The sequence below is a fragment of the Nicotiana tabacum genome, chromosome 8, assembly GCF_000715075.1.
Source record: "Nicotiana tabacum cultivar K326 chromosome 8, ASM71507v2, whole genome shotgun sequence".
Classification (NCBI taxonomy): domain Eukaryota; kingdom Viridiplantae; phylum Streptophyta; class Magnoliopsida; order Solanales; family Solanaceae; genus Nicotiana; species Nicotiana tabacum.
In genome coordinates, this window is record NC_134087.1 from 53,488,848 (window position 1) to 53,633,026 (window position 144,179).

Below are 144,179 nucleotides of genomic sequence, written 5' to 3' on the forward strand. Positions count from 1 at the left end.
GTATTCCCGCATTATACTGGTGGGCGACCTAGAACTTAAAAGTATTCCTGCATTATACTGGTGGGCGACCTAGAACTTAAATGTATTCCCGCATTATACTGGTGGGCGACCTAGAACTTAAAAATGTATTCTCGCATTATACTGGTGGGCGACCTAGAACTTAAATGTATTCCCGCATTATACTGGTGGGCGACCTAGAACTTAAATGTATTCCCGCATTATACTGGTGGGCGACCTAGAACTTAAAAGTATTCCCGCATTATACTGGTGGGCGACCTAGAACTTAAATGTATTCCCGCATTATACTGGTGGGCGACCTAGAACTTAAATGTATTCCCGCATTATACTGGTGGGCGACCTAGAACTTAAAAGTATTCCCGCATTATACTGGTGGGCGACCTAGAACTTAAAAGTATTCCCGCATTATACTGGTGGACGACCTAGAACTTAAAAGTATTCCCGCATTATACTGGTGGGCGACCTAGAACTTAAATGTATTCCCGCATTATACTGGTGGGCGACCTAGAACTTAAATGTATTCCCGCATTATACTGGTGGACGACCTAGAACTTAAAAGTATTCCCGCATTATACTGGTGGGCGACCTAGAACTTAAATGTATTCCCGCATTATACTGGTGGGCGACCTAGAACTTAAATGTATTCCCGCATTATACTGGTGGGCGACCTAGAACTTAAAAGTATTCCCGCATTATACTGGTGGGCGACCTAGAACTTAAATGTATTCCCGTATTATACTGGTGGGCGACCTAGAACTTAAATGTATTCCCGCATTATACTGGTGGGCGACCTAGAACTTAAATGTATTCCCGCATTATACTGGTGGGCGACCTAGAACTTAAATGTATTCCCGCATTATACTGGTGGGCGACCTAGAACTTAAATGTATTCCCGCATTATACTGGTGGGCGACCTAGAACTTAAAAGTATTCCCGCATTATACTGGTGGGCGACGTAGAACTTAAAAGTATTCCCGCATTATACTGGTGGGCGACCTAGAACTTAAATGTATTGAAATTGTTTCCCCGTTCTTCCGAGAAAATTTTCGACAATCGGCAGAAAACTTTCTACCCCGGTTTTTGGTGACGTCCATGGCGGTGCATCTTGCTGCCATCATCAATCCTTTGTTTTCCTGCAGCAGACAAAAGGATTTAATCAGTTTTAATCGTGGTGGTAGAGGGTGCCTTTCTGGCGAGCAATTTTTTCTCTCTTCCCCTTTTCTTGCTCTTTGTCCCCATAATTGGTCGGCGGGCAAAGTTGCCTGTTGGGGGTCTCTAGCCTGCTGGGGATTGGTTTTCAATTTATCCCCTTTTTTGCTTTCTTTTAAAACACATGATGTGGGAGTCTGCTTCTAACTCCCGAAACCACTCCCTTTTGGAGCTTACTTCTTCCAACATTTCCGAGCACAATCCCTGCATTGCCTGGGGCCGGCCTTTAAGACTGTTTGTATTATCCTGCATTGGATGAATTCCCCTTCGGTTTCTGGTAGTAAGCTTTGAAAAATCCTTTAAAGACACATTTTAGGAAAAGAAATAAAGATATGGACAAGAGAAAAACTTTCTGAACCAATATTTTGTGGGAGGAGACAATCCAAAGGACTTATCTGGAGGACACAACTGGTCCCCGTGATCATGACGTGCGCCATAGATTCCCGACCCAGTCTATTTGTATCAATCGATTTGCCGGATGGTCTGACTTGCTGAGGATGATAAATGACTGTCCATGCTGTTGCAACTGTGGTAGCTTTTGTTGATTCGTCTTGTCGCCTCATAGTGCCCTTCGAGGGGTTTTCACTAATGAGACTCTCTCCTTTCTCTCATCTCCCGGCGCCTTATGGTGCATGTGAAGGTTTTCACCAATAAGACTCTCTCATTTCATATCCCTCATCTTACATCGCCTTTCGGTGCCTGTGAAGGTTTTCACCGATAAGACTCTCTCATTTTATTTCTTTCGAGAATCGGGGCGTTGTAGATACGACCCTCTCTTCTGGCGATTCCTTTGATTATCAATTCATTCTCAGTCTCACGATCCTCTTCTTTGCTGGGGATCAGTGTATTATTCTTGGTCTTATTTGCCGGATTTGGCATCTCTCGAACATTGATCGGGAGGTCTTTTGGATGTTGGCGTGGGTTTTGGTGTGGGATTGAAGAAAGGCTATAAAATGAAAACAACTTGAAGGGTGATGTGCTACAACTTTTGGAATCAAACCTTTGTTGGAACTTAAAACATAACCTCTGCCCCAGTTTTCTTGCTTGGGGAATTTATTTTTTTCGCTTATGTTGAGTCACGTGCGTGACGCACATTGTGCTACATTGTGCACACTATGTACATTATGCATCCTATATTTGCTATGATGCATACTATGACCGAGCCGTGAGGCGCCTACGTATCCTCTTTGAGGAATCAGGTCAAACGTAGTTCCCACGGTTTTATATTCCTTGATTTTATCTTCTTTTTTTTTTCTTTTCCTTCTTTTCATTTTTTCATGTCTTTTTTTTTTTCGTATCTTTCCCATTAGTGATTCCAAAAGAGGGATATTGAAAGAATTTGCTTAAGGCTCAAAGGGGGAAGCAAGGGTTAAACAGTGTTTGGGTAGAAGAAAGAATTGCCTCCGTCATCTCATTATCCAATAAATGCCAAATACAAACAAACAAACCGAATAATTGCCATAATTAAAGAAATTACGCATAATATCTTTTGACTGCATCTGAATTGATAGCCATGTCGACATATCTACCTTCGACATCTGTCAAACATAAAGCACCGTTGGACAATATTCTGGTCACGATATAAGGCCCTTGCCAATTTGGGGCGAATTTGCCTTTTGCCTCGACCTGATGTGGGAGGATCTTCTTCAATACCTGCTGCCCTACTTCAAACTTCCTGGGGCGCACCTTCTTATTATACGCTCTTGCCATTCTCTTCTGATACAGTTGACCATGGCACACTGCTGCCAATCTTTTCTCATCTATCAGGCTCAACTGTTCCAATCGAGCTTTGATCCATTCATCATCATCAATTCCGGCTTCAGCGACAATTCGGAGGGACGGAATTTCGACCTCCGCTGGTATCACGGCCTCAGTTCCATACACCAACAAATAAGGAGTTGTGCCTATGGAAGTCCGGACGGTAGTGCGGTAACCCAACAAAGCAAAGGGTAATTTCTCGTGCCACTGTCTGGACCCTTCCACCGTTTTTCGCAGTATCTTCTTGATATTCTTATTGGCTGCTTCGACTGCTCTATTCGCTTTGGGACGATATGGGGTGGAATTGCGGTGTGTAATCTTAAATTGTTGGCATACCTCTCTCATCAAGCTGCTATTAAGATTCGCACCGTTATCCGTGATGATCACTTTTGGAATCCCTAATCTACAGATGATATGGGAGTGAACAAAGTCCACCACTGCCTTCTTAGTTACTGATTTGAAGGTTTTAGCCTCAACCCATTTGGTGAAGTAATCAATGGTCACTAGAATGAACCTATGACTGTTGGATGCTGCTGGCTCAATGGGCCCAATGACATCCATGCCCCATGCTACAAACGGCTAGGGTGCTGACATCGCATGCAACTCTGTTGGCGGAGAGTGAATCAAGTCTCCATGTATTTGGCACTGATGGCATTTCCTCACGAAAGTGATATAGTCGTGTTCCATGGTGAGCCAATAACACCCTGTTCGAAGGATTTTTCTTGCCAATACATATCCACTCATGTGGGGCCCACAAACTCCAGCATGTACTTCTGCCATAACCATCGTTGCCTGCCCGGCATCTATGCATCTCAACAATCCCAAATCCGGGGTTCTTTTGTACAATACCCCTCCACTGAGGAAGAAACCATTCGACAACCGCCGAAGGTCTCTTTTTGGTCTCCAGAGGCATGTTCTGGATATATCCCCATCCTGAGGTATTCTTTGATATCATGAAACCAGGGTTCGCCATCCGCTTCTTCTTCTATGGCATTGCACTAGGCGTGCTGATCACGGACCTGGATGTGTAGAGGATCAACATACATTTTGTCAGGGTGGTGCAGCATTGATGCTAAGGTGGCTAAGGCATCCGCAACCTCATTGTGAACTCTCGGGATGTGTTTGAACTTTACCGATCGAAATTGCTTGCTCAGATCATGCAAGCATTGTCGGTATGGTACGAGTTTTAGATCTCGTGTTTCCCATTCTCCCTGAATTTGATGTATCAAGAGGTCCGAGTCTCCCAAGACCAAGACGTCTTGGACATCCATGTCGGCAGCCAGGCGCAGACCCAGAATGCAAGCCTCATATTCGGCCATATTGTTGGTGCAATAGAAGCGCAGTTGAGCCGTAACAGGATAATGCCGTCCTGTTTCAGAAATGAGTACTGCTCCTATTCCAACCCCTTTTGCGTTTGCATCTCCATCGAAGAAAAGCTTCCAACCCGGTTCCTCAGGTAATTCCAAATCAGTCGTGTGCATCACCTCTTCGTCAGGAAAATATGTTCTTAAGGGCTCGTATTTTTCGTCAACAGGATTCTCTGCCAAATGGTCTGCCAGTGCCTGGGCTTTCATGGCCGTCCTCGTTACGTAGATGATATCAAACTCTGTGAGCAGAATTTGCCACTTTGCCAACCTTCCCGTGGGCATAGGTTTCTGAAAGATATACTTCAATGGGTCCAAGCGGGATATGAGATAAGTAGTATATGAAGACAGGTAGTGCTTCAACTTCTGAGCTACCCAAGTTAGGGCGCAACATGTTTTCTCGAGTTGAGTGTACTTGACCTCATGCACTGTGAATTTCTTGCTAAGATAGTAGATGGCCTGCTCCTTCCTTCCTGTGTCATCATGTTGCCCCAGTACACAACAAAATGAATTTTCCAAGACTGTCAGGTAAAGGATTAGGGGTTTCCCGGGCTTAGGCGGGACCAACACGGGTGGATTAGACAGATACCCTTTGATTTGGTCGAAAGCCTCCTGACACTCTGTCGTCCAACCTTCTCCAGCATCCTTTCTCAGTAGCCGAAATATGGGCTCACAAGTTGCTGTGAGTTGAGCGATGAACCTACTGATGTAATTGAGTCTACCCAGCAAACTCATTACCTCTGTTTTGTTCCTTGGCGGTGGCAAGTCTCGGATGGATTCAATTTTGGATGGGTCTAACTCAATCCCCCGTCGACTGACGATGAATCCTAGCAACTTTCCTGATGGAACCCCGAATGCGCATTTGGCCGGGTTAAGCTTGATATCATACCTCCGGAGTCTTTGGAAAAATCTCCTTAGGTCTGCCACATGGTCCTCCTGACCCCAAGATTTGATGATCACATCATCGACGTACACCTCTATTTCTTTGTGTATCATGTCATGAAACACAACAGTCATTGCTCGCATGTACGTTGCCCCGGCGTTCTTTAACCCGAACGGCATTACCCGATAGCAGTAGGTTCCCCATGGTGTAATAAACGCTGTCTTCTAAGCATCCTCTTCGTCCATTAGTATCTGATGATAACCCGCATAGCAATCCACAAAGGATCCGATCTCGCGCCCAGCGCAATTATCGATCAGGATATGAATGTTGGGTAACGGGAAATTGTCCTTGGGACTTGCTTTGTTGAGGTTGCGGTAGTCGACACACACCCTGATTTTTCCATCCTTCTTTGGGACTGGTACCACATTGGCCAACCACTCGGGATATCGAGTGACCCGAATGACCTTCGATTGCAACTGCTTGATCACTTCTTCTTTGATTTTCACACTCATTTCTGCTTTAAATTTCCTTATTTTTTGCTTGACCGGAGGGTGTGCCGGGTCAGTGGGTAGTTTGTGAACCACTAAATTGGTGCTCAATCCAGGCATATCATCATATGACCATGCAAAAACATCTTTGAATTCCCTGAGAGTTTCGATCAATTCAGCTTTGACATTCGGCTCAATGTGGATGCTAATTTTGGTCTCTTGGATGTTATCAACGTCTCCTAGGTTCACAGCCTCAGTGTCATTTAGGTTAGGCTTGGGTTTCTCTTCAAATTGGCACAGTTCTCGATTTATTTCTTCGAAGGCTTCCCCTTCGTCACATTCGGATTCATTATCACAAACGACCTCTTGCATCATTGGGTCAGATTCAGATAGATTTATTAGACTAGGTCGAAGATCCGCTGTGCATGCCATGTCATTAGGACCAGTAAAAAGAGAACTGTTCAGAAAGCAAAAGAACAAAACAAGAAATTAAAATGGGACAAAAGAAAAGAACTTTATTAAATTTGCAGGATAAAAAGGGTTCACACTTTTACAAAACGAAAGTAAAATTTGGATTACACCCTTGAATAATCCGATCAAACAAATAAACAAACAAAACATTAATCAAAGCCTACTACCAAAACTCCCCTCGGACAGGAAGAGGAGTAACCGTCCAATTGTTGGTCTTGGCCTCAGGCCCCACAAATTTTATCTCTGCTCTGCTGGAACCTTCTCCAGCTTCCACCATACTAACATCCGCGAACAACCTCTCAAAACTCTGATTCAGGTTTTCATTTATACCGATCAAAGGTCCTCGAATTTTTGGGATCGCTGACCCCTTGGCACTAGCTTTAACAAAAGACCTTGAGAGGCGTGGCACCGGTTTAGGCAGAAACCAGACTCTCTTCTTCATTTTTCGTGCTTGCTTCCTGTCTGCTGCGGTTGGTTTGAACCCTTACCCGAAAGTTTCCAGATTCTTAGGAAGGGAGACAGGTTGGACTATCCCTTGAAGTTCAACTCCCAGGCCTTTTCCCGGCACAAACCCATTACCCAGCATTTCTGATATCATCATGACTGTTGCGGCAGCTACCCTAGGGTGCGGGATGATTTCTCCTTCAGAAATTTTGTTGGCCGACCCTGTATCGAGAATCTGGTAGACCCAGGGACCCTTGTCATCAGTGGTCTCTATGAAAGGCACAATGGTTCCGCCCATGGTGCATGTTGTATCCTCGCCATGCAACACGACCTCTTGTCTTTCCCACTCGAACTTCACTGTCTGATGTAGGGTGGAAGGCACCGCTTTAGCTGCGTGAATCCAGGGTCGTCCTAACAGCAAGTTGTAAGATACTGTGGCGTCCAATACCTGGAATTCCATGGTAAACAGGACCGGGCCAATGGTCAGTTCAAGTACAACATCCCCCACAGTGGCTGTTCCGTTTCCGTCAAACCCCCGGACACAGATGCTATTCTCCCGGATTCTTCCACGGTCAATCTTTAACTGGTCCAGGGTGGATAATGGACAAATATTGGCGCTTGAGCCGTTATCCACCAATACTCGGGTTACCACCGAGTCTTCACATTTGACAGCTAGGTATAGAGCTTTATTGTGCTCCGTTCCTTCCACCGGCAGGTCATCATCTGAGAATGTTACCCTGTTCACCTCGAAAATCTTGCTGGCAATGGTTTCCAGGTGGTTTACGGAAATCTCACTGGGTACATGGGCCTCGTTCAGTATCTTTAACAGGGCCCTGCGATGTTCCTCGGAATGGAGGAGTAATGACAATAGTGAGATCTGGGCAGGCATTTTTCTCAGCTGCTCAACCACAGAATAGTCTTGTACTTTCATCTTCCTCAGGAAGTCTTCAGCCTCTTCTTCTGACACTGGCTTCTTGGTTGCCACTGGGTTGGTTTTTCTTAACTCCACCGGAGCAAAACATCGACCTGATCGAGTCAGCCCTTGCGCTTCACAACTGACTTCTTCCACCTGTTTTCCTTGGTACGTCACCACTGCTTTTTCATATTTCCAGGGCACAGCCCTGCTGTCAAGCATAGGCAGTTGGACCACCGGCTTTATGGTCACCCGTTCTCTACATACCCCTTTCAACACGACCGCCGGTGTGGGCAGGATCCCTGGTATTACCAACTTGCTTGGCTCGGGTTTGCTTGCTATGACGGACGGGTTCTTCCCCCATAATACTACCGGCTTGACACCTTCTCCCTGCGACTGTACATTTGTTCCTCCACTGGTTAAGACTTCTTTTGGGGCAGCTTGGATCATCATCACTGTTTGTGAGGGTTTTCTTAATTCTCCTCCCTCACACACCAACTCAATCATGTGAGCTTCGTGGTGCGCTGGCAGCGGGTTTTGGTTGATGTTAGGAGCCTCCGGTGTCTGGACCTCGATCTTATTGGTGTCAATAAGATCCTTTATGGCATGCCTTAACTTCCAACACTTCTCGGTATCGTGCCCGAGCATCCCTGAACAGTATTCACAACTGATTGAACGATCCAAATTCTGAGGCGGGGGATTTGGTTCCCGAGTATGGACAGGACTAACCAAACCTAATTGCCGCAGCTTGTGGAACACAGCGGTGTAGGTTTCTCCCAGTTCGGTGAAGGTTCTTTGTTTCCGCAACCTGTCATTTCTGGCATCTGGATTTCCCCGGAAACCTGCCCCCGAAGGATTTCTATATGCCCTTGGTGGAGGGTAAGTGTTTTGTGGTGGTGCATATATGTTCTGGGGAGCCGGTGCGCGCCATTGTGGGCGAACCGGAGGCTGAGTGTATACCTGGGCTTGGTGTACGGAACAATGTGGTTCTCGAGGTGGATAGAAATTTTGTGGTGGGTTGTATGGGTAGTTTGACCTGTGAGGCCTGGGTTGGTTGTAGTGCGGCCTGCCAGCCCTGGACCAACTGCCTGCCTCGATCGTGGCAACCTCTTCTTTCTTTCTTCTTAGCGCATCTCCCGTGCCGCTTTGAATAGCCTGGGTTGTGGCCTTAAGTGCCGAATAGTTTAAGATCTTGTCCGACCTCAAACCTTCTTCTATCATGACCCCTATTTTGACCACCTCATTGAAAGATTTTCCAACCGTTGTCACCAAGTGACCAAAGTAGGTTGGATCCAATGTCTGCAAAAAGTATTCTACCATTTCTCCCTCTCTCATGGGAGGATCGACTCTAGCTGCTTGTTCTCTCCAGCGGAATCCGAACTCGCGAAAACTTTCCCCGGGTTTCTTCCCAGTACTCAATAACGTGAGACGGTCAGGGACTATCTCTAGATTGTACTGGAAATGACCTGCAAAAGCCTGTGCCAGATCATCCCACGTGTACCACCTGCTGAAATCCTGCCTGGTATACCATTCCAGTGCAGATCCGCTCAGACTTTGGCCGAAGTAAGCTATCAAAAGCTCATCCTTGCCTCCTGCCCCTCTCATTTTGCTACAGAATCCCCGCAAATGTGCCATGGGATCACCGTGCCCTTCATATAAATCAAACTTGGGCATCTTGAACCCTGCCGGGAGTTGGACATCTGGGAAAGGGCACAGATCTTTGTATGCCACACTGACTTGGTTGCCCAGCCCGTGTAAGTTCCTGAAGGATTGCTCCAGGCTTTTGAACTTTCTCAACACTTCATCCTGTTCAGGGGCCTTAACCGGCTTCTCAACCTCTGCCGGAACTTCCAAATGGGGATTGTAAGCCTGTGGTTCGGGTGCATGGAATGTAGGCTCAGGGGGATAGTATTGTGTATCGTGAGCCTGAAACAATGGCTCACTGGTCGTTCGCTGCAAAGGGGCTGATGCAGGTCCCACAAAAATGGGAATATTGGGTTTTGGGAGAGGTTGATGGGGTGGTGGAGCTTGGGAATCATGAGGGCTTCTTTCTTGATGATAGAGGGGATTTGGGCGGCTTGTGGAAGGGCCAGAGTGAGGGTATTCTGGCATGTGTCCCAGTGTCTCAGGGCTCTTTTGTGTTTTGGCCAGGGCTAGCTGCATTGCATGCATCTCTAGTCCCATCCTTTCAATCTTTTCCATTGCCTCTTTTAGCAACTGGCTCATCGGCCTTTCTTCCTCATTACTATTCTCTGAAGTAGTCATGCTTGTCGCTACCGGTCCTTTGGATCTGGTTTGGTATGAATGTGTTGCCAGAATTCTTTAACAACTAACTGTCTGATATCAGACAACAACAAACTTTGTTAGTGTTAGAGCTTAACAGATTTGATCATAACACATAGAGGATGCAATGCACCTAGGCAGTTAACCGTTTCTACATGCTTTGCTTCAAACCACATGCGTCATCCCGGTTTGTTCATTCGTCTCTTTTTAGAGTATTCTGCGAAACCCCGCGTTTTATTTTATTTACATTTTCTTTTCTTTATTTATTAAAAGCGGTCGAATCTTATGGGGATTGCCTACGTATCACGTCCCCGCGTGAATCAGACCAGGCGTAGTTCTGCCTCGAAGTAAAGACACATAGAAATTCTTTCGGAGTTGCTTAATTTCATTATCAAAATTTGCTATTACACATTACTTCAAGAAAAATAGCAACAGTACAGACTCCACGGTTTTAAACTTGGTTTGAGGAAAAGAAAACAACATATGGGGAAACAACAAACAAAACGATCAGGACTCGATCAACAACTAATTTTCCAACTTAGGGACCCACGAGGCATCTTTCGGCCCTTTCGCGGCCCTAGGTGTAAGGTCTCTTTGCAGGCTCTTCAACTCATTCATAATCCGGTGGACGCAGCCCATGATGGAAGCAATGAGGGTTTCCCGAGGTGTTTGCTCGCATGCCAAACATTTTAGGTAGATGTAATGCCCGATTTCGTCAATTCTTGCTCGAATGTTGTCCCTTTCTGCGAACAACTGCCTTATCTGTCAGCTCTTTAATCCTAGCGTTTGTGCATTGGTGGCGAGCTGATCCTGGAACATATCCATTTGCCTTTCCATCCTTGTCATTGCATTGTAATAGCGTGTTCGGTCGGCTTGGGCGTCTTGTGTTTTCTTGAAGATCCGCTCTTGCAGGGCGGAATTCGTTTCCTTTGCTGCTTTGACGCTCAGTTCACAATTCCTCATGACCTGCTGTAGGCGTTTCCTCCGGGCCATTGTACCTTCTGCCCATTTGACCCTCATCCTTGCTATGCAAGCCTCTGATTGGTCTAATTCATCTTGGCTCTGGATGACCTGATTTCTCAAACTGGCTACCAATCTTTCGTCGGAGCAGCGCTTCTGTTGGTCGATGTTATTCTTACTGGCTTGGCGAAGGCGGGCCCTCAGGGTTTGGTTCTCTTGGCACTTGTCTTTTTCAGCCTGCTCTTGGGCGACTTGCACGTTGTTTTTGAATACCATCCTTTCAATTTGTCGCTTCAACTTCCTAATTTCAACCAGGTAACCTTCCTCTTTTGCGAGCCAATCCCATTGTTCTTGCGATGACTCAACAAAACTTCGGAGGTGAGGCCGTTTGGTTGGTCGTTTCACGATGCTCTTCTTGTTCTGCCAAGTGAGATAGGCCGGCGAGACTTCACCTCTAGACACATCATTTACCCGGGTATTTGCCGTTAAGTACTGGCATTCACTCCATATGCAACGAACTGTCTTTTCAGGAAATTGGCCGTCACTGCTGACCTCGACTGCATAAGTGCTGAGATCTTCGTCCGGGTGTAGTACTTGACATCTTCCCAACTGTCTCATTACCCTGTAAGGGGCATAAGGTTGAATACCCCTGAGTCCCATCAAGAGGAAGTGAGGACCAGTGGCGGGCATGTATATGATTTCTTCCACAGAAAGCCAACCCAAAGTCCAGTTTACTTGGTCTGCGGTGATGATCCGGAGATAGGATATCCATTCTTCAAACCCTCCCGGTGATCGAAAACCTGAAACCCTTAGGCTATAACCCTCGATGCAGCCCCCATTTGTAGACATGTAGTGCATATACTGAGGATGGTGACACAAGTGTTCGATCATCCACATCTGTAACAACAAGTTGCACCCTTCGAAGAAGTCTGCTCCAGCTTTACAAGCTGTGAGGGCTCGGTATATTTCTGCCATTATCATGGGAGCAAGGATGCTTTTATCGTTGGTAATCAAGATTTTGACGATTCCAGCCACCTTTAGATCGATATTTCTATCTTTTCGGGGAAACACCACAAGGCCCAAAAATGCCACCATAAAAGCGAACCGCCTATGCTCATTCCATTTTACCAGATTTCCCCTGCTACAAATACCACTTTCTGGATCATTAAATCCTCCTTTGCTCCCGTACCTCTGATATATGAATTGTAGGGTAGAAAAACCTCTATCCAGTTCAGCGTATGGGACTCCTTTGCTTATCTTCAACAGATCTATGAATTTGTGTGAATTCACAGCCCTTGGAGCGATCAGGTATTTGTGTCTCAAACCTTCAGTGACGTCCATGTAACCCGCCATTTCTTCTAAGGTTGGGGTGAGTTCAAAATCTGAGAAACGGAACACGTTGTGGGCTGGATCCCAAAATGTAACTAAAGCCTTTATGATGTCGCACTGAGGCCTAACTTTCAACAAATCAACCAAACCTCCCAGGTGCAGTTTGATCTTGTCTTGCTCTGACCTTTCCAAATCCTCCCACCATAATCGCACTTCCAGGGGGATTTTGCTTCTAACTGTTACCGGCAAACTTGGACTCATACTCATTCTGCATGAGCATTGGGGTGATTAAGCAAAGATCCAGACTCATTAGACTCAAATACCAAATTGACACACTTCTAAAAGAAAAAAAATGAAATTTGGTTGTTTTTCGAAAAAGCATGATGTTACCTTAAGAACTTTCGTTCTTTGGATTGTACCTATATTTTGAAAAACAATTTGAGCCCGATGGGACGTATCCCGCACCATGCGAGAATCAAACTGACGTAGTTCGGGCATAAATCGAATTTTGGGGACACCCTATTTTTCTCTTAAAAATGAATCAAAGACTCCTCTTTTTTTCTTTTTTAAAACAAATCAATAAGACACACATTTTTTTTCAAAATTCTGGCAGAGCTTTGACCATTTTTGTGACTTTTCAAGAATAAATAAGTAACCCCTTAACCGTTATTCCTCTTCCTTTTCCAAACATTCCCGATATTCGGAAACCGGTCAGCATGCAAGCCTTGAAACAAGTAAATGCATAAAGCAAACAGGATGCAGCAGGATGGTCTTTATTCTCAGGTTGCCTGTCCTAGACGGACCCAGCCCCTGTGCTGAGTCCCCTAAGTCAAATGCACATGATGCAAATAAGCGTTCCTACTAGGGATCCGGCATGAAGTTATGTTATGCTAAGCTGTAAAACCTAGGTGTTTGTTCTAGACCTGGCTTACCCGAGCGGACAACTCGAGCCGAGGATGGGAGCTGTGTACCGGTAACCAAAAGGCCATCCGACTTTGCAACTCCTCCGAATCCTCGTTCTATTTTGGCATATGACACTAACAGAAAGAAGCCACGACCAGCGTGCGCCCCTCAAGAGAGAAGAGAAGGGTTTCGGCACAGTTTATATATACAGTCCAAATAATATCAAGGCGGTAAAAGCAACACTTAGCACATTAGGCTCAAAACATGTAATAAAATCAGATAATAAATAAAACCAAATAGTAACAATTATTCTAAGCTCGAATTCTTAACCCTGAACCAGTGGTTCTGGGTTTATCATCCCCAGCAGAGTCGCCAGAGCTGTCACACCTCCTTTTTCCGCACCCGAGAGGGTACAAGGAGTTTTTTTCCAATTAAAGGACAATCGAAAGGGGATTTATTTGTTTATTTCAGAGTCGCCACTTGGGAGATTTAGGGTGTCCCAAGTCACCAATTTTAATCCCGAATCGAGGAAAAGCATGACTCTATATTACAGTCTGCGAACCAGAAATCCGGATAAGGAATTCTGTTAACCCGGGAGAAGGTGTTAGGCATTCCCGAGTTCCGTGGTTCTAGCACGGTCGCTCAACTGTTATATTCGGCTTGATTATCTGATTTTATACAAGTGTAAACTTATGTGCAAGATTTAACTTTTAACCGCTTTTATCATTTTAACTGTTTTTATCAAGAATTGCAACATTGTGAAAACATATCTCGAACCACGTTACATCAATGCACCCATGGTTGTTGACATGTTCCGACACGGTTGAGATTTGGATTTGGGTCACATGACTGTGCACCCGAATTAAGGAGAATAAATTATTAAGACGTGCCTAAAGCAACTAGCGTGTTGTTGTTTTGGGTAAGGCCGAAAAATTCGCTAAATGGCCTGTCCCGAATTCTAAGTGTTTTAATGTATATACAGTTAGAGGGCCTCGCAGCTGTGTATATTTTATTTGACGAGGCTCGTCTCGTTCTACTTTTAAAAGGAATTCGCGACGTCATGGATATGCCTCTCGGATCACGTCACAATCAATGTACCCGTGATTAGAAATACATTTCGAATCCGTCGAGATTTGGATTTGGGTCACATAAATGTGCACCCGAGTTTAAGAAGGTAAGGTTTATTAGAGCGTATCCTAAAGAGACTAACGTGTTGTTATTTTAGGAGGGTTGTGGGATTTGCTAAGCAACCCGTCCTGGAAACTAAATGCTTCAATAATATACATTTAACAAGGGCCCCGCATTTGCACGTTTTGTTTACTTTCATCGAGGCTCATCTCGTTCTTATTTTAAAAGGATATCCTATAGCAACTACGTTTCTTATCGCGTTTGTCCTTATCAATTGAAAACAGTAGATAGTCCTAATTAATTACATGCTTGCAAGTTGTTTGTAACAACATTCAGAAATGCCTAAAATCAGAAACGAGGCTGTCCGAACAAGTAATCACGGGCCCAAATCCAGCCTAGTGTGATTGGCCAGACCTGGACCACTGCTTGTTCGAAGCAGGCTGGCTTGGCCCGTTTTGGCCTGAACTCGACCCTTGTGAGGTTGAGGCCCTTAATTTGTGTTCCTGATCTTAAGACATGGTTTTAAGAGTTATATATAGCAATTTACTCGAAAGGAAAGAACTCATTTAGTGTACGAATTTTAGGCTTGGCATACATTACATGCTTATACTACACTATTGCACTAAATCTGAGATACAACCTGTTGCCTTAAGCATACTCTTATCACCATCCTATATACACAATCTAACATTCAACTAACATTCATTGATAGTTATCAGGCCTGAAGGCTATATCCAACATCCAAAACAGGCATAAAATTTCCTACATTACATGATATTTAAAAGGGCGAACTATGTATATAAACAAAATTCTTCAGGTCTTTCATTTACGTTCATGCTCAAATTTCCAGCTACATCTGACAGTGTATTGGGTGTGTACCTGGTATAGGAAGGAAAGGAAGAAAGAAAGTGATCAATTGAGTAGTATGCAACGAATACAGCAGCAGCAGACACACAGCAACAACACAGCAACAAAATCAACCAACAAAGATGAAGCTCCCGAGTAGTCGAGCAACAAACAACAAATCCCAGAAACAGAGTAGGAACCAACAGAGACAGCAGAGTATTCAATGTAAACACCCCAGCAATTCAATAACTACAAGTGGCTCAAACAGGCAAACAACAGTAATTGGCCAAGACAGCTAAACCAACATAAACTCTTATGTAATTTTCGGACAGTGTTTGGTTACAATATTCCGAGACTTTATGTTTCTTGTTTTTTTCTTTTCTGAAGACTAAGAAAAATGTCCAGCCCTTTTTTTAGTTCTGCAACAGCTTATTTATAAGCCAACAACCCGGTGCAGTCAAGCTGCCTGGATCCTGCCAGTTGCAATCTGCCCATACCCCTTAACTCCCCATGCCTAAAGGCATCTTTCTCGGTAAACTTAATCAACCCCCCATGCTTTGTCCTATTGCTCTAATCAAGGATTATGGGTGCAATAAAGTATTCATTTGAACCCATGCTCTTATGTTTTGTTCCCCCTTGTTATTAGGTTAATAGTATTCTAATTAACACTTGACATATTCTTAAGTTAAACCCCCTAATCAGACTTTGTCTTATGCCAAAACTACCCTCAACCTTGCATGTTACTGTATTACCATAACTCTTAATAATTAGTATATAAACCTCTTTGATTTCAGCTAACTACTGACTACTTAACTTAAACTCAATGCTGCCTTCAGGTGAATCTGTTAGCTTTCCACAGTTAACAATCAATTTTCAGCCTAAATTCAAACCAATGATTCCAATTTAATCAAACGTGGGTGCCAATTAAAGGGTACAAGTTGGTCATGCCGATACAAGTAACACCAACAAGAAACAGGCATAGTAATCAATACTGAAATGCAACTCCTGATTTTCTAATCTTTCAAGTGAATTTAGTTGACGATGCTTATTTAAACGACTACACGAACTATAATATACATCGAACAACCAACGAAATCAACAAACAAATCAACTTTAAACTCAAAATGTACACACAGGGACAGACGAGTCAGAAACCAAACAAACCAGAACATGTACGACAGATAGAGTTTAAGATGACAAAATAAAAGGGAAAATACCTCCGGGACCTGAAACTAAGACTGACTCAATGCTCGAACTCGGGCCAGGTGATTTTGGGGTCTAATGGACTTTAACCGAAGCGTTCTCAACTGAAAACACTTCGGTAAAAGTCTGCTAGGCCCTGATCCTGACACTGATTCGGACAAAAACCCATAGATCTGAATCCTAGGGCTCTTGAGGTTCGATTTGGGAACCGTTCAATTCCAGTCAGATTCGAACGGAACCTAAGCCATTCAGGGGGTGAGGGAGGTCAGGAGGGGCCGTGGTGTGAGTTTGGGGTCAATCGGTGTAGATCTGGTTTTTACTCGAATCTTCGTTGGAAGATTCGAGAAGCTACGGGTTGATTCGAGGTGAAAGGTTAACGGATTCATGTTCAGGATGGTTGGGTGCATCGGGGATGTTATTTTGGTGGTCATCGGAACTGTGGTTACCGGGCTCACGGGGGAAAACCTAGGCTGCTAGGGTTTGAGAGGAAAGGGGTCCTGGGGAAGATGGTGAACAGTGGCTGAAGTGGGGGTGTGGCTTGGGGCGTGGGGGTAAGGGGTTAGGTTTATATATGTATTAAGGGTTTAGATCCTGGCCATTGGATCAATTGAGATCAAGGGCCAGGATCTACTCATTGAGGAGAGACGACGTCGTTCGGGAGATGATGGTGGGTTAAGACCGGGTAGGGGATTGGATCGGGTCATGTTGACGGGTTTAGAGGAGGGCCTGGATCCGTTGGATCAATGGGAATGAACGGCCCAGATTAACCGTCCCTGAAACGACGTCGTTTCAGGAGGTGCCTGGGCAGGCCTGGTCTGGACCGGACTTGTGCTGGTTTGGGCCCATTTTTTGTTTTATTTCCTGGGCCTAACCCGTTTTTCAATCCCTCTTTTTTTGTTTTTCTATTTTATTTTTTCTTTTAAAACAAAAATGAAATAACAAACAATAAAATAATGAAATTAAAACCAACAACAATGCAACATTTTAACACAATTATCACAAAAATATTTCGGTAAGTTAACTAAAAGCCTAGAACGAACGATGCACATATATTTTTTGAATTTTCTTTTACTGACCGAATTATGGTTTAATCACCCTGACATGCATATTTTGTATTTTGTTTGTTAATGATTAAATGCAAAATGGACAGATCCACAAATGACTAACAACACATGTCACGAAAAACTCGAACAATTGTACATCGAAATCATTTGTCACTATTTTTTATTTTCTTTTGGAGCGATTGTCCGTAAAGCAAAAATCACGTGCTTACAATGACTGCCAAAAGGCCTTCGACAGAATCAAGGAGTACCTATCAATACCACCAGTCTTAGTCCTGCCCGAGCCAAATAGACCCTTATTACTCTACCTTGCAGTGTTAGATGGACCTTTCAGCTGCGTTCTAGGGCAGCATGATGAAACAGGAAGGAAGGAACAAGCCATTTATTATCTCAGTAAGAAGTTCACCCCTTACGAGGCCTGGTACTCTCTATTGGAATGCATCTGTTGTGCTTTGACTTGGGTAGCTCAGAAGATGAGACATTACTTCTGTGCCTACACTACATATCTCATATCAAGGATGGATCCTTTGAAGTACATCTTTCAGAAGCCCATGCCCACCGGCAACCTAGCCAAGTGGCAAATCCTGTTGAGTGAGTTCGACATTGTTTATGTAACTCAGAAGGCAGTCAAGGGACAGGCACTAGCAGACCAACTTGCTAAAAACCCCATGGATGGAGGAAACGAACCCCTGAAAACATATTTTACTAATGAAGAGGTATCATTCATAGGAGAAGACATTGAAGAATCCTATGACAGTTGGAGAATGTTCTTCGATGGAGCAGCAAACTTCAAAGGAGTTGGCATAGGAGCAATCCTAATATCAGAAACCGGTCAGCATTATCCGGTGTCTGCCAAACTCAGGTTCCCCTGCACCAACAATATGGCCGAGTATGAAGCCTACATCTTAGGACTCAAAATGGCCATTGACATGAATGTTCAAGAGTTACTAGTGATTGGAGATTCAGACTTACTTATACACCAGGTATGAGAGGGATGTGCAACCAAGAACTCCAAGATACTCTCGTATCTGCATCATATACAGGAATTGAGGAAAAGGTTCACAAAGATGGAGTTCTAACATGTTCCCAGAGTCCAGAATGAGTTCGCCAATGCATTGGCTACCCTATCATCTATAATATAGCATCCAGACAAGAATTTCATTGAACCCATTCTAGTGAAAATCTATGACCAGCCGGCTTACTGTGACCATGTCGAAGAGGAAGCAGACGGAAAGCCTTGGTTTCATGATATCAAGGAATATTTGGCAAGAGGAGAGTACCTAGAACTTGCAAATCCTGTTCAGAAACACACAATTTGGAGATTGTCCAACAACTCCTTTCATAGCGGAGGAATCCTGTGTAGGAGAACTCCTAATTTGGGACTGTTAAGATGTGTTGATGCAAAGGAAGCATCCAAGCTACTAGAGGAAATTCATGCTGGGGCCTTTGGTCCACATATGAACGGTTTTGTATTATCAAAGAAAATACTCTGGGCTGGTTAATTTTTGATGACTATGGAGACAGACTGCATCCAGTATGTCTGGAAATGACACCGCTATCAAATACATACAGACATGATAAAGGTACTTCTGAGAGAGCTCAACAAAAAAAGCTCACCGTGGTCGTTCGCCGCCTGGGGAATGGATGTTATTGGAACAATCGAGCTTGATGCTTTCAACAGACACAGGTTTATCCTAGTAGCCATAGACTATTTCACCAAATGGGTCGAAGCAATGTCTTATAGAGCAGTGACTAAGAAAGTCGTGGCAGACTTTGTCTGCGACCACATTGTGTGTCGATTCGGGATTCCAGAATCAATCATTATTGTTAATGGCTCCAAGCTCAACAACGACTTGATGAAAGCTATGTGTGAAACTTTCAAGATCAGACACAAGAATTCTACAGCCTACAAGCCTCAGATGAGCAGAGATGTGGAAGCGGCCAACAAGAATATCATAAAGATATTTAGGAAAATGATAGAGAGGTATAAACAGTGGCACGAGAAGTTGTCATTTTCTCTACTGGGGTATCGCACCACAACCCGCATATCAATCGGGACAACCCCCTATATGCTGGTTTATGGTACAGAGGTTGTCATTCCTGTTGAGGTAGAAATTCCTTCCCTAAGGATCATACAAGAACCTGAGCTTGGCGATGCATAGTGGGTGAAAAGTCGTTATAAGAAGCTAGACCTTATAGACGGAAAGAGGATGAATGCAGTTTGCCATGGTCAACTCTATCAGGACAGAATGTCCAAAGCCTTCAACAAAAGAGTAAAACCAAGACAGTTCACACCGGGACAGTTGGTATTAAAGAAAATCTTTTTGCTTCAAGATGAAGCCAAAGGGAAGTTCTCTCCCAACTGGAAGGGACCATACATGGTTCACCGGGTTTTGACAGGAGGAGCCCTCATACTTGCAGAAATGGACGGAGAAGTCTGGCGGAAGCCGATTAATTTAGATGCAGTCGAGCGTTACTATGTGTAATCTTTATTCTTTCCTTAAATGATGTAAATTGAACTACACCTGACCTGATTCCCGTTTAAGAGGGGATACGTAGGCAGCCTTATGGGTTCGGTCACAATTCAATAAAAATTTCATTCCCCCCTACAATTGGAAACTGGGGTAGAATTTTGAGGAGGACCGTCAAAATTCCGAAGTAATTTTAGCCGATCGTCGTACGAGCAGCAGTCAGAAGCGTCAACTCATCAAACTTGGGTAGAATTTTGAGGAGGACCCTCAAAATTCCATAGCAGGAGAGGTTGCAATGTCCCTAACCACGTCACAGTCGTCGGTCCAACTAAAAGCTATTTTTAACTATACATTTATGTCATACTTTTAGAAAATCATGCACGCTTATTATTGAAACTACTTTGTTTTGCAACGCTACCCCAATGATACAGACGGTATCACTAAATCAAATCCAAACAAGTCAAGCAAAGCCAGCGGGGATACGAACTAACCTCCCCCCTTACAAAACTCACGATTTTTCTTTGGATGCATGCACTAGTATTGCAAATAATTGAACATGCTATACGCCCCTGTAACAAACATTGTTCAAGAATACGATTCTCAGAACCATTGCACTTGTCAACATTCGCTATCACCAGTAATGCTCCGTAGTCACAATGCTCCCAGTAATCACAAGGCCGCCATATGCTATTAGCTAAGAAAGCTCTACTGTCATTTGATTTCCTACAAGGCTACCATTCTTCCTTCTGAGACTAAACGCTGTCTCCATCTACATCTGCATTGCATAAGGCTACTATTTTGCATCTGCATTGCATAAGGCTACCATTCTGCCTTCCAACCTGCATAAGGCTATCATTCTGCCTTCCGAGGTTAAGCTCTACCTCCATCTGCATCTGCATTGCATAAGGCTACTATTTTGCCTTCTGAGACTAAATATTGTCTCCATCTGCATTTCTGCATAAGGCTACCATTTTGCCTTCCGAGGTTAAGCTCTACCTCCATCTGCATTTGCATCTCTGCATAAGGCTATCATTCTACCTTCCGAGGCTAAGCTCTACCTCCAATTTTCTTCGAAACTAAGCGCCATCTCAAGCACTATTTATTTCGCTTTTCTTACGGGCTAAGCTATGCCCTTCAATTCGCAAGACTAAGATCTATCCTGCCTGCATCATACTACTGCATCCTTCATGGGCTGAAATATCGCCAACTCATCCAAAGGTGTCATCGTTCGGAGGCACCATCTTCATAGCCCGAGAACACCATGTCATGGCCCGAGGATCACTTTCAATCTTTTGCATATCATTATTCAAAGGCGTCATGGTTCGGAGGCACCATCCTCATAGCCCGAGAACATCATTTCATGGCATGCGAATCCCATATCATACGTTTCATGGCCCAGGACATCATGGTCTAAGGACGTTATCCTAACCGTCCAAAGATAACATTCATGGTCCAACGGAAATTTGCATCATGTTTAAATTTATGCACAGTATACACTTGTATTACTTCTATTTGCAGGTAAGATGGCGAGAAACGGCCATCCCGGCAGGAGCGATCCCACTCCAGTGATCGCAGCCATATCGGTAAAACCTCTCACTCACCCGGCTCAAGATACTGCGTCCGTTTTTGGAGGTCTTCATCGGTATACTCCGCCGATGGATCCTGAACTACATACGGACTGATTCCTGTAAACCAGGGATATGTGGGAAACTCAAAATCCAGGGTGCGGCCTAAATCTTCTTCAAACCGTTTCGCTCGGTCAAAATAGGCCATCATTTCTTTACTCGGAAACTCTTTCATTCTTCTCGAGTAAAGAGGGGCAGCTGTTGATACCCAATTTTTCCTTATATATTTTCAATATGCAAAATAGCTTCAAAATAGCATATGTATGCATATATGAGCATGTCCAAGTGTTTTATTATTTTTCCATAGTTTTTAAAGTTTTAAATTGATTTATTTTCCCCCTTTTTATTTCCAAAATTATTGTTTTAATAATTCTTCTATTGTATTTCTATATTTATGCCAAAATGTGGCTAAAGTAATATTTACATATTTTTACAATTTCATTTAGTATTTTAAAAGCTAAATTGCACATAATTACAATATTAGCCCTATTAAGGTTTAATTAGGTTTTATATTCATAAAATTGGGTCCTGTATTTTTTAATTGTTATTATGTATTATAAATCATTTTAGTACTTTAATTTATTTTTCAGAAACTATTTACTATTTTTATAAATTAAAAAGGGAAAACTGGCTATTTAAGTAACATCCCCTCTTGTATTTCAATTATAACCCAAATCGGACCCCAATTCCCCAGCCTAATTTTGATTTAAACCCAACCCTAACCCAATTTTAACCCAAGCCCAAACCGGATCCCCACTAACCCCACTCAATCTGTACCGTTGATCATTCAGATCAACGGTCCCCATTCGACCTGCCTAAAATAAACCTAAACGACCCCCTATCCTAATTCATTCTCACCAACTCGCTGCCCTTGCATCCCCTTCCTCTCTAACTCTCTGTGCAACCTCACCCAAACCCTAGCCGCCACCACCCAAACTAACCCTAATCCCCTCTGATTCTCACTCAATCCATGGACTCCCATGGTTGTTTGAGACATATACCGGTCTCCTATGTTTACTGGTGGCTTGTTTTTGTGATTTCATGGAAAAATCTCGAAGAGATCTAGTCCAGGCCTTGCTCAACTTCTATCCATGGCCCTTTTTCTGGCCATCCATGGCCGTTCGAGTCAAATCCATGGCTTTTCCAGCTAGATCGGTAACTTTTCGAAGTCTTTTCACATTTTCTGGGTTCTCTAAAACCCCAGCCTTAAGAGTTTTCCGATTTTCTTTCAGATCTGTCTTATATCTGTGCATGTTATGAACCTCTTGGTGTTTTCTTAAAAGTTTTTCGATTTGTTTCAAAGTGACTCTTCGTCTTCAACGATTAGGGTTTTCTTAACCTCTTTTTAAAATACTTCTTCTCTGATTTTCAATGTTGTCTTATAATTTTACTATGTTTAAACGGTTTGTTTATGTCTTCTTCTACCTGGTTCATCGTGCTGAAAACCCTAGGTATTTTTGGTTTTATCTGGGGTTCTGAAACTGTCTTTGTTTATTTTGTATGTATATCTGCTTTGATGGTTAGATCCCTTTTCTTTGTTTGTCTTGAATGATTCTGAGTTCTCACCGCTGTTTAATTCAAAACCATAATTTCTTAGAAATTTTCTTCACTTATTACTATGCGTTTAAGGGTTTTCTTTACTTGTTTCTGACATTCTTTACCTGTTAGTTTGCTTTTCCACTCTGGTTCTACGTGTTATCCATGACTACTTGACTTTTTTGACTACCATGCTTCGAGTAGCCCTTAGCCTACTTATGTCACCTTTGTATGTTTGTGTTCATCTAGTTTGCTTCTTTTTGTCAATATGTTTGACCCTGCATGTCTGATACGCATGTTCATTCTTTTATATTTATATGTCGAAGTGCAGAATCATGACTCCTTTTTGATTGATCTTGACTTCCTTAAGTTATGGTTTGATTGCAAGGTTTTCTTATAAACCCCTAATTTTACTCGTTTGTTTGAGTTAATTGATTCCCTTCCTTTATTTGCTATGATGTTTCACCCCTGCTGAATCATTTCCCCAAATTAAATATATTTTGTACCTAGACTCGATTATATACTCTACACTTTTACTATCCCTTATATGGTAAATAATCAATCTTTCTCAAATTGATTTCCTTTCCTTAATTATCCATGTTAGCATCCGTTTGAGCAGTAATTCCTTGATTAAAGGGAAGTACTTGTATTAATGGGATTCTAATTGTGATTATTTCCATATTTGGGTGAAACCTTTACTTATTACCTTATTTTCCACTTATTTTTCAAAGCTAAAAATACCCTGCCCTCTCTTCTCTAAAGACACGAACAACTGAGTTCAAAAACACACATTTACACATTCAAACTCTCTTTCTTTCTCTATTACTTGTGCTACTGCCTTGTCTAGCCGGCTGAAGCCAAGGCTAGACTATGGAACTATTATCACTTTACTTTTTCTGCACTTTGCTCCTTCAACTGGTATGTTCTTAGCTTAAATTCTGAAACTCAACTCTATGTGTTCCCTTGTTTGTCAATCCTTGTCTCTTTCTGCACTAACTTAATGGCTCATGTTGTTAAATTGTACCTTTTATTTACTGCTTTACCCAGCATGCTTAAAATTCTGCCGTCCTTTGTTTAAATGTGATCAGCATGTTTACTTGTTCCTGTTTATGTCCCTCAACTAGCATGTCTCCCAATGTACTTGATTCATGACTAATTATGTGTTTCTGATTTGGATACTTTATGTCCCCAACCCCCTATTTCCTTGTTTGTAACTGCTGAAGTTGTACAGTGGACATATTTTGTATGTGTTGATTCCCTGCCCCTTTTCAAAATTATTTTTCCCTAAGCAACTTTTTTGTTGCTGTTGCAAATTTACTTCAAACCAATCTTTTTTCAAAACTGTTTTCCAACTCCACTGTCTTAAATCCATGGCAAGCACTCTCACATGCACTCTTAGATCATTAGGTTCTGCCCCTCTTGTGTGAGCCTTGCTTTGGGACCCTTGTGCTCCCTCTAAACCTGGACACATAATAGTTGGCCCTTCCACATTGCACTTACTCTTGGTTATGTAATCTGGGTGTGAGCACTGCCCGGAATCCCTTGAGGTCCTTAGGGAACTCTGACACACCCAGATATGAGAAAGGCTTTGGAACAATATTGGCGTTTGAGGTGGTTTATTACATAACTTAGAGAGGAAGTCAGAATTAGGCTTTCTATAGTTGTAACTTCTCATTTCTCATTTCTTATGCAATTCTATCGCATGATCTGTAATAATTTGTAAACAAGTATTGGGGTGGCTAGTGAAAAGAGATGGGGAAATATGCATGCTATGGTTGTTAAAGGGTAGAAAGCATGTTATTAGGTTTATATTCCTAATTGTGCAATAGAAATCATGTATGGGATTCATACATGCATTAGAAAATCATGTTCCTAGGACCTATGTTTCTTTCTCCAGCACTTCATTTATTAATCCATGCTTTATGTTTATCACTTAGAAATCATGCTCCTAGGGTAATAACAACACTGGTATAAAAAGCTGTTGTTTCAAAAAATTTACATCTCTTGTGTACATTTAAAAATCATGCCTTAGAGATTCTGTTTCCAACAACCTTGCAATTTGCATGTGCATATTAGATACCATGTTCAAGGATCCTGTTTGCATTTTATTTAAAAACGCCTAGTTAACTACTGATTCATGAAAAGGCTTGTAAAGTAATGATTTTCACATTGTGATGCTTTTTGAATAAGTTGGTAATAATCTCTGCAACTAGAACAACATGCTCTTAGGGTAAAAAATAAGCTCCATATCGTCTTTTAATAATTCTGAATAACTGCAGCATCTCGCTTTGCACCTAGGCAAGCCTTAGGTAATGATTTAAATAAAGTTTATAATTGCCTTTGTTTAATTATTAAATGTTAAAATTAGTAGGCAAACCTGATTCAGACTTCTTTTCTGAGTCATGTAATAAATCTGGTTCTGATGTTACCACTTAAGCACCCTGCTTAGGATTATGAATTCAAACTTTAGTTGTGCATGAGTCATGTTGTCTATGTGCATTATTTGTGAAGGTATACATGAGCCTTCTACTTGCTTATATGTTTCCCTTCTAAGTGCAGTCTTATATGTTTGTATGTCGCTTTAGTATTTTTGCCTTTAAACCTGAGGGTCTGCCTAGAACCTCCTTCTTATAGGAATAGGAGTCCTAAATTCCTCCGAGACTGATAGGAATGGGACGGGTAACAGCATGCAATAGGGGTCGAGACCAACCCTTGCTTTAATTACCTTCACGGGGTGGGAAGGGTAGATATGGATATGATGACCAGTGCGCTAATACCACGTGTATCCCCTCTTTTGAGAAGTGTCATACCGGGTATTGCATTGATGTGATCCATATTACAAACAAACCTAGGACACTCCCTTTACATTCATAAACATGCTTTAGATTGTAACTTTTTTCAAAATTTCGCCTTTCAATAATTGTTTTCAAATGCTTGTATATTTAAACTTAAATCTCCTATTATTTTAGCCCTAGTTGTTTATTTGCTAATTGCACAAATTCACAAAAATTGTCTGGTCGGGAACCACACTAGTGGATCCTGAGGGGTGCCTAACGCCTTCCCCTTATGATAATTTCAAGCCCTTACCCTGTATTTGGTTATCAAACATAGTTAGAAATAAACCCTGTAGGTGCCCTAACATAACTTAAAATCGTTAGCTGGCGACTCTTCAAAACTGCAAACCCCATTCCCAAAAGGAATGAGTTGTCCCATACCCAAAATGTCATGAACCCGATTCCCGATGGAAGGGATAAAAAGGGGCGCGACAATTGTTTATTTAAATTTGACCACGTCGCATGTATAATTCGCGAGCGGGATAATAGATGCATCTATGGTTCGCATCGTCCGACTCTCAACAGTGCATATTTTACATTTTAGTTGGATCGGGTCGTACGACCTCGGCATGATATGTGCATGCTTATATTGTTTGCCTGAGAATTTTTAATGTTGATACTTGCCTTTCCTGGCCAAAGATAAATGGATAAAGATAATGAAAAGTAAATCTTTGGAAACCCTATTATTATTGAGAAGTTGTCTACCTGCTATCTGGCTTTATGAGTTTAAAATTGCTTTATAAAATCCATGATCCCCACCCAATTTTTACTATATTATAATTAGAACACTAGTAAGTGTCGAAGTCGACCTCTCGTCTCTACTTCTTCGAGATTAGACGGGATACTTATTGGGTACACATTGCTTTCATACTCATACTACACTTGCTGTGCATTTTTGTTGCACAGGTTCATATGTGGCTAGTGGCTTAGTGGCATAGCGGCATGGTTGATACGGAGACTTAGGTGAGCTGCATTTATCGAGATGACCCGCAGCCAGCAGAGTCCCCTTCAGAGTATTTTACCGTGTTTTTATTTCTGTCAACCTTGTATTCTAGACAGTTACTGTATTTTTATTTCATTTCCTAGTAAATGTTCATGCACTTGTGACACCGAGTTCTGGGATGATTATGGGATATCTTGTATTAACTTCTTAACATTCATATTTGATTTGAAATAATTATCTTTTACTAGTGAAATTGAAGGAAAATTATAGTTTTCGAAATTATTAAAATGAGAATTTAATTAAGTATTTTGGTTGGCTTGCCTGACAGGCGTCATCACGACCCTTAGTAGATTTTGGGTCGTGACATTATCTCTATAGAGTCATGTTAAGTTGCCACTTACAATGGAGTACGATAGACTGGATCGTGGTTATGCAATAAAATGAGGTTGAGCAAACATTCGGTAAATCTTAAAATAATCGGAAGATATCTGTATTCTATGACTCCGCAAAGGGTTGCTTGTTACACTGAGTTTAACATCGAGGATGATGAAACTCTGAGATATTTTTGGGGACTCTGGATGAATACCGGGAACTTATTTTGATAAAAATGTTGGAAATGTACGTGAAGGTTGAAGACGTTCTCAATAATGAGGTTGCGCAAAGTAGGGATAACCCTCAATCATCGGGTGGTTATTCTGGAGCAGTTTTAGCTGAACAGGTTTTAGCTGAAAGAGTTTGTCCGGATCTAAACTTATCTCCACAGACAAACAAGGAGCGAGGAGTGAGGAAATAATTTTTCTCCTACTTTACATAATCCACAAGACGACTGGTAAACTTCAATTTTCCTTTATGTTACGATATTTATTTTTGTTGTATTAAATTTGTATTAACACTCGTATATTTCATAGGGGTTACCGTCCAGATATGAATTTTACAAGTTATGAACCCACGCCCAGTTGGAATATGCATAGTTTTGGTGTGTTGGATCAGGGTGGTCTATCCGGGAGTCATTACCAACATGATAATGCCCATCATGGATTGTCAACACATTATGACTTGTAAGTGAAGTGATATATCTATATTTAAAGTATTTATCAATTGAGTATCTTATTATTTTGTTGTTTGTGCAGTGAAAACGAGCAACTTGATGGTCCTGTCATCACTCAATTGCCCATAGATGACATATTTACTCGGGATTTGGCAGATAAGTAAAGTCAGGAAGATAATAGTGATTATGACAACAATGTCTATGAGTCTGGAGATGACACACCCTTCCCTGACGAGGGTGATGATGAGGAGGAAGAGAAATCTGAACCTGAGCAGACGAGGAAGTATGCTCCACCTCCTGTTAGACCAAGAATGTACGAGTTCCACGTGTCGTTTCATTCAAGGCATATTCCCTACCTTGATCATTTTCCAAGTATGCCGGATGTGGATGCCCTCACAAGGGATCTTGACGAAATTTGGACAGCAATGTGGGATAAGTCTAGACCAACAGTACTGGTAAAGGGCATGCTTTTTCCTAACAAAGATCACCTAACCAGGGCTGCAAAAAATGTACAGCATAAGAGAGTGTCGTGAGATGATGGTATGGGAGTCATGTCCCGATGTATACAAGGTTGTTTGTCAATGATGGTTTACGGTTTATCATTGGATGTTGCGTGCGAGCAAGAAGGAAACGGGGTTGTGGAAAGTGGGTATATATATTGGCACCCACAATTGTGAAATGGACACATTCAATGGGAATAACTTCAACTTGGATGTTGAATTGATTTATCTTCAACTGATTCCACACATTAAAGCATCCATAAGGTACAAGATCAAAGAGTGTATTACATCCGTCCACCAGGAATATGAGTGTACTATTACTAAAAGAAAGGCATATCTCGGGCGCAAGCGTGCATTTGAAATTGTTTATGGTGACTGGGATAAGTTATTTGCATCTCTACCCAGGTACATGGACGCATTGAAACACTTTAACCTCGGGATTGTTGTTGAATGGAAGCTTGAGCGAAGTGCATGAATACCGGAATATATATTCAGATACGTGTTTTGGGCATTGATCACTGTTGCAGTAGATGCCAATGGACAAATATTTCCACTAGCTTTTGCCATATATGCCAATGATATCAAAGAGATATGGACACTATTTTTGAACCACTTGAAGGAGCACATTGTCAAACAACGTTCAGGTATTTGTCTAATATCTAATCGACATGGTGGTATATTAAGTTCTATAGAGCATTTACCTGAATGGAAGGAACCCTATGCATACCACCGTTACTGTGTGAGGTACCTGAAGGCTAATTTCCAAAAGAAATATCCCAACATGGACTTGCATGATTTAATGTGGATGGCTACAACTGATCACCAACAGTGCAAATTCAGGAGGCACATGGAATCGATCTGGTAGTTAGACGAAAGAACCTATCATTGGTTGATGTGACATAAGCTTTACAAGTGGACATTGCATACGGATGGTGGTAGACGATGGGGAACCCCGACTACAAATGATAGAGTCTTTCAATGGGTTATTGAAGTCTGCACGTGGATTGCATGTCACTGCCATGGTGCGGATGTCATTCAAATAGATGGTAGAGAGGTTTGTTGAAAGGCATAGAGGTGTATCATAATTGATGGAGAGGGGTGTTGAATTTATGCTAATACCAATGAAAAGATTTGAGAAATACAGGAGACGAGCGCATTGGCATTTATTTTTGTAGTATGATCACGATCGGGGTGTTTTTGAAGTTTGCACCACTATCCATCAACACTGGGGAATAATGTACACACCATAAATGAAGCCAACATGTTGTGTTCTTGTAGTAAATGGTCCATCTACCACATTCTGTGCTCACATGCCATGAAGTGCTTTCAACATACAGGTTTAGGGCCAACCAACTATGTTGATAGGTAATACAGTGTTGCTGCATACTTAAACACATATAGTGGGCAGTTGCAGCCAGTGGGTGCTGAGCATTATTGGCCATTAGAACCATTTAAAATGGTGTATAACAAGGACTATTTGCGTAAGCTACAAGTGCACAAAAGAACATGTATATGGAACCAAATGGATGTTGGTGATACCGTTTATGCGCGTAAATTGCCATATGCTTGCAAACAGGACACGACCGTCGTAAATGTCCTTCAGCTGGTTTGGGTGGCGGTGGTAATCCAGCTCCTGGTGAAAGTTAATCTAATGTGCCCAACTATCAAGGATACACATAGTGTTTTATTTTCGTAATGTGGTTGTAATAAGTGTATGTACTTGTTTATGTTGCAAGATGTATCAAATAAAATTATGTTTTCATTGTTGTTAAATCTTTTTGATATTTAACATTTTTCAGTTGAGTAAATTAATGAATTTCTCCCTCCCGTTCATGTAATCAGAAATAGTATTGGATTAAAAAAGGGTAGATTTTTAGGTTCACTTTCGAATCTCACTCTAAAATTATTAGAAAACTACACTGTCAGAGGAGGAAGATGTTTGATGAATAAGTGAGTATATAGCACGGTTAAATACTATGTTATGTGTGTTGTCTTATCGATCAGAAAAACTACCTGACTTCGAAACAGCTGTTTTGTATCAGAAAGAATCTTTAACACGCGAAGCATAGAACGGTTAAATATTGCGTTATGTGTGAGCATATGTAGTACGGTTATATACTACGTTATGTGTGTTGTCTTGTCATTCTGAAAAGCTGCCCACCTGCGATAAAGCTGTTTTGTATCTGAAAAATCTTTAATATGCGAAGCATAGCACGGTTAAATACTACGCTATGTGTTAGCATAGCACGGTTAAATACTACATTATGTGTGTTGTCTTGCCTATAAATAACGGGCATATTCTAGTTATTTTCTGCGCTTAACCATAACAAATAGCAAAACTTTCCATAAAAGCATGGTTTTTTTTGCTTTAATAAATGTCTGAACGCATGTGTATACCCAATGTGCCAATGTGGCAAACACTGTATGTTGGCGGACTGTTGGAATGATGGTGAAGTTGGGCGCACATACTAGATGTGTGTGAACAGGTTTGAAGGCAACAACGTAATTTTTTGCAATTTTGAGGTATGGTTTGATGAGCCCTATAAACAACAATGCTACAAAGAGTCTTTGCAGTATTATCATGATTTGACCAAAAAATAGAGGAATATGAACGAGAATATAAACAAAAAATTGCGGAGTTGAAGGTGAAACTAAAAGAGGTGGAAGAAGAAAAAAATAAGCTGGAAGAGAAATTTAAGTGGTTGGAGCAGAGAATAATAGGCGGTGGTGACTAAACAATGACATGTATGTGTTGAGCGTAGTACTTTATCTTTATGTTTCTCGTATCATGTGTTTTCATTAGTTGTACTGAATTTAAATTATGTTAAGTTGCTATGTTTGTGTTTGTGTTGTAGTATTAAAATAAAGAAGAAACACGGAAATAAAAACTTAATGCGCATATTATGTAAACATAAAAAATTGTTGTTATTATTTACATAAAATACCAACAAAAAAATCAATGTGTGCCACAGCCTATGTGCTTCAATGCAGCTGCTGGCCTAAAGTGCATCACATCCTGGCCGAATACGCTATCAGGATAATCCTCATCATGTCACATCTTTATCGCAAGATGCGCTGCAACATGATCGTCAATAGTGCTGGTAGGATCGGTAGAAGGGGTCATCGGTCCATCAGCAAGCTTCAGAAGAATAAGTCAGCTTAGTATATGAAAATATATATTAGTAATGTACGTGTTAAGTAAAAAAATTAAATTATCTTACCATGATCTCATCGGGCTCCTGAATATAAGAATCCGTCGCATCCTGCTTAGCATCGCACAAAGTGGCCTCCGTGACGGGATAACATGAAGCCTTAATAAGAAAATTATAAAGCTATTTATGGCGAATCAACGAGATAAAAACAAATGTAAATTTAATAGTAATACAAACACACATGTGCCTGTGAAAGATCCCCAGCACCCATCGACGATGAGCGATAACTCAGTTGGCGCCCACTATCCACATCTCGGGTCGGCCGATACTCAGTAGTGGTCACTAGGCCTGAAAAGTATTGCGCCCAATCATCTTCGGTAATGCTCGTGCCCGTGATCAACAATGGATCTGACGTAGTCACCTGTGATGCTACTAGAGTGAACGACAGCTGAAGGCTGAATGACAGCATACTGTTATGATGCTCGCCTGGATGATTGAGGTCACCCGGCAGATCAGCTCCAACATCCTCAACATGTGCCTCAACGCCCCCTTGCTGGGGACCACCTCCTTGCCGGCCCCCGCGACCCCATGGGACAGCCCTGCCTCATGCTCCCCTACCTCATGGGACAAGCCTACCTCGATGGTACTGCTCTGGCGCCACATAAGCAGGGACGTGCACTAAGCGCTTGTACTCTCAAGCTCGCTGCAGTGTCCGAGCAGCTAGATCTGTAACCTTCCGGCCATACTCGTGCAAAATGGCCGCTCCCTCGCCGGCATTCTGTTGCATCTGCACTCCCAACTGGTGGAATAAATGTAGGCCAATAGCCTGCACAACATGTAAAATATAAATTACGGAACGCTAGGTCACATTTATAAGTAAGAATACCAAATAACATATCAGTGCCTCCCGGCGTATGAAACGTACCGACCACCAACTCAATGAATGGGATTCCCGACAAAAATTTGTGTAACGCCGCGGTACCAACTCATATAATCATGCTCAATATCCGGCCGACTCGGTGAAGGAGGCGAAATCAGGTCAAATCGTCAGTCCCAAGTAAATGTCTGCTCCTATAGCCATGCCAAATACGCATCGTCTACCCTAGTACGACCATACCGCTGGTAATGTGTGGTCTGCCAGGTGGGCGATGTCGGTATGAGCTGCGGATTGCTAAACTGGCAAAGTACCCGCTCGGTGGCATGATGCTCCACAATATCAAGGCAGTTCAACGGGACGGAAGAGCCCCACATAAGTCGGCCGACCGAGCAATAACTGGGCAAGCCAGCTATTAACGCATCATTGTATGGTGTCCAGATGAACTATTAAGTAAGTATAGAAAATGTCAGCATACATAACTTGTGCTTGAAGTTATGACAAGTAAACTTAGATATACATTTACCTGTGTGCCATCCATCAAATCCAAGATGTCCCTGCACAAGGAGATATTATGTCGAGCCTCGTACTCACGCGTATGTCCCCGCCGGAGAACCCACCTCTTAGCTAGAGAGAGCAATGGAGGTGATAAATCCGGATCTAATGGTGGTGGAGGTTGGCTGCAACTGCAGGAACCGCTCCCAGGCCAAAACCTAACATAAAAAATTGACATAAAATTTAAGATATATTTTTACTAGATATATTAAAATGAATAGAGTATTCCAATATGTTGTCACATGTAGTAGCGGCAAAAATCCAGCAACGTCACGCTGGGTGCCCATGCTCACCCGGCACATCTGCTTGTACAAGTAGGCAAGAACAGCAGCACCCCAGCTGTACTAAGGTAAATCATCTAGTTGCTCAAGATGATGAAGAAATCTCAAGCTGACTAGGTTCCCCAAAGTGTTTGGGAACAAGATCCCTCCAAACATAAGGAGTAGCAGCAACCTTGTATACCGCTAAACATGATAATCCGGTGTATCGCCATCGATGTTAGGATGCAATACCTCCAAATACTGTCGAATAGAGATCAACGGAAAATGACTTGTCACAGCCAGTGAATTCTCATCCTCTGGTCGGAGCAGTGATCTGCTGCAGCATGTCCAGGTACTACACACGTGTCATCTCTCTCATGCCATGCGGCAGAGCAACGGGTTGTTCTTTAACGGGAAGCCCATATAAAACCTCCACGTCCTGCAGTGTGATGGTGGCCTCGCCAATGGCCAGGCGGAATGTGTGTGTCTCCTGTCGCCACCGCTCTATCAGGGTCGTGACCAAAGACTAATCGAGCTGCAGCCGCCCAATCTCCAAAATCTGGTAGAAACCGGTCTCCCGCAGGCGTGTGACTACACGAGGATGGAGATCTCTGTCATGCAGAAAGTTCCACATATCGTCCACTCTCCTGACGCGGAGAGTCTGGGATAGTAATTCTCCCTCCCATATGTGGGCGGACCTATGATCGCCCTGTAACGATAGTAGCTCATCACTAGAAGGTCCAGGATGAATAGGCGGCACCTCCATGTCATCTACTGTAAATTAAACAACATTAATTACATGTTAATTTTATAATTTTATATGTTTGTTTGTAAATTGAATAATTAATTTTTATAATTATAAAATATTTAATTATTATATATTTACATAAAGGTTCCAGGCTCGATATTTGAGGCCCAATAGCACTAAGTTATCCTAAATTCTTCTATGTGTTAGTTTTATAATTTTATATATTTGTTTGTAAATTAAATAATTAATTTTTATAATTATACAAAATTTAATTATTACATATTCACATATGGGTCCCAGGTTCGATATTTGAGTCCCAATAGCACCAGTATATCCTGAATTCTTTTATGTGTTAGTTTTATAATTTTATATGTTTGTTTGTAAATAAAATAATTAATTTTTATTCTTATACAATATTTAATTATTAAATATTCACATATGGGTTTCAGGATCGATATTTGCGGCCTAGTAACACCAAGATATCCTGAATTCTTGTACGTGTTAGTTTTATTATAATTTTATATGTTTGTTTGTAAATTAAATAATTAATTTTTATAATTAAATATTCATATATGGGTTCCAAACTCGATATTTGCCGGCCTAGTTACACCAATTTATCCTGAATTTTTTTATGTATAAGTTTTATTATTTTACATGTTAGTTTTATAATTTTATATGTTCGTTTGTAAATTAAATAATTAATTTTTTATAATTATATAATATTTAATTATTAAATATTCATATATGGGTTCCAGACTCGATATTTGCGGCCCAGTAGCACCAATTATATGTTAACTATAATTGGAAAGAGTTTGTGTTTGATCTATCAATTATTTTGACGTAGTTTTGAGTATAAGAGATACTTAAACTACAAGGAAACTGCGCTAAAAGGCACTACATTTTACTACGCCAAAAGGCATTACATGTTAGTGCCCTAAAAGGGCAATATATTACTAGTCTTTAAGCAAATAAATAATATAAACAGATAAAAAACAACAAATACATTTTAATCACAAAACATTCATGAAAATACATATAAAACAGTAAAAGTAATTTATTAATATTTTTATTAACAAATAATAATGATTCTCAATTCTTACATATTGTTTTAGAACATTAATATATTAGTCCAGATAAAAATAACATACCCGTTTAATCGCAAAAAAAAAACACAAAACAACATGGAACACATTAAAAACAACTAATATGCATTATTTATATGAGTTTCGACATAAACTAAATCGGAATACCTTGATTTATGTTTTTCGAAAAGTTGAAGAATTGAAAATTTGACTCTAAAATAAGCAACCCACAACAATACAAGGCTTGGCTAGGATGTGGGACCAACACTCTTGACTTTTCGTGGGACAAGTGGGGTCCACTCTAGTTTTGAATCTCGTTAATGGGGGGGATCGCTATTCCTTTTTTTAAAACTAGCTTCTAGTTTTTGAATGTGGGGGAAGGAAAGGGGACGGTATTTGAAGAGGCAAAACGCAGTTCATTAACGCGTTTTATGTAAACGTGCTTTTGAACCACGTTTTAACTAAACGTCCAATCAGCTTCAGGTAAACATGGTTTGAAACTGCATTTTATATAAAATGCATCAATGAACCGCATTTTATCTTAACGTCTCAAACAACCGTTAAGGTAAAATGTGGTTCAAAACTGCATTTTATATATTTTGATCACTAAATATTTTTTCACCTATTATTTATTTTGAGTCCGAAAAGGCATCATTTAGGTTCCAAACTCCAACAACGTCATGATATGATTTTGACCCAGTTGCTTAACAAATCAAACACACACAAAAGATACAAAACACGACACTTAGCAAAAAGAACATAAAATATTACAAAGTCATGATTCTTCGAAGTGTCATCTTTTCGAACCAACCTTCTTCTCGCAAACTAACACACATGATACTTCTATCCCCAATTCCATCCCATTTTCATATGCCTCAAAATTCCCCCAAAAGAAAAACGTCGTCGTTATCGGTGCAGGTTCTGCGGGACTCGTTATGGACTGAGAACTCCAATGAGAAGGTCACAGTGTCGTATTTGAACGAGAAAATCAATTAGGAGGCACGTGGGTTTACACTTCTGCCACAGAATCCGACTCGATTGGGATCGACCCGAACCGGGAAATCGTTCACTCAAGTCTCTATTCATCTCTTCTTGTTAACCTTCCTAGGATAGTAATGGGTTATCGGGATTATCCATTTCTTGCAAAGAAAAAGCCTAATAGTGTTGAGAAGAAGGAACCCCATTCTAATTATAAGATCCATGGAATTATCAAGGACAAAGAAGAAGAAACAAAGGAGATGAAGAATAAGAGTAAAGTGGTCCACTGAGAGACTTCAATATATTTGATGTTGTCTGAACATCTTTTGGACACATGGATGGGCCTACAAGCTTACTAGGCCTTTTACATTATTTGGTCTCACATTTAGAGTTTGGGTTTACTAGTATTGGGCACGTGTATAGGTGGTTATTCCTTAGATTTTTTTTTTGCTGTAAATAAATAGTACAATGTGCAGTAGCTGAGGAATTCAATTGAAAATATACAATATTTTCTCAAAGTCAGATTTCTTCAAATCTTTCATGGCATCAGAGTGGTGAGCTTGATCCAATAGTTCATTTATCAATTTTTTTACAGCAAAAAATTCAATCACAAATCAGTAATCTAAGATGGTTGAAATAACTATAACACCTCTCACACCTCTTTTTTCAACACAACCCTATTACGAGGTTGACTTAGAAGAGTTTTTCCATTTAAAGTGACGTTTTGAAAAAGGATTATTTATTATTGAGAGTCGCCACTTGGATTGAGTTTTGGTGTTCCAAGTCACCTTTTATTTGAATCCCTTATCAAAAGGAATGTTTGACTCCTAATTTATGGTCTACAAAAACAGAAGGCTGAGTAAGAAATTCTGTTGACCGAGAAAAAGGTGTAAGGCACACATCAAGTCCCGTGGTTCTAGCACGGTCGCTTTATTGACTAATGTAAGGCTTAAATAAATTTTTAGCTATTCTTGTATTTTAGTGATTATGGATTATTTATTACCGCTTAATTATTATCTTTTATTAATTATTTTGACCTAGATGTGGAACGCGCACAAGGTACTTCTTTGAAATTAAATATTAAACGAACGTACGGAATGTACAAATGGTTACAACATAATTATTTTATATCCAGAGGCATCGAGATGCGGAATGCATACTTGATCTTTTTATTATTTATTCAAGGTTCGGGTTGAACACGTGAGCTAATATTTTGTAACTCCCCGACCGGTCGTTTTGAGCTCTAGTGCGTCGTTCAGCATTTTGAGGCCATGAGCAGCTTCACTTCAGGTAATATGACTTGTACGCATGGTTGGAATTTAATTTTGGGAAGTTCGGAGTTGATTTGGAAAGAGAATTCTCATTTCGGAAGCTTTAAGTTGAAAAAATTGACTATGATTGGATTTTTGAATAAACGACCTCGGAATCGGGATTCAAAGGTTCCAGCAGGTTCGTATGATGATTTTGGAGTTGGGCATATGTCCGGATCGAGTTTTGGAAGACCCGAGAACGTTTCAGAACCTATTGTGGAAGTTAGCATTTTTGGAAGAGTTTCATAAGTTTGGATTGAAGTGCATTTCAGTGTTATCAATATCTGTTTGGGATTTCGAGTCTGGGAATCGCTCAGTATGGTGATTTTGGTGTTGGGAGCTCGATCGGAAGTGAATTCGGAGGTCCGTGGGACATTTTGGAGTCATTTGACTAATGATAGAAATTTAATGGTTTTTAAGGAGTTTGACCAGAAGTAGACTTTTTGATGTCGGGGTCGGAATCCAATTTTGGAAGTTGGAGTAGGTCAGTAACGTCGAATGTGACTTGTATGCAAAATTTGAGGTCAATCAGAAGTGATCTAATAGGTTTCGACATCGAATGTAGAAGTTTGAAATTCTAAAGCTCATTAATCTTGAATTGGAGTGTGATTCATGTTTTAGTGTTGTTCAATGTAATTTGAGGCATCGACTTAGTTCATGTCATATTATAGGACTTGTTAGTATACTTGGTTGGGATCCCATGGGGCTCAGATGAGTTTTGGAGGAGTTTTTGAAAGAGTTTGGCGTTTTCAGCATAAGCATGTAATGATCCAAAGGTACATTTTTTGTTCTACAGATCAAAACTCAATTTCGAGACTTCCGGAATTTTGATAATGAATTATAGGAGTGATCTGGAAAGTTTGGCCTAATTTCATCAAGTCGCGATTGAGTTTTTAGCGCAAAATATGAGTTAATTTTTTGACGAGCGAAATTGGTATCGCATTGAGTAAATGAGCTCCGAATTGAGTTTCGATTGAAGGAATAAGTTTATATTATTATTTGTGACTCATAGGAACAAGAATCGTCGAATTATTGGTATATTATCATTGGACCACTAGTAAATGTCGAAGTCAACCTCTCGTCTCTACTTCTTTGAGATTAGACAAGATACTTACTGAGTACACGTTGTTTTTTCGTACTCATGCTACACTTGTTGTGTATTTTTGTTACACAGGCACATGTATCTCTAGTGGCCTAGTGAGCGTAGCAACATGGTTGATATAGAGACTTGGGTGAGCTGCACTTCTCGAGACGACCCGCAACCAGTAGAGTCTCTTTAAGATTATTGTATTTACTTTCTATCCAATTTGTATTCCGGACGGTTGTTGTATTACATTGCTTCCTAGAGATAGCTCATGCACTTGTGACACCGGGTTATGGGATGATTATGGGATTATGCAAAATTAAGTTTGTTAAAGACTTTATGGTTATTTCTGTGAATTTTATTATTTATTGTTTAATGTATAAAGGAAATGATTTCAACAAATACTAAAATGGAAATTTAATTAACTTCTTGGTGTTGGCTTGCCTAATAGTGTGTCGGCGCCATCATGACCCTTAGTGGATTTTGGGTCATGATAACATGGTATTAGAGCACTAGGTTCCCGTAGGTCTCACGAGTCATGAGCAAGTCTAGTAATGTTTTACGGATCGGTACAGAGACGTCTGTACTTATCTTCGGGAGGCTACAGGGCTGTTAGGAGTACTTCCCTTCTTGATTCCTCATCGTGCGATTTGATTCCTTTGAGGCTTATGCCCTTGTTTCCTTCCTACTCAATCTTACGCGACACAAAATGCTTATTATAAATCGAGAATTGAAGAATTCTAGTGGTACTACAAGATGTGGTGAAGCATCATACTACTTGCATAGTGGATTGAGCTATTGTCGTCACCTGGCGGAAGGATATTCTGTCATTTCACCTCGGTAGCTGCACTTTTGAAAGCTTTGAGATTATGCGCATATTTCTATAATTGCTCATGATTGGTTATCGTACAGTATTAACGTGATAATAGGATACTTGACTATGTGTTGGGGCAGTAAATAACTTGGACGGAGGTCTACTCAGTGCATGATTCAGAGATTCGGTATTTCATTTCCGGCGGAGGAAAAGCAATTGGCCTATGATGTCCAGATTTGGATCGATGGAGTAACGAGACTTGGTGTTTTCAAGTGTGGTGGAATTTTTACCTGCGAGGCGGTGTCGTCGTTCCCGATGGAATATATTAAGTTCGCCGGGGTTATAGTTTACTTCAATTCGCCTTTAGGGTGGGATATTGTGAGATAGTATTGAAGAAGCGGCAGTCAGAGATCGCGGGGTGCGGTAGTTCAGGATCGAATCGATGTTCTAATGTCGATGGTTTGAGAAAGGATGATCTTCAGAAAGGTTTAAAGTTAGTAGTGGTCTATTGGTTCAAGTGCTACTAAGATAGATTTTGATCTAAAGAATCAGCTGAGCAGCAAAGGAGGAGGAAGAACATGTAGGAAGTGTCATATAGTGGTTAAATTTCTAGAAGGCCAGGTGTAAGAAGCGGGAGTCAAGTAGTTGCTTAGAGAATAGGGGTTTGGCCAAAGTGAGAGAGTGGCAGAGTAGCATATGGGATCAATGGCAGGATAACTACACATCCAGAAAAAACATCTAGAGTGATTTAGGATTCAGGGTGGATAGTGATTGGGTCTACGGATTTAATTTGAAATATCGACTATTATATGGCGGGAGAGTTGATACAACATAAAGTAGTTGCCCGATATGAAGAAGGATAAAACATGACCTTGGATTTGGAGGTATCGTTGCACATTTAGTTGATGTCCCTAAGAAGTGAATGGACTAGTACAATTGGTGGATGAGTATGAGATCATGATGGGTTATGGATGATGCAGTGATTGTACCTCGTGTAGTGGCGTTGAAAGATGTCGGTGTGTAATCTCCACAGGTTGGTTATCTCCTATGAGCAGATCAGCGGTCCCGTGGTTGGCGAAGCTTGTGCGAAGAATTCTACTGGCTACCGGTAAAGAGGTCGGACATGTGAATGTGGATAATGATTCAGAGTATTCATAAAGGGTTTTACAGAAAGATTTCGAGGAATTTGGTGGGTTGGTTGTGGAAGATCATGTCAACAATGAAGAAAGAATCTTGGTGGATTCCAGGGTTATGTAATAAGTGGCTCTAAGCTAAGTGGGAGAGTCCCACCGTCTACGATTGAGTTGCTTTGTTATCTACTCGTGAGGTTTCGGGTTATCGGCGTATTGGTAAGTTATTTCAGCTAAGGGAAAAGAATATAAGTGGTAATTTGAGCAATGGTTCGATAAATGTGTGCCATAAATGGCCTTATCAATTATGTTCAGTCTTGGGGAAGGTCCACGATTTACGCTTCGGGTAGTTACGGGTGCTTTGTTGAGAGGGTGTTCATGTGCTAGAGGAGTCTTGGAGTTGGCTATATTCGAGACCAAGTCAGTTAAATCATCTATTCAACAATCCTAAATCTTACTTTGAATCTTTGTTAGCAGACATAGAGAACCATTTTTTCAGAACCTGCCAAGTTTGAACTAGGACTCGCACCTTTCACAATCAATGGTGCCAATTGTGCGGGCTTACTATCACTTTTGGCTCTTTCCCTATGGTTCCAACAACCATCTCTGTCTTGCCAGACTGCTTATAATCCCGATCATCACAAATCGTCCCAATGAAATGTGTATTATCATAAGTTGGGAGTGGATTGTTTGTGATATTAGGAGTATCCTCATTGTTTGTTACCACAATTACCTTTGCTTCAATCAAATTTTCAATGGCTTTCTTTAATGTCCAACAATTTTTGGTACTATGACCTTGGGTGTTAGAGTGATACTCACAACTTGCATTTGAGTCAAAACCTTTTGAATTTGGATTCACATAACGCGTCATTATAGGTTCAATCAACTTCAACTGCAACAACTTTCGAAATAGGCTTGTATACGATTCTCCAATTGGGGTGAACTCTTTCTTTGGCTCTTGTTCTCTCACATATTCCTATCAAGGACAAGGATTATATGGCATTTGAAAATTCGACCGGAGTTGACGGGAGCCTTGAGGATTCAGTGACCTCTATTGTTGGTGATTGGGAGGCCTAGAATAAGCCTGAGTATTAAACACTGTGTATTGTTGTAGGGGGAATTGAGTACCGGGGACCCTGAGGCAGATAGTAATGTTGAGGAGAATTGGATTTTCCTTGTTGGAATTTCACGTAAGAAGTAACTATTCCTCTTTGAACTCCCCCGAATACAGATGCCATCATGGATCCTTCCTCCTTCTTTTTTCGATTTCCAAAACTGCCTAACCCACTTTGAATTGCTTGCGTGGTCACCTTAAGGGCTGCCTGACTCACAATTTTGCCTGACTTCATGCCATTGTCAACTATTTCCTCAAATCTTAATCGCCTCAGCAAAAGGTTTACCAATGGTGGCTAACATATAATGGAGGTAATCAGGATCCTGAGCTTGGAGAAAATAGTCAATAATTTCTGCCTCTTTCATTGGTGGTTTGACCATAGCAGTCTGCTCTATCCACTTGATTGCATATTCTCTGAAGCTTTCTGTTGGTTTCTTCTTTATGTTGACGAGAGAGGAGCGGTCTGGCACTATATCAATATTATACTAAAACTGTTGGACAAAATCTTAAGCCATGCCGTTCCAAACGTGCCAGTGAGAGATGTCTTGATCTATGAACAACTCTGACACAATTCCTGTCAAACTTTCCCCAAAATAAGCCATGAGTAATTCTTCTTTACCTCCTGCTCCCCTTAGTTGGTTACAATACCTATTCAAATGGGCAACGGGGTCACCATGCCCATCATACTTGTCAAACTCTGGGGTCTTGAAGCCGGGTGGAAAATGAACATGGGGGAACATGCATAGATCGTTAAACGAAACACTCTTGTGGCCTCCCAAACCCTGTATGTTTCTCATGGTTTGTTCTAATCTCTTTATTTTTCTGGTTATTTCCTCTTGTTCCACATTTTTGTTGGGCTTTTCGATCTCAACTGGAACATGTTCTGAAGAGTATGCTTGTATGAATCTAGAACCTTGATAGTCAGTTCTGGAGAGTAATGTTGGGCATCATGAGCATTCAGTTGTGGATCATTGTTGAGCTTTTGAGCGAGAGCCGGTTAAGGAACGGTGAAAGTAGGGATAATGGGTACAATATGTGGGTCATTTCTGAGGGGTGCGGTTGGAGGGCATGGAATGGAGGTACTAGGGATAGTGGGAAGGTTAATGCTCGGACTGAATCCAGGTTGGTACAATGGGTTTCTGGTTATGGAAATGGGCAATTGATTTGCAACTGACACATTATGAAGATTATCTGAAGGCCCTATGGGTAGTGGGGGTGGTGCCTGTCCATTCACCCAAGCTTGGTACATCTCTGCCAATTGTTGTTTCAATACTCTTACTTCTTCAACCAGTCCCGAACCTTGTTCGGCCAATTGTCCATGGATATCATCATTATCTGACTCATTCTCACTGTTGTTTGCCATTCTACTTTTTCCTTTTGATCATGTGTTGTAAGGGTGAGTCACCAGTTTAAACCACAAACCAACCACCTCTGTTTAACTTTATCTTATAAAAATGACAAACAACAAACGTGTTAGAGTTAGGTATTTTACAGATATTAATCACACATTGTATGTCATGCACCTAATGCCATTTTCATTTCTGAAATGATCTTAGAAGGCTTCATGCTTCATCCCCGCTTATTGGTTTATTTCCTCTTGAATTTAATGCTCTCTTTTTTTCTTTTCTTTTTTATGCTTTTTTTCCAGATTAATTATGACTATGATCGCATCCGATAAGGATTGCCTACGTATCATGACGCCGCATGAATCAGACCATCACGTAGTTTAGGGGGAAATAACAATTTTGATGATTTTTTTAATAGTTTTTTTTGTAAAAGTAAAACAAACTAAAATATTTTTCATTCATTTTCAGTCAAATTTTTTTATACACAATGAGAGAAAAGGAAATATATACAAGCTGACTCTAGTAACTCTAAATACATAAAGATGACTGGAATAAAATAAAATTTGATAAGAATAAAAGACTCCAAATATGAAATTAAAAATGCAACAAATAAAAATGAAACTAAGAACTAATGGACTGCACTAAAAATTTAATCTTCAATGATCTTCTTGCTTAAACTGATATCATCAATGGTCTACATCTCTTGGTCTCCACTCTCCCCCCCCCCAAAGTCTCGTATAGATTTTGAAACACCGCTGGCAACTGTAAGACGATGGCACATGCCTGTTGACCAACTTTCTCATTGTTTAGATGGCGATGATCATCATGAATATATGCTGCTTTTTCTACCAATCGAAGTGCCTACACTCTGGCTTGCTCCATATTCACGTGACAATTCTGCAACCACATCTGGGTAGTGTTGAGGGTGTGCCCCATCTGAGCCTCACGTCCCTCATATTCTTCAATGTGACGTTTAACACACCTCTCTCAATCATCCATTGACGCTGCTCTGCCTCAAAATCTGCGTGCTGATGACCCTTCTTCTGCCTTTTATTTCTTCTAATTGTGCATAAAGCTGACTTTTTGAGCGTATCCATTTGGCCCTTTCTATTTCAAACTGCTCTTTCTGCTGATCAAACTTTAGTTGTTGCTGGTGCACATCCTCTTCAATGATACTCAAGTCTTCTTGCAACTTATGTATTTTAGCATTTTTGTTCGCCTCAACTCTTCTAACTAAACCAATCGCGTTTGCCATTTCTTCTTCTAAGTGGGATGCCTCATTTTTAGCATGCTTTAGATCTTTATCCATGACCTGCAAGGCAGATTGATAATCTTTCTCAATATTTAAACGAATCTAAGCAACTCTGGATTGCTGCTGGGCTTGTTGTTTGGCTATGGTCATTTGAGCATGCTCCAATTCCTCTTTTAGCTTTTCTATAGTTCTTTGATCATTTCTCCTACTGTTCGACCCCTCAGGCCTATCTCTAAACGAAAAAGGATCATGAAACCAAGTAATATATACAGGGATCACCTCTCCACGATCTCGGTCTTCTACCTTCTCATTCAACTCCGAGACTTTACTTGCATACCAAAACTTGATCATATCTCGGGTTGGTGGCACCTCTTGTCGTCGTGCAAACTGGCGCATTACCCGAAGTGGAGAATAGGGATGAACACCATCCAATCCTATGAGTACCAAATAAGAATGGCATGCAGACTCACAAATGACCTCTTTAGAGGAAAACCAATAGTAGTTCCATGTGATCTGTTTGGCAGACAAAGTAAGAAGTAATTCTTTCCAGGTGTCAATCCCTTCTGGTAAGTCACATTTGTCAATTATTTTCTATTGATCATAAGTGTGATTGGGTTAGAGCTCACTAAAATTAGTAATCGTAGGATGACGACAAAAATGCTCCAAAAGCCATATTTGTAACAAAATGTTGCAGCCATCAAAGTTTCGTGTGCCCAATTTACATCTAGTTAAGGCACGAAAAATATAAAAAAGAATCATACAGACCAAAGTATAATCATCCCCTTTTGAGGTCAGAGCCTCAACTACACCTGCCAAGCGGATGTCAATGCGTCCTTCCCTTTCCGAGAAAACTACACGCCCCAAAAAAGCAACCATAAATACAAACCTTATGTGAACCTTCCATATTTCTTTATTTTCCTTTGATTTCAGTTTTCCCACATTCGTTTCGAAATTGCATTCTAGGTCGTACAAGTGAAACAGAAATCCCAACTTAACCCACTTGCCTCTTAAACCTTCGTATTGTCCGTAATTTATGCTCAAGAGCTTCAGAAACTTACATCATTCATATCTTTTGGTACTATGGACCTTTGGCAGCGAAGATTGCGTCCCCACCCCTGGAAATGGGCGATTTCCTCCAAGGTCAAAGTCATTTCACAGTCGGTAAAATGGAACACATTATTTTCAGGATCCTAGTAAGCTTCGATCACATCCCTCTAGGCTTGATCGTCATCATGTGAATTAAATGTCTCAAGTACTTCTTTATCTGGTTTTGCTTATATTCCTTAAAGTCTCACCGCTAACAACTGTGGTATCTGATCAACAATTAAAAAATCTGGTATCCCTTCTGATCTGGGCCTCTTTTCAGACTTACCTCTTTCTCCACTCATGGTGAGCCTGTTTACCCAAACACGGGGTTAGAGTTTAATCAAATATTTTATTGACACAAAAAATCTGATTTTTCGAATTTGACTCTATAAAAATAAAAAATAAAAATAAAAACCAAACTGTGGGACTACAAAAAAGAAGGTTAAATTAGTAAAATAATCATGAAATTTAAAAATAATAAAAGGATAAAAAAATGACTATTTTTCGTAAAAACAAGTGAACATAAAAATAAAATAAAAAAATAAAATGGCCTCCTATTTCGCATTTTCGAGGAAGGTTTCAAGGCAATTTCGACAAAAGGACCAGATGCAAGAGCAAAATTGGTCAAAAGAAATAAAAAATTGACAAAGTGACTATATTATTATTATTATTATTATTTGAAGAAAAATAAAATAATAGTCAATAGACACCTTTTTTATTTTTTTTAAATGGGGTTGAACCTGATGAAGGTTGCATGCGTATCCCACATCCGGTGAGAATCAAACCCGCTTAGTTCGGTTAAATAACTAAAAAAAACTATTTTGAAAATTCTAATTTTACATACCAGAACCCTTCAAAATTTTATTTTAAAAAAATGGGTATTGGAAATTTTCTCTTTCTCTCTCCTCTGTTCAATCAATCTATCCTAAAGTCGGTCAACATTTGAGTGAAACTTACCAAATAATGTTACATATAGCACATAAAGATGAACATGTCGGTCTGAAAATTTGGTACCTATCCTAGACGGGCATGGCCCCTGTGCCGAGTCCCGCTAAATCCAATGCACATGATGCAAATAAAGCGTAACCTACTAGAGATATTTATTATTTGTGGCTTATTCTTCTATGTTTTCAAATCCTAAAGGAGATGGTGTCTAGACCTGGCTTACCCAGGCAGACAACCTGAGTCGAGGAGCATCAAGCGTCACCAGTAGTAGAACAACACTGGCTAGCTAACGGCTCTTCCGCCTAAACATGTATGACTAAATCCTTCACCAGAAGCTGGTAGGCTAACTAGCTTTATCTCAAGACAGAAACTTTGTGATGCTGGTAGGAAAATACAACATAACTACCTATCAGAAGACTCTGAGGGGTGCGAGAGAGGATACAATTTATATCACAGTTCAAATAAATATTAAAGCGGTAAATAAGCAACAAATAGCACATTAGGCTACGAAATAAAATAATATACAAAACACGATAAAAGCCACATAAGAATCAATATAAATAAGCTCAAATTCTAATTAATGATTCCCCAGTGGAGTCGCCAGAACTGTCTCACCTCTTTTTTCCATACAACCCTATTACGAGGTTGAGTTAGAAGAGTTTTTCCAATTAAAGTGACATTTTGAAAAAGGATTATTTATTATTGAGAGTCGCCCCTTGAAATTGAGTTTTGGTGTTCCATGTCACCTTTTATTTGAATCCCTTATCAAAAGGAATGTTTGACTCCTAATTTATGGTCTACAAAAACATAAGGCTGAGTAAGAAATTCTGTTGACCGAGAGGAAGGTGTAAGGCACCCCTCGTGTAACGACCCGACCGGCTGTTTTGAGCTCAAGCGCGTCGTTCGGTAGTTTGAGACCATGAGCAGCTTCACTTCAAGTATTATGACTTGTATGCATGGTCAGAATCGAATTCCGGGATGTTCGAAGATGATTTGGAAAGTGAATTCTCATTTCGAAAGCTTTAAGTTGAAAGAATTAACTAAGATTGGAGTTTTGAGTAAACGACCTTGGAATTGGGATTTGAAGGTTCTAGTAGGTTCATATGATGATTTTGGACTTAGGCGTATGTTCGGATCGGGTTTTGGATGACCCGGGAGTGTTTCGACGCCTATTTTGGAAGTTAGCATTTTAGAAGAATTTCATAAATTTCGATTAAAGTGCATTTCAATGCTATCGATGTTCGTTGAGGATTCCGAGTCTGGGAATAGCTCCGTGTGGTGATTTTGGTATTGGGAGTGCGATAGGAAGTGGATTTGGAGGTCCGTAGGTCATTTTGGAGTCATTTGGCGAAAGTTAGAAATTTGAAAGTTTTTGAGAAGTTTGATCGGGAGTAGACTTTTTGATATCGAGGTCGGATTATGATTTCGAAAGATAGAGTAGGTCCGCAATGTCGAATGTGACTTGTGTGCAAAATTTGAAGTCATTCCGGATTGATTAGATATGTTTCGACGCAAAATATAAAAGTTGGACGATTTGAAAACTCATAATTCGATTCGGTACGCGATTCGTAGTTTTGACGCTGTTTGACGTGGTTTGAAGCCTCGATTAAGTTCGTATTGTATTTTGGGACATGTTCGTATAATTGGTTAAGATTCGAGGGACTCGGGTGGATTTCAGATGGTTAACGGAATGGATTTCGGACAAAAGGAGCTACTGCATTTTTCTGCTGCAGAAGCTGTTTTTGGACAGCAACTGGTGCAATCACAGAGCTGAATTTGGGAGCTTATATCGTGCAATCTATAAGGAATATGAAAATTTGTAAAACATAAAAGTTGTAGCACATTGAATTCTATTTTTCAGAAAAATAAACTATTCTCATTTGAATAGTTGTACATAAAGTTATGATCGATTGAATGAAGGCTGGTAAAGCTATTTTGCAATTTTCCCAGAAATTTCTGCTGCAAAGAGCCTATGTTAGAAGCTTATATCTCGAAATCTATAAAGAATCAGAAAATTTGTAAAACATGAAAGTTGTAGATCTTTGATTATAATTTTCAGAAAGTTAAACTATTCATAATTTGGACATTTGTACCAGAAGTTATGGTCCGTTTACCGAAGGCTGATAGTAGTTCATTTTTTGCCCGAAAATCAGGCAAAGTCGCATTTCATAATACGATTGTTGATACCCAATTTTTCCCTATATGTTTTGAATATGCATAAAAGCCTTCAAAATAGCAAATATATATATATATATATATATATATATATATATATATATACACACACACACACACACAAATAAGCATCCCCAAGGTTTTTATTATTTTTTCCATAATTTTAAGGGTTTTAATGGATTTATTTTCTCCCCTTTTATCCATAAAATCCCAATAAGTATTTTCAAAATTATTGTTTTGATAATTCATTTTATTTAATTTCTATATTTATGCCAAAATATGGCTAATGTAATTTTTATGTATTTTTTACAATTACATTTAATATTTTTAGAAGCTAAATTACATATAATGGCAATGTTAACCCATTTTTAGACATAATTATGTTTATATGCATAAAATTGGATCATTTATTTTTATATTGATAATTATGTATTTTAAATCATATTTGTGCCTTAATTTATTTTCCAAAAATTACCTACTATTTGTAATAAATTAAATAGGGAAAAATTGGCTATTTAAATAACAGCCAAATTTGGCTTTCAATTATAGCCAAAATTGGACCCCTTTCCAGCCAAATTTCACGCCCAAATCACCCGATCCATACCCTATTAATCCTTACCCATACCCAGAACCCACCTACTCGTTTTAATCCTGACCGTTGATATCCCAAATCAACAGTCCAAATAATTCCTTTCCTTTTTAATTTTCAAACGACACCTAACCCTAAGTCACTTTTCCAAAGGCGCCGCCTTCAGATGCTATCTCATCTCCACTCTTCTCTCAAATCTTACCCTATACTCCTCCACTCACCTCCTTCTCCGGTCATCTCCGGCGACTATCTCTCAAACCCCAAGCCTCCAATGGTCACTCTCATCACCTTGGTCATCATCTCTAAGGTATTCAAGGGTCCTGGGTCGTGCCGATTCGGACCTAGGGTTCCTGATTCTATTGTTCAAGGTTTCTCTGGTGTGATTTTGGGCAAAACCACACTATGTGTGTTACGATTTATGAAGTTACAACAGGTTCTTTCGATTTCTACCTAGGTTTCATTTTGAAACCCTAACTCTATTCTGGAACTCTCAGATCTGTGTTATTTTCATGCTTTAAACTTGTTTCCTTCTATGATTTGCTTATTTTTATGCTTTAAACCTATTATCTTCTATGATTTGCTTATTTTCGAGCTTTCTTCAAAAAGATCTTCTACTCTTGACCGATTTTATGTTCCTACTGCTTTTAACTCGACTCTGTTAAAAGGCCCTAATTTTTAAAGATTTTCCTTTACTTGTTCTGTGTGTCAGCATGATTCTCTTTACTTTTAAAAGATTTTCTTTACTTGTTTCTGTGAGTTAGCATGATTCCCTTCACTTGCTTCTGTGTGTTAGCATGATTTTCTCCACTTTTGGTTCCATGTGTTGGCATGATTTTCTTCGCCTTGGCTCTGCATGTTAGGCTAATTTTCTTTGGTCTTGTTAATCTCTCATGGTCACCATGCTTCGAATATGTCCTGCTGAATCTCTAGCCTGCTTACATCACCTTTATAGGACTGTGCTTGCTCATCTCTTATTTCTTTCTGCCTATATAATTGACCTTGTTTTGTTTGCTACTTCTGTTCATTCGTCTCTATTTATATGTTGAAACACACAGAATCATGACCCCTCATGATTGATTCTGATTTTCCTTAACTATTGGTAATTGAAAGATTTTCCTTCAAGGCCCTAGAATTCTACTCATTTGTTTGAATTCACTGATTTTATTACATTATTTACTATGATACTTGGTTTTACTTAGTCTTTCCTTAATTGGGTCTTTTTGAATTTGGTCCTAATCGACTACTTTATGCCTATTGGACTCTGGCTCCTTTCCTTGTTTAATTATGCACTGATTCCTCCTTTTCCCCATATATGGTACTGAATCTTTCCGTTTGACCTTGATTCCCCTAACTCAAGGAAGTACTTCCTTGGTTCTCTAAGTGATTGATTCTGAGTTCTTAAATTCGTATACTGCTATGTTTTTCACCTTATTCCACTACCTACTTTCAACTATAAACACCCTAAGTCTTTCACAAAGGACACACACTTGGCTTCCAAAAAACCCCTCTCTTATTTAAAATCTCTGTGTTATTTTATTACTGTTAGTCGGCTACAAGCCAAGGCTAATCATCTGTGCTCTTTGGTTCTTTCATTCTGCTTACTTCCATCTTCACTAGTATGTCCTAGTTTAATTTACAGTCACAACAACAATATGTTTCTTTTCTTGTTTCAGTTTCTTTTATTTCTAGCCTGCTTTTACTTATGGTTTTGTTGTGGAGTTTGTAGTTAAACATGATATTATGACTCCCATACTTTTAAGCTCATGTATTCCCTTGTGTGATTCAAGGATGTTTGGACAATTGTTTTCCTTTACCTACTGTGCACTTACCATTTTGTGAATCCTAAATCACTATTCCCCTCTAAATGTTTATGTTCCTCATGACTGGTTTGTGATTATGCTAGTATCAAGCTATCTCTGAGCATGTCCATACCAGTCCTAATACTCATGCTGGGGTCATGTGTCTGTAGGCAATGTCTGTGTATCCCCAAACCCCTTAACCCTATGTGATTACTGAATACATTTAGATTCTGTGAACTTGCTTTGTGTGGTATTATCCAGAAGTGTTTGAACTCTATTTACAACTCCAACCTCTTTCAAACAACCTCTATTACGTTACTAATTGCTTTCAAAATAGACTTTTAAGTCCAGTCTTTAATAAACTTCTTTCAAACATGTGTCCTGCGCTTTTACTCTACTCTTAGTTAATAAGTTCTGCCCCCTCTAGTATTTGTACTGCCTTGGGATCCTCTTGAGAACCTTTGGAACTTTGGCATACTGAGGCTGCATTTCCACACTACACTGGTTCAATGCTTGGCTACTATGTCTAGGTGTAAGTATTGCTCGGGGTCCTTGAGACCCTTAGGGAACGATGATGCACCTAGACCCTGATTTGCCTGTGTAATTGAGGTTTGAAAGACCATTGCAGACTTTGGGAAACTTGGGCCTGATTGCAGGCTCCCTATAGAATAGCTTCTTAGTTTTCTATTTCATTTATGTAATTCATTTGTTGGCCTGTAATATTTTGTAAACAGATATTCAGGGTAATTTAGTAAAGGGATGGGGTAGATATATAATTTGTGGGGTAATATGGGTAGAAATCTTGCTCTTAGGATTTTACTTCCAAATCTGCCTGCTTTACTCAATAGAAAACATTTTCATAGGTTGTGACTCTTGTTGAATCTGATTTCATTTTGCATAATAGACATCATGTCTATATGTTTTCACTTTTAATGTTGTTTGCATCAGATAGAAGCCATATTCATAAATCCTGCATTTGTCATGTTAGAAACCATGTTTCTAGGTTCCAAGCCATCATGTTTTAGATCAATTCAAGTATAGATACCATGCCTATATGACATAATTCCGATTCAATAAGTTACTGCAAATTTCCAAAAACCAGTAACACGCCTAGATACCATGCCTATAGAGACTTCTACTCGCAATTATGTCTGATAATATAATTAGCCTAATGAGTCGGTTTTATCTCGCCTAGTTTACTTCTTAAATATTAGTCTTATTAAGCGATAACATTCCATGAAAATGGCTCTTTCAGCATTGTTTTAATCTTATTAGATATCTTGCCTATAGGTATTACAAGGGTCTTTTTCGAAAAACTTGTATGTTTCTGCATTAACATAGACACAGTTCTGCATATAGGCAAGCCTTAGGGCATTTTCAAAACTTGCATTTCTCTGAAGCTCTTTCTGTCACTCGTTGTCTCTGAATTCTAATAAGTTATTAAAGAGGAGGTCCTAGGCAGCTAATAATGTTATGACTTTTGTATCTGAAAGTGGTTTATTTCTGCATAATCACTTAGAAATCCTGCTTTAGGACTTTGATTACTAAAGTCCTTACTTGTGGTTGAGTTGTGCTGCATGCATGCTTGTTTGCAGAGGAAACTGTGAGCCTTTTACTAGCTCTCATTATGTGAAAGTCCTAGATGCTTTTTGATTGTCACCTTAGAGTCTTGCCTTTAAAACCTTAGGGGTACGTCTAGAACTACCTATAGGTAGAGGTCCCAACTCCCTCCGGGACTATTAAGAAGGGACGGGTAGCAGCACGCAATAGGAATCAATGACCAAACACTCGCTTTGCATGACCAATAAGGGGATGGGAAATGTAGACATGGGATATGATGTCTATGCATTAATGTCACGTATAGCCCCTCATTGAGGAGTGTTTACCGGACATTGTATGGGGTGATCCTATAGGATAAAAAACCTAGGACCCCTTCTTACCCCAAATCCTCTCATTATTTAAAACTTTGTTTGTATAATTTGTTCAAACCTTTATTTCATTACTTGACTTGTTCAATGAGCTTTACAACTTACTTGTTTATATGGACTAATTTGTAAAAATAATATCGGTCGGGACCCACAGTTGTGGGCCAAGAAGGGTGCCTAACACCTTCCCCTCGAGGTTATTTCGAGCCCTTACCCTAATCTCTGGTAAAGCAAACCAACCCAAGATTTAATTGCTCTAGGTGCCCTAACGCACCATAATCTGTTCGGTGGCGACTCTTTAAATACCCAATTCCCAAAAGGAAATGAGTCATTACACCCCGTGAATGTCGAAACCCGAACCTCCCTCCGCGAGGATGGGAAAAAGGGGACGCAACAGCATGGCGACTCTTCTGGGGATATCTTTAGGCTCTTACCATAACGAACTTGTCTTTTACAAATTAGTTCTAGCATGCTTATTCTGTACCCTTCTCCCTCCTTTGAATTTAACTGTCTATGTTTTTTCAAGCATTTATGATTTCTTTATTACCCTAAAAACTGACTTGTCTCTTTGTTTTCCTTTTTCTGTAACTGTCTTTTCAATATTTAAATGCTGTATTTTTTTTCCTACGTGAAAATACTTGACTACATATTATTAACTACTGCATAAATCATGCTCCACATCATATTCCACTCGTGCGTATCAAATCCCATAGCAACACTTCAATGAGTGGTTGCGCTCTTCCTATTTACTACCCTTAAATTCGGAAAGGCTTATTTGAGGTAAAATCAGTCGATCAGTGGTGCAGTCAACGGTTCCGTGCCTTCCCCATCAAGTTGTCTGCTTGAGGGTATCGGTCTAAAACCCCATAGAAACCTTATTCTGTTTAAATTGTGCATGCATTACGGCCAAACCTAGTCGGATCAGTTATGTTGTCCACATAATGATCCTTTAAGATAAGCCTTATCCAAAGTCCATCGGGTTTTCCATAATCCCAATGGATGCAACCACGTTATGTGCATTAATTTGGAGAACTAAATGTTGATATGTTGATCATAAATGTATAAATAGTCGAGTCCAGTGGGGATAAGGCCTAACCCTTTTGTTTTGCAGAAAATGAGGCACGAGGTCCCCAGCTTCGGTATGGTTAGCACACCCTCACTCTTGCTAGACTGGTGGAGGAATCTTCCATCAAATGACCCAATCAATGAATGGAAAGAGAGGGCAGCCAAATCCAGCAAAAAGTTGGAATATCTAGAATACAGCATGTTGGAATTGGAAAGAAAGGTGAGGAAGAGAGTCACCGATAGCCAGAACGCTGTGGGAAATGAAGGAGAACATTTGGCAAAGGCATTTTTACTGGTGAACCTACGCGAACTGGAGGATTTGATCAACGAGAACATTCAACCTGAAGAAGGTCCTTCCAAGACCAAATAGATTAGTTGTACTCGCTTTCCAAAGGTAATAATGCCAAGTGCCAATGGTGAATTATTTTATTATTATCTTAGTGTCGTTTTGGGATTCGTCTATTTTTATATTATGAAATGAAGCATTTATTGGCACTTAAAGTTCTCCAAATCTATTTGTTGCTACGCCTACCTCGGGTACAATGAGGCTCCCAAATTAGGATACGAGTTTACATTTTGCAATATGTGTTTAAATACTACAAACATTTCAGGATCCTCACTAACTTGTTACCTTTTTGTTTTTGCTTATCTTTATTATTATTCCCTTCCTCTTAGGTTGGTTTATCCATATTGGCCTCATCAGCATATCATACCAGATCCAGAGGCCCTCTACATCCTCCTCCTCCTCCAAGCAACACAAAAAGTAGAGGAAAAAGCACTAGCTGGGCTGAAAGAATCTATTCTAGGAAGACGAGGACATGAGGAGGAAGAAGGCCTCTCCATTCAGACTATGGCAAAGGGAGCTGTTCTCAGCAATTGGACCGTCACACCATCCCGAGCCCGTCGAGTCCCTGGGTAGCTTGGCACAATTTATAAGCTGTTCTAGGCATTTTATTTTTTTAGCAATTTTGTTTAAAGATTTCTTTGTTTTAAAATAAATGCTCGATCCACCGAGCCGAGCTTTGTATGAACAATTTCCTCAGTTTTAATCAAATGCATTTATATCTTATCATTATTCATTACTATTTTTATATTTTTCCCTTCTACAGTGTTATTATTACTTTTCCTGATGAGCCAGTGACTGTGACGAGTAATGAGGCAACGCAACATAAGAATAGTGACTTAGAGGAAGAAGATGAGATCCCCGAGGAAATTGTCAAAGAAGTTGAGAATTTTGTGAACAAGCCTAAATCCAACTTGGAAAGAGAAGCAGTAAATTTGGGAGACACCGAGGCCGTCAAAGAGACCCGCATCAGCATTCACTTGTCACCAACAGAAAAGGAAGAGTACATCCGTTTTCTAAAGGAATATGAGGATATCTTCGCATGGTCGTATGACGATATGACCGGTTTGAGCACATCTATAGTAGCTCACAAGTTGTCTACCAATCCCATGTACCCGTCAGTCAAGCAGAAACTCAGAAAATTCAAACCAGACATGAGTTTGAAGATCAAGGAGGAGGTCACCAAGCATATCAAAGCCAAGGTTCTCAGGGTGGTTGAGTACCCAACATGGTTAGCTAATATTGTGCTAGTTTCGAAGAAGGACAGGAAGGTCAAGGTATGTGTCAATTATCGGGATTTAAATAGAGCAAGTCCCAAAGACGATTTCCTACTGCCAAATATACACATCATGATCGATAACTGCGCCAAGCATGAACTCCAATCCTTTGTAGATTGCTACACAGGTTATCACCAGATCTGGATGGATGAAGAAGATGCCGAGAAGATAGCTTTTATTACACCTTGGGGTGTATACTGTTACAAGATGATGTCGTTCGGTCTGAAGAACGCAGGGGCCACATACATGAGGGCCATGACAAGCATCTTTCATGATATGATACACAAAGAAATAGAGGTATATGTGGACGAAGTCATTATCAAATCCAAGAGGGTCGCGGATCACGTAGTAGACTTGAGAAAATTCTTCGACAGGCTCAGGAAGTACAATTTGAAGTTGAACCCCGCAAAGTGTGCATTCGGGGTCCCCACAGGAAAGTTATTGGGATTCATCGTCAGTCATCGAGGGATCGAACTAGATCTGACTAAAGTTAAAGCTATTCAGGAATTAGCACCACCCAAAAACAAGAAGGACGTGATGAGCTTCCTGGGGCGGCTCAACTACATCAGTCGATTCATAGCACAGTCCACAGTAATATGTGAACCCATCTTCAAAATACTGAGGAAAGATGTTGAGACAAGTTGGACCGAGGATTGTCAGAAAGCTTTTGACAAGATCAAGGAATACATGTCCACACCGCCTGTTCTAGTCCCACCAGAACCTGGACGACCATTGCTGCATTATCTATCCGTGTTAGATGGAGCCTTTAGATGTGTTTTGGGGCAACATGATGAGACAGGAAGAAAGGGTCAAACCAAGGCAGTTCGCACCAGGACAACTGGTATTGAAGAAGATTTTTCCACACCAAGATGAAGCCAGAGGGAAATTCTCTCCCAACTGGCAAGGTCCGTATATGGTTCATAGAGTACTAACAGGAGGAGTACTCATACTTGCAAAAATGGATGGAGAGATCTAGCCAAAACGAATCAATTCAGATGCAGTCAAGAGATACTATGCTTAGATTATTTCAGATTTTCCTTTATGATGTAATTGAACTATGGGTTCGGTCATATCATAATAAAATTTTCATTTTCCCCAAAATCAGAACTAGGGCAGAATTTTGAGGAGGGTCCTCAAAATTCCGGAACAAGTCCAGTCAGCACCACCATATGCCAAGAAGTCAGTCATCAGTCAAGAACTGGGGCAAAATATTGAGAAGGATTCTCAAAATTCCGAAGAAGATTCAGTAAGGTTCGTCATCCGCAAACGGTTAAAAATCATCTACCAAACTGGGGCAGAATTTTGAGGAGGGCCCTCAAAATTCTAACATAAGAGAGGTGCAATGCCTTTGAAATGTGTCACAGTCACTAGTTTATAAAAACTTACTTGATATATTAATACGCTTCTAATATAATTCCATTTTTTTTATCAATGAATGCATATTTTCGAAAATTGTATTTTTCATAATGGTCAGGTGCTACATAGGGAACTCGAAGGGGGCTTCTAGACCGGAGCCAAGCAAGGCCGACAGACAAATCAAGAACCAACCTCTCCTTATGAAACTTACGATTTTTCTTTGAACGCGGGTACATTTGACGATAGCATTCGTACACAAAGAAAATTCACCATCCATCCGGCTGTTAGATGCTGAACCTATCCTAGCTAAGATATACTCTACCCTTATCTGCTATTTTCTCTTTGCATGAGTCTAATCTCTAACTTCATATTTGCATGAGTCTAATACTTGACTCCATATTTGCATGAGTCTAAGCTCTGACTCCATATTTGCATGAGTCTAATCCTTGTCTCCATATTTTCATGAGTCTAAGCCCTAACTCCATATTTGCATGATTCTAAACCTTGACTCCACATTTGTATGAGTCTAATCCTTGACTCCATATTTGCATAAGTCTAAGACCTAACTCCATATTTGCATGAGTATAATCCTTGACTCCATATTTTCATGAGCCTAAGCCCTGACTCCATATTTGCATGAGTCTAATCCTTGACTCCATATTTGCATGAGCCTAAGCCCTGACTCCATATTTGCATGAGTCCAAGCCTTGACTCCACATTTGCATGAGTCTAATCCTTGATTCCATATTTGCATGGGACCAAGCCTTGTCCCGAATCTTGCATGAGGCTAAGCCCTGCATCCATTTTGCATAAGGCTAAGCATTGCATTCCATTTTGCATGGGACTAAGCCCTATCCCGAATCTTGCATGAGGCTAAGCCTTGCCTCCATATCTGCATAAGGCTAAGCATTGCCTTCCATTTGCATGGGACTAAGCCCCATTCCGAATCTTGCATGAGGTTAAGCTCTACCTCCATATTTGCATAAGGATAAGCGTTGCCTTCTCTTTGCATGAGACTAAGCTCTGTCTCCAATCTTGCATGAGTCTAATCCCTGACTCCATATTTGCATGAGGCTGATCTTTGCCTCCATACCTCCATGAGTCTAAGCCCTGACTTTGTATTTGCATGAGGCTAATATTTGCCTCCTCATTTGCATAAGGCTAATCCTTTCCTCCCCACTAGCATGGAACTAAGCATTGTCCCTACTTGCACCAATATTGCTCTATTTTCTACAACTATTTACCTGCTTTTCAATCGGGCTAAGCTTTGCCCTTTACTTCGCAAGACTAAGCCTTGTCTTGTTAAATCATATTATTGCATATCATGGGCTGATATATCGCCAATCTATCCAAAGGCGTTATAGTCTAAAGGCATCATCCTCATAGCTTGAAGACACCATGCCATGGCATGAGGATCTCTCAAATTTACATATTATTATTCAAATGCGTCATGGTTCGGAGGCACCATTTTCATGGCCCAACAACATCATTTCATGGCCTGTGAATCCCTCATTAAACAATTAATGGCCCAGGACGTCATGGTCCAAGGATGTCATCTTTAACCGTCCGAAGACAACCTTCATTGTCCAAAGGGAATTTGCATCATGTTTAAATTTTTGCAAACACGTTTGTAGCATCTTTATTTGCAGGTAACCAGTAAGTAACCGCTATCCTAGCAGGAGCAATCTCGCTCCAGTTCCCTCCAACCGTCTCGAGCCTTAAACGCTCACCGTAGCTGCTTCCACATCTCGTGTCCGTTCTTACAATGATTCCATCGGCATACTCCGGAAGTGAATCCAGAACTACACATGTCCTGATTCCTGTAAAATAAGGGATATGTAGGCAATTCGAAAACCAGAGCTCGGACTCTATCTTTCAAAATACCCCGCCCGATCAAAATTGGCCATCATTTCTTTACCCGAAAACTCCTTCATCCTTCCCGGGTAAAGAGGGGTAGATGTTGATATCCAATTTTCCCTATATGATTGAATATGCATAAAAGCCTTCAAAATAGCATATATATGCATACATAAGCATGCCTAAGGTTTTTATTATTTTTCCCATAATTTTAAGGGTTTTAATTGATTTATTTTCTCCCCTTTTATCCATAAAATCCCAATAAGTATTTCCAAATTTATTTTTTTGATAATTTTTTTATTTAATATTTATATTTATGCTAAAATATAGCTAATCTAATTTTTATGTGATTTTTACAAATACATTTAGTATTTTTAAAAGCTAAATTGCATATAATTGCAATGTTAGCCCAGTTTTAGATATAATTATGTTTATATGCACAAAATTGGGTCCTATATATTTAAATTGCCTAATTTCACACCCAAATCACCCTACCCATACCCTATTAATCCTTACCCAAACTCGGAACCCACCTACCCATTTTAATCCTGGCCGTTGATCTCCCGGATCAACGGTCCAAATAATTCTTTTCCTTTTGAATTTTCAAACGACCCCTAAGCCTAAGTCACTTAAGATGTTGCCTTCAGATTCTCTCTCATCTACACTCTTCTCTCAAACCTAAACCTAGACTCCTCCACTCACCTGCCTCTCCGGTAATCTCCGGCGACTATCTCTCAAACCCCAAGCCTCTAATGGTCACTCTCATCACCTTGCTCATCATCTCAAAGGCATTCAAGGGTCCTGGGCCATGCCAATTCAGACCTAGGGTTCCTGATTCTGTGGTTCGAGGCTTCTCTGGTGTGATTTTAGTCAAAATCACACCATGTGTGTTACGATTTATGAAGTTACAACAGGTTCTTTTGATTTCTACCTAGGTTTCCTTTTGAAACCCTAACTCTCTTCTGGATCTCTCAGATCTGTGTTATTTTCATGCTTTAAACCTATTTTCTTCTATGATTTGCTTATTTTCGAGCTTTCTTCTGAAAGATCTTCTACTTTAAACCGTTTTTCCTTTCTTTGAAAACTAGGGTTTCTTCAGAATTCTTTCTACACCTATTTCAACCGATTTCTTCATGATTAAACCTTTTTCCCTTATTTATTTTGACTGATTTTATGTTCCTACTACTTTTTAACTCTACTTAAAAGGCTCTAATTTTTAAAGATTTTCCTTTATTTGTTCTGTGTGTCAGCATGATTCTCTTTACTTTTTAAAAGATTTTCTTTACTTGTTTCTGTGAGTAGCATGATTCCCTTTACTTGGTTCTGTGTATTAACATGATTTTCTCCACTTTTGGTTCCATATGTTGGAATGATTTTCTTCGCCATGGCTCTGCATGTTAGCCTGATTTTCTTTGGTCTTGTTAACCTCTCACAGTCACCATGCTTCGAATATGTCCTGCTGAATCTCTAGCCTACTTACATCACCTCTATATGACTGTGCTTGCTCATCTCTTATTTCTTTCTGCCTATATAATTGACCTTGTTTTGTTTTCTACTTTTGTTCATTCGTCTCTATTTATATGTTGAAACACACAGAATCATGACCCCTCATGATTGATTCCGATTTTTCTTAACTGTTGGTAATTGAAAGATTTTCCTTCAAGGCCCTAGAATTCTACTCATCTGTTTGAATTCACAGATTTTATTACCTTATTTACTATGATACTTGGTTTTACTTAGTCTTTCCTTAATTGGGTCTTTCTAAATTTGGTCCTAATCGACTACTTTATGCCTATTGGAATTTGGCTCTTTTCCTTGTTTAATTATGCACTGATTCCTCCTTTCCCCCTTATATGGTACTGAATCTTTCCGTTTGACTTTGATTCCCCTAACTCAAGGAACTACTTCCTTGATTATCTAAGTGATTGATTATGAGATCTTAAATTAGTATACTGCTATATTTTTACCTTATTCCACTACCTACTTTCAACTATAAATACCCTAAGTCTTTCACAAAGGACACACACTTGGCTTCCAAAAAACCCCTCTCTTATTTAAAATCTCTGTGTTATTTTATTACTGTTAGTCGGCTACAAGCCAAGGCTAATCATTTGTGCTCTTTGGTTCTTTCATTCTGCTTACTTCCATCTTCAATGGTATGTCCTAGTTTAATTTACAGCCACAACAACAATATGTTTCTTTTCTTGTTTCGGTTTCTTTTTTTTCTAGCCTGCTTTTACTTATGGTTTTGTTGTGGAGTTTGTAGTTAAACATGCTATTATGAATCCCATCCCTTTAAGCTCATGTATTCCCTTGTGTGATTCAAGCATGTCTGCACAATTGTTTTCCTTTACCTACTGTGCACTTACCATTTTGTGAATCCTAAATCCCTATTCCCCTCTAAATGTTTATGTTCCTCATGATTATTTTGTGATTAGGATAGCATCAAGCTATCTCTGAGAATGTCCATACCAGTCCTAATACTCCTGCTAGGATCATGTGTCTGTAGGCAATGTCTGTGTATCCCCAAACCCCTTAACCCTGTGTGATTACTGAATATATTAAAATTCTGTGAACTTGCTGTGTGTGGTCTTATCCTGAAGTGTTTGAACTCTGTTTACTACTCAGACCTCTTTCAAACAACCTCTATTACTTTACTAATTGCTTTCAAAACAGACTTTTAAGTCCAATCTTTAATAAACTTCTTTCAAACATGTGTCCTGCATTTTTACTCTACTCTTAGTTAATAAGTTCTGCCCCCTCTAGTATGTGTACTGCCTTGGGGTCCTCTTGAGAATCCTTGGAACTCTGGCATACTGAGGCTGGCTTTCCATACTACACTGGTTCAATGCTTGGCTACTAAGTCTAGGTGTAAGCATTGCCCGGGGTTCTTGAGACCCTTAGGGAACGTTAATGCACCTAGACCCTGATTTGTCTGTGTAAATGAGGTTTGAAAGACCATTGCAGGCTTTGGGAAACTTGGGCATGATTGCAGGCTCCCTATAGAATAGCTTCATAGTTTTCTATTTCATTTGTTGGCCTGTAATATTTTGTAAACAGATATTCGGGGTAATTTCGTAAGGGGGGTAGATATATACTTTGTGGGGTAATATGGGTAGAAATCCTGCTCTTAGGATTTTATTTCCATATCTGCCTGCTTTACTCAATAGAAAACATGTTCAAAGGGTGTGACTTTTGTTGAATCTAATTTCATTTTGCATAATAGACATCATGTCTGTAGGTTTTCACTTTTAATATTCTTTGCATCAGATAAATTCCATATTCACAAATCCTGCATTTGACATGTTAGAAACCATGTTTCTAGGTTCCAAGCCATCATGTTTTAAATCAATTCAAGTATAGATACCATGCCTGTAGGACATAATTCCAATTCAATAAGTTACTGCAAATTTCCTAAAACCAGTAACACGCCTAGATACCATGCCTATAGGGACTTTTACTCGCAATTATGTCTGATAATCTAATTAGCCTAATGAGTCGATTTTATTCGCCTAGTTTACTTCTTAAAAACTGGTCTTATTAAGCGATAACATTCCCTGAAAATGGCTCTTTCAGCATTGTTTTAATCTCATTAGATATCTTGCCTAAAGGTATTACAATGGTCTTTTTCGAAAAACTTGTCTGTTTCTGCATTAATATAAACACAGTTCTGCATATAGGCAAGCCTTAGGACATTTTCAAAACTTGCATTTCTCTTAAGTTGTTTCTGTCACTCGACGTCTCTGAATTCTGATAAGCTTTTAAAGAGGAGGTCCTAGGCAGCTAATAATGTTATGACTTCTGTGTCTGAAAGTGGTTTATTTCTACATAATCACTTAGAAATCCTGCTTTAGGACTTTGATTACTAAAGACCTTACTTGTGGTTGAGTCATACTATATGCATGCTTGTTTGCGGAGGAAATTGTGATTTTTTTACTTTCTCTCATTATGTGAAAGTCCTAGATGCTTTTTGACTGTTGCCTTAGAGTTTTGCCGTTAAAACCTTAGGGGTACGTCTAGAACTACCTATAGGTAGAGGTCCCAACTCCCTCCAGGACTATTAGGAAGGGACGGGTAGCAGCACGCAATAGGAATCAATGACCAAACACTCGCTTTGCATGACCAATAATGGGATGGGAAGGGTAGACATGGGACATGATGACTATGCAATAATGTCACGTGTAACCCCTTATTGAGGAGTGTTTACCGGACATTGCGTGGGGTGATCCTATAGGATAAACAACCTAGGACCCCTTCTTACCCCAAATCCTCTCCTTATTTAAAACTTTGTTTGTATAATTTGTTCAAACCTTTATTTAATTACTTGACTTGTTCAATGAGCTTTACAACATACTTGTTTATATGGACTAATTTGTAATTATAAGTTCGGTCGGGACCCACAGTTGTGGACCAAGAAGTGTGCCTAACACCTTCCCCTCAAGGTTATTTCGTGCCCTTACTCTAATCTCTGGTAATGCAAACCAACCCAAGAGTTAATTTCTCTAGGTGCCCTAACGCACCATAATCTATTAGGTAGCGACTCTTCAAATACCCAATTCACAAAAGGAAACGAGTCATTACATCCCAAGAATGTCGAAACCCCAACCTCCCTCTGCGAGGATGAGAAAAAGGGGGCGCGACACGACTTGCCTAGGCAGAATGCCTAAAAATAGGAGTCAGCCATTTTTACTCATTTTTGAGTTTTGAGTCTCGGATTTGGGCGATTTTTGGAGCTTTTGGAAGAGGGTTTTCACCTAGCACTTTGAGGTAAGTAATTTCTACCCAACATAAGTTTAATACATAGATTATGGATAGATTAATATGTAAAAATTGGTGAAATCAAGGGTTTAGATAAAAACCTAGGTTTTGTATAAAAATGAGATTTGACCACGAAAATGGTTATGGAATTTGGTAAAAATCATATATTTGACTTCATAAGGTTATGGGTAACAACTTTATTTGAAAATTTCAGGAATCCGGGACACGTGGGCCCGAGGTGAATGTTAGGAATCTTACATTTAGGGTTGGGTAATCACTTTAATAGTTGGAATATGAATTTTTGAATATGTATTGATTAGTTTATACACTATTTCATTAGTTTTGGATTGTTCCGCACCGAATTGAGGGTTTTGACAATAATCTTGGACCGAAAAGTGGGCTTCGGAGCGAGGTGAGTCTCCTTTCTAACCTTGTAAGAGAGAATTGTCCCCATATGTGAATTAATTAGATATTTTCTTCTATTTGTGGGGGATACATACGTACGAGGTGACGAGAGTCCGTGCGTAGCTACTATTATGCTTACGTCCGGGTAGTTTAGGACCCAAAAGCATGATTTACTTGCAATATTTGAAATCTTGTTATCAATTTAAAAATGCCTAAAACATATCGAACATGTAAATGATTTCTAAAAGACTAGTCATCATTTCTTGATTTTTAAAAGAGAAATTGCCTTTTCTTAGATAATTTGCTCCTTGATGAGTTCTTGATTGACTGATTAAATGTATTTATATATTGTGGAACGGGTCGAACGCCTCGGTAGATTAAATAGGTACATCTATGGTTCGTGTCATTCGACCCTCTGGCAGTACATAGTTTAAATATTGTTGGATCGGGTCGTACGACCTCGGCATGATTTGCACATGCTTATATTTCTTGCCTTGAGATTCATAGATGTTGATATTTGTTCTCCCTGGCCTGAGATAAATGTATAAATGATGAAAATAAATTTAAAAATTTCTTGTGAACAAAAGAATTGGTTACTTGCCTCATGCTATTGAGTTTAAAATCATTTTTATGAAAATCCCTAATTTTCTATATTATTGGTATTATTAATATTGGACCCCTAGTTAGTGTCAAAGTCAACTTCTCATCTCTACTTCTTCGAGATTAGATAGGATACTTACTGAGTACACATTATTTTCGTACTCATGCTACACTTGCTAAGCATTTTTATTGCACAAGCACATATATCTCTAGTGGCCTAGTGGGCGTAGCATCATGGTTGATATGGAGTCTTAGGTAAGCTGCACTTCTCAAGGCGACCCGCAACCAGTATAGTCTCTTTAAGATTATTGTATTTACTTTCTGTCCAATTTGTATTCCGGACGATTGTTGTATTATATTGTTTCCTAGAAATAGCTCATGCACTTGTGACACCAGGTTTTGGGATGATTTTGGGATTATTCAATATTAAGTTTGTTAAAGGATCATGGTTATTTATGTGAATTTCATTATTTGTTGTTTAATGTATAAAGAAAATGATTTCAACAAATACTAAAATTGGAATTTAATTAACTTCTCGGTGTTGGCTTACTTGACAGTGTGTCGGATGCCATCACGACCCTTAGTGGATTTTGGGTCGTGACAGCATGGTATCAGAGCACTTGGTTCCCTTTATTTCTCACGAGTCATGAGCAAGTCTAGTAGAGTCTTGTGGATCAGTACGGAGATATCTGTACTTATCTTTGAGAGGCTACTGAGCTGTAGAAGCACTTACCTTCTTGATTCCTCATCGTGCCGGTTGATTCCTTTGAGGCTTATGCCTTCATTTCCTTTCCATTCAATCTTATGCGACGTGAAGCGCTTGTTATAAATCGGTAATTGAGAAATTGTAATGGTGCTACATATGTGGTGGGGGATGTTTCTCCCTGCCTAGTTATTGGGCTATAGTCATCACCTTCTAGAAGGTCATTCTGTCGTTTCAGCTTAATATCTGTATTACTCAAGGTTTTAAGAGTTGGCATCGATGTTATGACGATTCGTGCATTTCTATCGCCCAGTATTGATGTGATCGTAGGGTACTTATCATTGTATCGGGGCAGTGAATGACCTGAAAAGAGGCCTACTCAGTGCATGATTTAGATATTCGGTATTTCATTCCCGGCGGAGGAAAGGCAACTAGACTATAATTATTCAGGATTGAGTCGATGTTTCTAATGTCAATGGCTCGAGAAATATGATCTTCGGAAAAGTATAAAGTTAGTAGTGGTCTGTTGGTTCGAGAGCTACGGAGATAGATTTTGATCTAAGGCATCAGTTGAGCAGCAAAGGATGAGGAAGGATATGTGGGAAGTGTTATGCGGTTGTTAAATTTCTAGAAGTCCAGGTGTAAGAAGCGGGAGTCAAGTAGTTGCTTAAAAAGGAGGGGTTTAGCTAAAGTGGGAGAGTGGCAGAGTAGCATATGGGATCAGTGGCAGGATAACTACACACCTGGAGAAGAATCTAGAGTGATTTAGGGTTCAGGGTGGACAGTGACTAGGTCTACAGACTTAATTTGAAATATTAGCTTTTATATGTCGGGAGATTTGATACAATAGAAAGGAGTTGCCCGATATGAAGAAGGGTACAATATGACCTTTGATTTGGAGGTACCGTTGCACATTTAGTTGATGTCCCTAAGAAGTGAGAGGACTAGTACAATTGCTGGATGAGCACGGACTCATGATGGGTTATGGATGATGTAGTGATTGTACCTCGTGCAGCGGCGTTGAAAGATATCGGCATGTAATCTCCATATGTGGGTTATCTCCTGTGAGCATATCAGTGGTCACGTGGTTGGCGAAGCTTCTGCGAAGAATCCTACTGGCTATCCGATAAAGAGGTCGACATGTGAATGTGGTTAATGATTCAGAGTATTCATAAAGGGTATTACAGAAAGATTTTGAGGAATTTGGCGGGTTGGTTGTGCAAGATCATATCAACAATGAAGAAAGAATCTTGGTGGGTTACAGGGTTATGTAATAAGTGGCGCTAAGCTAAGTGGGAGAGTCCCACCATCTACGATAGAGTTTCATGGTTATCTACTCGTGAGGTTTCGGGTTATCAGCGTATTGGTTTGTTATTATAGCTAAGGGAAAAGAACGTAAGTGGTAATTTGAGCAAAGGAATTGATAAAGGTGTGTTATAGTTGGCCTTATTGACTCATGTTTGAGCTTTGGAAAGATTCAGGATTTATGCTTCGTACAAAGGTGATTTACAAGGGAAGTGATTAAGTTGGGTGCTTCATTGAGAAGGGTGTTCATGTTCTAATGGAGCCTTAGGGTTGATTATATTCGGGACCAAGCAAGAGTGGGTGACTCTCAATAATGGTCCTAGTGAATTCAAATGTTAAAATGCGGTTCCTAGGAATTTCAAGCCCGCAAATTTGTAGCGGATTATGAAAAGAGGCTCGGAACGTTATGATATCTTCGGCTTGCAGTATAGCATTTGGAGGAATGAGAGAAAAGGACTTCAAATTCGTAGAGGAATTATCGGAATGGGTGCATCAGTTGAGGAGGCGAGCATGCGCACAAGGAGGGTATGAGATGATTGGTGGGATTTGAGACAACATGGTCTCATGATACAAGGCCACTCAGGATGAGTGCGAATTGAGTTGTTCTGTGTAGGCGGATCCCGGAAGGGTTATGGTGGTTTAAACCACTACTTGAGGATTTGCATGTTCTATGGTTATGAAGATTTACTCATGTGTTACTATGGTTCTCTCAGAATGAGTTAAGTAAAAAGTTTTTATATAATGAAATGTTTACCCTATTAGTGATTCAGGAGTTATGATGAAACTCTGGCACTATGGAATATTGGCATGTTAGGTGCAGTGAGCGGTATGAAATTTGCAAGTAAGGATCAATGTTGCGGTTCGGTGTTGACAAGGATGTCACGAGCTCAGATGAGCAGGAAAGGGATTTGGATGTTTAGAGTAAGCTGGTATTGTCTTCAACGTCACCTAAGATCGGTGTTTGTGTAGGAGGCTTTGCATCCTGGTTATGGATTCTTGATTTGCTTTACAGCATTTGTGTGGTCGGTGGTATGGAAGTATAGACTTGTTACCTGGTGCATGAGATTGTGGAAGCATATCTTACGAAAAGATTGTATAACTATGACATGCAGTCATTTGATTGATTAAAAATTTAAACCAAGTGTGAAGATTTTGGTAATATCATTAATTTGAGAATTTATGCCTGGAGGGCACTCGGTTTATCAGGCTATGAACGGTGGATGTTTCTCCGGTTACGATAGTTGTTCTTGTGTTATGAGAAAAAAGAGGTTATTATGGACCCATAAAGGATATTAGCATAGTGAGGATGATCAGAATTGGCTTGAAGTCTGTGGGTGGACTCAAATATGAATATGGGATTTATATCAGGATGAATGTGTTCGTTTCAGCATAGCACTCTTTATGGAGGAGTATTCGAACATGGGATGTTATTTCGTTGTCGGCTATTTCATGTAGTACTATATGGTGTCGTATGAGTTGTGAATCGGTTCTTATGTGTGAGGTTCCGCGTAGCGATGGTGTTATGTGAGTAGGATGGCTCCCATGACTCAGGTTATATATTGCACCTCAGTTGTGCTTGAGTTTTGTAGCTTACGGCGCTATCTGTTTCCCCAGGGATGGTATTATGCACTTATTGTGCTTATGATCGATATTCGGTATTTTGTAAGCAATTTAGCTCGGTGTGTATCTCCTTGTGTGAATTTTATGTGTGGAAGGGGTGGCACGCCGCCACGAGCATGTTATTTGGATCGGGTTGCACGCCGCAACAGTATGATGTTGAGTACAATTTTCTGTATTCTAATTTTTGTGTGTTTTGTTTTCCATTTTGTGAGGAAAGTCCATATTAGCAGTGTGAGTTGAGTAGTCCCTTCCGGAGTTCGTTTTCCTTATGTATCGCGTTCGAGTTTGTATCTTATTGGCACATTGTGGCATCATATAAGGCTTTTGGTCATGTTTGCGGTGAGTGTTACCTGAGCAGCTCGTATAGGGTTAGACGAGATTATTGGATCTAGGATCGGTGCAATCGGGTTATATGAAGTATATTAAAGAGCAAAGATCATTATTTGGTTCAAGTTGAGGTAATGGTTCTTGTCAGGAGTATAGACTCAAGGATTTGTTGACTCGGCAGTTGGTTAAGAAATTCTACACATCCCTTCCATCGTGGTGGGCATGCAAAGGTCGGGACAAGAGGTATATAGGTCATGAGATGCATTGGGAGCATCAGATTCATGGAATTTCGGCTATTATGATCAGAGAATGTTATTATGGTTCTGTGAATGATGTGGTGCAAGGTGAGAATTCAGCAAAGGTATGAAGTTATGTTATGGTACCTCGTATAGTGATTGATACGGTGTTCATATATTGGAAGCATGCCGGGCAGAGAATTTCGGATGTCGAAACTGGGCTCTAAGGCTCATTTGCCTAAATAAAAGAGGATATCTTCAGATTTGATTGAGCTAATGTGCTCGACTAAGTTGTGGTAGCGAGGGTAGGTGCACAAGGTGTTAAATAGTGATTTCGGACAACTTAACTGCAGTTCTCAGTACGTTCGAGGATGAAAGTATGTTTAAGTGGGAGAGAATGTAACGACCCGACCGGTTGTTTTGAGCTCTAGCACGTCGTTCGGCAGTTTAAGGCCATGAGCAGCTTCACTTCAAGTATTATGACTTGTACACATGGTCGGAATCTAATTTCCGGAAGTTCGGAGTTGATTTGGAAAGTGAATTCTCATTTTGAAAGCTTTAAGTTGAAAGAATTAACTAAGATTGGATTTTTGAGTAAACAACCTTGGAATCAGGATTTGAAGGTTCCAGCATGTTCGTATGATAATTTTGGACTTGGGCGTATGTTCGGATTAGGTTTTGGATGACCCGGGAGTATTTCGGCGCCTATTGTGGAAGTTAGCATTTTAGAAGAATTTCATAAATTTGGGTTAAAGTGCATTTCAATTCTATTGATGTCCGTAGGTCATTTTGGAGTCATTTGGTGAAAGTTAGAAATTTGAAGGCTTTTGAGAAGTTTGACCGAGAGTTGACTTGTTGATATCAGGGTCGGATTCCGATTCTAGAAGTTGGAGTAGGTCCGTAATGTCGAATGTGACTTGTGTATAAAATTTGAAGTCATTCCGGATTTATTTGATATGTTTAGGCGCAAAATATAAAAGTTGAAAGATTTGAAAACTCATAATTCGATTCGATACACGATTCGTAGTTTTGACGTTGTTTGACGTGGTTTGAAGCCTTGATTAAGTTCATATTGTATTTTGGGATATGCTGGTATAATTGGTTAAGATCTCGAGGGACTCGGGTAAATTTCGTAAGGTTAACGTAATGGATTTCGGACAAAAGGAGCTGCTGCATTTTTCTGCTGCAGAAGCTATTTTTGGACAACAACTGGTGCAATCGCATAGCTGATTTTGGGAGCTTATATCTTACAATATGTAAGGAATATGAAAATTTGCAAAATATGAAAGTAGTAGCCTTGAATTCTATTTTCCAAAAGATAAACCATTTATCATTTAGATATTTGTACAGAAAGTTATGATCGATTGAATGAATGCTGATAAAGCTAGTTTGCAATTTTTCAAGAAATTTCTGATGCGAGGAGCTTACGTTAGAAGCCTATATCTCGAAATCTGTAAGGAGTCTGAAAATTTGCAAAACATGAAAATTGTAGATCTTTGATTTTAGTTTCTAGAAAGTTAAACTATTCATCATTTGGACATTTGTACAGAAATTATAGTCCATTGAATGAAGGTTAGTAGTAGTTCAATTTTGCCCGAAAATCAGGCAAAGTCACATTTCATGCATGCGACATGCCTAGGCAGAATGCCTAAAAACAGGAGTCAACCATTTTTACTCACATTTGAGTTTTGAGTCTCGGATTTAGGCGATTTTTGGAGCTTTTGGAAGAGGTTTTCACCTAGCACTTTGAGGTAAGTAATTCTACCCAACATGAGTTTAATACATAGATTATGGATATATTAACATGTAAAAATTGGTGAAATCAAGGGTTTAGATGAAAACCTAGGTTTTGTATAAAAATGAGATTTGACCATGAAAATGGTTATGGAATTTGGTAAAAATCATATATTTGACTTCATAAGGTTATGGGTAACAACTTTCTTCAAAAATTTCGCAAATCCGGGCACGTGGGCCCACGGGTAAATTTTAAGAATCTTACATTTAGGGTTGGGTAATCACTTTAATAGTTGGAATATGAATTTTTGAAAATGTATTGATTAGTTTATACAATATTTCATTAGTTTTGGATTGTTCCGCATCGAATTGAGGGTTTTGAGCATAATCTTGGACCGGAAAGTGGGTTTCGGAGAGAGGTGAGTCTCATTTCTAACTTTGTAAGAGGGAATTGTCCCCATAGGTGAATTAATTGGATATGTGCTTCTATTTGTGGGAGTTACGTACACACAAGGTGACGAGAGTCTGTGCATAGCTACTATTATGCTAAAGTCCGAATAGTTTAGGACCCAAAATCATGATTTACTTGCAATATTTAAAATCTTGTTGTCAATTTAAAAATACTTAAATCTTATCGAACGTGTAAATGATTTCTAAAAAACTAGTCATCATTTCTTATTTTTAAAAGAGAAATTGCCTTTTCTTGGATAATTTGCTCCTTGATGAATTCTTGATTGATTGTTTGAATGTGTTTATATATTGTGGAACGGGTTAAACGCCTCGGTAGATTAAATAGATGCATCTATGGTTCGCGTCATTCGACCCTCTGGCAGTGCACAGTTTAAATATTATTAGATCGGGTCGTACGACCTTGGCATGATTTGCACATGCTTGTATTGCTTGCATTGAGATTTATAGATGTTGATATTTGTTCTCCCTGCCTGAGACAAAAGTATAAATGATGAAAATGAATTTAAAAATTTCCTATGAATGAAAGAATTGGTTACTTGCCTCATGCTATTGTGTTTAAAATCATTTTTATGAAAATCCCTGATTTTCTATATTATTGGTATTATTAATATTGGACCTCTAGTAAGTGTCAAAGTCGACCTCTCGTCTCTACTTCTTCGAGATTAGACGGGATACTTACTAAGTACACATTATTTTTGTACTCATGCTACACTTGCTGTGCATTTTTGTTGCACAGGCACATGTATCTCTAGTGGTCTAGTGGGCATAGCAGCATGGTTGATACGAAGACTTAGGTGAGCTGCACTTCTCGAGATGACCCGCAGCCAGTAAAGTCTCTTTCAGATTACTGTATTTACTTTCTGTCCAATTTATATTCCGGACAGTTGTTGTATTATATTGTTTCCTAGAAATAGCTCATGCACTTGTGACAGAGGGTTCTGGGATGATTTTGGGATTATTCAATATTAAGTTTGTTAAAGACTTCATGGTTAATTCTGTGAATTTCATTTTTTATTGTTTAATGTATAAAGAAAATGATTTCAACAAATACTAAAATTGGAATTTAATTAACTTCTCGGTGTTGCCTTGCCTGAAAGTTTGTCCGGCACCATCACGACCCTTAGTGAATTTTGGGTAGTGACACCTCGAGTCCCGCGGTTCTAGCACGGTCGCTTTATTGACTAATATAAGGCTTAAATCAATTTTTAATTATTCTTGTATTATTGATTATGGCTTATTTATTACCGCTTAATTATTATCTTTTATTATTTTGACCTAGATGTGGAACGCACATAAGGTACTTCTTTGAAATTAAATGTTAAACCAAGGTACGGAATGTACACATGGTTATAACATAATTATTTTATATTCAAAGGCATCGAGATACGGAATGCGTACATTATTCTTTTATTAATTATTCAAGGTTTGGATTGAACATATGAGCTAATATTTAAAGTGTGTCTAAAGATTTTCTAGTCTATTTATAATATTTTATTCCTAAGCTTGAGATTATTTGTAAAGGCCATGGATTATGGATATGAAATTGTGGAAGAGGTGGTATGATTCAGTTAATTGGAAATTTGTATTATAAAAATAGGAGATGAACGTTTTAACCTCACGGAATCTATTTATTTTGGCACAGGTCCTTCTAAACTCAATATAGTCCCAATGACTCAAATCATCTGTTCAACAATCCTAAATCTTACTTTCAATCTTTGTTAGCAGACACAAATTAACCTCTCCTTATTATATCTCAATATTGTTCCATCCAAAATAACTCCTGAAGCAGCACTACCTACTAATGCCCAAGACTTAAAATTCATAAGACTAAAACACACATCTACAACATAACCTGATCTAAAATGGCCCATAACATTCTTTTACAAACTAAGCAATTAACATCCATATGACTAAAGTCCACAGAACATTAATTATTGTATCATATAAGGCAATGAAAACTTACTAACACGAGCATTCAAGCATCAAATTGAGAAGGTTTGATGAAAGCTAATAAAGCATGGTATTTCGAGCAAAGCAGTGGAAGAAAGAAAAGAATGAAACTTTAAAGTCTTTCAATATTAAGAAAATCTAAGTAAGTTTAGAGCCATGTTCTATCCCAAACGTATTAAATTAAATACTTCTGATTTAGTTTGAGCAAATATTACAACCTAAAATACATGAATCGGATAACTTCATAAGAAATGGATTAATTGCTCAAAATGACTACGAAAGACATGCTTAACACAAAAGACATGAAGACGTTAAAGAATCTAAAGAAAATATTTTTCCAGAATACGTATCCAACTAGCAGAGTAATATAGATACAAAACGGTAATATAAAAAATGGATACAGCTGAATGAACTATACGCCTTAAGAATTTGCAGGAATCATTCGTCACATACATTCTTTTTTAGTTTTCCATCTAAACTTTATTAAACCAAGTTCTGAGTTTGCTAAGCTATTTTACATTCTAAAACTCAAGTAGCAAATATAGTGTTGGGAATAAACCCCCTGTAAAAATAATATTGATGGTAATAAAAGCGGAATAATAACGTAGCACCGAGATACGGTAATTAACAAGAATAAAAGAGTAACAACCACACCAAGATTTTTACGTGGAAAACCCTTTTGAATAAGGGAAAAAACACGGCCCTTAGAAGAGCAACTGATATCACTATAGCAAGGAATTTTACACTTTGTAGGTCCGAGTAAAATACTCAAAAGATCACTACAACACTCAAAAGAAATAACCCTCTTTTGATATTCCTACCTCACTACAATATCACTCACTCTCTATTTTTCTCACAGACTATTTTCTTATACCCTGTCTGTGAAACCTCACTCTTGCTTTCTAACTTTCAGATATATTTTTCCTCTGAGATTGGTGTGTCTTACAATGAAGGTAGAGGCACTTATTTATAATTGCAGAATACCTATGTTGATGTATGCAGTGACATCAACACTACTGCAAAAAATTAGCCGCCCGAATCTTGTCTAAATTGGCTGGCTTGACAAAAGGAGGAAAGAAGAAGTTTTTCTTCTTTCACATATGGGTTGGACCCCACAAATCTCCCCCTTCAATCTCATTCACCTGAAGGGGATAACACTGGAGTTTCTAGTTTGAGTGCATGCTGACAAGTTCTTTGCAAAGCTCAAACTTGTCTCTTGGTACTACCTTGGTTAGCATATTCGCAGGATTATCACTCGTGTGAATCTTTTTGACCTGTAAAGATCCGTTCTCCACCTGCTCATGAATCCAATAATATCTTACATCTATATGTTTTGTTCTTGCATGATACATGGAGTTCTTGCTCAAGTCTATTGCACTTTGACTGTCACAATAGATGACATACTCATTTTGATGCAATTTCAGCTCTTGAAGAAACCGCTTGAACCATATCATCTCCTTGCCAGTTTCTGTAGCGGCAATGTAATCTGCTTCAGTTGTTCAAAGTGCAACACACTTCTGCAACTTAGACTGCCATGATATAGCCCCCCCTGCAAAAGTAAACAAATATCCAGTAGTGGATTTTCTGTTATCAGTGTCACCTGCCATATCAGCATCTGTATAGCCCTTCAAGATTGGATCAGATCCTCCAAAGCACAAATAATCTCCCGTGGTACCTCTCAGGTACCTGAGTATCCACTTGACTGCTTCCCAATGTTCCTTTCCAGGATTTTAAGAAACCTGTTGACAACACCAACTGCATGAGCAATATCAGGTCTAGTGCATACCATTGCATACATCAAACTTCCGCCTGCTGAAGAATAAGGAACTCTAGCCATGTTCCTTTTCTCCTCCTCTATTGTAAGACACATCTTTTTGCTCAACTTTAGATGACTAGTAAGAGGTGTGTTGACTGGCTTAGCATTCTTCATGTTGAAGCGTTCTAGTGCACATTCAATGTACTTCTCCTGAGATAGCCACAACTTTCTACTTGTTCTCTCTCGAACTATCTTCGTCCCTAGAATTTGTTGTGCTGGGCCCAAGTCCTCATATCAAATGACTTGGACAAATCTCTCTTCGACTTTGCGATCAGCCCCTTGGCTTTTCCTACAATTAACATGTCATCCACATACAACAACAATATAATAAAGTTATTCTCAAAAAATCTTTTGAAGTATACACATGGATCAGAATAGGTCTTTAGGTATGTTTGACTTTTCATGAATAAGTCAAACTTTATGTACCACTGCCTTGGTGTCTGCTTCAATCCATAAAGACTCTTATTCAATTTGCACACCATGTGTTTCTTTCCAACTACTTCAAATCCTTTTGGTTGCTCCATATAAATCTCCTTTTCCAAATCTCCATGAAGAAATGCAGTTTTCACATCCAACTGCTCCACTTCAAGATCTAGGCTAGCTGCTAAGCTCAAAATTGTTCGAATAGAAGTCATTTTGACAACAGATGAGAAAATTTCGTCAAAATCAATACCTTTCTTCTGTTCGAAGCCTTTAACCACCAATCAAGATTTGTATCAGACCAGCTTTCCATTTCCATCTTTCTTGAGTTTAAAGACCCATTTGCGTTTGAGTGGTCTTTTACCCTTTGGAAGTTTAACCAACTTGTACGTGCCATTTTTCTGTAGAGATTCAATCTCTTCTTGCATGGCTTTCATCCACTGATTCTTTTCTGGATGGGACAACACCTCCTTAAGACTTTCTGGCTCCCCTTCATCACTGATGAGGACATACTCTGTGGAAGGGTACCTGCATGACTCTACCTTTGGCCTCTCTGATCTCCTCAGAGGTTGAGGTTGTTCTTCTTCCTGAGTGGGGTGCTCCACTTCCTCGACACCTTCATCAAGTTGCTCCCACTGCTCAATAACCTCACGAGGTTGCTCCCCCTACTCGGCAACCTCGTCGGTCGTACTTTCTGCACTTGTGGGATTGTTAGAAGTAGAAGGAATAGTAACAAGGTTAGGAATTATACCATTCTTCACCTTTTCTGAAATATCAGTAGCAGTTCCAACTTCACTTTCTCGGAAGACTACATCTCTGGTTTTGATGACCTTCTTCTTTACAGGATCCCACAATTTGTACCCAAACTCTTCATCTCCATATCCGATAAATATGTAGGGAACAGATTTATCATCCAGCTTTGTTCTCTGCTCTTTTGGTACATGTGCAAAAGCTCTGCAACCGAACACCTTCAGATGCGAGTAGGACACCTCCTTGTTGGTCCAAACTCTCTCTGGGATGTCAAACGTCAACGAAACTAATAGACTCCTATTGATAAGGTAACAGTCTGTCTGAACTGCTTCACCCCAGAATGATTAAGGCAGTTTAGCCATTCTGAGCATGCTTCTCACCTTTTCCACAATGGTGCAGTTTATCCTCTCGGCTACGCCATTGTGTTGTGGGGTTCCAGGAACTGTCTTTTCATGTCTGATCCCATGACTTGAACAATACTCTTCAAATTCCCTTGAAGTGTACTCACCTCCATTGTCACTTCGAAGACGCTTTAGCTTTCGACCCGTCTCCCTTTCTACTAGAGCATGAAACTTCTGGAAAATTTGAAACACCTGATCTTTGATTTTCAAAATATAAACCCATAATTTTCGTGAAGCATCATCAATAAAAGTAATAAAAATTTGTTACCGCACATTGATTCAATTTCCATTGGGCCACAAACATCAGAATATACTAAATCAAGTATATTCGATTTTCTTTCAGACGATGTTTGAAATAAGACTCTATGCTGCTTACCAAATAAATAGTAGTCACAAGGTTTTACTGTTGTACCTTTGGCATAAGAAATGAGTGATTTCTTGGGAAGAATTTGCAATCCCTTCTCGCTCATATAACCTATTCTTTTGTGCCACAAATTTGCAGAAATCTCATCTTGTGCCGCGTTTAATTCACCTTGGCATATTTCTGCATTTGTCCTGTTTAACGTGCCACGAGCAACTCCCTTTGCAATCACCAATGATCCCTTAGTGAGTCTCCACTTTTGATTTGCAAAATAGTTCTCGTATCCATCTCGGTCTAAATCAATTTTCGAGATGAAGTTCATCCGCAAATTAGGTACATACCGCACATCCTTTAGAACCAATATGCATCCGACATTTGTCTTGATACAAATGTCACAAATCCCTGTAATCTTTGAGTAACTTGTGTTACCCATTATCATGGTGCCAAAATCACCTGCTACATATCTACAAAAAATATCTCTTACCGGTATGGCATGGTAAGATGCCGCTGTGTCAACCACCCATTCCGACTCTGGATCTGACAGGTGCATGCATTCCTCTTCCTCATTTATAATAAGGACAACATTATCATTGTTTTGCACCATGGCGGTTGTGTTGTCGTCATTCTTCTGGCCACTGGTTTGACCTTTGCCCTTCCTTGGATTTGGGCAATCTCTTTTAAAGTGACCTGGTTGATCACAGTTGTAGCAATTTCTGGCTCTTGATTTGGATCGGTTCTTTGAATTCCCACGAGCTCCGAATCTACCATAGTTGCTCGAACTCCTTTGATAACTCCTGCCTCTACCTTCTGTGATGAGAGTCTGTCCTTGATTTTCAGGCTTATTTTTCTTCTTTTCATTGAGTAAAAGAGCCGATGTGACATCTTTCAACTCAATAGTAGTCTTATCGTGCAGGATGGTTGTTGCCAAATTATCGTACGAAGATGGCAACGAGTTCAATAGCAAGATGACTTTATCTTCTTCTTCGATTTTCACTCCGAAGTTGGCAAGCTGTGTGATTAGTCTGTTAAACACATTTAAATGTGACAAAAAATTCATACCTTCACCCATATGTAGGGCGTATAACTGCTTCTTCAGGTACAATTTATTTGTCAGCATTTTGGACATGTATAGGCTTTCCAACCTTGTCCAAATTCTACGTGCAGTGTCTTCATCAATGATGTTATTTACCATATCATCTGATAAGTGCAACCTAATTTCACTAGCAGCTCTTTCATCTAAGTCAGCCCAATCCTCAGCTTTCATGGTATCAGGCTTTTTGGCATCAGCATCTAGTACCATGTATAATCCTTGTTGGATGAGCAGATCCCTCATCCGTCTTTGTAATGTTGAGAAACCATTATCTCCGTTGAATTTTTCTACCTCGTACTGTACTCCGAACATTTTTATTTTTCACCGAGTATAGTACTACCGACAGTGAATAATATTTCAGTGAACGAGCAGAACCTGTGCTCTGATATCAGTTATTGGGAATAAACCCCCTACAAAAATAATATTCACGGTAATAAAAGAGGAATAATAATGTAGCACCGAGATACGGTAATTAACAAGAATAAAAGAGTAACAACGACACCAAGATTTTTACGTGAAAAACCCTTTTGAATAAGGCAAAATACCACGGTCGTGAGAAGAGCAACTGATATCACTGTAGCAAAGAATTTTACATTTTGTAGATTCGAGTAAAATACTCAAAAGACCACTACAACACTCAAAAGAAATAACCCTCTTTTGATATTCCTACCTCACTACAATATCACTCACTCTCTATTTTTCTCACAGACTATTTTCTTATACCCTGTCTGTGAAACCTCACTCTTTCTTTTTAACTCTTAGATATATTTTTCCTCTGAGATTGGTGTGTCTTACAATGAAGGTAGAGGCATTTATTTATAGTTGCAGAATACTTATGTTGATGTATGTAGTGACATCAACACTACTGCAAAAAATCAGCCGCCCAAATCTTGTCTAAATTGGCTGGCTTGACAAAAGGAAGAAAGAAGAAGTTTTTATTCTTTCACATATGGGTTGGACCCCACGTAAAGTTCCATGAAGACACATTTCAGTGATTTGCCCATAAAAATACTTTTTCCTCAAATACATACTCAATCAAAGATGAGGGTCTGTTTAAAAGTTATTAGACAAGGTCCCAACAAATATTTGTTGCAAGATTACCAACCCCAAAACCCACTCTATTGAAAAAAAAAAGTAAAAATTTCCCTAAGATTTTACCCAAACACTACAATAAAGTAGGACTTTTATCTTCTAACAAGATGAGTATATAATCAAAGACATAGAATCAATCACCATTGGAGCAAATTAAAGCATCTTCATGCTAAAAAAACAAACAATAAATAAGAAACTAAAACCATTCATTTAAACATTGACAAGAGCATAACATGGGCATAAAATAAAATAAAACAAAGAAAAGAACCTCTATTGACGAAGTGCAGAAAACAAAATATTCCGAGTAAACGGAACTTTCGCCGGAAAGCTGAACCGCGACCGAAGAACCTCCAAACAATAACCTTTTAGTTGAGGAAGAAAATTGTTCGGGTGGAGTGTTGTATGGGCAATTTGGAGAAGAAGACTAATCCTTTTCTTCACCTTTTTTTTCGCTATGTTTTCTTAACCCTCTATTTTTTTTGGCTGTGTCTTCTAATTCAAGACTTTCTCTCAATTTTTTTTTGTTGTTTTCTCGTTCACTTCTTATAGATAACAGTAAAGTTTTTCCTTTTTTTCTCCCTCCTTTTTACTAATCTAAATGTATGCCTTTAATAGAGAATGTGTAATAGTGTGTGTGTTGGTGGAGAAGAAGAGTGGAAAGGTGGAGATATTTTATGTGTGTGTGACGGAAATGGGAATATGGGGTTGAGACGTGATTGAAAATGGGGAAGGAAGTTACAGAGGAGTCATGGATGAGTTGCAAAACTTTGAAGTTAAATTTTGTTACAAACTCTTAAAACATCACGTAGTAGTTGCTGCTTCTTCTTCCCTCTTTCTTTTTATTTTTATTTTCTTTTATTAATAGAATTCAAATAGAATATTAAGACGAAAAATATTAATTAACTAGCTTTAGACTAACAATATATATATATATATATATATATATATATATATATATATATATATATATATATATATATATATATGTTAAAAAGACCTAAAAAAAATATTTACACTAAAATAATATATAATTTGGGTGTGGTCAAAAATTAATTGTTCACAGCTTGTAAAGCTAATGCAAGCAATATTGCTAAATCAGTAGCCTATGATGCTAATCATCCCTATCACCTCAACATTTCAGACTCGCCTGGAATGACATTAGTAAACATGTATTTGAGGGAAGAGGATACCCAGGATGGAGAAGATCCATCCTCTTGTCTTTATCAGCCAAGAAGAAGCTTGGTTTTAATAATGGAGGTTGTCAATCTCCAGATCTGAAGTCCCCAGAGTATGAGCAATGGAGTTGTGTGAATGGTATGATCATCTCTTGGATCTGAAATGCTCTTTCAAAGGACATTGCAGATAGTGTAATATACTCTAAGACTGCAAAGGATCTTTGGGACAGCCTTGAGCAAAGATTTGGAAGGTCCAATGGAGCTAATCTTTATCATCTGCAAAAGGAATTATCAGGATTAGCACAAGAAAATTGTAACATTGTAGGATACTTTACTAAGCTCAAACGACTATGGGATGAATTAGATGTTTTGAACGTTCTCATATGTTGTTCTTGTGTTTATGTTTGTGAAGGAAAGGCAAAGCTAACAAAATCCCTCGAAGATCAAAGATTGATCCAATTCCTAATGGTTCTAAATGACACATATGCACAGGCAAGAGGGAACGTTCTTATGATGAATCCTCTACCTAGTATGGATGTTGCTTATCCACTTCTCTTGCAAGATGAGAATCAAAGAGAAGTTTATGCTAATGCACATTTCAATTCCCAATTAGTGTCATTCATGGCAGCAGGAGAAGACAAGCAACCTAATGCACAACTTCTAGCTGACTTTGTAGCTTTCATGAGCACAGGACAAGAGAAGAATTTTTAAAGAACTAGAAATCAAACACAAAAAGGAGGAAGCATAGGGCCCAATTTGAACAACTCAGGGCAGAGGTTTGCTAAGCTTCAACAGAAGTTCAAAGGGAGGAAGAAGTACAACCCAAATGTGTCCTGCTCTTATTGTGGAAAAAACAGGACACACTCAAGAAGACTACTACAGGATCATTAGTTTCCCAAAAGACTTTGAGTTTACAAACGACAAAGGGTATCAGAATCAAATCAAAGGAAATGCAGTACTAGCACATGAAGACCATGAAGGATCAACAGGACAGAACAATGAACTCAACAACAGTTTTGATCAACAACTCAGCAAGGAAGAGGTAGCAGAAATGATGCAAATGTGTAAGCAAGCAAAGTTGACACAAGGAGGAAATAATGGGATCGATTCTAATGCATTTGCTGGTACAATTCTAAAATATTCAAGTTTAGTATTTACTAGTCTAAAATCAGACACCTGGATCATTGATTCAGGTGCTTCAAAGCGCATGTATTTTGATCCAAATTCTTTCTTGTATTTAACTCCACTCCCTGTACCTTTAAACATCAATTTGCCTAACTCTTTCAAGGTGATTGTTACTCATATAGGGAGTATTTCTATTCTGCCTGGTCATACTCTGAAAATGTGCTGCATGTTCCAAAATTCAAATACAATTTGTTATCAGTTCATAGGTTTTATTTTCAATTCAAATATGATGTATTGTTCACATCTATTGAGTGTGTGTTGCAGGGCCTTTCAATGAAGAGTCCTCAAGCTTTTGGTGAAGTGAGAGAGGTGTAAGCACGTGATTTTTGCTTTACGAGCAATCGCTCCAAAAGAAAATAAAAATAATGACAAATGATTTCGCTGTACAATTTTTCGAGTTTTCCGTGACATGTGTTGTTAGTCATTTATGGGTCTGTCCATTTTACATCTAGTAATTACCAAACAAAAATACAAAATGCCTGTCGTTAAAAGAAAATTCAAAAAATATATGTATGTGTGCATCGTTCGTTCTAAGCTGTGATCTAACCATTTTTTATTTTTATTTTTATTTTTATTTTTTATTGTCCATTTATGTGTGTTTATCGTTGTGGGTGTCACTCAATATGTGTGTAGGTTTATTTTAATTTTTACATTGTTTTAGGAATTTTTGTTTAAATTGAAAAAAAAAGGGAGAAAAGGAAAATCCGATTTGGGCCCCGAAACAAGGCCCAAAACCAAAGTACTGATCCAGTCCAAACCCAGCCTGCCCAAGCACGGACTCAAACGACGTCGTATCGGCGTCCCCATTTGAAGCCGTTGATCTGATTCAAAGGAACGGTCCAGATCAGGCTGTCCAACTCACCTCAACGACGCCGTTTCAGGCAAGTTGATCTGAGCCGTCCAACCTCATTGATCCAACGGTCCCTGGCTCCCTCATGACCCGACCTATTTAGCCGGTTTAACCCAACCCCTCACCTAAACCAAAACGACCCCGTTCCCATACCAAACGACCCCGTCCTGTTACCCACCAATAGATCTAAGCCGTTCAGATCACTTGATCTAACGGCTCCAATCTCTCTTCCCCTTCCATATATAAACTTGACCCTTTACCCCGCACCCCCTATCCGAACCCCCCCCCCCCCCTTCAGTCATCTCCTTCCCCGAACCCTGAAACCCCCAAACCCTAACGCCGCCCTAGTTTCCCTTCCACCAAAACCCGGCGGCATGAACGCCGGTGGCCACCTCCCGAACACCCTAAGACCCCCTCACTCTCCTGAACATGGATCTGTTACTCCCTAGCCTCGAATCACTTTCGTTCGTCTCGAATCTTCATTTGAAGATTTGAGTCGAACCCGGATCTATGCCAAACCACCCCATCTTCATACCAGACACCCCCTGACCTTCCTCGTGACCAAACCAAGCTTGGTTTGGTCCGAATCTACCCACAACTCCCAAAAATCCAGATCTGAAAATCCAGACTTTAGAACACATGCACATGGGGAATCCGGATATCCTTAACGGGGGTTTGAGGTCTAATAGACCTTAATCAAGGTGTTCTCATGTGAGAACACCCTGATTAAAGTTTGTTCGGCCTCAAAGGGTCAATGTCGAGTCAGATTTGGTTCAGTTTTGTCTGGACATTTTTGGTAAGCTTTCTTTTCCTTTTTGTTTTATTCAACTGCTAGTTAAGTATGTTAGCATGTTCTGTTGTGTTTGTTCGGTGTTTTCTGATACTTTTCTTAATTTCTTCCGTCTTTGTAAAGACCTTTTATTTGGTCAATTGTTTTCTGTGTATGATTTGAATGTGTTCTGTGATAAACATGATCGTCGATTAGTTTAATCGGCAGATAAGTTAACTCATATAGGCCCCAGTAATTGAACAAAAATTGTCTGATGCCCTTTAGATCCCTAAACGTATTGTTTATGTGAGCGATTGATTATTACCTGTTATAATTAGTATAGTCGACTCGATAAATATTGTCGATTAGCTTTCTATAAATAATAAATCGAATGAGCTAATAATGTCGCATGACTAATTGAGCTTTGCCACTGACTGTATGCCCCAGCATTTTTTGAAATGGTTTGTTTGCACTGTAAAACTGACTGAAAAAGGTTCAGCCCAGGCAGTCTTGAGTTCGAACTTTCATCAGTTCAAAAAATGCCCTGATGCTGCAATAGGCAGGGGCAGTAATAATCAAGGTTGACAGGGGTATTCTGGGGTGTTAAAAAGAACAGAAGTAATTAGTTTAAGTGAGCTGACAAATGGGGTACTAATTTGGGATTAAACTAATACCAATGGGGAACAAGACACAAGGGTATGAGGCTTAAATTGAATAATAAAATGATGCCCATAACTCCTAATTAAACAAAACCAGGCGTGGGGAACCAAAGGGGCTGGCACAAAAGATGCTTAGGCATGGGCTTTAAGGGGTATGGGCAGACTGCAAGTTGCAGATGAGGGCAGCTTAGCTGCACTTGGTCAATTTGGCTTATAAATAGGCCATTTGAGAACTGAAAAAGGGCTGGACTTTTTAGTCTTCAGAAAAAAAGAGAAAAACAAAGTGAAAATTTTCAGTCTTAAGGCTAGAGTTTTAATCTGAAGAGAGGTTTACTGAGTTTAAAGAAAGCCGAAAAACATAAGTTAGTTTCCAAATAGATTGTAACCAAACACCATCTGAAAGTTGAACAAGAATTCATATTGGTCAAGCTGTCTTGGCCAAGTTCTGTCGTCTGCAGTGACTGAGCTGTTTGTTGGTTGCTGAACTGTTGGTATTTGTTGCATTGAACTTCTTTTACTTCTGGTGTTCATTACTCTTCGTCTGGAATTATTGGTTTGGCACTCGACTATTTGCTGGTTTCATTTATTCTGGGAATCATTGTTGGTTGTTCGTGGACTGTGGAAAACAATCTTGGTTGTTGGTTTGTTGCTGTGTTGTTGCTGTGTATCTGTTGATGCTGTGATTACTGCACACTACTCAACTGATCACTCTCCTTCTTCCTTTCCTTTCCTTACCAGGTACACAATTGATACCATCAATGTAACTGAGAGTTTGAGCATGAATGCAAAAGAGAGGACCTGCAGATTGTTTTTATGTATACATGAACTGTTACATTAAATGTCATAAAATAGTTACATTTTCGTTTGTATAATAGAAGTAGCCTACATGCTCAGTATATCAATGTAGGTTAATGAATAATAATCATGTATGTATGCTGTTAGGTGAAAAACATTCCCAGGGTAATAGATTGTATTTTAGACTTAGTCTGATGGTGTAGTACATTCTATAATGTAGGCCAAAATAGGAAAACTACCCACATGAGTTAAAGTTCTTTCCCCTTTTGATAGTTTGTCACATATAAACTGATAAAGAACAAAGAATCAGTTCTAGGCCTCAATCTCAGGAAGGCCGAGCCCCAAATCGAAAAATCAGTTAGGCCTGTATCGGAAAAACAGGGCCCAAGTCTGGCCATCTCACATGAGCTAGGTTTGGGCCCATGATTTGCGGCTAGTTGTCCATAAGTGCAGTCACGTTTTATTATTCTGTAAAAGCACTTTAAATCCGGTTTTATAATCAACTAAGGCTATTTACTGCTTTCAATTGATAGAGACAAACACGACAAGAAACGTAATTGCTATAGGATATCCTTTAAAAATAACAACAAGATGAGCCTCGATAAAAATAAACAAAACGCAGATGCGGGGCCCTTGTTAAATGTATATTAGTGAAGCATTTAGTTTCCAGGACGAGTTGTTTAGCAAATCTCACAACCTTCCTAAAATAACAACACGCTAGACTCTTTAGGACGCGCCTTAATAAATCTTACCTTCGTAAATTCGGGTGCACATTGATGTGACCCAAATCCAAATCCCAACGGAATCGAAATGTGTTTCTAATCACGGGTACATTGATTGTGACGTGGTTCGAGATGCGTGTCCATGACGTTGCAAATTCATTTAAAAAATAGAATGAGATGAGCCTCGCCAAATAAAAATACAAATTGCGGGGCCCTCAGTAAATATTTGCTTTAAAAATTATTTGGACTTCGGGATGGACCGTTTAGCAAAATTCCACGGTCTTACCCAAAATAAATACGCTAGTCGCTTTAGGCGCGCCTTTAATAACTTAATTTCCTTAAACTCGGGTGCACATTGATGTGACCCAAATCCAAATCTCAACGGAGTCAAAGTGTGTCGACGACCACGGGTACATTGATTGTAACGCGGTTCGAGATACATTTTCACAACGTTGCAAGTCCTACAAAAATAACAGTGAATGATAAAAGCGGTTAAAAGATAAAAGTGGCACATAAGTTCATACTTGTATAAAATCAGATAACCAAGCCGAATATAACAATTGAGCGACCGTTCTAGAATCACGGAACTCGGGAATGCCTAACACCTTCTCCCGGGTTAACAGAATTCCTTATCCGGATTTCTGATACGCAGACCATAATATAGAGTCATTCTTTTCCTCGATTCGGGATTAAAATTGGTGACTTGGGACACCCTAAATCTCCCAAGTGGCAACTCTGAAATAATTAAACCAATCCCGTTTCGATTGTCCTTTAATTGGAAAAAACTCCCCTGCGCCCCGGGCGCGTAAAAAGGAGGTGTGACAGCTCTGGCGACTCTGATGGGGATTAGACCCAGAACCACTGGTTCAGGGTTAAGAATTCGAGCTTAGAATAATTGTTATTATTCGGCTTTATTTATTATCTGATTATTACATGTTTTGATCCTAGTGTGCTAAATGCTGCTGTTACCGCTTTGATATTATTTGAACTGTATATAAACTGTGCCGAAACCTTTCTCTTCTTACCTCCGGGGATGTGCTCACTGGTTGAGACTCCTTATTCTGTTAGTGTCATACCCTAAATAAAAGAGGCTCGGAAAGTTTCTAAGCCGGCTGGCCTTTTGGTTCCCGGAAAGGAGCTCCTTCCTCAACTCGAGTTGTCCGCTCGGGTACACTGTCTAGAACACCGACCCAGGTTTTGAACATTGAATAACGTGACTTCATGCCGGATCCCTAGTAGGAACGCTTATTTGCATCACGTTGCATATGACTTAGGGGACTCAACACAGGGGTTGGGTCCGTCTAGAACTAGCAACCTGATATGAAAAGACTATTCTGGTGCATCCTATTGTTTTCCGTGCATTTATTTGTCTCATGCCCGCATGCTGACCGGTGTTTGAATATTTGGAATATTGTGAAAAAAAAAGGAAATAACGGTTAGGAATTGATTGTTTATTGTTGAAAAAAAAAGAGAAAAAAAAACAAATACTGTCAAAACTCTGCCAAAATTTTGAAAAGTCGTTGTTCTGTCTTTCAAAAAATAAAATATCAATAGAAATATATAGTTTGTCTTATCATAAAAAATTAAAAAAAAAAAAGAAAAAAAAAAGACCCTATTCTTAAAATGGTTTTTTTTCTTATGAAAATAATAATAAAAAAAAAGTCTTATTTTGTCTTAACTTTTATTATTTGTTGCAAATATATGTATATATATATAAGTGAAAAATTCAAAAGTTTTTCTTTACTTAAAAATGTATATGTATCTTTATTTGTGGCAAAAGTATTTGTCTTGCTAAAGGTCTAGAAAAGTCCTTTCAGGCTCCCAGTTTTCGAAACAAAAATCCAAAATATTTTCCGTTATTAACTTCTTTAGAAAGTTTTTTTATATATATATACGAAAATTCAAAATTCACAAAAAATCGCATATATTTTGTTTTTATCAGGATAATTGTCGTTTGTTAAAATCTTATTAATAAATGTGCAGAATGAGCACGATGCCGAATGAACCCTTTTTAATCATGAGTAAAATTCCCCTCCAATTGCGGCTCTGGTGGAATGATTTGGGCAAAGAAGGGCATGACGAAATCAAGAAGTATCTAAAAGGCCTCACGAGTTTGTTGGATATCAGGCCACGAGGAGATATCATAAGGGCACTAGTCCCCCACTGGGATCCTGCGCACAATGTCTTCCGTTTCTCAGATTTTGAACTTACCCCAACTTTAGAAGAAATAGCAGGGTATATCGGCAGCGCTGAGACTCCTTTGAGACACAAATATCTGATTGCTCCAAGAGCTGTAGCAATACACCGGTTCCTGGACTCCTTAAAGATAGTCAGAACAATCCATAACCCTGACTTGGCAAAAGGTTTTTGCAGCATGAGTTTCATATATCAAAGATATGGTCACATAGGAGGATTCGACAAGCCAGAAAACCAGTTGTGCAGCAAAGGTAATCGCCAAAAGTGGGAAGAACATAGACGGATTGCTTTCATGATAGCTTTCTTAGGACTACTAGTATTCCCAAGAAAAGACGGGAATATTGACATAAAGATAGCAGGGGTCGTCAGTACGTTGCTCACACAGAGTGATAGTACGTTGGCGCCCATGATAGTATCTGATATATTCCGGGCACTCACTTCTTGCAAAGCCGGAGGAAGCTTTTTCGAGGGATGCAATTTGTTGTTGCAAATGTGGATGACCGAACACCTATGTCACCGAGCCCAGTTTCTGAGCCATGGATCCGCTGGAAAGACCTGCATAGAGGAGTTCTATACCAGAGTTAATGAAACCTACCTACCAGAAGGAGTCACAACATGGACCTCATATTTCCATACCCTCAACGCCAGTCAAATACAGTGGGCGCTAGGATGGTTACCGATCGACGAAGTCATATACATGCCAGCAGCCAGGCCCCATTTTCTCTTAATGGGACTTAAGAGCATTCAACCATACGCGCCGCATCGGGTTTTAAGGCAACTTGGGAGGTATCAGATAGTGCCGAAAGACGAGGATCTGAGCATCCAGGTAATCGAGATCAGTCTCGACGGCCAGTTTCCTGAAGCAAGGGTTCGTCAAATTTGGAGCCAATGTCAATACTTAGAAGCAAATACTTGTGTAATGAATCGGGCAAAAGGGGAAGTTTCGCCCGGGTATCAGGCCTGGTACAAAGGGGAGACATCATCTGGAAGACCGACCAAAAGATCTCACCTGCAAGAATTTGCCAAATCTTCACAAGAACAGTGGGGCTGGTTGGCCAAAGAGCAGGAATATCTTGTCAAAGCAGGCAAACTGAAGCAACAAGTTCAGGATATGAGGTTTGAGTGCCAATTACAGTCTGCTGCCCACAAGGGAGAAAAGAACAAGTTAATCAGAGAAGGCGAGATCCTCAAAGCTCAGATCCGGAGAATGAAAAAAGAGGCTAATAGCCAGCTGAGAAGCCGGGCGGATAAAAGATTGATAGCAGGGTTAAAGGATCAGGTTGCGGAATGCCAGGAAGATTTGGAAAAAGCCAGGGCCAGCACAGCAAAATTGCGAACCAAGTGGGCAAAGGGTGCGATGGCTCGGAGGCAGCGCCTGCAACGAGTCATAAGGGAGTATGAACTGAGCATCGGGACATTAAGGGAAACGAACGCCTCTCTTCGAAAAAGGATCCTCAAGCAAACACGAGATGCCCAAGCCGACAGAAGGCAATGCTACGATGCAATGACCAGAATGGAAAGGCAAATGGAGATGTTCCAGGATCAGCTTGCCAACAATGCGCAAACACTGGGGTTGAAGAACCAACAGATAAGGCATTTGTTCGCAGAAAGGGACAACATCCGGGGAAAGATCGACGAGATTGGGCATTACATCTACATGAGATGCCTGGCAAGCGAGCAAAAGCCTCGAAAGACCCTCCTCGTTTCCATCATGGGTTGCGTCCACCGAATCATGAATGAGTTGAAAAACCTGCAGAGGGACCTCACACCAAGGGCCGCGGAAAGGCCGAATGATGCCTCGCGGGTCCCTAAGTTGGAAAATTAATCTTTGGTTGAGTCCTGTTTATTTGGCTTTGCCGCTTTTCCATATGCTGTTTTCCTTTCTTTTAGTCAAAACGGGTTAAGAACTGTGGAGTCTGTACTATTGCTATTTCGCGCTTGATGTAATTTGTAATAGCAAAATTTTGAGAATGAATTTAATGATTTCACAAGAATTGTGTGTTTCTTTACTTTAAGGCAGAACTACGCCTGGTCTGATTCACGCGGGGACGTGATACGTAGGCAATCCCCATAAGATTCGACTGCTTTAATAAATAAAGAAAAGAAAATGTAAATAAAATAAAACGCAGAGTTTCGCAAAATACTTTAAAAGAGACGAATGAACAAGCCGGGATGACGCATGTGGTTTGAAGCAAAGCATGTAGAAACGGTTAACTGCCTAGGTGCATTGCATCCTCTTTGTGTTACGATCAAATCTGTTAAGCTCTAACACTAACAAAGTTTGTTGTTGTCTGATACCAGACAGTTAGTTGTTAAAGAATTCTGGCAACACATTCATACCAAACCAGATCCAAAGGACCGGTAGCAACAAGCATGACTACTTCAGAGAATAGTAATGAGGAAGAAAGGCCGATGAGCCAGTTGCTAAAAGAGGCAATGGAAAAGATTGAAAGGATGGGACTAGAGATACATGCAATGCAGCTAGCCCTGGCCAAAACACAAAAGAGCCCTGAGACACTGGGACACATGCCGGAGTACCCTCACTCTGGCCCTTCCACAAGCCGCCCAAATCCCCTCTATCATCAAGAAAGAAGCCCTCATGATTCCCAAGCTCCACCACCCCATCAACCTCTCCCAACACCCAATATTCCCATTTTTGTGGGACCTGCATCAGCCCCTTTGCAGCGAACGACCAGTGAGCCATTGTTTCAGGCTCACGATACACAATACTATCCCCCTGAGCCTACATTCCATGCACCCGAACCACAAGCTTACAATCCCCATTTGGAAGTACCGGCAGAGATTGAGAAGCCGGTTAAGGCCCCTGAACAGGATGAAGTGTTGAGAAAGTTCAAAAGCCTGGAGCAATCCTTCAAGAACTTACACGGGCTGGGCAATCAAGTCAGCGTGGCATACAAAGATCTGTGCCCTTTCCCAGATGTCCAACTCCCGGCTGGGTTCAAGATACCCAAGTTTGATTTATATGAAGGGCACGGTGATCCCATGGCACATTTGCGGGGATTCTGTAGCAAAATGAGAGGGGCAGGAGGCAAGGATGAGCTTTTGATAGCTTATTTCGGCCAAAGTCTGAGCGGATCTGCACTAGAATGGTAGACCAGGCAGGATTTCAGCAGGTGGTACACGTGGGATGATCTGGCGCAGGCTTTTGCAGGTCATTTCCAGTACAATCTGGAGATAGTCCCTGACCGTCTCACGTTATTGAGAACTGGGAAGAAACCCGGGGAAAGTTTTCGCGAGTTCGGATTCCGCTGGAGAGAACAAGCAGCTAGAGTCGATCCTCCCATGAGAGAGGGAGAGATGGTGGACTATTTTTTGCAGACATTGGATCCAACCTACTTTGGTCACTTGGTGACGACGGTTGGAAAATCTTTCAACGAGGTGGTCAAAATTGGGGTCATGATAGAAGAAGGTTTGAGGTCGGACAAGATCTTGAACTATTCGGCACTTAAAGCCACAACCCAGGCTATTCAAAGCGGCACGGGAGGTGTGCTAAGAAGAAAGAAAGAAGAGGTTGCCACGATCGAGGCAGGCAGTTGGTCCAGGGCTGGCAAGCCGCACTACAACCAACCCAGGCCTCACAGGTCAAGCTACCCATACAACCCACCACAAAATTTCTATCCACCTCGAGAACCACATTGTTTCGTACACCAAGCCCAGGTATACACTCAGCCTCCGGTTCGCCCACAATGGCGCGCACCGGCTCCCCAGAACATATATGCACCACCACAAAACACCTACCCTCCACCAAGGGCATATAGAAATCCTTCAGGGGCAGGTTTCCGAGGAAATCCAGATGCCAGGAATGACAGGTTGCGGAAGCAAAGAACCTTCACCGAACTAGGAGAAACCTACACCGCCGTGTTCCACAAGCTGCGGCAATTGGGTTTGGTTAGTCCTGTCCATACTCGGGAACCAAATCCCCCGCCTCCGAATTTGGATCGTTCAATCAGTTGTGAATACTGTTCAGGGATGCTCGGGCACGATACCGAGAAGTGTTGGAAGTTAAGGCATGCCATACAGGATCTTATTGACACCAATAAGATCGAGGTCCAGACACCGGAGGCCCCTAACATCAACCAAAACCCACTGCCAGCGCACCACGAAGCTCACATGATTGAGTTGGTGTGTGAGGGAGGAGAATTAAGAAAACCCTCACAAACAGTGATGATGATCCAAGCCGCCCCGAAGGAAGTCTTAACCAGTGGAGGAACAAGTGTACAGTCGCAGGGAGAAGGCGTCAAGCCGGTAGTAATATTGGGGAAGAGCCCGTCCGTCATAGCAAGCAAACCCGAGCCAAGCAAGTTGGTAATACCAGGGATCCTGCCTACACCGGCAGTCATGTTGAAAAGGGTATGTAGAGAACGGGTGACCATAAAGCCGGTGGTCCAACTGCCGATGATTGACAGCAGGGCTGTGCCCTGGAAATATGAAAAGGCAGTGGTGACGTACCAAGGAAAACAGGTGGAAGAAGTCAGTTGTGAAGCGCAAGGGCTGACTCGATCAGGTCGATGTTTTGCTCCGGTGGAGTTAAGGAAAACCAACCCAGTGGCAACCAAGAAGCCATTGTCAGAAGAAGATGCTGAAGAATTCCTGAGGAAGATGAAAGTACAAGACTATTCTGTGGTAGAGCAGCTGAGAAAAACACCGGCCCAGATCTCACTATTGTCATTACTCCTCCATTCCGAGGAACATCGTCGGGCCCTGTTAAAGATATTGAACGAGGCCCATGTACCCAGTGAGATTTCTATAAACCACCTGGAAACCATTGCCAGCAAGATTTTCGAGGTGAACAGAGTGACATTCTCAGATGATGACCTGCCGGTGGAAGGAACGGAGCACAATAAAGCTCTATACCTAGCTGTCAAATGTGAAGACTCGGTGGTAACCCGAGTATTGGTGGATAACGGCTCAAGCGCCAATATTTGTCCATTATCCACCCTGGACCAGTTAAAGATTGACCGTGGAAGAATCCGGGAGAATAGCATCTGTGTCCGGGGGTTTGACGGAAACGGAACAGCCACTGTGGGGGATGTTGTACTTGAACTGACCATTGGTCCGGTCCTGTTTACCATGGAATTCCAGGTATTGGACGCCGCGGTATCTTACAACTTGCTGTTAGGACGACCCTGGATTCATGCAGCTAAAGCGGTGCCTTCCACCCTACATCAGATAGTAAAGTTCGAGTGGGAAAGACAAGAGGTCGTGTTGCACGGCGAGGATACAACATGCACCATGGGCGGAACCATTGTGCCTTTCATAGAGACCACTGATGACAAGGGTCCCTGGGTCTACCAGATTCTCGATACAGGGTCGGCCAACAAAATTTCTGAAGGAGAAATCATCCCGCACCCTAGGGTAGCTGCCGCAACAGTCATGATGGTATCAGAAATGTTGGGTAATGGATTTGTGCCGGGAAAAGGCCTGGAAGTTGAACTTCAAGGGATAGTCCAACCTGTTTCCCTTCCTAAGAATCTGGAAACCTTCGGGTTGGGGTTCAAACCAACCGCAGCAGACAGGAAGGAGGCGCGAAGAATAAAGAAGAGGGTCTGGTTTCTGCCTAAACCAGTGCCACGCCTCTCAAGGTCTTTTGTTAAAGCAAGTGCCAAGGGGTCAGTGATCCCAAAGATTCGAGGACCTTTGATCGGTATAAATGAAGACCTGAATCAGAGTTTTGAGAGGCTGTTCGCGGATGTCAGTATGGTGGAAGCTGGAGAAGGTTCCAGCAGAGCAGAGATATGATTTGTGGGGCCTGAGGCCAAGACCAACAATTGGACGGTTACTCCTCTTCCTGTCCGAGGGGAGTCTTGGTAGTAGGCTTTGATTAATGTTTTGTTTGTTATTTGTTTGATCGGATTATTCAAGGGTGTAATCCAAATTTTACTTTCGTTTTTGTAAAAGTGTGAACCATTTTATCCCGCAAATTTAATAAAGTTCTCTTCTTTGGTCTCATTTTAATTTTTGTCTTGTTCTTTTTCTTTCTGAACAGTTCTCTTTTTACTGGTTCTAATGACATGGCATGCACAGCGGATCTTCGACCTAGTCTAATAAATCAATCTGAAACCGACTCAATGATGCAAAAGGTCGTTTGTGACGATAAATCTGAATGCGACGAAGGTGAAGCCTTCGAAGAAATAAACAGAGAACTGTGCCAGTTTGAAGAGAAACCCAAGCCTAACTTAAATGACACCGAGGCGGTGAATCTAGGAGACGCTGATAATGTCCAAGAGACCAAAATTAGCATCCACATTGAGCCGAATGTCAGAACAGAATTGATCAAAACTCTCAGGGAATTCAAAGATGTTTTTGCCTGGTCCTATGATGATATGCCTGGATTAAGCACCAATTTAGTGGTTCACAAATTGCCCACTGACCCGGCATACCCTCCGGTCAAGCAAAAACTAAGGAAATTTAAAACATAAATGAGTGTAAAGATCAAAGAAGAAGTGATTAAGCAATTACAATCGAAGGTCATTCGGGTCACTCGGTATCCCGAGTGGTTGGCCAATGTGGTACCAGTCCCAAAGAAGGATGGAAAAATCAGGGTGTGCGTTGATTACCGCAACCTCAACAAAGCAAGTCCCAAGGACAATTTTCCGCTGCCCAACATTCATATCTTAATCGACAATTGCGCAGGGCGCGAGATTGGATCCTTTGTGGATTGCTATGCAGGTTATCATCAGATCCTAATGGACGAGGAGGATGCCGAGAAAACAGCGTTTATTACGCCATGGGGCACCTACTGCTATCGGGTAATGCCGTTCGGGTTAAAGAACGCTGGGGCAACATACATGCGAGCAATGACTGCAGTGTTTCATGACATGATACACAAGGAGATTGAGGTGTACGTCGACGACGTGATCATCAAATCTTGGCGTCAGGAGGACCATATAGCAGACCTAAGGAGATTTTTTCAAAGACTCCGGAGGTATGATATCAAGCTTAACCCGGCCAAATGCGCATTCGGGGTTCCATCAGGAAAGTTGCTAGGATTCATCGTCAGTCGACGGGGGATTGAGTTAGACCCATCCAAAATTGAATCCATCCGAGATTTGCCACCGCCAAGGAACAAAACAGAGGTAATGAGTTTGCTGGGCAGACTCAGTTATATCAGCAGGTTCATCGCTCAACTCACAGCAACTTGTGAGCCCATATTTCGGTTGCTGAGAAAGGATGCTGCGGTAGGTTGGACAGCAGAGTGTCAGGAAGCTTTCGACCAAATCAAAGGGTATCTGTCTAATCCACCCGTATTGGTCCCACCTAAGCCCGGGAAACCCCTAATCCTTTACCTGACGGTCTTGGAAAATTCATTTGGTTGTGTACTGGGGCAACATGACGACTCAGGGAGGAAGGAGCAAGCCATCTACTATCTTAGCAAGAAATTCACAGTGCATGAGGTCAAGTACACTCAACTCGAGAAAACGTGCTGCGCCCTAACTTGGGTAGCTCAGAAGTTGAAGCACTACCTGTCTTCATATACTACTTATCTCATATCCCGCTTGGACCCATTGAAGTATATCTTTCAGAAACCTATGCCCACGGGAAGGTTGGCAAAATGGCAAATTCTGCTCACAGAGTTTGATATCATCTACGTGACGAGGACGGCCATGAAAGCCCAGGCGCTGGCAGACCATTTGGCAGAGAATCCCGTTGATGAAAAATACGAGCCCATAAGAACGTATTTTCCTGACGAAGAGGTAATGCATACAAATGAGTTGGAACTGCCTGAGGAACCGGGATGGAAGCTTTTCTTCGATGGAGCTGCAAACGCAAAAGGGGTTGGAATAGGAGCAGTACTCATTTCTGAAACAGGACGGCATTATCCTGTTACGGCTCAACTACGCTTCTATTGCACCAACAATATGGCCGAGTATGAGGCTTGCATTCTAGGTCTGCGCTTGGCTGCTGACATGGATGTCCAAGACGTCTTGGTCTTGGGAGACTCGGACATCTTGGTACATCAAATTCAGGGTGAATGGGAAACACGAGATCTAAAGCTCATACCATACCGACAATGCTTGCATGATCTGAGCAAGCAATTTCGATCGGTGAAGTTCAAACACATCCCGAGAGTTCACAATGAGGTTGCGGATGCCTTGGCCACCTTGGCATCAATGCTGCACCACCCTGACAAAATGTATGTTGATCCTCTACACATCCAGGTCCGTGATCAGCACGCCTACTGCAATGCCATAGAAGAAGAAGCAGATGGCGAACCCTGGTTTCATGATATCAAGGAATACCTCAGGATGGGGATATATCCAGAACATGCCTCTGGAGACCAAAAAAGAGCCCTCCGGCGGTTGTCGAATGGTTTCTTCCTCAGTGGGGGAATATTGTACAAAAGAACCCCGGATCTGGGATTGTTGAGATGCATAGATGCCAAGCAGGCAACAACGGTTATGGCAGAAGTACATGCTGGAGTTTGTGGGCCACACATGAGTGGATATGTATTGGCAAGAAAAATCCTTCGAACAGGGTGTTATTGGCTCACCATGGAACACGACTGTATCACTTTCGTGAGGAAATGCCATCAGTGCCAGATACATGGAGACTTGATTCATTCTCCGCCAACAGAGTTACATACGATGTCAGCACCCTGGCCGTTTGTAGCATGGGGCATGGATGTCATTGGGCCCATCGAGCCAGCAACGTCCAACGGTCATAAGTTAATTCTAGTGACCATTGATTACTTCACCAAATGGGTTGAGGCTAAAACCTTCAAATCAGTAACCAAGAAGGCAGTGGTGGACTTTGTTCACTCCCATATCATCTGCAGATTTGGGATCCCAAAAGTGATCATCACGGATAACGATGCGAACCTTAATAGCAGCTTGATGAGAGAGGTATGCCAACAATTCAAGATTACACACCGCAATTCCACCCCATATCGTCCCAAGGCGAATGGAGCAGTCGAAGCAGCCAATAAGAATATCAAGAAGATACTGCGAAAAATGGTGGAAGGGTCCAGACAATGGCACGAGAAATTACCCTTTGCTTTGTTGGGTTACCGCACTACCGTCCGGACTTCCATAGGCACAACCTCCTTATTTGTTGGTGTATGGAACTGAGGCCGTGATACCAGCGGAGGTCGAAATTCCGTCCCTCCGAATTGTCGCTGAAGCCGGAATTGATGATGATGAATGGATCAAAGCTCGCTTGGAACAGTTGAGCCTGATAGATGAGAAAAGATTGGCAGCAGTGTGCCATGGTCAGCTGTACCAGAAGAGAATGGCAAGAGCGTATAATAAGAAGGTGCGCCCTAGGAAATTTGAAGTAGGGCAGCAGGTATTAAAGAAGATCCTCCCACATCAGGTCGAGGCAAAAGGCAAATTCGCCCCAAATTGGCAAGGGCCTCATATCGTGACCAGAATATTGTCCAACGGTGCTTTGTGTTTGACAGATGTCGAAGGCAGATGCGTCGACATGGCTATCAATTCAGATGCAGTCAAGAGATATTATGCGTAACTTCTTCAATTATGGCAATTTTTGGTTTATTTGTTTGTATTTGGCATTTGTTGAATAATGAGATGACGGAGGCAATTCTTTCTTCTATCCAAACACTTTTAACCCTCGCTTCCCCCTTTGAGCCTTAAGCAATTTTTTTTTCAATACCCCTCTTTTGGAATCACTAATGGGAAAGATATGAAAAAAGAAAAGAAAAGAAAAAGAAAAGAAAAGAAAAAGACATGGAAAAAAATGAAAAGAAGGAAAAGAAAAAGGAAGAAGATAAAATCACAAATAACAAAACCGTGGGAACTACGTTTGACCTGATTCCTCAAAGAGGATACGTAGGCGCCTCACGGCTCGGTCATAGTATGCATCATAGCAAATATAGGATGCATAATGTACATAGTGTGCACAATATAGCACAATGTGCATAACGCACGTAACTCAACATAAGCGTAAAAAAATAATAATAATAAATTCCCCAAGCAAGAAAACTGGGGCAGAGGTTATGTTTTAAGTTCCAACAAAGGTTTGATTCCAAAAGTTGTAGCACATCACCCTTCAAGTTGTTTTCATTTTTATAGCCTTTCTTCAAACCTACACCAAAACCAACATGAACATCCAAAAGACCTCCCGATCAATGTTCGAGAGATGCCAAGTCCGGCAAATAAGGCCGAGAATAATACACCGATCCCCAGCAAAGAAGAGGATCGTAAGACTGGGAATGAGTTGATAGTCAAAAGAATCCCCGGAAGAGAGGGTCGTATCTACAACACCCCGGATTTTCGAAAGAAATAAAATGAGAGAGTCTTATCGGTGAAAACCTTCACAGGCACCGAAAGGCGATGTAAGATGAGGGATATGAAATGAGAGAGTCTTATCGGTGAAAACCTTCACAGGCACCATAAGGCGCCGGGAGATGAGAGAAAAGAGAGAGTCTCATTAGTGAAAACCCCTCGAAGGGCACTATGAGGCGACAAGACAGATCAGCAAAGCTACCACATTCGAAACGAAATGAACACTCCTTTATCATCCCCAGCAAGTCAAACCATCGAGCAGATCAATTGATACAAATAGACTGGGTCAGAATCTATGGTGCACGCCATGATCACGGGGACCAGTTGTGTCCTCCAGATAAGTTCTTTGGATTGTCTCCTCCCACAAAGTAATGGTTCAGAAAGTTTTTCTCTTTTCCATATCTTTATTTCTTTTCCTAAATTGTGTCTTGAAAGGATTTTTCAAAGCTTACTACCAGAAACCGAAGGGGAATTCATCCCAATGCAGGATAATACAAACAGTCTTAAGGGCCGGTCCCAGGCAATGCAGTGATTGTGCCCGGAAATTTTGGAAGAAGTAAGCTCCAAAAGGGAGTGGTTCCGGGAGTTAGAAGCAGACTCCCACATCATGTGTTTAAAGAAAAAGCAGAAAAAGGGATAAATTGAAAACCAATCCCCAGCAGGCTAGAGACCCCCAACAGGCAACTTTGCCCGCCAACCAATTATGGGGACAAAGAGCAAGGAAGGGGGAAGAGAGAAAGACGGCTTGCCAGAAAGGCACCCTCTACCACCACGATTAAAACTGATTAAATCCTTTTGTCTGCTGCAGGAAAACAAAGGATTGATGATGGCAGCAAGATGCACCGCCATGGAAGTCAACAAAAACCGGGGCAGAAAATTTTCTGCCGATCGTCGAAAATTTTCTCGGAAGAACGGGGAAACAATTTCAATACTTTTAAGTTCTAGGTCGCCCACCAGTATAATGCGGGAATACTTTTAAGTTCTAGGTTGCCCACCAGTATAATGCGGGAATACTTTTAAGTTCTAGGTCGCCCACCAGTATAATGCGGGAATACTTTTAAGTTCTAGGTCGCCCACCAGTATAATGCGGGAATACTTTTAAGTTCTAGGTCGCCCACCAGTATAATGCGGGAATACTTTTAAGTTCTAGGTCGCCCACCAGTATAATGCGGGAATACTTTTAAGTTCTAGGTCGCCCACCAGTATAATGCGGGAATACATTTAAGTTCTAGGTCGCCCACCAGTATAATGCGGGAATACATTTAAGTTCTAGGTCGCCCACCAGTATAATACGGGAATACATTTAAGTTCTAGGTCGCCCACCAGTATAATGCGGGAATACTTTTAAGTTCTAGGTCGCCCACCAGTATAATGCGGGAATACATTTAAGTTCTAGGTCGCCCACCAGTATAATGCGGGAATACTTTTAAGTTCTAGGTCGCCCACCAGTATAATGCGGGAACACTTTTAAGTTCTAGGTCGCCCACCAGTATAATGCGGGACTACTTCTAGCTCTAGATTTTGGAATCAGTCACCCCACCTGAAGACGGAAGGGTACAACAGAGATCCCCAAACGGGAAACAATAAAATCCCCAGCACCAAGAAGCAGACAACTGCAGAGGCAAGCGCGCAATTCAAAAAAAAGGAACGCGTCTGAAAATAAGCAGTTTGGGAACGTTGTAGCATGCCCAGTATAACAATTCTGATGAAAAGCCATACCGCTGAAGAAACCATTGAAAGATTTAAGGAAGAAGGCCATGTTCCCAGCAAATCAAGCAAAGTGATGAGAACTGACATTCAGAAAAGGTGAAGGACCAGCATCATCTCCAAGTTCACAAAATAAAGGCATCGGAGGAAAGCGTTAGCCGGCAAGAAAGCAAGGCAACAAGAACAAGTTGAAGATGGATAAGATCTCATGATCCTCAGTCTAGCTTAGCTTCTTGTTTTTCCTTTTAGAGCAATGTAACAGGGAGATCGGTTAAGCAATAGCATCTTACAGCAGCATACAATAGCGCACAACAGCAGCAAGCAACACAGTCACACGGTAGTCCCAGCTACCAAAATTTCCTGAACTACATTGACCTGATTCCTGTTTCAGCCCAGGATATGTAGGAAACCTCTGAAGCAAAGGTTCAGTCAAATCTTTTTCAAAAGATGCTTCACACGGAGTATTCGGACGGGCAAAAATCGCTCGCTTATCTTTGCGCGAAAACCCTTCGTGTCTTCGTGCAAAGAGGGGCAGCTGTAAGCACGTGATTTTTGCTTTACGAGCAATCGCTCCAAAAGAAAATAAAAATAGTGACAAATGATTTCGCTGTACAATTTTTCGAGTTTTCCATGACATGTGTTGTTAGTCATTTATGGGTCTGTCCATTTTACATCTAGTCATTACCAAACAAAAATACAAAATGCCTGTTGTTAAAAGAAAATTCAAAAAATATATGTATGTGTGCATCGTTCGTTCTAAGCTGTGATCTAACCATTTTTTATTTTTATTTTTTATTGTCCATTTATGTGTGTTTATCGTTGTGGGTGTCACTCAATATGTGTGTAGGTTTATTTTAATTTTTACATTGTTTTAGGAATTTTTGTTTAAATTGAAAAAAAAAGGAGAAAAGGAAAATCCGATTTGGGCCCCGAAACAAGGCCCAAAACCAAAGTACTGATCCAGTCCAAACCCAGCCTGCCCAAGCACGGACTCAAACGACGTCGTATCGGCGTCCCCATTTGAAGTCGTTGATCTGATTCAAAGGAACGGGCCAGATCAGGCTGTCCAACTCACCTCAACGACGCCGTTTCAGGCAAGTTGATCTGAGCCGTCCAACCTCATTGATCCAACGGTCCCTGGCTCCCTCATGACCCGACCTATTTAGCCGGTTTAACCCAACCCCTCACCTAAACCAAAATGACCCCGTTCCCATACCAAATGACCCCGTCCTGTTACCCACCAATAGATCTAAGCCGTTCAGATCACTTGATCTAACGGCTCCAATCTCTCTTCCCCTTCCATATATAAACTTGACCCTTTACCCCGCACCCCCTATCCGAACCCCCCCTTCAGTCATCTCCTTCCCCGAACCCTGAAACCCCCAAACCCTAATGCTGCCCTAGTTTCCCTTCCACTAAAACCCGGCGGCATGAACGCCGGTGGCCACCTCCCGAACACCCTAAGACCCCCTCACTCTCCTGAACATGGATCTGTTACTCCCTAGCCTCGAATCACTTTCGTTCGTCTCGAATCTTCATTTGAAGATTTGAGTCGAACCCGGATCTATGCCAAACCACCCCATCTTCATACCAGACACCCCCTGACCTTCCTCGTGACCAAACCAAGCTTGGTTTGGTCCGAATCTACCCACAACTCCCAAAAATCCAGATCTGAAAATCCAGACTTTAGAACACATGCACATGGGGAATCCGGATATCCTTAACGGGGGTTTGAGGTCTAATAGACCTTAATCAAGGTGTTCTCATGTGAGAACACCCTGATTAAAGTTTGTTCGGCCTCAAAGGGTCAATGTCGAGTCAGATTTGGTTCAGTTTTGTCTAGACATTTTTGGTAAGCTTTCTTTTCCTTTTTGTTTTATTCAACTGCTAGTTAAGTATGTTAGCATGTTCTATTGTGTTTGTTCGGTGTTTTCTGATACTTTTCTTAATTTCTTCCGTCTTTGTAAAGACCTTTTATTTGGTCAATTATTTTCTGTGTATGATTTGAATGTGTTCTGTGATAAACATGATCGTCGATTAGTTTAATCGGCAGATAAGTTAACTCATATAGGCCCCAGTAATTGAACAAAAATTGTCTGATGCCCTTTAGATCCCTAAACGTATTGTTTATGTGAGCGATTGATTATTACCTGTTATAATTAGTATAGTCGACTCGATAAATATCGTCGATTAGCTTTCTATAACTAATAAATCGAATGAGCTAATAATGTCGCATGACTAATTGAGCTTTGCCACTGACTGTATGCCCCAGCATTGTTTGAAATGGTTTGTTTGCACTGTAAAACTGACTGAAAAAGGTTCAGCCCAGGCAGTCTTGAGTTCGAACTTTCATCAGTTCAAAAAATGCCCTGATGCTGCAATAGGCAGGGGCAGTAATAATCAAGGTTGACAGGGGTATTCTGGGGTGTTAAAAAGAACAGAAGTAATTAGTTTAAGTGAGCTGACAACTAGGGTACTAATTTAGGATTAAACTAATACCAATGGGGAACAAGACACAAGGGTATGGGGCTTAAATTGAATAATAAAATGATGCCCATAACTCCTGATTAAACAAAACCAGGCGTGGGGAACCAAAGGGGCTGGCACAAAAGATGCTTAGGCATGGGCTTTAAGGGGTATGGGCAGACTGCAAGTTGCAGATGAGGGCAGCTTAGCTGCACTTGGTCACTTTGGCTTATAAATAGGCCATTTGAGAACTGAAAAAGGGCTGGACTTTTTAGTCTTCAGAAAAAAGAGAAAAACAAAGTGAAAATTTTCAGTCTTAAGGCTAGAGTTTTAATCTGAAGAGAGGTTTACTGAGTTTAAAGAAAGCCGAAAAACATAAGTTAGTTTCCAAATAGATTGTAACCAAACACCATCTGAAAGTTGAACAAGAATTCATATTGGTCAAGCTGTCTTGGCCAAGTTCTGTCGTCTGCAGTGACTGAGCTGTTTGTTGGTTGCTGAACTGTTGGTATTTGTTGCATTGAACTTCTTTTACTTCTGGTGTTCATTACTCTTCGTCTGGAATTATTGGTTTGGCACTCGACTATTTGCCGGTTTCATTTATTCTGGGAATCATTGTTGGTTGTTCGTGGACTGTGGAAAACAATCTTGGTTGTTGGTTTGTTGCTGTGCTGTTGCTGTGTATCTGTTGATGCTGTGATTACTGCACACTACTCAACTGATCACTCTCCTTCTTCCTTTCCTTTCCTTACCAGGTACACAATTGATACCATCAATGTAACTGAGAGTTTGAGCATGAATGCAAAAGAGAGGACCTGCAGATTGTTTTTATGTATACATGAACTGTTACATTAAATGTCATAAAATAGTTACATTTTTGTTTGTATAATAGAAGTAGCCTACATGCTCAGTATATCAATGTAGGTTAATGAATGATAGTCATGTATGTATGCTGTTAGGTGAAAAACATTCCCAGGGTAATAGATTGTATTTTAGACTTAGTCTGATGGTGTAGTACATTCTATAATGTAGGCCAAAATAGGAAAACTACCCACATGAGTTAAAGTTCTTTCCCCTTTTGCTAGTTTGTCACATATAAACTGATAAAGAACAAAGAATCAGTTCTAGGCCTCAACCTCAGGAAGGCCGAGCCCCAAATCGAAAAATCAGTTAGGCCTGTATCGGAAAAACAGGGCCCAAGTCTGGCCATCTCACATGAGCTAGGTTTGGGCCCATGATTTGCGGCTAGTTGTCCATAAGTGCAGTCACGTTTTATTATTCTGTAAAAGCACTTTAAATCCGGTTTTATAATCAACTAAGGCTATTTACTTGCTTTCAATTGATAGAGACAAACACGACAAGAAACGTAATTGCTATAGGATATCCTTTAAAAATAACAACAAGATGAGCCTCGATAAAAATAAACAAAACGCAGATGCGGGGCCCTTGTTAAATGTATATTAGTGAAGCATTTAGTTTCCAGGACGGGTTGTTTAGCAAATCTCACAACCTTCCTAAAATAACAATACGCTAGACTCTTTAGGACGCGCCTTAATAAATCTTACCTTCGTAAATTCGGGTGCACATTGATGTGACCCAAATCCAAATCCCAACGGAATCGAAATGTGTTTCTAATCACGGGTACATTGATTGTGACGTGGTTCGAGATGCGTGTCCATGACGTTGCAAATTCATTTAAAAAAATAGAATGAGATGAGCCTCGCCAAATAAAAATACAAATTGCGGGGCCCTCAGTAAATATTTGCTTTAAAAATTATTTGGACTTCGGGATGGACCGTTTAGCAAAATTCCACGGTCTTACCCAAAATAAATACGCTAGTCGCTTTAGGCGCGCCTTTAATAACTTAATTTCCTTAAACTCGGGTGCACATTGATGTGACCCAAATCCAAATCTCAACGGAGTCAAAGTGTGTCGACGACCACGGGTACATTGATTGTAACGCGGTTCGAGATACATTTTCACAACGTTGCAAGTCCTACAAAAATAACAGTGAATGATAAAAGCGGTTAAAAGATAAAAGTGGCACATAAGTTCATACTTGTATAAAATCAGATAACCAAGCCGAATATAACAATTGAGCGACCGTGCTAGAATCACGGAACTCGGGAATGCCTAACACCTTCTCCCGGGTTAACAGAATTCCTTATCCGGATTTCTGATACGCAGACCATAATATAGAGTCATTCTTTTCCTCGATTCGGGATTAAAATTGGTGACTTGGGACACCCTAAATCTCCCAAGTGGCGACTCTGAAATAATTAAACCAATCCCGTTTCGATTGTCCTTTAATTGGAAAAAACTCCCCTGCGCCCCGGGCGCGTAAAAAGGAGGTGTGACAAGAGGGACTCTATCTATTGGAACCAAATAGTGTCAAGTCTAAGGGTGTCTTTAGTAGTGATGTATTTTCAATTCCAAAAGAAAGAAATTCCATTTCAAAGTCAGTTTCCTTTTCTAGTTCAATTCAAGCTAATGTTGTTACTAATTTTAAGCTTTGGAATGTAAGGTTGGACACCACCTATTTTCAGTAATGAAACATTTAGAATTTCTTCAGTGTAAACCAGACTCTGATTTTATCTGTGATGTTTGTCCTAGAGCTAAACAAACTAGAAATCCTTTTCGTGTTAGCACAATAAGGTCCAAACATATATTTGAACTCATTCTTATTGACACATGGAGACCTTATAGGTCAACCACCTACAACGGTTTCAGATATTTTCTGACTATAGTAGATGATTATAGTAGAGGGACATGGATATTCTTGTTAAATACAAAGAGTAAGGCTTTTCCTATGCTCAAATTTTTTTGTCTATGGTTGAAAGACAATTCAATGTGAAGGTCAAGGTCATAAGGTCTGACAATGCAATGGAATTGAGAAAAGGTACAAGAGGCAGCTTATCTATCCTCTCAAGGAATTCTGCACCAATTGTCTTGTGTAGCAACTCCTCAACAATATGGGATTGTTGAAAGAAAACATAGACACCTGTTAGAAACTGCAAGGGGTTTAATGTTTCAGTCTAAACTGCCTATGAGATATTGGGGGAAGTCTATCCTAACTACTATACACCTTATTAATAGGATGCCCTTTAGTGTTCTTAAAGGAAAGACACCATATGAAGTTTTGTTTCAGAAAAAATACTAAGTATGATTACTTGAGGAATTTTAGTTGTCTTTGTTATGCTTCAACACTAGCTCAAGGAAGATGAAAATTTGATGAGAGGGAAACATCTTGTGTCTTTCTTGGGTATCTCCTTCATCAGAAGGGGTACAAGTTGTTGGAATTGAAAACAGGAAAGGTATTTGTGTCAAGGGATGTGAAGTTTCATGAATCACAGTTTCCCTTTGTTGAAAACAAGACTTTACACCAACCTATATTCCCAAATTCAACCCTCACCATAGAACCTATACATCTATATCCATCAGATGATCAACTCTCACCCACTTCTTTAGAGCCTAAGAATTCTGATAGTTTTTCCCCACCTTTACAAAGATCTCCTTATACTTGTACTTAACAGTCTCCTAGTCCAGCCTCTCTTCAACCTAGTATAGACACATCACATCACATTTCAACTCCCCTGCCCAATCACCTAAGCAGCTTACACCAGTGAGAAGATCAGGAAGGATATCTAATCAACCAGTTTACTTAAAGGATTATGTGTGCAGCAACATCATGGTCACAAATGTGGGAGCTGCTTATTTCAATCAACCAAGTAAACCTAGACAATACTGTTTTTCCTCCCTATCACCTAATGATCAACACATAATGCAGTCTATTTCTACACTCACTGAACCTACCACTTTTTCTCAAGCTTGTCAATATCCAGGTTGGATAGGTTGGATAGGTTGGATAGAGGCGATGGAATCAGAAATCAAGGGCCTAGAAGACAATCACACATGGGATGTGGTTTAATTGCCTAAAGGAAAAAGAGTTCTACTTTGTAAATGGGTGTATAAGGTAAAACACCTATCTGATAGAAGGATTGAAAGATTGAATGCAAGGCTGGTGGTCGGGGGGATATTCAAAGAGAAGGGATAGACTATAGTGAGACTTTTTCACCAGTAGTGAAAATGACAACTATAAGGTGTTTGCTCACTATAGTAGCCAAGAGAGATTGGAATGTCTTTCAATTGGATGTCAACAATACATTTTTGCATGGAGATCTTTAGGAAGATGTATACATGAATTTTCCCTCAGGTGTGACACCTCCTAATCCTAAACATGTATGTCTTCTTAGGAAATTACTGTATGGTTTGAAGCAAGCCTCTAGGCAATGGTATGCCAGGCTTGCAAGTGCTTTGAGTTTTAAAGGGTATTCATCATCATTAAATGATTATTCTTTATTCTTTAAACGTACAAGAAAGTTAATTTCTATTATAGCTGTGTATGTAGATGACATTCTACTTACTAGGAATGATTTTGAAGAAGTTCAGCATATCAAAGATTTTCTCAATACTTAATTCAAGGTCAAAATTCTAGGAAACATATATTATTTTCTAGGAATGAAAATTTTGAGAGAAAAGGAAGGCTTTATTGTGAATCAAAGGAAATTTACCTTAGATATGCTACAAGAATTTGATGCCTCTCACATGAAATGAGTTAGCTCTCCTCTTGATCCCTCTTTTAACCTTGACTCTAATGATGGACGACCTTTGGTAAATCCCACTATGTTTCGTCACTTGGTTGGGAAGTTGAATTATTTGACCAATACTCATCCAGACCTCTCATTTGCAGTTCTTTCTCTCAGCCAGTACATGTAGAGGCCTTGTCTCTCTCATTTCACTGCTGCATTGAGAGTATTGAAGTATTTGAGCGCATATCCGGGTCAGGGTATTCTTCTTTCAACAGCACCATCGTTTTCTCTACTTGCATTATGCGATGCAAATTGGGCCTCTTGTAAGGAATCCAGAAGATCTGTAGGTGGATTTTTCATCAGACTTGGAGGAGCACCCATTTCTTGGAAATCAAAGAAATGATTATCAATATCTTTGTCATCAGCAGAAGTGGAATACAGATCTATGAGACGAGTTACAACATAACTTACTTGGCTTGTTCGACTCCTTGAAGATCTCTCTACACCAGTGACTCTTCCCATTCCACTTCACTCTGATAGCAAAGCAGCTATCCATTTCGCTCGTAATCCCGTCTTTCATGAACGGATAAAACATGTGGAGATCGATTGTCATTTTGTCCGTCAACAATTTCTCTCCGGGCTAATCACTTTGTCTTTTGTTCCTTCTAAAGATCAATTGGTGGTTCTCTTCACTAAGCCACTTTCAGGGGTTTCTCATTCAGAGATTTTGAGCAAGTTAGGGGTCACAAGGTTACCCTCTAACTTGAGGGGGATGTTGAGAAGAAGGAACCCCATTCTAATTATAGGATCCATGGAGTTATCAAGGACAAAGAAGAAGAAACAAAGGGGATGAAGAAGAATAAGAAGAAGAGTAAAGTGGAGATGAAGAAGTAGAGTAAAGTGGTCCACTGAGAGACTTCGATATATTTGATATTGTCTGAACATCTTTTGGACACACAGATTGGCCTACAAGCTTATTGGGCCTTTTACATTATTTGGTCTCACATTTAGAGTTTGGGTTTACTAGTATTGGGCCAGCTGAAGATGAAGCCATATTTTATTTTAGGAAAATTTTCACAAAGCACCATCTTTAGTAGTAATTAGCCATCTATAGATACCATTTCTTATATTACGGATTACATATACCTTTTCTGTGGTTATAAGATGTATATGATGTATTTAAGCTATTGTATTCATGAATACAGTAGCAAAAATAGGCGTAAATCAGGGAAGTCCAGCTAATAAGTTGTTGTATTCGAGTATATTCGACTGTATTCATGGAGTGAAACATGGGATTACAGCTGGACAGATTATTGTATTCGACTGTATTCACGGCGTGAAATAGGGGATTACACTATTTTTAAAACGGAAAGTGAATCAATTAACATAATAGACTCCTAATATAACTCAACAAACTCAATTATAACACACAAATTTTGTATTTTTCAGTTATAAAAAAGATTCTCAATTGAAAAATACCCCAAAAATATAGTAATCTTCAAAGAAATTATATAATACATTTGAATACATAAATTATATTAATTAAAAAAACATATGAATACATTTATGGCATATAGCGAGACAGTGAATACAATGAAATACATAGAATACAGCGAGATACATTGAAATACAATGAGAAAAAAAGACAGTGAGTACAATGAAATACATGGAATACAACGAGATACATTGAATTACAATGAAAAAAAAAGACAATGAATACCATGAAATACATGAAAATACAGCGTGATACGTTGAAAATACATTGAAATATATTAACAGAAAATCAAGTTGCTCAGCCTCAAAATCCATCGTCTTTGTTAAAGAACAAACCCTAATTTCTGGCGAATCCGCCGTCGAGCAAAAACCCTGAATCCCAATGTTCCCACGCCGCCGTCGATCGAAGGCTTCATATCCTTTGGATTTGCCCCCATGGCATTGGAGAGTTCAGTACCCGAAATCCCACAAAGTCCGGTAAGGTACCTGGAAGTTGATTTTGTCGGGTCTGAATTTGAATGACGAAATTGAAAGTCCATTAACGTCGGCGGTGAGAGTGGCCGACGATATGATATATGTCGCCGTCGGGAAAGACTTGAAGGAGAGTGAACCTGCTCTGAAGTGGGATTTGCACAAATCCGGTGGAAGAAGAATTTGATATATATGTCCTTTTTATTTTTTCCAAATTGATATGAAGAGAATGACATGTATCAAAGTAGAGAGAGAAAGAAAATATTCTAACTGAATAACGTATTTAGTGGCTTAGAGGTAGGAGGTAACCAAAATTAGATATTTTACTATAAATAGTAAAAGATATCTATAAAATATAATTTTTTTAAATGGTATTTATTTAAAATAAATAAGATGTTAATCTTTGCTATAGGAGGTAAAAATTCCTTTATTTTGCACATTCTTTTATTGTTGTAAATAGCATGTGATTAGTTATAGAATAGCCCACAGGATAAGGGGACAAGTGTATAGGTGGTTATTCCTTATATTCTTTTTGGTGTAAATAAATAGTACACTACAGTAGCTGAGGAATTCAATTGAAAATATACAATATTTTTTCAAAGTCAGATTTATTCAAATCTTTCAAATAGAGACCCGAGGAGGTATCCGGGTCATAAAGAAGTGTTGGATTATTTGAATGATTTTACGGTTGATTTTGGGCTTACTGGGTTTGTGAGATTTAGGATGGAAGTGGGCCATGTGGGATTATTGGAGAATGGAAAATGGAAGGTTAGTTCTAAAAAGAGAGAGAATGATGCTGTGTTTGTTAATGAGGAATATGATGTTGTAGTTATATGCAATGGACATTATACTGAACCAAGAACTGCTGATATTCCTGGTAAAAAATTGATCTTTAGTTCTTTCTAGTTGAACAGAGTACTATTTTCTTTGGTTGCTTTTTTCAATTTCTCGTGATTTTAGATTCTTTGATATAATAAGTCAAATAATGATTGTCTTCTCGTAACTGAGTTTCGTATGGATATTTCAAGTATTTGGTAATCCAATTATACTTTGATGTTTAACTCTTCACATTTGAATAGAATATTGGAGTATCTCCTTTAGTCCCGTTTCAATTTGTGGTAATTGTAGATTCTTTGAGGGAATAAGAAGTCTTTATAGATAAAATTTGGCATGAATATTTCAAGTATTTGGTAATCCAATTGTAATAGCCATTAGCCAGGTTGATTTGTACATTAAGCTAACAGTTCCATCCTTCTGTTTTATTTGTGGTGGCCGATCAAAGTTGATCATTTTGAGCATCAACATTATGTGCATGCTGTTTGTCATGGTTTTTCTTAGGAAATTTTGTCTTCCCATCTGAATTGAAATGTTTTCTCCTTTTCTCTTTCTGTTGTTGAGGCAGTGTCACAACAAATAGTGAATTGTATTGGTCAAAATCTGACCGTCACGATCGAGTTGACCGACGTCCTGTCTAATTAACCGGGCAGTGAAAGTTAATAGAGCTCACTCCCTTTCTCCTCTATGACATCCAACGAGTCGGTAAGAGTGACGCCTAAAATCATGACCAAGACACATTGGTGGCAAGAGGACGTCGAGTCAAGCAAAGGGCAAATGTGCCTCGATTATATATAGCCAAGGAAAGCTTTCAACAAGGGGGCTGCTCCTCCTACCTCTCTCTAGAAAATGAAAAGCTCTCTTCGTGTATTCAGGAGACAGAAGAAATGGCCTCTAGAAAAATATGTAAACCTACTTCTTCATCGATTGATGAGAGATGCAACATTGAATTATAAGATCATTCATATTTCTTTCATCCCATGTGCGATCCTTACTCTTAGCTTCTCGATCTGGAATTAATTATGTCCGATAAGATTTACCCCTTCATCTTTGATTGATTTGTTCAAAAAGGTTTTAATATCTTTTGAGTCAAATAATTTGGCGCCGTCTGTGGGGATTTCTTAGTGAAATTTCCTAGTTTATCCCAGATTGAAGCCAAGAAACACAATGACCCACAAAAAGAAGCGCGAAGGGAAAATCCAACCCACGCGAGACACGAGAGCAGCGCAGTAGGGGAAGGAGAGCCGAGTAGAATTACCAAGCTTAGAAATCCTTGCCCCATCAACTATCGATATACCAAACAAGGGAAACGATGTTACCAAACTGTTCTCCCCTACCGGACCACCAGACGAGAGCGAGGAAAATATCATGCTCACCTACATTTTGTCCAAGCAAGCACATAAGACTCGCGCGGGTGAACGCACAAAGGAATATCTAGATTGAAGAACTAAGAAATTGCTTCAGCACAACCGAAATACCTCCTGCCGGCGATATCTTTGGGCCGGACGGTAGGAGTCAGGCAAGAAAACTATAATGCGTGCACAACGCAAACCTAAGCGAAACGTCAACGTCTCATATTCACCAACTCTACACCTCCTGATGCAAGCAATATCAAACGGACTTGGACTCCCACGGGAGATGTCCGACTCTCCAAAAACTCGAACAATGATGGACTGTTATTTCGATAAGTTCGAAATAACACCCTTTAAGGCCAAGGGACTTCGCCAAAAAAGAAAAGGGTTCGACCTTGATCGAACGACGACGGGCTGTTATTTCGATAAGTTCAAAATAACACCCTTTAAGGCCAAGGGCCTTTGCCAAAAAAGAGAAGGGTTCAACCTCGATCAAACGACGACGGGCTGTTATTTCGATAAGTTCGAAATAACACCCTTTAAGGCCAAGGGCCTTCGTCAAGAAAGAGAAGTGTTCAACCTCGATCGAACGATGACAGGCTGTTATTTTGATAAGTTCGAAATAATACCCTTTAAGGCCAAGGGCCTTCGCCAAAAAAGAGAAGGGTTCGACCTCGATCGAACGACGACGGGCTGTTATTTCGATAAGTTCGAAATAACACCCTTTAAGGCCAAGGGCCTTCACCAAAAAAGAGAAGGGTTCGACCTAGATCAAACGACGATGGGCTGTTATTTCGATAAGTTCGAAATAACACCCTTTAAGACCAACGACCTTCGCCAAAAAGGAGAAGGGTTCGACCTCGATCGAACGACGACGGGCTATTATTTCGATAAGTTCGAAATAACATCCTTTAAGGCCAAGGGCCTTCACCAAAAAAGAAAAGGGTTCAACCTCGATCGAACGACTATGGGCTATTATTTCGATAAGTTCAAAATAACACCCTTTAAGGCCAAGGGCCTTTGCCAAGAAAGAGAAGGGTTCGACCTCGATCGAATGATGATGGGCTGTTATTTCGATAATTTCAAAATAATACCCTTTAAAGCCAAGGGCCTTTGCCAAAAAAGAAAAGGGTTCGACCTCGATCGAATGACGACGGGCTGTTATTTCGATAAGTTCGAAATAACACCCTTTAAGGCCAAGGGCCTTCGCCAAGAAAGAGAAGGGTTCGACCTCGATCGAACGATGACGGGCTGTTATTTTGATAAGTTCGAAATAACACCCTTTAAGGCCAAGGGCCTTCGCCAAAAAGAAAAGGGTTCGACCTCGATCGAACGACGATGGGTTGTTATTTCGATAAGTTCAAAATAACACCCTTTAAGGCCAAGGGCCTTTGCCAAGAAAGAGAAGGGTTCGACCTCGATCGAATGATGATGGGCTGTTATTTCGATAATTTCAAAATAATACCCTTTAAGGCCAAGGGCCTTTGCCAAAAAAGAAAAGGGTTTGACCTCGATCGAAAGACGAAGGGCTGATATTTCGATAAGTTCGAAATAACATCCTTTAAGGCCAAGGGCCTTCGCCAAAAAAGAGAGGGGTTCGACCTCAATCGAATAACGACGGGCTGTTATTTCTATAAGTTTGAAATAACATCCTTTAAGTCCAAGTGCCTTCGCCAAAAAAGAGGAGTTCGACCTCGATTGAACGATGACGGGCTATTATTTCGATAAGTTCGAAATAACATCCTTTAAGGCCAAGGGTCTTCGCCAAAAGGAGAAGACATCGACCTCAATCGAAATACTCCTAAGGCCAAAAACCATTGGAAGGAAAGAAAAACTGGGACTCGCTATACAGGCGACTATCGTGCACTAACATTGTAAATAGTTGAAATAAAGGTGAAGTACAAGACAAATAACGAAGAAAAAGAAAACTCTCCTTTCTACAAAGTCACAATGCGGGCTATCGCCGCTTACATATGGCCTAAGCCAACCTAAAAAATAAACGAACGGACGACAATCGACAAACAATTGAAAATAAAAATAGACAAGGACAACGTTCTTCATTCGGCGTCATCACCGCCATCACCATCACCATCACCATCACCATCATCATCACCGTCTCAAAGAGGCTCTCCATTACCGTCATCCACATCCCCATTAGCTTCGAGTGTTTCCGCGTCATACCCACAGTTGATGCGAGCCTCCCGTGCTTTTGCTCGCGCTTCTTCATAAGCAGCCTCAGCCACGTTACCTGCCTCCCACAAACTCTTATATATATCCCGCTGAGCTTTGGCATAAACCCAGAGCTCGTGCATATGGCGGGGGATGACAGCGGAGAAGGACTCAACCTGAGCCAACAATCGCTCATTTTCTACCTCCAGAGCCGCGACCCGGTCTCCCATAACCGATGCCTTTTGATCAATCACGCCGATGCACTCCTCGAGCCTCGCCTCCTTGAGGGTAGCTGTCGCTCTCTCTGACTCCTGTTCGGATTAGAGGACGCGGATGGTGTTCTCCAGGGCCATCGCCCTCGTCGAAGCCTCGGACCAGGCACTCTCAATGCTCTCCACCCAACGACTTTACTTTCTAGCGCAGCCAATTTTCTCATCCACTCCACGCTAATCGCCTCGACCTTGACCAAGTTCTGATCCATCTCTGACTGCATGGACCTCAACCTGCCTTGCAGATGCTTACATTCTGTGACGACCCCCTTACCCAAACTCAAGCTCCTCGTTCTTAATTCAAAGTTGCTCCTCGAGTGCGCTCTTGTTGCGGATAGTTTGCATCAATTCCTGATCCTTTTTTTCCAACTCCTCACCAAGAGCCCGATTACGGGGGTCTGTCCTCAGCCGCTCGTGCATCTCGCGACACCTGTCATGGTAGCGACGATACTTCTCTAGCATCTTCAAGAAAATTTTTGCCCGGATGTTGGCCCTGCGAATGCTTTCCACTTCCACCATATATATCTGGAAAACGTAAAGACGGGCTTAGACTAGTACTTCCAAGAAGGGCGAAAGAAGAAAGCGAAAGTAAAATGCAACGTACCCTTAAGCCCATGGCAGCCACCTCGTCCATCAAATCAGCATCAGGAACAGACCGAAGGGACTCATTCTCGGCCTCGGAGCATAATAGGCTGAATTACGGCACTAGATCCTCCCCTTCCCCCAAGAGATTGATGTCGGAAGGGATCTGAAGAATACAGGCCAAGCCCCCCGCATTAACCACTAAATGAGTAAGGCCCTCTTCAAGCATCCTGACATCATCGGGGTCCAAGTTTGACTTAGATTCATAGTCGTCTACCACCACGCCTTTTCCCCTTTCTGCTGCTGAAGGTGGAGCACGACCTACTGCAGAAGAGGAAGGCACATCTGAAATCACAATGACAGCCCCAGAAGTCTGATTCTCCATCACGACAGGTTGTTGGTCACCAACAATGGCAGAGATTTCTAATTGAGCCGAGGCAGCGGCAGGAGTCTCTGATTGTCGATCACGGACATCGACAGTTCCGACGGTCTCTTCTGTCCCTATGGGGAGGGGCGCAACAATGCCCTCTCCAGAGACCGTTAGGGGAGAGTCGTCCAGATGAATTACTATTGGGGGCACCATCTCAAACTCCACCCTCCATCTCTTTGACGACCCCTCCTCTTCTCCAGTAGATGGTGACTCACCCGTTGGGTGAACGACATCGGTCGGAACGTCATCCTGAGAAACGGCCCTCGCAGGAGTAACCAAGGCAGTAGACTCAACTGAAGCAGCCCTCAATGAAGGTCGGGTAATGGGTACTGCGATAGGGTGAGCAGATGCGGCCGGCTGACGAAAAACTAATGGAGAGGCCGTTGCTCTCCGCACTCTCCCTGACAATGACAAACGACGCATAAGAGGCTAAACAAAAAGAGAAAGAACAATAGACAAAGACGTCATCTCACATGTAAGGGGCCTGCGTCCGAACCTCTCATGAAAGGTCGACCATGTGCGAATCCCCACTGTACGGGGAAGAATGGCCTCCTCCCATTCACGGATACCTTCGACAGGCGGAGGGGGCAATCTCTCATATGCAAAGACGTGATAAAGTTTAGTACCCACAGAAAATGGTCGAGCACTTCAACGACTAAAAATACAAACTTACGTGCAAAGTTCCATTTCTCAGGGAATCCCGTTGGGTCCGCCACAATATGCTCAGTCTGCACATAAAAGTAATTCTTGTAGAAACGACGGTCGGTTATGTCATCCATCTTCACCACCAGACCCCTCGACCCCCGAGGACGCATGTGAATCATCGAATCGCGAATAAGTTGAGGAGCAAAGATACTGAGCATATGGTCCAAAGTGACCTCGCGACCGGCGAGTTCAACATACTTGAGCAGCATAAGGAATACCTTGTATAAATATGGCGAAAGTTGGGCAGGGCACACTTCGTAGAAACGGCAAAAATCCACTACCAACAGGGGGAAGAGGAAGTGTGTACCCTACAATGAAGGGGTAGGCGTAGAACACACAGTACCCGAGCCGGTCGAAATGAAATATGTCTTTTCCCACTGCCGGCCACATATCAACATAACCGGGGATCCCCCACCTTTCTTTCAACTCTGCAATATCCCTCTCCCTCAGAACAGTGTGAACAGGTTCCAGTTCGACCCCGACGGGAGTAGTGAAGTCAGTCGGCTCTCTCCCAGGGCGGGGCAAGATCTCAATCAGTGATGGGACCTACTCATCCTCCACCACATCTGCCCCTCCGGTGATCTGAGCAGCACTTTCTGGTACCAGATCAACAGCAGAGAGATTGTCATGAGAAGAATCACCAGCCATTCTTGCCAGAAAATATGCCAAAGAAATAACAAGAAGAAGAGATGAAAGTTTTCAGTGAACAAGGGTCACGTAGAAATTTGAGGTACCGGAAAGAAAGTATATCAGTAGGATTCTTCCAAGTGAAAGATGAAGAAGTGTATCAATCGAATGATAAGCTTCCTCTGTTTATATGGGACATAAATCCCCCGAGCACGAAACCCAAGAGTCGCCAATCGAATCTGATAAGGCACGAAACGCTTTAGTATCCCGAAAACGTGTGTCATAATGGCGATAACCACGAAACAAAGCTTCAATACCAAACGACATTTCGGTTCCGAAACCACCGCAACGGTACAGGGGGATCAACAGAACATCACCACTCCGCTAAAAACCCACAAAATGTGACTAAGGAACGGAGAGTTGTAAGTCAGATTTCTCTCGAATTTGTAACGATCATGATTCGTCTGCCGAGCCCGACAGACGGAGGGACTAACTGTATTGGTCAAAATCTGACCGTCACAACCGAGTTGATCGACGCCCTGCCTAATTAATCGGCAGTGAAAGTTAATAGAGCCCACTCTCTTTCTCCTCTCTAACATCCGACGAGTCGGTAAGAGTGGCGCCTAAAATCATGACCAAGACACATTGGTGGCAAGAGAACGTCGAGTCAAGCAAAGGGCAAAGGTGCCTCGATTATATATAGCCAAGGAAAGCTTTCAACAAGGGGGCTGCTCCTCCTACCTCTCTCTAGAAAATGAAAAGCTCTCTTCGTGTATTCTGGAGACAGAAGAAATGGCCTCTAGAAAAATATGTAAACCTACTTCCTCATCGATTGATGAGAGATGCAACATTGAATCTTAATAAGATCATTCATATTTCTTTCATCCCATGTGCGATCCTTACTCTTAGCTTCTCGATCTAGAATTAATTATGTTTAACTAAGATTTACCCCTTTATCTTTGATTGATTTGTTCAAAAAAGTTTTAATAGCTTTTGAGTCAAACATGAATATTGTACGAATAAAAGATTAACCTTTTTAAGCTTCCAGCCTTTTTTTTATTCAAATATTATTTTTGTTTAGTTATGAGGCATATGATAAGCATTTTTTTCTGTTAATTATTATGGTTTATATGTTGCAAGCAGTTGAAATTTTTTGAGTTGGCACTTCTTTTTCATTTTTCTTCTTATTCAGGATGATCTTATGAGTAGCTTTGAAACTATTTATGAGTTATTATTATTATCAATATGCAGTTTTTGAAGTTTCTAACCGGAGGCCAGCCTTTCAGGAATCGAAGTCCGGCCTGGAAAGCAAATTCACAGCCACGACTACCGTGTTCCTGATCCTTTTCAAGACCAAGTACGTGTCAGGTTCATTGTTTCTTTAAGATGTTAATGTTTCCGAATGAGTACTGTGGCCACACAGCTGAAATGCTTGCAGTTATTTCGATTATGAATTTGCTCTACTCATTGGAAGTTGTCTTTTAATTTGCTTGACTAAAAGTGTGAACTATGATATTCTATTACATGAAATTTCTGGCTACACATAATAGACTTTTGAACCCGAACATCTTTGGACAAGTCTATAATTCAAGTGTTACTTTTGCGTGAAGCACTGGACATATGAAGGATGACACTACAAACACAGATAACTTTTAAATTTTAACCAACTTGGTTGTTTATAAATTAATATTAATACTCAGAAGCTATAGGGGTCCTTATTTTCATGAAGCTGTTTAGATATATGGAAGACTATACGGAAAGTGAACGTACTTGTATGCTAATACGAGCCCAGTCGTGACGTGGGAAAAATGCTCCCTGGTTGTAGCTTCCATGCTTTGACTAATATATTGCAAAGAAATAATTTCATCTTATTGCGCGATCATATGACATTTCTACATTTTGGTACCATATTCAGAGCATATCATCTATGATAAATGGTCTGACAGGTTGTTGTGCTGATAGGGAGTGCTGCAATTGCTACTGATATCTCCAGAGAAATCGCTGAAGTTGCTAAAGAGGTCCACATTTCTTCTAGATCAGCTACAAGTGGAATTCCGCTGAAGCTGCCTGGCTATGATAATGTTTGGCAACATTCTATGGTAAAATTGTATATAACTTGTATATTTATGTGGTTTTTATCAACACGAGATGCTGATTTTTCAGTTGTCTAAATGATGCAGATTGAATCTGTTGGTATCGATGGTGGCGTGAATTTTCGAGACGGGTCCAAAGTCCTTGCCGACATCATCCTACACTGCACAGGGTGAGTGATTAGTCCTGTTGAAACTTTCTTTTTCACCCCCAGGTTAAAGAAAGCAAAAGGAAGGTGACGGTGATAGCCTGTTCTTTTTCTTTTCAGGAAAAATGAAAGGGTAACACACTTCTGTTTTTCCTAGGTTCATATAATGATATAAATGGTGAGGTGAACTGACCTTGTAAAAAACAAAAGAATGGTGAGGTCAAGAGTTAATCAATAAGGAAGTGGGATGATTAGGGTAGACTATGGATCCAAAGGTTAGAAACAGTAAATAAAGTAGTTGATCTGCTCTTGAGTAGCCCTGTCTCAAAATAAATCATGTACCCTTTAATACCTTAAACTTTAAGCTTAAAACAATGTTAATCAATATTTTCATAGGGAAGTAACCAATAATCCTTACCATGTTAACCATAAGGCTGCGTGGTTCTAATAGTTCTTGCCTTTTTTTGGGGGAGAGCGAGGGGGGGGGGGGGGGGTGTCCCCCTTAAGCTTTATCTTGGGGCACTCTATATAATTGAAAATATAGTCTATAGAGAGGTAAAAGGCCAGATTTGGTGAGATATTGTGAGTTGGCGAATGCACAGAAAACTTCTCTGTTTTTGTAAAGAAAAGTTATTTTCAACTAAAATGAATACTATTTATGTGAGTTTGGTAGTACAGACCTCCTGATTCACAACGAGAGATCTCTAACTTTGCCTTTATAATAAAAATAATAGCTAATAATCTTACAAGATAGTCAAATTGATGGGAGGATGAAGTATTCAAGAATGTTGCTTATCTATGTTTCCTAGGTACAAGTATCATTTTCCTTTCCTTGAAACTAATGGGATAGTAACTGTGGATGACAACCGGGTTGGGCCACTTTACAAACACATTTTCCCACCAGCCTTTGCTCCAAATCTTTCATTTATTGGGCTGCCTTGGAAGGTAAAATTAAGAGATTCCGTGCTTGGGTTTATCAATTTACATTTTAAATGGACATGAACAAAGTATTTGTCTGTGGTTGGCACCAGGTTATACCATTCCCCTTGTGTGAATTGCAAAGCAAGTGGATCGCTGGTGTTTTATCTGGTCGCATTTCTCTCCCATCAAAGATATGAATGCTGATATTGAAGCTTTGTACTTATCCATGGAAGCCTCTTGCATTCCAAAACGGTACACTCACAATATGGATGATTATCAGGTATAACATCTGCCAAAACTTGTCGAATGGATGAAGGTTTCTATTTCTGTTCTATGGTCCTTTTCCTTTCCTTTTCTACTTCATGCCTATTCTTAACATACAGAAGTTCTAGACTACACCACCTTAGTTAATTTGGAAAAGAAAAAGAGAAGAGAAATGAAACTGAAGAACTAGAGAGTAGTAAGCTTCTGTCATTATGAGCAAACGCAGGTTGTTGGTCATACGAAAATCCATGCACACCTCTCATGTGAATGCACTGAAGTTGGCTTGTCATGGTTCTTTAGCACATTTACATCCAAGTTATCTTTTTATCGGATATGATTCTCTGCGTGTGGTTGGCATAGGCACATCTGTATATGTGGCTAAACTAGTTTTGGCATGGGACACCAAATGGCTACGCCCGTTCTATATAAGAAAGTAGCTCTAGTGCTCATTATTCATATGTTATAGATTAGCCAAAAGAGTGACATGTATGTCTTGCCTTGTTGACGATCCCCATGTTTACAGTTTGACTATGATGACTGGTTGGCTGCTGAGTGTGGATCTCCACCCTCTGAAGAATGGAGAAAGCAAATGAATTCTATCTCAAGAAAGAATAAAAAGACTCAGCCAGAGACATATCGTGACCAGTGGGACGATGATGACTTGATCATTCAAGCTCATGAAGACTTTGTAAAATATATTCCTGAACTAGCTCAACCACAGAAGCTCTCCAGATGATTTTTCGGGAGAACTGGCATGTAATATCCCTGAAATTGTTTTTTTTATTGTTACAGGACAACGTAGCTGAATAAATTGAAAAGTATAGAAACAACTGGAAATTTCTCTATTAATTTCAATTGTAACTATGCCGTCGAAACATATTGCAAGTCATACAGGCTATTTATGCTTGTAAATTTATTCAATAAGATTCTGGTGATTTCCCAGTTCATTCTCATTTTTTTCTGCGGCAAGGACAGATATTCCAATATAATATATCAGGACATGAAAAACAAAAATAAGATAGATATCATTAAACAGAGGTTTACATTTATTTGGGGAAAATTTGATGCTGAAGTGCAATTAGAGAACTAATATGGTCTTGCCTAGTCATGTAACTTGATAATGACATATGTTTAGGTATCAAGGGGGACAATATACTAAGTCATGGATAAAAGTAAGGCTGGCATCCTCTCCGGGCCCGACCCCAAATGGGCTTCGCGGGCCGGGCTCAAATGGATCCAGTCTTTATGGGCCGGGCTTAAACAAACCCAGATTTCATGGGCTTTTGGGTGTAACCAGACCGGGACCGTGTAGTAATGGTCCCGGGCTATGTGGGCCAGGCCCGGGCCCAAACGGGCCTAAGTGGGCCTGAACTATTTTTTTAATTTTTTTTTATCTAAGGTAATTTCTTGTAAATTATATATATATATGGGCCTATTTATTTGTTTAAATTTTTTATCTAAGGCATTTTCTTGTAAATTATATTATATAATTGTGACTTAAAATTTTTTAATTTTTTTATAGAGGCATTTTCTTGTAAATTATACTATATAGTTGTGACTTAAAAATTTTTAATTCAAATTTAAAACACGAAATATTGTAAAAAGATATTCAAAGGAATGCGTTATAATTTTTATTATTATAACATTAAGAAAACATGGCCTAATCTTTCTTAGCTTTTTAGTCTCCCCCTCCCCCAATGGAATGAGCACAACCAAGGTGCTAATACCACCATTGAGAAGAAAAAGAAACTAATCAAGATGTGCTAAAATACAAGTTACATATTAATTTTACATGGTATCTCTTACAAATTTCATAAATCCATCAAGGTTCGAAGGCATTTCCGTTGGTGGTGGTGGAAAAGAAGCTTGTTCATCACCGCTTCCGGGCGAAGCTGCTTCCTCCGCAAGTTCAGCTAGCATTTCTTCGTAAGCTTCGTCTACCTCTGGGTGTGATTCAGCAAGTCCAAAATTTCTTCGTTCCGAACGGATCCAATCTCTGAAAAGTACTGATTTTTCCAAGCTCTCCCTCATAGACGCTCTATAATCACCGAGTTGTAGTCTTGCTTGACTGAAAGCGCTCTCCGATGCCACTGTTGAAGCTTGAATGGTTAAAATGTCTTGGGTCATCCTTGAAAGGACCGGAAAGTGTTTTTATTTGGCCTTCCACCATTCCAAAAGATTAAATGAGCCGTTGAGATTCTCCTGCTCAAGTCCCTGCGACAAATAAACTTCAAGCTCATTTAGTTGTGAACAATCACTAGTGGTACAACCTTGAGAACCCCTGAACTCGGTCCAAGAAGTAAGTGCTCTGACTCCTGCAGTTCTTTTAGATGATTGAGAACTAGAAGAAGAAGGAGTTGGAATATCGAGTCTAGCATTATCTAGTGCAATTTGATAAGCACTATAAATAGTTAGAGCATTTATTTTAATTGAGGCTTGTGCGTCCGAAAGTGTAGAGAACTCCCCAGGTGCAAGTTCTAAACCATTATAAATAGATAGATACCAATATTGATGAACACCTAATTTCACAGTAGGATTTAATAAGGCAGCAATACCATAAATAGGGGGAATATGGAAAAAATATTTTTTAAATTTCTTTCTCATAGAATCAATAGCTACTTCATAAATTTCCCCACCCTCTGAAAAATGAGCAAACAAATTTGCAAGATCTGCAAGATAAACTAAACAGTTCGAAATAGTAGGATAATATTGCCCAGAAAATTCATTTGTAGCAACATGAAAGGTTTCTAAATAATCTCTAAGTATTTTAACATTAGCCCAATCCGCATTTGTAAGGTGCTCATTATCATCACTTACATGAGCATTAAACGTTGAGTTTATGAGGTTTCTATATTCACATGCAACAACTAAACTGTCATACATGTAATTCCATCTTTTAAAATATTCTCTAAAAATATTCATAGGCCAAATTCATCGCATCTTTTAAAATATTCTCTAAGTCAACTTCTACGGTTTGAATAAAAAAGCCAGTTAAGAGCCATTTTAACCTTTTCAATTTCAATATTTAAAATTCTCATATCATCACCCACAATTAAATGGTAAATATGACAAATACATCTAACATGAAAAATGCTACTAAATACAGGATTTAGTGTAGTGGTAAGCAAGGCTACAACATTAGTGTTACTAGTAGTATTATCCATTGAAATTGATATTATTTTATCACTAATGCAAAAATATCTACAAATATCAGTTACCGTGCTAGAAATAAACTGCCTTGTGTGACGTGAATTAATTATTCTATAAGCAACAATGCGCTTTTGCATTATCCACTCCTCATCAATCCAATGACTTGTAACAATAAGATAATCGCAGTTATTACCACTTCTACCAATATCAGTAGTAATAGCAACACGAAAATTAATATGAGTAAATAAATAGCGCAAATATTGTTCATATTCATATTTATATTTATAAATATCGCTCTTTACGGTTGTGCGAGTCCATCCTTTATAAGTAGGATTAAAAACTCTTCTAATATAATGCACAAAGTGGGGGTTAGACGGAAAACTATAGGGTAAGCACATAACAGTAACCATTTTTGCCAATTCTTCCCTATCTTTTCTTGGGTCATAATATAAAATATCATCGGTAACAGTGTTAATTCCCGGTTGAAATTGATTTGACCCGGTACTAGGGTCAGGCTGACTAGTTGGACTTGCCCCCCGGCCGCAGCTTTCATTTGAAAAAACTTAGCTTTATCTTGAGGGTAGATCATTATGTGTCTCATTAAACTTCCTGTCCCCCCACCCCCCAGCTCAACATAGTTAAAGGCTAACTCATTGCCACAAGTTTTACACTTAGCTTTCTTTTTTTTCTCTTATTTGACTAAAATATAGCCAAACAAGAGATGTTTTGGTCCGTTTAGAAGGTTGTCTAGAAAAAGTAGGGCTAGTAAAAGGGGGGTCAAACGGGGCATCATTTGAATTAGTTGGGTTAACTTGAGTAACAAGACTAGTGGGTGTATCATCATCTGGTTGCGTTTCATCTAAATCTACTTCATGCTCATCTTCTTCATCTATAGTTGGATTACCATAAAGGTTGTTCATATATTCATCATCTAAACGTTCACCACAACCAACATTATGCACATATTGACTATCCGTAATGTCACGACCCAAAATCCATTAAGGGTCGTGATGGCGCCGGACACCACTGTCAGTCAATCCAACCATAAATACTTAATTAAATTCTCATTTAAATAATTAGGAAAACTATGATTTCCCTTAAATTTGGCTAGTAAAAGATAATCTTTACAAAATAAATAAAAGAATATTTAGAAGTTAATATAGAATACCCTATAATAATCCTAGAACCCGATGTCACAAGTGCATGAGCAGTTTCTAGGAAGTAATGTAATACAACAATTGTCCGGAATACAGATTGGACAGAAAATAAAATACAGTACAATACTCTGAAGGAGACACTGCTAGCTGCGGGTCGTCTCGAGAGGTGCAACTCACCTAAGTCTCCATATCAACCATGCCACTATGCCACTAGCCACATGTGAACCTGTGCAACAAAAATGTACAGCAAGTGTAGTATGAGTACGAAAACAACGTGTACCCAGTGAGTATCCCGTCTAATCTCGATGAAGTAGAGACGAGAGGTCGACTTCGACACTTACTAGTAGTCCAATGATAATATAGTAAAAATGTGAGAAAATCATGGATTTCATAAAGCAATAATAAACTCATAAAGCCGGAAAGCAGGTAAACAACTTCTCAAATAATAAAGGATTTCCAAAGATTTACTTTTTATTTTCTTTATCAATTTATCTCCGGCCAGGAAAGGCAAATATCAGCATTTGTAAATCTCAGGCAAACAATACAAGCATGCGCATATCATGTCGAGGTCGTACGGCCCGATCCAACATAAATGTAAAATGTGCAGTGCCGAGGGTCGAACAACGCGAACCATAGATGCATCTATTACCCCGCTTGCGGATCATACATGCGACGCGGTCAAATATAAATAAACAATCACCCTGCTCGCAAATCGTACATGCGACGCAGGTACACATAGAAACACATATTCAACAGTCAATCAAGACATTCATCAAGGAGACAATTATTCAAGGAGGTGTAAATTCCCCTTTTCTTACAAGTCATGAAAAGGAAGTGTAACTCTTTTAGAAAATCATGTGCCACTTCGATATGATTTAAGCAATTTAAACTATCAATAAGGTTGTACTTATTACAAGTAAGCATGCTTTTGGGTTCTAGACTACCCGGACACAAGCATAGTAGTAGCTACGCACAGACTCTCGTCACCTCGTGCGTACGTATCCCCCACAATTAGCAACACATATTCAATTAATTCACCTATGGGGACAATTCCCTCTTAAAAGGTTAGAAAAGAGACTCACCTCGCTCCAAAATTTACATAACCGGCTTCCAAGCCCTTCCAACGACTCCAATTGATGCACAACACCCCAAAACTATTCAAATCACGGGCAAACCAATAAAAATTCACTATAATACTTGTAACAATTCAAATTATATAAGTTTCCAACTCCGCTCAAAAAGTTGACCAAAATGTCCTCTGGCCCACGTGCCCGGATTTCGAAATTTCTCGAAGATAAATTCTACCCATAGCTTTACTAACTCAAATATACATTTTTCTCTAATTTTTATGCTCAAATTCAAGGTAAAAGTCCAAATTTCCAAATTCTAGGTCTTCCCTAAATTCCCAAATTTATACTAATTTTCCATGTCTAAATCCATGTAAGATCACATATTTAACTCAAAAATAGGAAGAAATCACTTACCTAGTGTTTCTTGGTGAAAATTCCTCCTTGAGCTCTCCAAAATCGTTCAAGCCAAATGAAAGAAATGGGCCAAAACTCGTGTTTAAAACAATCTGCCCAGGCTTCATCGAGTTGTATCTTGCGTTGTGCAAGTTGTATATCCTATTACAATTTTCCCCTGATGTACACCTTCTGTTAAAACGCCCATAACTCTTTGTGAAAATATCCAAATAACAAATGGTTTGAAGATTTAGACACTAGACTCGAAGATCTTTTATTTCATAGGTTGTACACCATATAAATCTTTATATATTTCGAGATATGAACTTCTAAAATCGGCTCCATGCATCAGAAAATTTTTTTCGAAACTGCTCCACCAGCCATCTTCAATCGATCATAACTTTCTCGTAAAATGTCCAAATCATGAATGGTTTAACTTTCTAGAAACTAGAATGTATGGGCAACAACTTTTGTGTTTTGCAAATTTTGAAATTACGTATAGATTTTGAGATATAAGCTTCCAAATTCAGCTCCGCGATTGCACTAGTTGCTGTCAAAACAGCTTTCTATAGAAAATTTCAGCAACTCTTTGGTCTGAAATTCATTCCGTTAACCTTTCGAAATCCACCCAAGGCCTTCGAGGCCCTCGGGACCTTAACAAATTATACCAACATGTCCTAAAACATGATACGAACTCGCTTGAGGCCTCAAATCACATCAAACAACGTCGAAATCATGAGTCGTACTCCAATCCAAACTTTATGAACTTTGAAATTTCAAACTTCTACATTCGATGCCAAAACCCGTCAAAACACGTCCGATTGACCTCAAATTTGCACAAAAGTCATATTCGATATTATAGACCTACTCAAACTTTCGGAATTGGAATCCGACCCCGATATAAAAAAAATAATCAAACTCTCGGTCAAACTTCTCAAAAACCTTCAAATTTCTATCTTTAGCCAAATGACTTCAAAATGACCTACGGACCTTCGAATTTACTTCTGATCGCGCTCCCAACTCAAGAATTACCATACAGAGCTATTCCCAGACTCGTAATCCCAAACAGACATTAATATCAGTGAAATGCACTTCAACTCAAACTTATGAAATTCCTCAAAAATGCTAACTTCCAAAATAAGCACCAAAACATTCCCGGGTTTTCCAAAACCCAATCCGGACATACACCCAAGTCCGAAATCACCATACGAACCTGCTGGAACCTTCAGATCCCGATTCCGAGGATGTTTACTCTGAAATCCAATCTTAGTCGATTCTTCCAACTTAAGGCTTCTAAAATGAGAATTTTCTTTCTAATGTGACTCCGAACTTCCCGAAATTCAACTTTGACCACGCCTACGAGTCATAACACCTGAAATGAAGCTGCTCATGACTTCAAACCGCTGAACGACGCGCTAGAGCTCAAAATGACCGGTCGGGTCGTTACATTCTCTCCAACTTAAACATTCGTTCGTCCTCGAACGTGCTAAGAACTGTGCCGGAGTTGTCCGAAATCACAGTTTAATACCTCGAGCACCTACCCGTGCTACCACAACTCAGCTGGACACCTTAGCTTGATCAATCTGAATATATCCTTTTTCACTTAAGCAAATAAGCCTTAAAGCCCAATTCCAACATCCGGAATTCTCTACCAGGCCTGATTCCAACATACGAACACCGTACCAATCACTACACGATGTACCAGAACACGACTGTATACCTTTGCTGAATTCACACCTTGCACCGCTTTATTCACAGGACAACCATAACATTCTCTAAGCATAATAGTCGAAATTCCACGAATCTGATGCTCTCATTGCACCTCATGACCTACATAGGTCTTGCTCTAACTCTTACAATACCGCCACGACGGAGGAGACGTGTAGAAATTCATAACCAACTACTGAATCAACAAATCATTGGGTCTATACTCCTGACAAGAACCATCACCTCATTCTAAACCAAGTAATGGTCTTTGCTCCTTAATATACTTCATATAATCAGGTTGCACTGATCCTAAATCCAATGATCTCGTCTCACCTAGTACGAACTGCTCAGGCAATCAGCCACCCCAGACACGACCAAAAATTCTCACATGATGCCACAATATGCCAATAGGCTACAGACTTAAACGTGATACATAAGGAAAACGAATTCTGGAAGGGACTACTCAACTCACGCAACTAATATGAGCTTTTTTCAGAAAATGGGAAAAAAAACATAAAACAGATATAGGGAACTGTACTCAACATCACACTGTTGCGGCGTGCAACCCGATCCAAACAACATACCCATGGCGGCGTGCCACCCGATCCACACATAAATTCACATAAGGATATACACAACGAGCTAGATTGCTCATTACAACAAAATATCGGTCACAAGCACGCTAAGTGCATAATACCGTCCCTAAGGAGACATATAGCGCCATAAGCTACAAAACTCAAGCACAACTGAGGTGCGATATACGATCTGAATCTCAAGAGCCATCTTGCTCATATAACATCATCTCTATGTAGAAACTCAACACATAAAAAATTCACCAAGCCGTATCGCAACTCATACGACACAATAATATTACATGAAATAGACATCGATGAAACAACATCCAACATCCGAATACTCCTCCATGGGGAGCGCTATGCTGAAATGAACACATCCGGATTGATATAGAGCCTATATTCATATTTAAATCCATTCACAAATCTCAAGCCGATTTGATTATACCGAACTAGGTCAATAATCTTTCATGGGTCCATAATGACCCACTTTTTCCCATAACACACCAGAACAATCATCATGACTGGAGCAATCCTCCACAGTCTACAATCCAATGAACCGAGTGCCTTCCAGGCATAAATTCTCATATCAATGATATCACCACAATCTTCATACTTGGTTTAAATCCTCAATCAATCAAGTGACAACATGCCACACTTATACAATCTTCCCGTGAGACATACTCCCACAACCTTCCACACCAGATAATAAGTTTGCACATCCACAACACTAACGCTGTAGAGCAAATCAAGAATCTATAACCAGAATGCAGAGCCTTTTTAACAAAACACCGATCTCAGGTGACGCTGAAGACAATACCAACTTATTTTAAACTCCCAAGCTCCTTTCCTGCTCATTCGAGCTCGTGACATCCTTGTCAAAACCGAACTACAACCTTGATCCTCACTTTCAAATTTCATACCGCTTACTGCACCTAACAAGCTGACATTCTTCATCATAACTCCTGAACCAATAATATGGTAAACACTTCATCACATGGAAACTTTTTACTTAATTCATTCAAAGAGAACCATAGCAACACACGAGTGGATTCTCATGACCATAGAACATTCAAATCCTCAAGTAGTGGTCTAAACCACCATAAACCTTACAGGATCCGCCTACATATAACATGCCATAATATTTGAATACTTCCAAATAAAATCAATTACGCCGACTGTCGAGCCTCGCACGTACCACCACCACTATGCCAATTCAACCATGGCTAACCAATCTAACTTCTTCTAATTCATCCTTAACTTGCCTTAGAGATATAGCTCAATTCCTTGCATCACCAACCTAAATCTGCACTTATCTTGAGTGACCCCATTCCACGAGACCACATTGCCTCCAAACCCATGAACCGTTTCATACCCTCCTTGCACGCACATTCGCATCTTCAACTGATACACCTATTCTGATAATTTCTCTATAAATTTGAAGTTTTTTCTCTTTTTCCTCCCATGCTACACTGCAAGTCAAAAACATCATAGAACATTCCGAGCCTCTTATCATAATCTACTACAAAAGCATGATTCTTAACCATAATGCGGGATTGAATCCTTAGGCACTGTATTTTTAACCTTTGAATTCACTAGGACCGTTGTTGAGAGTCACCCACTCTGTATTGGTCCCGAATATAATCAACTCCAAGGCTCCGCAGGCACATGAACACCTATATCAGTGAAGCACCCGACTGAATCACTTCCTTTCTAAATCACCTCTGTACGAAGCATAAATCCTGAATCTTCCCAAAGCTTGAACATGAGTCGATGATGCCAATTATAGAACACATTCTTTAATTCCTTTGCCCAAATTACCACTGATGTTCTCTTTCCTTAGTTGTAGTAACCCATCAATATGCTGATAACTAGAAATCTCAAAAATAGGCGACCAGGCAATCAAACCGTATGCGGTGGGACTCTCCCACTTATCTTGAAGCCGCTATTACACAACTTTGGAACCCACCAAGTCTTTATTTCTTATTGACATGACCTTGCACAATTAAACCGCTAGATTCCTCGAAATCCTTCCTTTAGCATTTCATGAACACTCTGAATCTCTAGCAACATTCACATATTAGACCTCTTATCGGATAGCTAGTAAAATCCTTTGCAGGAGCTTCACCAACCATGCGACCGCTGACCTACTCATAGGAGATAACCCACCTGAGCCCGTGCTCATTCACCAGCTGCACAAGACCATTCACTCCTCGTAGACATCAACTAAATGTGCGGCAGTATCTTCTAATTCAAAGTTATGTTTTATACTTCTTCTTCCATCATATCAAATCTCCCATCGTTATGCTAGCCAATATTTCAAATTAAGCTCGTAGACCTAGTCACTGTCCACCATGAGTCCCAAATCACTGTAAACTTTTCTCAAGGAGTGTAGTCATCCTACTACAGAACCCATATGCTACTTTGCCCCAAAGACGAATTGAAGAAAACCATAACACCAGCGAATTTAATGTATTCAACAAGAACAATGACACCATATTAGATGAAAATCCCACCAGCTCAAAAATACCAAGTCTTGTTACTCCATCAAACCAAACTTGAACATTCATATCTCGATTGCCTCTCCTCCACCGGAAATAAAATTCTGAATCTCTGAATCTTGCATTGAGTAAACATCCTTCCAAGTCATTCACTGCTTCAACGCATAGACAAGCATACTACCATTACACCATTATTGTGTGATAGATGTTGTCACGACCAAAATTCACTAAGGGTCGTGATGGCGCTGGACACCGCTGTCAGGCAAGCAAACCATAAACACTTAATTAAATTCTCGTTTAAATAATTGTGAAAACTATGATTTTCCTTCAGTTTGGCTAGTAAAAGATAATCTTTAAAAAATAAATAAAAGAATGTTTAGAAGTTAAGACAGAATACCTCATAATCATCCCAGAACCTGGTGTCACAAATGCATGAGCAGTTTCTAGGAAGTAATGTAATACAACAACTGTCCGGAATACAAATGGGATAGAAAAGAAAATACAGTACAATACTCTAAAGGAGACTCTGCTGGCTGCGGGTCGTCTCGAGAGGTGTAGTTCACCTAAGTCTCCGTATCAACCATGCCGCTATGCAACTAAGCCACTAGCCACACGTGAACCTATGCAACAAAAATGCATAGCAAGTGTAGTATGAGTACAAAAATAACGTGTACCCAGTGAGTATCCTGTCTAATCTCGAAGAAGTAGAGATGAGAGGTCGATTTCGATACTTACTAGTAGTCCAATAATAATATAGTAAAAATGTGAGAAAATCATGGATTTCATAAAGCAAGAATAAACTTATAAAACCGGAAAGAAGGTAAACAACTTATCAAATAATAAAGGATTTCCAAAGATTTACTTTTTATTAGCTTTATCAATTTATCTCCGGCCAGGAAAGACAAATATTAACATTTGTAAATCTCAGGCAAACAATACAAGCATGCGCATATCATGCCGAGGTCGTACGGCCCGATCCAACATAAATGTAAAATGTACACTGTCGAGAGTCGAACGATGCAAACCATAGATGCATCTATTACCCCGCTCGTGGATCATACATGCGACGTGGTCAAATATAAATAAACAATCACCCTGCTCGCGAATCGTACATGAGACACAGGTACACATAGAAACACATACTCAACAGTAAATCAAGACATTTATCAAAGAGACAATTATTCAAGGAGGTGTAAATTTCCCTTTTCTTACAAGTCATGAAAATTAAGTTTAACTCTTTAGAAAATCATTTGTCACTTCGATATGATTTAAGCAATTTAAACTATCAATAAGGTTGTACTTATTACAAGTAAGCATGCTTTTGGGTCCTAGGCTACCTGGGCATAAGCATAGTAGTAGCCACGCACGGACTCTCGTCACCTTGTGCGTACGTAGCCCCCACAATTAGCAACACATATTCAATTAATTCACCTATGGGGACAATTCCCTCTTATAAGGTTAGAAAGGAGACTCACCTCGCTCTGAAATTTCCATAACCGGCTTCCAAGCCCTTCCAACGACTCCAATTGATGCACAACGCCCCAAAACTATTCAAATAACGGGCAAACCAATAAAAATTCACTCTAATACTTGTAACAATTCAGATTATATAAGTTCCCAACTCCCCTCGAAAAGTTGACCAAAATGCCCTCGGGCCCACGTGCCTGGATTCCGAAATTTCTCAAAGATAAATTCTACCCATAGCTTTACTAACTCAAATATACAATTTGCTCTAATTTTCATGCTCAACTTCAAGGTAAAAGTCCAAAATTCCAAATTCTAGGTCTTTCCCAAAAATCTCAAATTTATACTAATTTTCCATGTCTAAATCCATGTAAGATCACATATTTAAGTCAAAAATAGGAAGAAATCACTTACCTAGTGTTGCTTGGTGAAAATTCCTCCTTGAGCACTCCAAAATCGTCCAAGCCAAATGAAAAAAAAACGAAAGAAATGGGCCAAAACTCGTGTTTAAAACAATCTGTCTTGGCTTCATCGAGTTGTACCTTGCGCTGTGCAGGTTGTACATCCTATTACAATTTTCCCTGCTGTACACCTTCTGTTAAAACGCCTATAACTCCTTGTGAAAATATCAAATGATAAATGGTTTAAAGATTTTGAAACTAGACTCGACTATCTTTCATTTGATAGGTTGTACACCATATAACTCTTTATATATTCCGAGATATGAGCTTCTAAAGTCGGCTCCATGCATCAGAAAATTCTGTCGAAACTGCTCCACCATCCATCTTCAATCGATCATAACTTTCTGATAAAATGTCCAAATCATGAATGATTTAACTTTCTGGAAACTAGAATGTAAGAGAAACAACTTTTATGTTTTGTAAAGTTTCAAATTTCTTATAGATTTCGAGATATAGGCTTCCAAATTCAGCTCCGCGATTGCACTAGTTGCTGTTAAAACAACTTTCTGCAGAAAATTTCAGCAACTCTTTGGTTCGAAATTCATTCCGTTAACCTTCCAAAATCCACACGAGGCCCTCGGGACCTTAACCAATTATACCAACATGTCCCAACACATGCTACAAACTCACTTGAGGCCTCAAATCGCATCAAACAACATCGAAATCATGAATCGTACTCCTATCCAAACTTTATGAACTTTGAAATTTCAAACTTCTACATTCGATGCCGAAACCCGTCAAATCACGTCCTATTGACCTCAAATTTTGCACATAAGTCATATTCGACATTACGGGCCTGCTAAAACTTTCGGAATTGGAATCCAACCCCGATATCAAAAAGTCAAACTCTCGGTCAAACTTCTCAAAAACCTTCAAATTTCTATCTTTAGCCAAAATGACTTCAAAATGACCTACGAACCTCCGAATTCACTTCCAATCGCGCTCCCAACTCCAGAATCACCATACAGAGCTATTCCTAGACATATAATCCCAAACGAACATTAATATCACTGAAATACACTTCAACCCAGACTTATGAAATTTCTCAAAAATGCTAACTTCCACAATAGGCGCCAAAACGTTCCCGGGTTTTCCAAAACCCAATCCGGACATACGCCCAAGTCCAAAATCACCATATGAACCTGCTGGAACCTTCAGATCCTAGTTCTGAGGTCGTTTACTCTGAAATCCAATCTTAGTCGATTCTTCCAACTTAAGGCTTCTGAAATGAGAATTTTCTTTCCAATTCGACTCCGAACTTCCCGGAATTCAACTCCGACCACGCCGACGAGTCATAACACCTAAAATGAAGCTGCTTATAACTTCAATCCACTGAACGACGCGCTAGAGCTCAAAACTACCGGTCAGGTCATTACACGTAAATTGTAATAAAGTATTATCACTATCAAGAATAGGAGCAGGTGTAGTGTGGGTAAGGGGTTTGGGAAGGGAAGGCTGGGGAATTAGTGGAGGAATAGATTGGCCACTAGATTCACCACTCTTGAATTTTTTCTTATTTTTATTAAATATTTTTCTTAAGGAATATGCCATCTTAATTATAATTATACAAAGTAATTAAATAAAACAAACAAAAATATAATATTAAAACTAAAGAGTTGGAACGAGTTTACCGAATTGACGAACAACTTGTTGAAATTAATTATCGTTAAAAACTTGAATTGTCATGATCCCAAATCGGCCCGGTCGTGATGGCGCCTCTCGTGAAGACAAGGCCAGCCGAAACCACACTCACATTAACCCCTTAAGCCTTAAGAGTCATTTTGAAGCCTTTAATTAAACAATGTTTCACAATAAAATCCTGAAATAACAGTGCGAAATAAAATACCAGCCCGACATCGGGGTGTCACTAGTCATGAGCAACTATCAAGGTCTGAGTACAACAAAAGTCTAAAAATGTACTAAACACAGTAATACTAATGAGTGGAAGGAAGCGGTGCTGCGAACGTCATGCAGCCACCTTGCTAACTCAGATGACTCCGCGCCTAAGCAATCAACACCCGCTACCGGGTTCCGATATACCTGAATCTGCACACGAGGTGCAGGGAGTAATGTGAGTACTCCAACCCAGTAAGTAATAAGAGTAAATAAAGGCTGAGTAGTAGGAAACAATGAATCCACACTCACGTTAGGCTCAATAAATATAACAGGCTTTCAAGTCATAATACGAGTCAATCTCCCCTTTTTAAAATCCTACTTTTAGTACAAATCATTTTGAAATACTTTCCAGCAGTTTCAGTAGGGGTTCAATACCCTTTAAAATAATAATAGAGATTAAATCCATAATCGGCCCCTTGGGAAAAGCATAGTTCGTAAAAGAACCCCTCGGGCAAAACAGTAGTCATAAACACTTCATAACTTGAAAATCTCAGTGGAAATAACCAATGCCAAATCAGTGATTAATTTCTGAACATCTCATAAACCCCAGTTTAAATAAAAGTTGTTTTAAAATATTTGTTCAACATTTCGACAGAGGCTTAATATAAAAATGAGTGAAAAGAGTCACTAAATCAACATATTCGATAGAAACTCACTTTAAAGAGGAGCGAAATCAATGAGTTCATAAACAGGCCTCTCAGGCAAAGCATCACTCATATGCATGTATATATATCTATCACCCCTCGGGCTAGCCTCTCCGTCCCTCGTGACTCAACTCTTACCAATCAATACTCACACCCAGTATTCACACTCAATAGGTACCATATAATAACCGTTGTGGCGCGCAGCCCGATCCATATATCACTGCAGCGTGCAGCCCGATCCATATATCTCATCGACAGCGCTCACTGGGGGTGTGCAGACACCAGGAGGGGCCCCTTACGGCCCAAGCGCAATATCAAGCCACCTCGCCGCATCAAATCTAGGCCCTCGGCCTTATATCAATGTCAGTATAACACTGATGCGGCACAACACCCGACCCATATAAGCATTGTTGCGGCGTGCAGCCCGATCCGTAGCCATATATATGTATGTATATTGTTGCGGCGTGCAACCCGATCCATAGATATATAATCCTCACAACTAGGCCCTCGACCTCTCGTCATTTACCTCACCATCAAACCCTCGGTATATCTCAGTCATCAATCTCACAATCAGACCCTCAGTCTATCTCAGTAAAATAGGGAACTCAGCCCAAAACAGTTTCCACATTTTTAAGAATGTAGTGATAAAGCTAGATTTGAGCAATAAGTAGGTAAAACATGACTGAGGATGTGCTTTCAAACAAATAGAGTGAGGAAAAATAGTAAAATGCCCCTAAGGGTCTCAACAAGTCGGCACAAGGCCCCAAACATGGTATACAGCCCAAAATAGTTATAATAACATCAAACAATTAACTATCAAATGCGCATTTAATTTAATCATTCGGGATGGACTAAGTCACAATTCTCAGCGGTGCTCTACCCCACGCTCATCATCTAGTGTGTAAGTCACCTCAAAGTAATACAACGATGTATAATCCGGGGTTTCAAACCCTCAGGACAGTATTTACAATCATTACATACCTCGAACCGACGAAATTTATAGCTCGCGATGCCTTTGCCCCTCAAATTGGCCTCCACGCGCGCCGAATATATCCAAAATCAGAACGAATACATCACAATATGCTAAGGGAGCAAAGCCCAAGCAAAAACAATCAACAAAGGGCATGATTCCCGTACCAAAACCCAAGCCCCGGGCCCATGTCTCGGAATCGGGTAAAATTTACATTTTCAGAATCCCCATACCCTCACGAGTCTAACCATACAAAAATTATCCAATTCCGATACCATTTGGTCCTTCAAATCATAATTTTATATTTTTGAAAGGTTTCACAATTTTCTTCCCAAATTCCATCCCAAATCACAAATTAAATGATAAATTCAATGATAGATTCATGTACTCTAGCCAAATCTGAGTTAAAATCACTTACCTCGATGAATTTCTTGAAAAACCTTCGAAAAATCGCCAAAATCCGAGCTCTCTAGGTCAAAATATTAAATAAAACCCAAAACCTCGTATTTATAGAGTACCCCTCAGGTTTCAGCCTCCACGGGCCACACCAAATCGACCGCGGTCCGTGCAAGCCAGTGCGGTCCGCGCAAAAACAACCGCGGCCGCACAGGCCTTCCTCTGTAGTGACATGCTTTAGTATTTTGGACATAACGTTCCCTACAGATGTCCAAATTGCGATATCTTTACCTTTCTGGAAATTTGACACGAAGAGCTACAACCTTCCTTTTTGAATCATCTCCAAATTCCTTGTAGATCAAAAGATATAAGCTTTCGAAGTAGGACCTGCGGGAAGGTTCTTCACCGCGGTCGCACCCACTTTTGTGCGGTCCGTGCGATGCCTACCGCGGCCGCGCCCGTTTTTGTGCGGTCCGCACTGCACTCACCGCGCTTCTTTTTGTGCAGACGGCGTGGGTGTGTTCCGGGGCCTGCAACCCTTCTAGACCTGCTACGACTATGATTTTCGCACTAAAACATCCCGGAACCTACCCGTAACTCCCGGAACTTCAAACCAACTGCACCAATACATCCCATGACATCGTTCAAACTTGCTCAAAACTTCGGAGTGCTCACAACAACATCAAATCACCAATTTAACATAGGATTCAAGCCTAAGAACTCCAAGAACTCTTAAATTATGCTTTCGCTCAAAAAGTCCATCAAATCTCGTTCGAATGACCTGAAATTTTGCAAGCAAGTCATATTCAACACTACGGAGCTACTCCAACTTTCGAAATTTCATTCCGACCCTTGAATAAAAATCTCACTATCAGACCGGAAACTTCAAACATCCGACTTTCGGCATTTCAAGCCTAAATTAGCTATGGACCTCCAAAACACAATTCGATCACGCTCCTAAGTCATAAATCACCTAATGTAGCTAACCAAATAATAAAAATTCTGATCCGAGATCATATACAAACAAGTCAACTCTTGGTCAAAACTTTCAAATTTAAGGCTTCAAATTGAGAACTGTTCTTCCAAATTCATTCCGATTACCCTGAAAACCAAAACCAACGATTTACATAAGGCATAATATATACACGGGGCAAGTCATGCCCGAAGACTGGTGATCAAGGTGCAAAAGTTCAAAACAACCGGTCGGGTCGTTACATCCTCCCCCACTTAAACATACGTTCGTCCACGAACGTGCCCAGAGTTGTTCTAAAAGCAAACCAATCGCTGAATAACCTCATCTTGCATATACTCGGGGGCGATCCTACGTCACCCTATCTCATATAGGTCCGATAAATCATGCAACTAAAATTTCACAACCCATTCTAACCCATAAGCCTTAGAACCACATTTGTACTTCTGAAATCATTCACAAGATCAGAATCTCACATCTATACTGTGAATAACTCCAAACAAGCCGTAACAAACCATATCTGCTATCTTAGGTGCAATCACATGATATACCACATAACTCAAACACCAACAACAATAACTTCTAATCACAACAGTTGTACATAACAACCGAATACCGATAGGAAACCTCTTATCAACTAAAGTCTCATTCTAACACTTCCATATACTGCCAATGATAAACGAAACACACAATAAATCATAACCATTTCTCAGATCAATCATTCATAAGGCCACTTCTCCTTTGGCAAGGACCATAGCAAATTTCTGAGCTGAACCTCGATATTTATCCTCCCGACATACTGAAATCGAATCCGTTTGTATTCATTAATATTCCCGATGATATCCTCTAATACAACACACCACTCCGGTGACATGACACAACAATATAGGCCTAAGCCACAACTTGCATAATACACTCACCAATAAGCAACGGTCCTAACATACTCAAATGAAAGAGTTGTGCCTCAAGATCACCAGTACCACCACAACACAAGGCTGAGAACCCGTCTCACATCATAGGAACAGAACATACGAATCTAACCTGCAAGGTCATACCTCCACATATATTCACTGCAATGCGCGACCTTATATAAACACTGCCCACATGAAACCACCTTAAATCACTATGCTCGAAATCGACAACCACACACAATTTGATATCTGGAACCAAAGCAATTCATCATACTCACGGTGAAACAAATAACATAAACCACACAGACCCGATAGGATGTAACCGATATGCCATTCACCGAGCAACACCCAATTACTTTCCCCGCTCGACTTCCACTATGAACCCCAATAGAACCGCACCATATGTGCTCATAACCAAAAAATATCATAACGTCTCACAACACAGGAAGGCAACTCATAGATCTCCCATATCACTAGTAAGCTCAATAACGGTCGCATCAACCTGTCCCTCAACAATACAGTTTGGGGCCAACTAAGCCGACTCCGCTAGAACACACATCCATATTGGCCTGCCAACGAACTCCTTATCAAGGAAGCCTGGAGCTGCTCCTTCCACTACTATAACTCCTGCTAGAGCCATACAATACGGTGCCCGGCACCAAGTCAATACCGAAATCAAAAACCCTTCCCAGCGACATGCCCGGCCACAAGAAACATATCCGAAGAGTCCCTCAACACCAGAACTGAATCAGTGGTAGAATCCTCTGCACTGACATCCATCACGAAGGCTCAACTAAGAAAGGCAATCCTTCCCAATCGTCCGCTGGGTCCTTGAAATATAAACCACTCTACTAGAACATAATCCGACGTACCTCGCCACTCAACCCATGGCATTTCCGGCATAGCCCCAAGCGTAATAGTACGGAAAAACCCAACACGGAGACAACCAGTCTAAACCACAACATCACATCCAAAATCTAATATGCCAAGCAAAGAAAGATCCACTCGAGCCTCCAAATCCCGATAGTCACTAAACAGTGCCGATACACATGATCCACAACCACAACATAGCCTGAATATGAGAATTTCCGTCTCCAAATCCACACACAATTGTCAATCCTCCACAACCTACCGCATATGCCATACCATCTCAGCATAACATGAGAACTTCATCTTCCTTCCGAGCCACAAACATCTACGTACTCAATTGGTCAAGAACTTTCTATTGGTCCCAATTTAGAAAAAAAATCACTATGCATCCCATGCTCCGCATGCCCACAGAAAATATACATGTCCAAACCGTGGTAAAAACCATCAAGAACTCTCTGAGTTCCCTTTGCACAAATCAGACAGGTCAGGACTGAATCCTTCTAACTCAACCAAGCTAAGCAAGCCATCAAAACTTAAGAGCATTGCTGCAAAATACCTGAAAGAACTTATTACCTCGAACACACACCAAGAATTAATCATATCCTTACAATACTGATTCGGTCTACTATCAAGCTACCCCATCTATCTAAATTTCCTTCTGATTCATCTTCAACTTGATATTCTCTCTTAAATATTCCCAAAAGCACTACATTCGAAATACTTCGCTCTGAAGAACTTCCTGCGGATCTAAATCCGTTACCTCCTAATATTAATACATAGAATCCCACAATTAATATAGAAAACACCACAAGTCTTGACGTCTTCCAAGAAAAACTCAGTTTCTATACCATAAGTACAACTTGAAAGCCTCCAATTATTGCATGTAAAATTTTGAACACAATATGACCATTCTCTAGAGGCATCCACTCTACTTAAACCGCAGTTAGATTGATTAAACGAACCGAACAACCTGTGCTTCATTTGCGCTCCGACACTGCAAAATGTGACCTCATTTCAATATAACCAAGCAACTTCCTGCCCTATGCACCGAGCATTCCTTACCAACCACAACTCAAGTCATTCCCCGATTCTCGTACATCTATAAGGCATAACATAACCTTTATTGAAATTTCCTTTACTCGAGCCATAACTGATTGACAAATACTCCTCAAACTGGAACCATTAGAGCACATAACCGTGCAATCAACTATTCAATAGCGGACTCCCCCACTTGGCTCAAAGCCATAGATCAAAACACGCACAATAACTTATAACGTGTATACTTTATTGCTTCCATAATACCATAGTGAGATTAGACTCAATCCTTCATAAGCTCTTGAAACACCGACCATCGGGTACTTTAACTCTATGCAAATCTCGCATTCACTCTCATAACAGTTAAGCCCACTCTATTAAGTGACCCAAATTTAAATTTCAACACATATGTTTCACATGTGAATGAGATCTTCTAACAGACAGCATAAGGATCACACAATCTCAGAACACCACAAGAGACAACCCGCCTGCTTCGCCTCAATATAACATTTCTGTATACCTTCCACCGTCATACACATTACACAGTCACTTAATCTTCCTGAGTCTGAACTCATACCGCAACATGAAATTTACTTCACTCCAACTAGGAGACATGAAAAGATTCTTCACGCGCCCATAACTCGGGGCTACACATCCAACCACAATGGAAATCAAACACTTAATAGTTCATCTATCATCCATCAGACCTTCCTCGTCACTTCCAAGTCATATAGATACCTCTCGCAGTACCAACATACTCATCACATAGTTGTCAGCCATCACTTCTACTAATAGGGACAATACCACACATATAAGTTTAAAATACTTCCTCACATAATTAGCACCTCGGTGCTCAAGCCATATGCAAAGATCCGGCCTCAATTCCTCTAGACTGACCCAACATCAAACTCACAGAGATCATATCTCGCCCCTCGATCAGGTAATCACAAGCCATCAAGGCATATCTGATACTGAGCGCTCATGCGCACATACGAACGCGTGGAAGGAATTTCAAGAGTTACTTTTCAACTTAAATCAATGAATCACGAAAAGAATTCAAGAATGCAAAGTTTTCCTAAAGGTTTTGTAGCCTCTCGAGGATAAATACGGACGTCTCCGTACCGATCCGCGAGACTCTACTAAACCTGCTCATGACTCGTGAGACCTATGTAACCTAGGCTCTGATACCAATATGTCACGACCCCAAATCGGTCCGGTCGTGATGACGCCTTTCGTGAAGACAAGGCCAGCCGATACCACACTCACATTAACCCCTTAAGACTTAAGAGTCATTTTGAAGCCATTAGTTAAACAATGTTTCACAATAAAATCCTGAAATAATAGTGCGGAATAAAATACCAGCCCAACATCAGGGTGTCACTAGTCATGAGCAACTATCAAGGTCTGAGTACAACAAAAGTCTAAAAATGTACTAAACACAGTAACACTAATGAGGGGAAGGAAGCGGTGCTGCGAACGTCATGCAACCACCTTGCTAACTCTGATGACTTCGCGCCTGAGCAATCAACACCTGTTACCGGGTTCCGATATACCTGAATTTGCACACGAGGTGCAGGGAGTAATGTGAGTACTCCAACCCAGTAAGTAATAAGAGTAAATAAAGGCTGAGCAGTAGGAAACAATGAATCCATATTCACGTTAGGCTCAATAAATATAACATGCTTTCAAATCATATTACGAGTCAATCTCCCATTTTTAAAATCCAGCTTTTAGTACAAATCATTTTGAAATACTTTCCAGCAGTTTCAATAGGGGTTCAACACCCTTTAAAATAATAATAGAGATTAAAGCCATAATCGGCCCCCATGGGCAAAGCATAGTTCGTAAAACAACCCCTCGGGCAACACAGTAGTCATAAACACTTCTTAACTTGAAAATATCAGTAGAAATAACCAATGCAAAATCAGTGATTAATTTCTGAACATCTCATAAACCCCAGTTTAAATAAAAGTTGTTTTAAAATATTTGTTCAACATTTCGACAGAGGTTTAATATAAAAATGAGTGAAAACAATCACTAAATCAACATATTCGATAGAAATTCACTTTAAAGAAGAGCGAATCAATGAGTTCATAAACAGGCCTCTCAGGCAAAGCATCACTCATATGCATGTATATATATCTATCGCCCCTCGGGCTAGCCTCTCTGTCCCTCGTGACTCAACTCTTACCAATCAATACTCATACCCATTATTCACACTCAATGGGTACCATATAATAACCGTTGTGGCGCGCAGCCCGATCCATATATCACTGCAGCGTGCAGCCCGATCCATATATCTCATCGACAACACTCATTGGGGGTGTGCAGACTCCAGGAGGGGCCCCTTACGGCCCAAGTGCAATATCAATCCATCTCGCCGCATCAAATCTAGGCCCTCGGCCTTATATCAATGTCAGTATAACACTGCCGCGGCGCGCATCCCGACCCATATAAGCATTACTGCGGTGTGCAGCCCGATCCATATCCATATATATTTATATATATATATATGTATATTGTTGCGGCGTGCAACCGATCCATAGATATTTAATCCTCACAACTAGGCCCTCGACCTCTCTCAGTCATTTACCTCACCATCAGACTCTCGGTATATCTCAGTCATCAATCTCACAATCAGACCCTCGGTCTATCTCAGTAAAATAGGGAACTCAGCCCAAAATAGTTTCCACATTTTTAAGAATGTAGTGATAAAGCTAGATTTGAGCAATAAATAGGTAAAACATGACTGAGGATGTGCTTTCAAACAAATAGAGTGAGAAAAAAATAGTAAAATGCCCCTAAGGGTCTCAACAAGTCGGCACAAGGCCCCAAATATGGCATACAACCCAAAATAGTTATAATAACATCAAACAATTAACTATCAAACGCGCATTTAATTTAATCATTCGGGATGGACTAAGTCACAATTCCTAGAGGTGCTCTACCCCACGCTCGTCATCTAGCGTGTAAGTCACCTCAAAGTAATACAACGATGTATAATCCGGGGTTTCAAACCCACAGGACAGTATTTACAATCATTAGTTACCTCGAACCGGCGAAATTTCTAGCTTGCGACGCCTTTGACCCTCAAATTGGCCTCCACGCGCGCCGAATATATCCAAAATCAGAATGAATACATCACAATATGCTAAGGGAGCAAAGCCCAAGAGAAAACAATCAATGAAGGGCACGATTCTCAAAATTACCAAAACCCGAGCCCCGGGCCCACGTCTCGGAATTAGGTAAAATTTACATTTTCAGAATTCTCATACCCTCACGAGTCTAACCATACCAAAATTATCCAATTCCGATACCATTTGGTCCTTCAAATCATCATTTTACATTTTTGAAAGGTTTCACAATTTTCTTCCCAAATTTCATCCCAAATCATGAATTAAATGATGAATTCAATGATAGATTCATGTACTCTAGCCAAATCTGAGTTAAAATCACTTACCCCGATGAATTTCTTGAAAAACCTTCGAAAAATCGCCAAAATCCGAGCTCTCTAGGTCAAAATATTAAATAAAACCCAAAACCTCGTATTTATAGAGTACCCCTTAGGTTTCAGCCTCCACGGGCCGCACCAAATCGACCGCGGTCCGCGCAAGCCAGTGCGGTCCGCGCAAAAACAACCGCGGCCGCACAGGCCTTCCTCTGCAGTGACAGACTTTAGTATTTTGGCCATAACGTTTGCTACATATGTCCAAATTGTGATATCTTTACCTTTATGGAAACTAGACACGAAGAGCTACAACTTTTCTTTTTGAATTACCTCCAAATTTCTTGTAGATCAAAAGATATGAGCTTTCGAAGTAGGACCAACGGGAAGGTTCTTCACCGCGGCCGCGCCCACTTTTGTGCGGTCTGCGTGATGCCTACCGCGGCCGTTCCCTCTTTTGTGCGGTCCACACTATACTCACCGCGGGCGCACTTCATTTTGTGCGGACTGCGTGGGTGAGTTCCGAGGCATGCAACCCTTCTGGACCTGCTTCGACTATGATTTTCGCACTAAAACATCCCGGAACCTACCCGGAACTCCCGGAACTTCAAATCAATTGTACCAATATATCCCATGACATCGTTCAAACTTGCTCAAAACTTTGGAACCCTCACAACAACATCAAATCACCAATTTAACATAGGATTCAAGCCTAAGAACTCCAAGAACTCTTAAATTATGCTTTCGCTCAAAAAGCTTAAGAACCTAAAATTTTGCAAGAAAGTGATATTTAACACTACGAAGCTACTCCAACTTTCAAAATTTCATTCTAACCCTTGAATAAAAATCTCACTATCGGACCAGAAACTTTAAACATCCGACTTTCGGCATTTCAAGCCTAAATTAGCTATGGACCTCCAAAACACAATTTGATCACGCTCCTAAGTCCTACATCACCTAACGGAGCTAACCAAATCATAAAAATTCCAATCATATACAAACAAGTCAACTCTTGGTTAAACCTTTCAAATTTAAGGCTTCAAACTGAGAATTGTTCTTCCAAATTCATTCCGATTACCCCGAAAACTAAAAGCAACGATTTACATAAGGCATAATATATACACGGGGCAAGTCATGCCCGAAGACTGGTGATCAAAATACAAAAGTTCAAAACGACTGGTCCGGTCGTTACATGAATACATCAATTCACCAACTTCAAAAATTTTCACACAAGTTGCAACAACAAAGTAACCAATTTTAGAAGAAAATTAGAGAGAGATTGGTGATTTGGTGAAGAAAAATGAAAGAATGAGAGGATATTTATAGTTGAAAATAGGGAAAAAGTGTAATAAAGTTTGGGGTTAAAACAAAGTTGGTGGGGGGAGGGGGTTAAATGGCTATTTTATAAATAGCCAACGACTATTTTGGCAGCTATAACAGCTATTTTTTCAATAGCCAAAAGTAAAAAATTATAAAAGATATTTTTTTTAAATTATAGCCGTTGGGCCCGTTCAGGACTGTTTGGGACCGGTTAAACCGGCCCACTTAGGAGCCGCTTCCGAGCCCAAACGGTCCCAGTCCTAAAGGGAACTTCTTTTGAACCGGCCCACATGGGCCTCAAACCAACTAATATGGTCTTGCCTAGTCATGTAACTTGATAAAGACATGTTTAGGGATCAAGGGGGAACAATATACGAAGTCATGGATTAAACAAATGATGAAATATCTCAACCATTCTCAAAATTTCATTTTCCCGCTGAATGGTAACATTTACTCTGACTCCATAGAACCCTGTTTGATTTAGAAAAATAACTACTGCTTTATAACACATGAAATAAAAGATAAGTGGGAAAAAGGAATGACTAGTAGAAGTAGCTTAAGGTACATATTTGGTTTAAGGCAGAATACCTAGACGACTACCTAAACTTGGCTCATTATTTCAATTTGCTACCTCAATTTGGCCCTGTACCTATTGGCTACCTGACTTTATTGACTTACGTGTCTATTAAATACTACTCACTTATCTAGTACAAAAATCTCAGCACGTGTAAAAAAACACTTCCAACATGTAAGGCTATCCCAATTAAGAAAAGCCACGTGTTTTTATTTTCCACATCAGATTAACCCCACCCCAAATTCTTGATTATTCTATATTGACCCCTTCATAAATTAAACATCTCGATTCACAAAGTAAAAAACCTAAACCATCTTCATCTCTCTTCTAAATGCTCTCTATCAGAGAACAACCTTTTCTTCTGATTAAGTATAATGGTTAGTGATTTTGTTCCCTTTCTCACAAAATAGCTTCAATTTCTGATTCAGAAGTTGATTAGGGTTTGTAATAGTTGAAAGTAAGAATGGATTAGGGCTGGCTAGCGAAGAATTGTAAGAGGAGCTACTGGTTCGTGGACTACTGCTGCTTGTGGGAAAAAAACAAGACATATAAGTTCTCTTTTAA

At 40.2% G+C, this 144,179-nt stretch overlaps 1 pseudogene; it reads left to right on the plus strand.

Annotated features, from left to right (window-relative positions):
* Positions 1-35,666: 35,666 nt before the first annotated feature.
* LOC107764646 (flavin-containing monooxygenase FMO GS-OX-like 4) lies at positions 35,667-119,056 on the plus strand (annotated as a pseudogene).
* Positions 119,057-144,179: the final 25,123 nt, after the last annotated feature.